Here is a 109946-nt window from a genome sequence, read left to right as displayed (position 1 = left end):
TTTCTTTTTTAGAAAAAGAAAATGTGAAGCATTTAACTAAATTAATGACTATTGTTCTTCAATAGCAAAATAAAATAATAAACTTGTAACTATATTAGTGGCTAACTATCTTGAATAGCAAAAAGAAATAATAAACTTTTAACTAAAATAGTGACTACTTTCCTACCATGGCTAAAATAAATATTAAACATTTAGCTAAAATAATGGTTATTTATTTTCGTTCACAACTTGAAATATGTAAATTTTAACTAAAGTAATGGCTACTTATCCTCAATGAAAAATGTAAATACCAAACCTTAAACTAAATTAATGGCTAGCTAGTTCTGTTTCTTGACAAAATAAAATATTAAAATTATAAGTAAACTAATGTATACTTAACTTCAATAGCAAAATTAATTAATGAAACTATACCTAAAGTAATGACAATAGCTAACCAAACATTTTATTAATTCAGTATATTAAAAAAAAAAATTAGTGGCAAAAAATAATGATCACGTACGCAGAACAATACTCTGAAGAACAAGTCGGAGAAACAATTTCTAAAAGTCGAGTCACAAAAAATTATTCTAAACAAATCGCATAAATGATTGAAAATTTAGTCACGCGTGAAAAGGCAAATAATAAAGGCAGAATGTTGTTCATCGCTATACAAATTATAAAATGTTTAATTTGATGAAAAAATAATGGCTAGTCATGGTCGAATATATATATAAACTAAATCATGCATGCTTGTTCTTCCTTTCCTTAATTTGGCATGAATTAATTTTCTGTATAACCTCTTTGTAAATAGTGTATAATAATATAAATAAAACCAAAAACGAAAATCCAACAAAAATAAACACCTTGACCAAAAACCAAATTATAAACAATAAAACAAAATGACATTTTTAATCACAATCTGTCATTTTCATCTAAAACTATTTTGAACTTGAAATTTGTGGACTCATTGTGTTTAAATATTGTTTTTAAGCCCAGAAAAATTCAAGAATAAAGATGAATAAGAATTATTTGACTGAAAAATCTTTGAAAATGAGTCATAAACTACACATTTTCGGTCATCTCAATTCAAACGAATTTAAAACTGAAAATTTCTTGCACTTATCCTAATTAAATCATATTTAAAATATTTTGAGCCCAGAAAGTTTCTTCTTTTAAAACATAAAAAACACATTTGACCGAAAATATCTTTGAAAATGAGCCAAAAACTACACATTTTCGGTCATCTCCTTTAAATTAAATGGACTCTGGAATTTTCTTGCACACAGAGTAATTAAATCATATTTAAAATACTTGAGCCCCAAAACAATTTAATTTGAGAATATAGAAAACTGCTTTGATCGAACATTATTAAAAAAAACCAAGATTTCTCCATAATTTCCGGTCATCTCTTTTAAATTAATTCAATTTTGGTATTTTCGTGCACTCATATCAATTATACTGAATAATAATTACTTTATCCCAAGAAAATCAATATTTTAAAATGAACAAAACTGTTTTGACCGAAAAATACTTTAAAATGGTCCAATATTGCAAACTTTCGGTCATTAAAGTTAAAATTGATTTTAATCTTGAATTTTTCGGCACTCATCATATTATTTTGCATATAAGGAATTTGAGTCCAAAAATATTTGGGTTTAGAGTTAAGAAAAGGTTACTTGACCGAAAATAATTAGAAAAAAACTCATATGACCCTAAAAAGTTTATGTCATGGTGTTATTGGGTGTTCTTGATTTTAATTCTGTTTGATCTTTGACTTTCTTGTATATTGTGTAAATATACTGTATATATAACAATTCTTTCCAAGAATATTTGGGTAAAGAGCTATTCTTGACTAGCTTTTGATCGAAAGTAGGAAGAATGGGTTCGTTCGAAATTTATTTTTTCTTCCTGGAGCTTCAGTAACGCTTTAGGAGTCTTGCAATATTTTTTCATCGGTCATGTATTGATTTATGTTTCTTTTTATTTACTTTTTTAGTTTTTTGGTTTTTGCATTATGTAAGTTTGTGATTTGTTTGATTAGACTAAAATCTAAAACATAACATTAATAACTTCAAAATTAAAAATCAAAAATATAAACTCTAAAAAATAAAATTAAAAACATGAAAAATCTAAAATTAAAAAAGATAGCATTTCTCCTCGAGTTTGAATGAATTATAATCACTTCAATAAAACTCACTTAAGAAACTCTAAAATTAATAGACTTAAGTTAATTAATATTTGACATATAAAATGCTTAATCTTGTTAGCATGTAGAGTCACATGAGAATTTATTTTCATAGGCTCTGTTTCTTCATTTTGTGCATTCTTTTCATTTTTTTTACAAAACACACGAGATCCACATCAAATTTGGACAAAATCAACCTTAATCATAAGGTATAAAATTGAAAAAAAAAAGTAAAACGTAATATATATTTAAAAAGGGCATAATCGAATTAGTAGAGACTCAATGGGCGTTGTGAGACATAACTTGCCATTTCTTTGGCCATTTCTCACACGTAACCAAGCATCGAGCTCACATGAATCTTTAAATATGACGTGCATACGTCTAATTTATTTTTCTAATTTTATAAAAATTAGGTGGTTACTCTATAGTCGTGAGGTTGATAAAAATTGAAAATAGTTTTTGGGGGGAAATTTTAAAATGTGGCCACACATGGGTTAAACACATAGTCCGCAAACACACTTAATCATTTAACTAGGCGCATAACTTGGCGTCTGACGGACTCGAATTTAGGACCTCACAATGAGATTGAATATCCACCTATTATTGTCGTTAGGCTAGAAGAGATGATAAAAATAAAAAATAGTTAATAAAACTATGATGTATTTTCCATTAAATATCTCAATCTCTCAAATTCGATGGGATGGTAAGTTATGTAATCATCTATAAAGTCTCGATTTTTTACTTTAATTTTTCGATCACGTAAAATTGATTATTCTCACATAAAATTTCTAAAAAAGTAATCAACAACACAAACTTGACTATCGTTAAAAAATTGCGCACAAAATATATGTTCATATATATAGAGAGAAAATGATATATATAGTACATTCATATATCACATACCTGATTTGGTAAGAAAGAGAAAATATATATTGAAAAAAATATAAGAGAGAGAAAAATATTTTCTGTTTCTTACCAAATTAGGTAGGTGTTGTATAAAGGTGCTACATATATCATTTCTCACATATATATCCCCTTCTAGCTTAGCGGCAATAAAAAATGAATGTTCTCAACCTCCTTGAAAGATCTTGTGTTCAAACTCGTTAAGCGAAAAGTTCTGCGTCTGATTAATTGTTAAGTATGTTTGCGGGCTATATGTTTAACCCCCGTATAAAACTTAGATAAGTCGGAAAAATTTTGAAATTATTGTTATATCGAAAATATTATAGTGCAAAATATCGATTTTTTCGGTATACCAAAACAATGTAAAGTATAGTATTTATACCGAAATTATTGGTAAGGTAAGAATGAGGTTTTAAAAATTCTTGTATATCGATATATACCAAAATATCTAAATAATATTTATAAATTAAATATATATAATACTTATAAAGATGTAAATAAATGAAATTATAAATAATTATTTTTTAATTTCCATTTTACAAATTATATTCATACAGAAATTTATTCCTTCTCGAAACATATTTTAATATATTTTATGTTAATTCAATTATAAAAATATAATTTTTAAAAATTAAATTAAAAAATTATTATATAATAATATTATTCAATATATACAATTAACATGCATTCTACTTTATAAAATATGAAATTAATTTTATTTCATTATAAAAAAAAATTTGTTTCATAATAGACGAAATCTAATATTTGTCAAGTTTATCCCAAATACAAAGCATAATGAAATCTTAAACATAAGAGTTCCGAGTTTAAAAAAATTAAAACAACTTCAAACCAAATTAAAACTCCATATAACTCCTATAAGTAGGTACTTTATATTTTATTTCACTCATTTTTTATATTTTAATTATTTTCATCTCATTTTTCTAATATATATTTTTTAATTCTAAACAAATAGAATCTAATTTTTTAAATTTATTTCCTAATTCTCTAACTTAATTCTATTTTCTTAATTGGTATAATTGTCAACTTAATTATTTATATAAATAATATTTAAAATTGATTTAACATCACTTACTTTTTTTTACATCTTCATACAATATTTACTTAGCTTTTTTTATCTTTACATTTCAATTGTTCAATAAAATACTCACTTAACTTGAATAATTGAGTTTATTTTAAAATTCAATATAAATATAATTTGAGAGTTAAACATTTAATTATTTGTCCATATGTTTAAATAACATTGTATAATAAATCATGTATATATAGATCAAAATTAGAACATATCAATCTACTTCAAACAAAAATAAAAAAGATTGACATCTTATTTTATTTTTTTTAGAAAAGAGATGGTAAAACTAATGAAAGTCTTCCATTCTCTTTCTCTTTCAAAATTAATTTATTAAAAGTTTTTTAATTTCATCTTTCAATCTACTGATTTTTTTTAGTGATCATTCTCCAAATAGAAGGATTAAAGGCTAAAGCTTGAGATTACATTAATTCAAGCCTATCCCAAATCTAATTTTTAGGTCTGTCTTACCACTGACCAATCTTAGTCGACCACTCTTTTACTTTCACTTCAACAAAACAACAACCAATCCCAATTGATCACAAATCTCTTATTCATCGTCAAAACCCAACCACTAACTCAACTCCCCAACTGATAATCTCATCTTGTGACTCACACTTTTTCATATGTCTCTTTATCCCTCGACAAAGCACTCATCAATCTTAGTCGACCTCTCTTTTAGTCTCACTTCAACAAATCAACAACTAATCTCAATTGATCACATACCTCTTATTCAATGTCAAACCAACCCCTAACTCCAATTAACCTTCATCTTGTGACTCACACTTTTTTATATGTCTCTTTATCCTTTCGGCTGACAAATCACCCATCACTCGACCATCATCTCGTGACCTCACACTTTTAAATGTTTGTCAAACCAACCACTAATTCTGACCTCACACTCAACAAACCACCCACCACCCGACCTCCATCTCGTGACCTCACACTTTCAAATGCTCGCTAAACTAACCACTAATTACGACCTCACATTTTCATATGGCCAGTATAATTTGCTTAAAAGTTGCGCCACATTTTTGGGATTTGAACCCTGTTTTTAAGCATGAAATGTGAATACTTTAATCGCTAAATCACTTGAGATTTTGAAATAATCTTATTATTTTGTGTATAAATATATATTTTTTATTTAATATTAATTTATATAAAATATAAGATAAAATATATTTATATAAAATTTATAATTAAAGAAAATATGTATAATATAGTCATATTATATTATATTATATTATATTATATTATATTATATTATATTATATTATATTATATTATATTATATTATATTATATTATATTATATTTCCACTTATTATGTAAAAAATATTTATTTTTGTTCATAATTTTTATAAAGTTACAGACTATCTTTGATTCAGAAAACGAAGAGAAAACTATTGGATCAATAAGGACTTTTTTTTTAGAGTCGTTACTAATATCTATTAGTAGTAACGGCCTTATAAAGTCGTTACAGATACTTGACATCAATACTAGTGTATTTTATTTATATATATATATATATATATATATATATATATATATATATATATATATAAATAACTTTTTTTAATAATAACTAATTTTTTTTTATATTTTTTTAATTTCTCTACCACATATTTAAATATATATAATATTTTTTTTCTAATTAATTCATCTCTTGTATATATAAGAAAAAAAGTTAATTAAAAAAAAGAGAGTAAAAGATAAATATATATATATATAAATATATATATATATATATTAATTAGGGGAGAGAAAATAATTATAAATAAAATTTAAGTTAGTGAATTTAAATTTAAATTTAAGTTAGTGAATTTAAATTTTAAGTATCATTAAATAATCATTATATATATATATATATATATATAAATTTATTTTATTTATATATAAAAATATACTTTTATGGTTATAAATGCACCTATCTTATAAAATAATAATAATAATTATTATTTTTTATTACATATTTTTTAATTTCTCTATCATTATATGTAAATATATATTATATATAATTTTTTTTATTTTTTTAAATTAATTTATATCTCTGTGTATATATATTTGGGGAGAGAAAAAATTTAATTAAGAGAGAGGGTATAAGGAAGAAATATATATTTATATATCAAAAAAATATATATATATATATATATATGAAAAAAGAAAATAATTATTAAGAAAATGAATTTACCTTATTCTTAATGATATATAACTTAAAAAATCAATTTAATATAGTTAATACATAAATGTTACACAAAATTAAAAAATAATATTTATCATAAATTAAATTATTTATTTTAAAATCCAACATTTATAAAAATTAACAAATATTAAAAATTAAAGTTAATTAAAAAAATTAGAGTTAACAAAAATAAACATAAATATAATATTCAAATTATACAATTTATTTTTTGTGCAAGACTTATATATAGTAAAAAGTAAAACATGACAAATGTATTTGAAATTAGAATAAAAATTAAGAAAAAAATATTTATAAAATTATGCAATTAACCTTTCCAACAAATAAATTCATAGTCACAACATTAATAGTGTAGGGATATATATTGAAAATTTTATTTTTTTTTATTTTTTATTTAAAACGCGTTTAAACAAAAGAGTTAAAGAAAGTTGATATAGAAAGTAAAAAAAAAAAAAAAACAAGAATGATAAATAATAAGTGATAATTTGATGAAAATCTTTTACAAGATTACAAGAATCAAATAAACTTTTCTCTCTTCCTCCTCTCATATAAATAGAGTAGCTCATCATCCTCACTAAACAACTCTCTCTTTAGAATTTATAAAATATCAAGAATGAAGAGCTTCTGCATCTTGTTTATCGCAGTGGTAGTGGTAGCCTTGGCCGGTGAATTGGCAGAGGCGGTGACGTGTAACATGATGGAGTTGAGTCCTTGTGTGGGAGCATTAACCTCGCCGACATTTCCTCCGACAAAAAATTGTTGCGCGAAACTGAAAGAGCAAGAACCATGCTTTTGTGGTTATATGAAGAACCCGGAGTTCAAATCTTATGTTGATTCTCCCAATGCTAGACGTGTTCAATCAATTTGTGGCGTCCCTTCTCCGAGATGCTAACTATCATAAATAAACTAAAATGATAATAATTTCATTTCACTATTTAAGTTGGATGTTGTGTGCTTGTAATCCATTATAGTTTAATAATTATGATATTATATATATATGATCAATTTTAATTTTCTCAATATGCACTGTTGGATCTAATTATTTTGTATAATTCATCAAATGAATGAAAAAGATGATGAATTTAGTGGAGATTCAACTGAATGAAAAAAAATAATAATAATAAGAGACTAAATAAATAAATAAAATTATTGTTAGTTGTTTAATGTAGGACGAGAAAACAGGTAAACTTAACATATATTACAAAACTCATATTTAACCTGAATTATATTTAGTCAGCTTATTATTTAACTCATATTATTTATTATTAGGTCATCTCCAACAGAACCCCTACACAAACTCATATCCATATTTTCCTCTAACCGGCCCTATCAAATGGAACAGCAAAATGGGTTTTACTCTCTTTCTAAAAAAAATTATATTTGTGTATTTACTGTTCATTTCTCAAAAAATTTTATAAATTTTTAAATCAGTCCTTAGAAATATATAAACTCTTTAATTTAAATATTAAACTTGTTTATAAATTATTTAAAATATTTAATTTAGTTTTTTATTTTTTAATTTTAAGATAAAAAGTTATAATATTTTTAAAATGTATAATAAAATTATTAAATTATATTATACTTGAAATTTTATAAAATATATTATTGAATTATTTTTGTTGTGTATGAATTATTGATATATAATTAATTTTATTAAAGAAATGAGAAAAGATTAAGATTAAATATGTAAAGTTGATAAATATATATATAATATTAATAAGATTAGAAAGTTAGTGTAAGAAGAAATATTTTAAAAATATTATTTTGAGTTTGGAAATGAGTTTTTGGGTTAGAGATGAATTAGTGTTTGATGTGATGTTTACTGCATTTTAAATTTGAGAATGAGTTTATGGGTTGGAGATGGGTCTTATAAGTTTGGGTATGAGTTGGGTTGAGTATTGTTTTGGTAACCCAAACTAAATTTTGTTCTTTAACACATTTATTACGTTTTTGACTCGTGTAAAATATTTTTGGCCCGTTTAACATATTTTTTATCGTTTAACAATTATTTAATTTATTTTTCCCCGCTTAATACGTTTTTAACTTGATTAACATTTTTTTAGCATGTTTAACCAATATTTGTCTCGTTTTAACCCGTTTAGCAATTATTTAATTTGTTTTGATTCGTTTAAATATTTAATATGTTTTTTATCCGTTTGATATTTTAATTAATAAATTAATTGATGAAATAATATATGGAATGAATAAACAAGACTTTAATTATGGTAAATTTTATTTATTTTTAAAACCAAACTAAATATTAAAAAGATAAGTTATTGATTGTCTATATGCATTACTAATTGTAATTTATTTTTTCTATTAACTGAATACAATAAATATATTATTAATAAATTTTAAAAAAGTAATGTTTTATCTCTGCTTAGTGTTGGTTCCACCAATTATTTCATTTGTTAAGTAACGAGGAAGTCAAATAATAATAATACAGTAAGTAAGAAAAACGTGAATTTTATAAATTTATTTATTTGAGTAATTTTGATAACTCTAACTCAACTCAAACCAAATTAACTTACCCAGAATCCTTAATATTTTGAGTTAGAGTTAAGTATGAGTTAATCCAAGATATGCTCATCCTAGTTGTAGGTCTCCCCTTTCTAAATTTCTCAGTTTATGTTTTGTTTTAACTTTATATATATTTGTAAAATAACTTTTCTTATATATGTAATCCCCAAATCAACTATTTGTAGCACTAAAATTGCATATTTCAGCCTTAGGCTTTGTTAATGTGATTGTATTGGCCTATTTTTGCTTGGATTTTAAGATCTCTTAGTTTTTTGTTACCTTTGGCTGGTTTGTTTTCTGTAGCTAGACAATGGGGATGATAGATAAGTACTTGTATAGTTGATTCAATAAGATAATACAGGGACATCAATTTTCATTGTTTCCGCAGTTCATCTTCTATAAATATCCCCTCTTCTCTCGGAATTCTAGAATGGATGAGAATGAAATTCTTCTTTATATCAGAATACGCCAAAATCAAGAATAAAAATCCAGATATCAAAGTGCCAAAATCGAGAATAAGTTAAAAAAGTTTTAATATAATTATTTTGAAAATATTATATTTTAACTAGTTATTAATTTAATCAAATAAGTATTTTTTTAATTAAAAGAGGGGATTATGAGTGTACAGATAACTTGGAAATAAAGGAATAGGACGATGAGTATACAATTGTAGTGGATTAAAAAAAATGTGTACAGTTTAATGTCAAAAATGTAACACTGTTATATTTTTTATTTCTTTTTTTTTTTTTTGATAAATATGAGACTATTTGCAAAAATCATAGATATATCATGTACACAACAAATTTTAAAGTTGGGAATAAAATTAAGGCTTTGTTCGGATTGGGTTATTGTAATAACATAAAGGGGAAAAATAAATAATGATTGGTGATGATTTTGAGGTAGTGAGAATATTTTTGATAAAATTACTTAAAAGGTATTGAAAATAATAATAAAATAATAAATAGTAATTTAAAATAAAGGGTATTTTAGTATTTGGAGTAATGAATTGAGTAATAAAATTGATAAGAGGGGGAGTGAAAAAATATTTGAGTGGGTTGAATTATTTAAATAACCCCAACCGAACAAGGCTTAAGAATTTGTTCCAACATAAATATAATATTCTTTCCTATATTTTTATTTTCAAGTTTTATTTCCATATCCTTCTCTCTCATTTATGTTTTCTTGTATAACATTTCTAATAATTTCATTTTGGATCATATTAAGAGAGAACAAAATTATACCAATAATATACATTCTTTCCTTTAGTTTATTTGAAATGAATCAACAAAACTTTCTCCTATCATGATTTCAAATTATTTATGTATTAAAAAGAATTTTTAACTCTGATTGCCGCTATAAAATCACGAAGTTTAAAATTGAAGTCAAATTAGTTCAGCAATATCAAGAGCTAGTCTTCAGTATTAATATTGTGCGAGATCAAATTAAACAAGTTATTGTTTAGGGAATTTACTAGATAGGATTTTCAAAAACAAAATGTAATAGTATGTTATAGAACGACGAGTGTTGTCGTGACAACCACCCCAATGGGAGTCGGATGGGCGCTGTAAATATCAATGATACTATGAACAAGACTTGCTTCATGAATATGTTTTTGATTTGATCTCAACCTATAAGGAACCCAAAATTAAATCAATTTTTCATCTTGTTTCTTCCCCTCCCCAGAAAAGCAACACTTTTTTTCTTCAATATGTTACTTAACATGTGATAAAATACATGTAAAGCTTTATAACAAACAAGGCCGGCAGTCAATAATAATATTTTTTACCATATTAATTCTTGACAAATCACAATACATACAAAACACAAGTTTTTTCCTTGTTCGAAATCAACCTTCCTAAGCCACGCTGAAGGAAGTAGCAGCGTTCTCAACGAATTTCTTAGCTCCCTTGAACCATCTCTTGTCGCCCGCTTGTGCCTTGAGAATGTAAAGCTTTCCATCCGAAACCGTGGCAGTTATCAACTGATGTTTCCCTCCCTCATCTCCATCCGCCGTCCTAGTTAGAACCGAAACAAAATAATAAGGCTTCCCACCCACAACCGTTGACGAAGACTCCAATATGTTTGCAGTTGCCACAGCATTCGCCTCAAAGCCACCCTGAGTATAATAAATGTTTGCAGTTATCTATCAAGTTTTTTTTTCTCTTTTTACATAGAGGTATATACAATTATACATATTGTAAGTCTATCTAACCTCGGAGTCGGTTTTGCCAAAATAAGATTGTTTTCCCAACAAAAAGTTCACCTGCCAAGATCAATTTAAAATGTTCAATCATTAATGATCAAAATTTGAATAAAACTAAACCCGATAAGCAAGCACCTGTCCTAGGAATTCTTCGGGTGAGCCATAATCAGTGATGGACTTCTTATCGGTTGGGTTAATCAAAACCGATAAGTTGCTGGTTGAGTCGAAGTTGTCTTCATATCTGATAACCTGCCCTGGAAACTCGACCTCTTTGCTTGGGTTCCATTTGGCCGGCAGTTGGACCTTCCAACCATTGCCAGTGTATGTTGTAAACTCAGTGCTTTTTGGCTTTCCAAACACATTAGCTGCAATTCAAGTTCATTCATTTTCAAATAAACCGATCCAAGCAAGGGTTTGTTCCAAATAGGGTTAATTTGTGAAATCAAGATTAAATTCAATTAACCCAAATCAAATAAACCAACTTTAACATGATCTAACAAGTTATTTTCTTCAAATAATGTAAAGCAGCACTAACCGGATTCACCGTAAGCGGCATCGGCCGGAGAGACCCTTGAACCGACGGCGACTGAGCCAATAAGGACGGTGAGGGCTAGACGGCGAGAAACAGAGGATCCCTGGTCCTCGTCGTGGACAGAAGCACCCTGTTCAGCCTTCTGGGCTCTGCAGACTAGGATCTGATTAGCCTTAAATGTGACGAGTCGCTGCGATGATGGCGATCTGGCGGCCACCGCTGGGGTGGATAGTTGATGCAAGAAACAAGCTGTGGAGGCCATTAGTGATGCGATTTCTCTCTCCTTGTTTAGTGATTGGATGATATGAAATTGCAGAATGTGTAGAGTGAATGGAAATCAATGGGAGTGATGTGTGAAGGAGATTGGTTGATTCTGGATGACATGTGGATCAGGATTGATCTTTTGGATAATGTTATAGACCCATTCATTGGTGCCATTTGTCATTGATTATTATTTTTTAAAAATAAATATTATTGTCTTTTTCACCTATTTTACTAATAAAAAACTTAAAACCTTATTATTATTTTTTTTTGTATAGTGTCCATATTGAATTATGTTATTTTGTTAAAAAATAGATTAGTACCATAGATGACAGTGTTTTGAGTGATTAATGTCTACTCAAATGAATGAATTGTTGGGTAGCTACTTACTCATTATGGATGGTGTTATTTTGTTTTTTTTTTCATTTTATGCTTGATTTTGTGTTTTGTCCCTATTAATTACTTTACTACATATTAGAAAGCCCTATTTTATTTTATTTTTATTTATTAATTTTTAGTTATTAAAAGATTAACAATTTGTGTAAGTCAAAAAAAACCTTAGATCATTGTCATCATATTTTTTTTTTTTGTATACCCTTATTCCTCAATGAACATTGTGACACCAATAAATTAAATCAATATTATGAATCATATTATAGATTCTGACATATCTAATGCGATGATATGTCCTTCAATTCTCTTGAAATCCAAGAGATTCATGCTATATGTTGTGTTTCATCAACTTATAAGTTTGAATTACGAAAAATTTATAATTTTTAAATTGGTATTGAAATTAAAATTCCAATTTAACGAGAATTATAATTCAATCTCAATTTATATATATAAAAAATATATAATAAAAATAATTTTAATTTATATTATTTATTTTATTAAAATATTAGTTTAACACAAACAATTATAATACTTCAAATGACAAGAGATTATTTTATATTTCGATTTTCATTAAAAAAAATATTGGTTCCTAACTTCTAAAAAAATATTATCAATTGAGAATTTTAATCGTGTTTTAAATGATAAAATGAAAAGTTATTTTGTTTGAAAAAATATAAAAATAAAATAAAATTTAGAATTTCAATTACTAGCTAAAAATAGTAATTTAAAATTATAAAATTACACTAAATTGAATTCTATTAGAATTCTAATTCTTAATATTAAAGGTTTATCCAACATAAGAATTGAAATTTGTCAATTCTAATGGCAATTTCAAGTTTGTAAATATGAAAATTTGACATGCCATAATTTATAAATAATATTATTAATTTATAATAATATTGAAACAATATTTGGAATTTATAAAGTCAAAATAACTCAAAAAGAGATTAAAAGTTTAAATTAGGGTTAATTATTATGAAATAAGAATTCAAAAATAATTTGAGGTTAAAATATTATATTTATTTTACTCAAATTAAACATAAAAAGAGCTTAAAATTATTTAATTATGATTTTATACATAAATTGTGGCTTAAAACAATTAAATAAAGAGAAATGATTAGGTGAGGGAATGACTTGGCATAATTTATTCGCTGAAAAAATCAAATTATTTCTCTATTTTCTCTCTTTCCTCCAACTTTTACATTTTCCAACAAGTCATTCCCTCATCAAACTCCCTCTCTCTATCACTCCTCTTAAATAAATACTCCAAATTATCCAAAAATATAATAAATGAACATAATTTTTATTATGTTGTCAAAAATATTTTTGTGTATTAATTAGGTGAAGAAAAACGCAAGAAAGGGTTAAAAATTTAATTTTAAATAATCATTTTATTAAAAATATAAACTGATAATGTTATATGGCCAAAATTATGTTTAATTGTTACCGTAAAGATTTCGACCATCGGATCTGTGCTTGATTTTCATCCAGCGCCCAGAAACACACCACGCATTTGGCTGTAACAAAAGTAGTGCGCGCCCGGATCCACACGGAATCAACTAACGGGGATGCTAATCCCGTTAGCCCAAACGCTCTAGCGCTAACGGAACGCTGATAGACCGCCAACGGAGTGACCAATTAAACGAAACGACGTCATTTCGTTCTTCTTCTTAGCAAACTCCGGAGGATCGCGTCGGATGCCGGTGACCTTGTAGAAGAGTTATCTCCTTTGATATTCTACCTTATCCCTTCATTTTTCACCCGCATGCACGTCTCTACCTCGCCTTCAATTCCCTAGCCTTTGAAGTCAATACCTATACCCTAGCTAGGATGCCAAAGACAAAATAGAAACGGAGAAGAAGGATTTCATAAGCAAAATTGGAGTTGAATTCGTCCACCATAACCAACCTAGCTTGGTATATAGCCTCTAGATGATCTTCTTCCAATCCATCAAACAAAGTCTCAATATCACATCTTGAGTGTTTGATCCGGCCACAATTCAATAGCATTGGAGTGTTTTCCAATCGTTGGTAAACTTCCAGACTCACTATAATTCGAATTGTGATTTAAAATTGGATTTTTTCAAGTTTGACCGGGTTGATCATTTATGTGGCTCAATTTTGTATTTTATTTGTTTGAAATCATTCCCTAGATAACATTTAAGCTTTATGATAAAAGGTCAATTTGATCTTCATCGAAAAAACCCAAATTTGATTTTAAAATCTGGAAAAATTTAGAAAATCATGTTCTTGAGCTTTCTGACTTGAATTTTGATTCAAACAGTTGCCTAACATGTTTGTAAACATGTTAGGATGATTTCCAAATCATAGTATCAACATTCCGATCATGTTTGATCCAACTAAAATTAAAAAGAAAAATGAATTTTAATTTTAATTTTGAAAGTTTTTACAAAGCTTGATTGATGTTCTTGTTTGTGTTGTGTTAGACTATAGTCATCATTTCAAAAATGTTGGAACTAGAATTAGGACATGAGATGGCCTAAATCAAAAGATCCAAAATTTTGCCCTAAAATTGATTTTGAAAAATCAATTGTTATAGAGTTCGATTGATCGTGTATTCATATGAGTGGATTACAACTTACAGATCATGATTTCATGATTTGTATCAAAGATACAAACCTGCAATTCTTCATACCAAATGAAGAATACTCGGTCCCCGACGACCGAGTCCTATAGGATCAGGACTGAGAATTCTCGATCCTGACCAAAACCAAGGACTAGTGTTCTTGAGTTAGGACCGAGTTTTAGAACCGATTTTTTGAGCAAGGACGGATGAATCCGCCCGAGGATTTTAACTTAAGACTGAGAGGTTTGACCTGGGACCGAGACTCTCAGGTCCACAACCGATGAAACTAGATTTGGGATCGAGCCTTCCAAACCTAGGACCGAACAACCTGAGTTCTGGACCGAGTCTCATAAACCCCAGGACCGACCCTCCGGTCCCTTGACCGAGTGTCCTGAGCCCCGATCTAGACCGAGCCCGTTTGAGACTAGATTAATAAAAATGGATCTCAAGCCCTAAGAGTCCGCTCCTAAGGCCTGTTTGGTTCCACTTTTTAAAATTCAAAATTATTTTTGTAATTTTGGAACCCCAATCTATTTTCAAATAATTCTGAAAGGTCATAAAATGATATTTAAATAGTTTCGGGATAAATATTTTGACTAGCCCCGTTTGGAATTTATTTTTAAATTCTAACACTTTTATGATATTTTCGGGTCTTATACTCAGTTTTATATCAACGCAGTCGTAGGTACGCTCTTATAAATAATTTTGTACAATTATTTATGTAATCTAAACATATCATTGTTTAGGACCCCTGAACTACTAATTAAAGGGGATAACTGTTATAAATAAAACTTTTGATAGCTCGACTTTTACTTTATGAATAAAACAACCATTTGACGTGCGCGGAGGACATAGCGCGAGAGCCCTTTCTCGAGCGTAATCAAAAAAGTGAACTCCTAATGAAAACTCTGGTATAAAGTACGTTTTACTATTTTTTTTAAAAATGATTTGGCGATACTTTTCAAATAAATAATCTTTTTTAATTAATTATGTGTAATTAATTTAAAACTGGATTTCAAGTCAAATTTTCGGATTATTAAAATTTGAATAAAATTAATTATTTTTACCTAGTTAATTTTAAAATCTCCTAAATATTTTTAAAATCTTTTAAAAATAATATTTTATTGGAAAAATATGTATGCACGCAAATCAATGTTGAGACATATCGAACATCGAGTCATTCCACGGTTCCATGTATTGTCATGCATCATTTGGCACGTGTTAAGCTACGAGGGAATTTTCCTGGGTTACAATGTTACAAAAATAAAAGTTAAATAAGTATAAACTTAATTAAATATAATAAAGGTTATTGATTAAAATAAACTTATTATTATAAACGTACCTAATAATAAGGTGGGTATAAGTTTAATAAAATTAACTCTTAATATTTTTTAGAACAAAGTTGTTACAAATTATTGGTAAATGGCATTGGAAGACTCACATATTAAGACTATGTAAAAGAAATGGTGATTATTTTAAAATTTGGATTTGAGATGTAAGTAAGGCTTTGTTTGGATCCATGTTATTTTAATAATCATTGATGATGACTTTGAAGATGTGATGTTTATTTTTTTCGATAAAAAAGACTTAAAGTGCATTAATATATATTGATAAAATATAAAATAATAATTTAAAACAAAAAATATACTAGTATTTTGATTAATGAATTAAGTGATGTAATAAATGAGAAGAAAATAAAATAATGTTTTTTAGTTTTGATTATTGAAATATCCAAATAATTGATGATAATTTTGAAGATAGATAATTTTTTTATAAAACTTCTTCAAGTATACTAATATATAACAATAAAATATAAAATAATAAATTAAAATAAAATATATATATAATTAGTAAATTGAATGAGGTAATAAATGAGAAGAAGGTAATATAATGTTTTTAGTTTTGATTAAATAATTCAAAATGAATTAGTCTAAATTTTATATGAGATATATACAGCACCTTTCGCATAGCACCTACTTCATTTGGAAATAAAGAGAAAATATTTTTTTCTCTCTTATATTTTTTTTAAGATATATTTTCTTTTTCTTTCCAAATTAAGTAGGTGCGGTATGAAGGTGCTGTATAAGGGTGTTGTATGTATCATTACTCATTTTATATTGTAATGAGAAAGAATTTGGATACTGAAGAAGTTAACAGCCACCCTGAATACTCGATTCATTAACGTCGTCACCTTCTACCGACAAACCTTAAACCTAAAGTCGCTAGCATTACTTGTGGACACTACAGTCTCACTTTGACGTATGGACTTATGGAAGGGAATGGTTAAGTAACACTCTCGTCTCGACATCCGTCAATCTAAACCCTTACTTCTTTCGAATTCCAAGATTAAACAAATTCACCATTTTTAAAAATTCCAAGATCAAACAAGCTTAAAAAAATAATTGAAATAAAGAAAACACCTCTAAACTAAGTTATTACAAAATAAAAAAATGTCCATATATATTTTTAGAAACGCGTTTTCTCTTTGACAACAATGTTTTCATGTATTCATATATATATATATACTTTAATTTTTACTCTATTGAAAAACATATTTACACCCAACACTGAAATAAAATTAATTTCATTTCTCTTTTAAGAATTTTATATATTGAATAATATAATTATATTATATTTTATTTAAAAATATATATTTTTATAAGTGAATTAACATCAAATTTATTTATATATTAAATTTGGAGAGACAAGATACCTTCAAAGTTAAACTTCAAATATATTTACAAAAAAAATTATTACCGTTTAATTTTGATAAAAATTTCATAATAACGATTCTAATCTAAAATAAAAATTAAAAATAGTTATTCATAATATTATTAGTAAGAGTATTATATATATATATATATATATATATATATTTAATTTATAAATATTATTTTGATATATACCAATATTTAAAAAAAATTCTACAATTATCGTATTAATAATTTCGGTATAGATATCGTATCTTAAAATTCTTTTTTGGCTTACCTAAAAATCGATATTTTAGATTATAACGTGTAATTTTAATATACCATAATATAGTTAATTTTTTCGGGTAATATTTTAAAGTCTAACTTAATTATATATATAAATATCTTAGTTATTTTTTTTTAAAGGACTAAAATATATACTTGTTTAGAATATTGGACTATTTTGAAATAGTTGAAAATTGAAAAAAGATGGCATTCGCGCCTTAAAGGATTCGTCCTTGAGAGTGGTTTTGTCCATCTCCAGTTCTCCACTCTCCATTCGACCTGGCAACATCGAGGTTTTACATCTACACCGCCACAAACTGACGCCGTTCAACATCGAGGTTTTACTTTCATTTCTCTCAAAACTCTTATATACATAGAATGAACAACGTTTCAGATTTGAATTTGAACCATCTGTTTAGGCCTTAAATTACTGCCTGCTGTAATCCAATCACTACAGGATTTGAAACTGCCGAATCCTGTAATTATGATTCGTTTTTTTATTGTGTAGGTTGTCTTCTCTCTCTCACACACTCACTCATGATATCAGAAACATAGCTGATTTAGCCTTAAATTGCTGCTTCAATCCAATCCAATCCAATCCAATCTAATCTCGCAGGCAGGATTTGAAACTGCCGAATCCTGTGAGTACTGCCTTGATTTTAATTAATAATGTTATTGTGCACGATTGCACTTTTTCTATCAACATTTATGTTTATATGATTGTAGTTATTCACAAGAAACGATCTAGAATCTGATGCCTAAATTCTAAATATAAGAACAAAGAGAGGAATCGTCCAAGAATAAGGTATTCACACAGCAGAAACTAATAGAATACTGCCCGAGCAATGGATTATCTCTATTGTTGTTTTCAAACCGATGATGATCTATGCCCTCCTCAATCTCTTCTTATAAAGGAACCAGTCTTGTCCAAGTCCCCTGTAAGTCTCTATTACAACCCTTTTTAAATCGTCTTCTTGTTGTTTTATTCACAATCTCCTGATGAATAAACAACAAGAGATCTGGCCTTTCTTGCATTGAAGTTGTTTTTCTAATCTTCATCCTGTTGTAATCAGCAACCTGTCATTTACAGAAGGCCCTTCTTGCCTCTTCAAATAACTCGAGGTAAATTTACTTAGATGATTACTACATTTTATCTCTTGTGAAGACACTGTTGTTTATAAAGCTAAACTGTTCATACTTGCAACATTTTTCTGTGTTTTTAATATTAGAAGATCATTCACCATGTAATGACAATGAGAATGAGAATTCTTTGTCTGAGATTTGTCTGGATGGAAATGAGGAGAGAATGCTCAAGACCGAGGTTTGTTTTTATTTCAGTTCTCTTCATATAGCCACAAAAATTCACTTTCTTCCATCATGTTCAGATTCAAACTATAGAGGATCTGATCTTGTATCATGCCCATAATAAATCTTGCATTTGACCTATTGGTTTCAGGCTGGATTCGTTAAAGTTTGTGGTACTTTAACCAAAACTCCTGTCAAAACTAGGAAGTTGTGTGGTAAGTATAAAGATTCATCTCCTTCTTCTGAAGATTCCAGTCCTCCAAATCGTCATTCATGTCTAGCTAACTTGGGGAAGCAAGCTGAGAATTCCATAACTCACACCCAAGTTGCAGAAGACATTACCCCAGAACCTGGCAGGTTTAAGCAATTTATATTTGATGATGCAAAATTTTCAGTTTTCTCACAATCATATCCATATTTAAATCTTTAAGATATACTTTGTTTTCAAACAGGAACAAATATGTGCATTTTAAAGGCGAAGGCAATGAGATCCCATCTTCCTCATCTGGTAGTGACTTGAGAGAATCAAAACCTTTACCATATCCAACACCGCTGAAACTAACTGATGAGATGCAAACGCCCGGGACAGTTTTTCCAGCAACGTTTGAAACATTGAAAAACAGAAAGTATCAGCATATTAGGTCTCAGTACGTTTACCCAGTTCATAATTTACATCAATCGAAGAAGTCTTCGAAAGAAGAAGGTTCTTACTCCAATCAAATGTCTGAGTGTGTTGATGAAACTCCGGGTGATAAGATCATCATGGGTAGAGTGGCTGCTGATTGGAATGAAGAAGAATTTTGTTCTATTTCTCCCAAGTGGTTAGACCGTAATGGAATTCAAAATAGTGATAATAAATACAATGAGGTACTACAATCTCTATCACTTTCTCTTTATTTTAACATTTTATAGCAGTATAAGTGTTGAGATGTCCTGTTTTGTTTCAGGATCAGAATGTTGACTGAAATTTTGTCTATCTTTGAGGTAATATGAGTAATTCAATTCTCTTGTTATGGATGATCATTATATGTGTTTTGCAACATTTGCTTTATGAAGTTTATTATTTTGAAATTTTTATAAATGCAGACAATTGGATTTGATGAAAGGATAGGGGCAGTAGAAATACTTGTATTGATTTAATGTAGTGTGACTTTTTTATTATAACAAATTAATTATCACTTTAAAAATTAAGTATCATTATATATATATATAAATATGACTAAACTTTGATATGGGTTTAGATATTTTATATTGTATAAACTTTAATGTTAAATTTGTTTACTTATTTTGGGTGGTTAAAAAAGAATTTATGTCAAAAGAATATATTTATTACAAATATTTTTAAACAATAATTTTACCATTCAAAAGATCAATAAGTCACCTACTCTACTAATTTTTAAAAAAGATTTTCATTATCGTTATAATAATAGCGTAAAAAATAAATTATTAATAATATCTACATAATAAGATAGGTTATTTTAAAATAATATTATTTTAATTTATTAAAATTTAATTATTTGGACAAAAATGTAAATATGTATAATTTAAAAAAACATAAAAGAATATTTATTTACTTATTTAAATTATAAGATGAATAAAATATTGATAATGAAAATTTCGAATGATAGTTTTTTTAGAAACAATTGAGAAATAATTTGATAAATTTGTTATTTTTATTTATATAAATAAAATAAATTTTATTTTAAATAAATTTAATTTATAATTTCCTCCGACCCCTGCCTTTCTTCCCCCAAACGACATCTGTCCTCTGTCACACTCTCTTTAAGCGGTGCACTCACAATTCAAAATTCGTTAATTAATTTAATAATATTAAAATGAAATAAAAAAAATTAGCTAGATAAAAGAAACTTAATTGAGTGGTTCAAAACAATGTCCTTATAATGATTTCACATTCTCAGCAGTAAACTTTACTATTGTGTAAAAAATTAAATAGATAATTGTTAGCAATTACTTAGTTGGTAACAATTTATTCTTTTTTAAGTTTGAATTATTATACAAAGTATAGTGTATTGTAATAATTTTAATTCATTTGAGTTTAATTTTTATTTATTTATAATTCTTACAGATTTTGTTAATTTAACTGATAATTTTATTATACTTTAATTTAACTGATAATTTTATTATACTTTCACTTATCATTTTTGTTACTGTAATTAACTGAGTTTTCCCAATAATATAAATAATTTTGTTCTCAAAATAATGTATATAGTTAAGTGTTTCGGTACAGTATACTTTACTGTTTTATCCATACTTTATATTTTATCGAAAATTTCGGTATACAAAAAATTCATACCTTCACCTTACTTTGATTTCGATATACTTTGATTTCAGTATACCTTAATTTCGGTATTCCAAAAATTTATACATTTACCTTACTTTGATTTCGGTACGGTATAGGTATTATACATTTTCTACCTAAAAAACATATTAATTTAAAAAAAATCGATTTCATCGGTAAAGTAGAGATGACATATATTAAATAATATTTTAGTATAATTATAATTTTGATATTATTCAAAAAAAATTATATTTATATAATTAAATTAATATCAAATCTATTTAATTATTTAGGTAGTATTTCGGTATATCTAGATATACCAAAATTTTAAAAATTTCATACATTTACCGTACAAATACTATATCTTACATTTTTTCGGTATACCTTAAAAATCGATATTTTCAATATATTATGATATGGTATTTTCGATATACCTATAATATCGATAATTTTTCCTACCCCTAAATATAGTATATAAAAAACATTTATTAATGAACAACACTTTACATGCTAAGTATAAGAATTAAAATAAAATTGATCGAAATATATATAAGTTTCTACTTTCAAAACTTGTTTTAATAATTTTCAATTTTACTATTGTTAGTTCGAAATTGTAATTTTAATATATTTTATTTAAATTTTTAAAATAAAAATATCTTATTATTTTATCGTTGTATTAAACATGTTGAATATATATATTTTTTAATTTAGAAAATTAAATTGATAATTTTTTTTCTTAACGAGAATAATATATAAGCAAAAGCTTTTGACATTTAAGTTAACTTATTTTAATAAGTTTCTTCAAATTAATATCTTAATAATATAAATAATATATATTTAAATTAATTTTATTATAATTTTTCTAAACATAAAAACTAAAATTTAATGTCAATTTCAATTATACTCCTCCAAGAAAATCATTCTTAAAATTTAAAATAAAATATTAATTGATTAAATTAATTTATAAAAAAAGTATTTATTTTAAAATATAAATAAATAATTTCAAATGGTGCACACCTTGTTAGTTCGCCATTCATATTGCTCAATTAGGAGAATTTTTTTTTAACCTAGAATGAGTTTAAACGTTATAAAATGAAAGAAAATACAAGTCAATAAATAGAAAAACAACATAAAAATTATAAATGGCTAAAAAATCGAAAAATTCAAATAATGTACGAGTCCTTCTTTTCAGATATAAATCATTTGAGATGTTCATATTCATAACTTTTCTATTCGAAAACTCTTTTATTTTTTTCTTTCAGATTGTCCACTATATCACTATATATCACTATATGATGAAAAAATTGGTTTCCAATCGTCCTCGATTTTATTGCTATAAAACAATTTAATCCATTTGGTCTAGAAGTCAGCGACTTTTGATGGTGTATTCCATTGAAATTGAAGGAGATTACGTAGAAGTGTCCACATTCTCTTACCACTCTTGGTAAGGTCACAATAAAAATGAATGTGATCAATAAATTCTCCACTATTCAAACAAATATTGTATCTACTAACGAGATAAATTTTTTTTTTATTAAATTTGTTATATATCAAGACTACAGCATTGCTTTAAAAAAAAAAAAAAATTTGATGGTGTTTTTGATTTTCACACCTCAGTCTAGCAAATTTACTATGCCTTGTTTTATTTTTTTTAATATGAAGCGGTTAATTAAAAAACTAAATAAAAATAACATCAAGGTTTGACATTTGTCTGATTTATTCCACCTGTTCACCATGCAAACATTTTTAATTGATTAAACAAATGTCATTTTAATTTTACATGACCACAAAACTCGATATCAAACAAGACCTAATAAGCACACTATACCATACCACGTGGTACTCGAGGCATTCTATTATGGGCTTTTTATAATCAATAATAATAATAATAATCACAGTTCTGTATTTATTTATATACAAGACTTCTCACATAGAACCAGACACCATTGAAGAAGAAGAAGGAAGAAGAAGAAGAAATGGCTACTACTACTTCATTACTCCATACCTACAAAATCGAACAGCCTCACAATTCAATCAATCGTCTTCACATCCTATTCCACACCATAGCCGTCACCGCACTTCTCTACTACCGAATCTCCAACTTATTCTCCGTCTCACAGAAGTTTCCATGGGCGCTAATGTGTCTCGCCGAGCTTCTATTGACCATTCTATGGCTTCTCCAGCAGCCGTTCAAGTGGAGGCCGGTTGTCCGAGAAGTGTACACTGACAATTTACCTACACAGTTGCCGGCGGTTGACGTCTTCATATGCACAATCGATCCGACGAAAGAGCCGGTGGTGGATGTTATGAATACGGTTATATCCGCGATGGCGATTGATCTTCCGCCGGATAAGTTGGCAGTTTATTTGTCCGACGACGGTGGCGTGCCGCTTACGAGTTTCGCTGTCAAGGAGGCAGGTAAGTTTGCGAAATCGTGGGTGCCGTTTTGCAGGAAGTACGGAATCAAGGCGATTTGTCCCAAGGCATACTTCTCAAGAATGGCGGATGATGAACGTCTTCTTCACAGCTCAGATTCTCAGTTTAAAGATGACGAGTTACATATCAAGGTTTTTTTTTCGTTAATTTGAATTTTATGAACGATGAACTACTCTAGAAGAATGATCGGTTGTTAATTAATGCTGCAGAAACTGTATGAAGAATTTGAGAGTATTTTGGAAAAGGCTCGCGAAAGGTTTGATGACAGTGTTGTCTCAGATCGGCCACCTTGTGTTGAGGTAATGCATGTACGATTTTGTTTAATTTCCAGATCTTTTGGTGCAGTTCTCTAGATTTGAATCATGTTTTGATCCATTGTGAAGATAATACAATCATATCGGAGCGATGATCAAGCCGGTATGCCAATGCTCGTCTATGTCTCACGAGAAAGGAGACCGTCACGACCTCATCGCTTCAAAGCTGGAGCTCTAAATGCTCTTCTTAGGGTTTCTGCAGTAATGACCAGGGCTCCTTATATACTTGTATTAGACTGTGATATGCTTTGCAATGATCCAGCTTCAGCCAAGGAATCAATGTGTTTCCTTCTTGATCAGAAGATGTCCAAATCCCTTGCTTTTGTTCAGTTCCCTCAAATCTTTCATAATTTGGGGAAGAATGATATCTATGATGCTCAAGGGAGGGCAACATATAAGGTACAAAGTTTGACTAGTTTAATTTAGACCATCAATGTACTTCCATTAATCAAACTTTTTTCAGTCACAATGGCGTGGAATGGATGGGCTAAGAGGTCCATTCTTATCTGGGACTGGATATTATATGAAGAGAAAAGTTCTATTTGCAACTCCAGATAAAGCAGATACTGTTGATGAATTTACATCAGGGTTGGGCAAATTTTCTGATTTGGTCTATGATAAGGACAGGGAATCAGCAAATGATAAGCTGGGAACTGCTCAAGTTCTAGCCACTTGCACTTTTGAGGACAACTCAGATTGGGGTAAAGAGATTGGTTTCTCTTATGGTTCGCTGTTGGAGAGCTCGTTCACTGGCTATCTTCTTCACTGTAGAGGATGGAGATCAGTTTATCATTATCCAAATAGGCCAGCATTCATGGGTTGTGCACCTACAGATCTGAAAGACGTTTCAACTCAGCTCCTAAAATGGATATCTGGGTTGTTCCAAATTGGTCTGTCAAAGTTAAATCCAATCACATATGGAATGTCTAATATGTCAATTGGCCAAAGCATGTGCTATGCATACTTCATGTATATATGTCTTTATACCATCTCTTTGCTTATATATGGCATTCTTCCTCAGTTGTATTTCTTCAAGGGCATACCCCTTTATCCCCAGGTAATTAACTAACTTTTTAAGTTAAATTTCCTGAATCATTTGCTAAATTTTTGTTTATTTTATTGTAGGCTTCAAGCCCATGGTTCTGGTTGTTTGTTCTGGTTTATGCTTCTTCTCTATTCGAGCAGCTTTATGAAGTCTTTTGTACCGGTGGTTCTGTGAAGGTATGGTGGAACGAGTATAGAATTTGGATGATTCAATCGGTTACAGGACTTATGTTTGGAGCTTTTGATGCTTTCTGGAGCCTGTCTGGAATGGGGAAATTGACGTTTAGATTGACTCCAAAGACAACAGATGAAGAGAAGGTGAAGAAATCAGAGCAGGGTAAGTTTGATTTTCAAGGTGCGGGTAAGTTTGTGGTTCCTTTGGCTATATTGGTAGTATTGACAGTAGTATGCTTTGTTGGAGGATTGAAGACCATGTTTACAGAAAGGAGTTTTAATGACATGTTTGGACAGTTCATGCTTTCTTCCTTGCTTACTTATGTTAGCTATTCCATCATCCTGGGAATTGCAACCATGAAGCGTTAGGTTTGATAGACAGACAGACGCTTTACTTTTGTTGTTGTTGTTGTTTTTGTTTTTGTTGGGGACAATTTACTTGTCTTTCTTAAATGTATTTATGTGTATTAGATCTTCAATAAATGAACTTTGAATCCTCTTAAAAGCCATATCTTTCTTTCTATCTATGATAATGATAATACACAATAAGTTAGATATGTTTCAGGCTATAATCAGTTGCCCTCATTGAAAACAACTGTTACTTGTTTACAAAGTTATATGTACACATAATATATGAAGTCATTGAAAAAATACAAATAAAATAAAAATATGTACATATATATATATGAGACAAGTCATTATTCATATTATTTGAAAAACAATGCAGAGTAAGAGATAAATAGAATGATATATGTTATTATAACTTTACTGTGGTGTTTTGAAGTTTCTGAATCTCCATTTGTTTTCTAAAAGAGCCAATGCTTCTTCTTAGGTGCTTTTACAGGAATATCTGCAACACATAAAACTAATGAATAAAACCTCCATAGCAAGTCAAGCAAGAAGAAGATGAATAATATGACCTCCTCTTGTATACAGTGAGTTATAATGAACTTCACTCCAGAAGCTCAGCCACAACTCTGGGAGGAACAAGAACAGAAACAGATCAGTATCACAAACCAAATGAAATTCATGTAACCAAGAGATGTGAGCAATCGAAAAGATGGGTTACCTCGGGAAGAAGGATGATGGATATTCTTGGGAAGGATCTCGATGTAGCAAGTATCTCGAAATGAGGTTACTAAACAGATTTTTACCCCAAACTACATCATCCAGAACAACTAAAATAGTTAGTTTGGTAGATAGTTTCTTGTTGGGAAGGTCGGTTTTGGGGCTTGGTTATGAAAAGGTGAAAATAGAAAGAATCAACTCACTCTATCAGCAGCAGCTTGCAATGTAACATGATCGCCCCATTCACCTGATCTAAATCCAAAGAGAAAATATCAAGGATTAAGAGGTAGCAAGTTTACGAGTCATCAATAATGCCACAGCTGAAAGGAAACACTCAAATGTCCAACCTTTTCATCTTCTTTAGGTAGCACTTGTACTTCATCGGGACATAACCTTCGTATAACTTTCGGAATCTCTTTAGCTGACAATTGATAAAGCAAATATTCTCCATAAGCCAAATTAACTTGGTACCATTCTCAAGCACTATATAAAAGGAAAGTGACATGATCCAAAAGACATGCATAGGTAAAAAAAGGGAATAGTGTTATTGCAAAGACATACCTGCTTGATAACTTGCTTCCTTACATGTTTATGATCCTCCGGATTATGAAACAACTGATCTGAAAGGGCTCGGAACTGGGCGATAAAGAAGAACAGGGGAAAACAGTTAAGTAAGCTTATGATATGCTTTTCTGAGGCATTCATAAAACAGTTACATCACAACCTGACAATTTCCATCACCCTCCATTCGATGTTCAGATAAACCATAAGTGGCCAACCTGAATGATGCCCATTTTAGTTATATCTAAACTTGGGTCAAAATCAAGCTTAAGCTTAGAAGAAATAGTCACCTTGCTGCAAGCCTTTCATGGTCTAACATGGCGTCATTGAAGTCAGGTATTTGATAGATAACTCGAGGTGTATGCTGCGAAAACAGATGACGATTATCAATGCAATGAAGAAACTACAACAAGAGAAACGTATCAAACTCATACCGGGATTGAACCTAACTTATAGAGTCGCGCCCCAAGGTTCCCATCAGTTGGTAAGTTATTTTCTTCTTCAGCTAGTATTTTAGCAATAATGTGATCATTTTCTGTGTCTTGATAGGTACTACTAGTCTTTAAAGTTGGACTAGAGCTCGCACTTACATAATTGAATAGCTCTGTCATGCTATCAGAGTATATAACATATAACAACAATATTTCCTCTTCTTCTTCTGTTCACTGAATCACAGGATCCGCAAAAGAATCCTGATATATAAATGAATTCAAGATATCAGGATTTTATGAATATGAAAAATTATTGAAACTCGAAAAGAAGATCACATTGAGATGCCAAGCCAATTAAGGAAGAATATGCTATGTATATGTTCTTTATTTTATTTTTGTTCGTGAAAATGGGAATTCAGACATCTGGGTTTACACAAGCAAGCACAAGCTTGGAAACAGAGAAAAGTAAATAGACATTTGGACCAAACAGACAAGTAAAGAGATGATTGGAATTGCAGCAATATGGCAATGAAATCATCACACGTTCATGAGAAGGTGCCAAGAACATGAAAAAGAAAAGAAAAGATGAGATCGCAGCAACAGTTACCTGGATAGAGATAGCCATTAGAGAGACAGAGAGAGAGGAAAGCGAAAAGTGGGACGAAGTTCTTGGGGCTAAAAAAGAGGGTGGCTGGAATGTCTCGCTAGAGCCGGGGAAGAAGAAGAAGAAAAGAAGTTCTTTTTATTATTTGTTTTTAAAGAGGTTCGTTAGTTCAATATTTCCTTAAATATATACATCAAAATAAAGTCATAAAAATAATACTAAGTATAAAATTTTAATCAATCTAAAATCCTAATTGGTATATATAATCCTCGATATAGAATTATAATATATATATATAATCCTAACAAATATTAAATTTGGTCAAACCCGTAAGAAAACTCAAAAATTTAACAAATATTGGATTTGGTGAATTTAGTAAAAAAAAAAACTCAAATATTCAAGTCTATTAAGACTTTAAACTAACATCTAAATCATGGTCGGTTTTGGGTAAGTCCGGTAAGCCAATGGGTTAGGACCGTCCATTTTTCGGAGTAGCCCATTTATCATTTTTCAGAGTAGCCCATTTAATAAATATAAATAGAATTTTATATAAATTTATTAAATTTTTAACAAAATATTATATAGCCTATTGGTTCAAGATGAATAAAACATTTTATTTTGTAAGGATTTAAATCTAAAAGAAACACTTTATTTTAACAATTTATTTTAACTAAAATTAAGACATAATTTTTTTTCCACGTTTTTCTACATGGAATGGGGCAGCCCAATTTTCGGACCGACACTATTCTAAATAAACATGTTTGCGAGCTCATTAACGAGTCTAAAAACGAACATGTTTGCGAGATGACAAGTCAAATATTTAAAATGTTTAGCTTGTCTCGTTTAAAAACGAGCTCGGTTCGTTAAGACTATCAAACAGGCTTCCGAAACTCGAAAGATCGCAAACAACTCTGCTTCATTTGAATCCTTATATAACCTTCGTTTTCAATTTAAGAGTTATAATCTGTTTAACTAACATTTATTATCATTTATATATATATAATTAAGTAAAAAATAATATAAAAATATAAATAACACTAAAAAGAAATAATAATTACAAAAATAATAAAATAAATAATTATAAATCAAAATAATTTATAAATTAATATCAATCTCTTCATATTATATATTTATAACAAGTGTTTATAAGAAAATTAATTAAATTTTTTAAATTGATTTATTATTATTTAATTAAATGAAAACTCTTATGTTCAAAAATTTTATGTATGAAACTAGTTATATATATTTTGTAAATGTTAGAATGTTTGGGCCGGGCCTTTTACTGTCAATTATATATTTGTGTATATTTGGGCCGTGGTCCATCTTGACTAAGGGTTTCCATAACCCTAATTCAAGATTTACTTATAGAAGAAGCTGCAACTTTCTTCTTCTAGCCATTTCTGTGAAATTCAAAGAGAGAGAGAAAATGGTGAAGTTTCTAAAGCCAAACAAGGCTGTTATTGTTTTGCAGGGTCGTTATGCTGGCCGGAAAGCAGTGATCGTCCGGGCATTCGACGATGGAACGAGGGACAAACCATACGGCCATTGCTTGGTTGCAGGGATCTCCAAGTACCCGAAGAAGGTGATCAGAAAGGATTCAGCTAAGAAGACTGCTAAGAAATCTCGCGTCAAGGCGTTCATCAAGCTTGTTAACTATAACCATATCATGCCAACTCGATACACACTTGATGTAGATCTTAAGGATGTCGTAACCTCAGATTGTCTTCAATCTCGTGACAAGAAGGTCACCGCCGCTAAGGAGACCAAGGCTCGTCTTGAGGAGCGATTCAAGACAGGAAAGAACAGGTGGTTCTTCACCAAGCTAAGGTTCTAGATTAATTTGTTTTACTCTTCCTTGTCTTGTTAGGAGGAAGAAGAAGAAGATGTTTTTTTTAGTTTTTATTTAAATCTGGATCAAATTTTGCTTCCTGTTTTAATATTGAAGGATTGATTTTCTTAACTGTTTCTGAATATCATATGATTTGCTATGTTTGTTTTCAATGATTGAGATAGATTGAATGGGTTTTTTTGTATCTGATTCATATGTGATTTGCATCCCTTAGTCATACAATTGGTCATCTAAAAACAGCTCCTTAAGATTATAGTAATACTATAGATCTGTTAACAAGTGTTTAGACACTGTCAAGATCATGAGTATGAATTGTGTGAAATGAAAGATTGTTTCTTTCTTACCTGTATGTTCCATTTGGCTCGAGGAAGTATATGATAAAAGATAGAATTTTTAATTCATTTTATCCAAGATTAGATCTTTCTATAGCTAAAATCCCATTTACTAACCTAATTTTATAGTTTTGTTCAATTTGATGAATGTTGAAGTGAAAACCTTTATTTTGTTGTACTGTTTTATCCCAATCCCTGTTTTGTTACCACAACTTCCCCTTGGCTGGATTATTACCAATGTAATAAGCTATTTTTTTTGGGAATCTTAGACCAAGCTTCTGCCAAACTTTGATTTGATTTTCGGATTTCATTATCAAGAAGTGTATGGATTTAATTATCAAGAAGTGTATCCACATTTCTTGTACCAATTTCTCTTGGCATATTACTAATTCTTCAAGATTCCTTTTACTAACTGGAATCAAAGAATTAGTTGATCTGTTCCGCCCAAAACAGGAATGTGCTAGGGTTATGAACTTATATTCTATAATTGTATGATTGAGTCGATTCAATGGTTACTTTTTCTTTTCGAACGATTTTTCTTATTGTACCCAATGTTGTAGCTCTCCCCATTCTATTCTTGATGACTTAATATATGTTGCTTATTAACAACTACAACTCAATGAATTTATATATTTGACTGCATAATATTTGTATTATTTAATCTTATCTCTAAAATGATCTAGCCTGAGCTTCTCTTGTCTGTTCTAATTGAATATCAAGCTATGGTTTGTGTGTTTAGGCAAATTGTTGATAAATTGAATTGTTAAGCGTTTGATATCGCTAAGTATGTCTTGTCATATCCCTCTTCTAGTTTAGCGGTAAGAGGATATTCCTAGTCTCTTTGAGATGAGTTCGTCAGGCGTACTGCACCTAGTTAAGTGTGTTTAAATGTTATGTGTAACTTTGAGAACCCTTTCTGGATTTCAATCTTAAAACATTAGCTTGATCCCAACGGGTTAGTCTGTTCATGATGCATAATTTAATCAAATCAGCTAAACAGTATGAAACAGGTTATCATATATCATTGAAATTAATGATTAAAAAAGGGTTTCCAAGAAAGGTGTTAAAAAGGCACTTTGTTGTAGGATGGGAACTGGGAATAGGTGGGTGGGTGGTAGCTTCAATTTATTATTATTAGAATACTGAATAATTTAATTAGTCAGTATCTTTTTCGTAATCATCAAAATAGTAATAAAAAAGCTTTGATTTAACAATGAATTACTACCCAAAGAAGACAAAATCATTGCTTACGTGTGTGATTAGAGGTGGGTTTTAATTATTATTTGTCTTTGTAATTTGTGTTGCTTTCATTCATCCATCCATACACAACAAACAGACGACGGACAAACAGATGAATAAAGCCAGCCTATCTCTTCCACCTTCACACCCCATACCCTTCCAAAAAGCCTTTGCCCTTTTCTTCTCCGTCTTTACTCTCTCTTCTCTCTCTCCTTTCTTTCTTTCTTTCATCATCAAGTTCAGTTCAAGAACAAGTGAAGTGGGTCTAGTTCCTCTGACACTGAAACCGACGCATCTATCTTTTCATTCCCTTCCCTTCTTATCATGCTCCAGAGTGATTACTTCTCCCATCAATCCAACCCTACAACACCCAATTCCGCAACAACTCCTTCTACCATGACTGCCAAGCGCACCATCGATTATCCACCCGGCACAGCCGGAGGAGATTCATCAGACGACAACCCTCTTCGCAAGAGGCGGAATTTATCTCTCACCGAGGCTGCCACCACCGTTTCCGGTGAAACGTCAGCCGCGGAGGAAGTTTCCGCCGCCGCCGCCGCCGTTTTAGATGGTGAACCTTCTGGGTTGAGACTGTTGGGTCTTTTACTACAGTGTGCTGAGTGTGTCGCAGTCGAGAATCTCGACCAGGCCAACGAGCTTTTACCGGAGATTTCTGAATTATCGTCACCGTTCGGATCGTCGCCGGAGCGAGTCGCGGCCTACTTTGCAGAGGCGCTTCAAGCTAGAATTATCAGTTCTTGTCTAGGCTCATACATGCCTTTATCCATTAAAGCACTGTCACAAATCCGAACACAGAAGATCTGCAATGCCTTCCAATTCTTCAATTCCATCAGCCCATTAGTAAAATTCTCCCACTTTACAGCAAATCAAGCAATCTACCAAGCCCTGGAAGGCGAAGATCAAGTCCACATAATCGATCTCGACATCATGCAGGGTCTCCAATGGCCAGGATTGTTCCACATCTTAGCTTCCCGATCTAAGAAAATCCGTTCCCTCCGTGTCACCGGTGTAGGATCGTCAAGCGACCTTCTTGAAGCCACGGGTCGTCGTTTAGCCGACTTCGCGAGTTCACTCGGTCTACCCTTTGAGTTCCAACCACTGGAAGGGAAAGTAGGAAGCTTGACTGAGCTGAGTCAACTCGGTGTCAGGACAGGAGAAGCAACAATAGTACACTGGATCCACCATTGTTTATACGACATCACAGGGAGCGATCTGGGTACGTTGAGATTGTTGAGTTTGATGAGACCCAAATTAATAACGATCGTTGAACAAGATCTAAGCCATAGAGGGAATTTCTTAGGGAGATTTGTGGAAGCTTTGCATTATTACTCGGCTCTGTTTGATGCGTTGGGAGATGGATTGGGTGCGGATAGTTCAGAGAGGTATCAGGTGGAGCAGCAGTTGTTTGCGTTGGAGATTAGGAACATTGTGGCCGTTGGTGGGCCGAAGAGGACGGGGGAGGTGAAGATTGAGAGATGGGGAGATGAGTTGACTCGGATGGGTTTTCGACCCGTTACTTTGGCGGGTAACCCGGCGGCGCAAGCTAGTCTTTTGCTTGGGATGTTCCCTTGGAGAGGGTATACCTTAGTAGAGGAGAATGGTTGTTTGAAACTGGGTTGGAAGGATTTGTCCTTGTTGACTGCCTCTGCATGGCAGCCGTCCGATTAGATAGGGTTGGATCATCATGATCATAAACATGAGAGAATAATGGAGGAGGAAGAAGAAGGAGACAGGGCAGGCATGGACTGATGTTGTTTGCCTAATTCTTGTTCTTTGATTGTTTAGTTTTTGGTGGGGACTTTTACGTCCTTTCCTTCCCAATGGTTCTCTAACTTTTGAGTACATTTTTCAATTGATAGAGACATTTCTTCTGAATTCCATTGACCTTATTTTTAAAGATATTATTATTATTGATGGTATAATTATTTGTTTAATGTAAATATTCTAATTCATAAATTATCTTTCAAATCCCAATTCTCTTTTCTTTTAAAAAAATAAAAGAAAAAGAGTATTAATTATGCTATACCTAGTCTTCATATTTGAATTTTAATTTTCAATTATTTGATATTTAGTAATACATTGGTCTCGTTTGATCTTTGGATTATTGGGATAAAATCCAGGTATTATCTCAAATCCCAACAACACAAATCATTCATTTTATTAATTAAAATACCAAAACTATCCTTTAATTAAATTTAATATTATTTTTATTAATTACCTTAAATAAAAATTAAAACCCCATATAAATCTAACTATAACATATCATATTATTTATCATAACATTTAAATTTTAAATAATTCAAATAAATAAATAATTATACTAAAAAAATAAAATTAATATATTTATTTAACAAATATTAATTAATTTATAAAAATACCTCATCTAAACTAAATATTTATAAAAAAAAATTATTCTAACTTTTTTTTATATAAACTAAATTCTAAATAAATATATTAATTAATTTAAGTTAAAAAAATATGAACTGTATTTGGGTTAGTCTGGAAAATTAGATCAAATATGATTTGGGTTAGAGAATCAGTGGAAAATGAAATTTGAGAGGAGAAGATAAAAATAAGTAAAAAATTAGAAGGGTAAAATTGAAAGAAAAAAAAAAAATTGGGTTTTTATTTAATTTGGTCAAACATGGATTTTTTTAGAAAAAATACAGGTATTATCCTTATAACCCAAATATGAAATGATGCCTTAATCAAACCAACATTTAAAAACTAGACATATAAATGTTAGCCTATTTAATATTAATAGATTTTTTTTCTTAGTTTAAGAATATACGAGTTCTATCTCTTTTGTTTACTCTAATTTTCCCTTTTTATACTCATATTTGTAAATATGCAATACATATTTAGTAGGGATAACAATGATATTCGATGTTGATGAGTTGAGATATTTTAAATCGGGTAGAGTATGGAAAGGGAGAATGTACCTAATAAGGATGGGAATTGGAGATCGTATTTATTTTGTTATTATCTACACTTTACTTAAATTTTTTTTTTTTTAATATTATTAAAATTATTACTCTTAATAGTTCATCATGGCTCTTAATCTTCTAACTTTTCTTTTAGTAACAAAACATTATTTCTCTCACTTTAAAGTAATCAAATATGTTATATTTATTTTTTAAAAATCTATAATCTTATAGATATTTAATTTGGTAATAAGTATCCGCCAAAAATCGAGTACTCGAATCGAAAAGAATATAAATAAAAATACTCATAAAGTCGGAATAAAATAATAAAATAAAAATCAAATTCGAAAATACTACTTCACTCCCACACCATTTCGGTTGCAAAATCAAAATTGAATAACTTATTAATAGTTATTTACATTAAATATTTAAAAATATATAAATAATAATAATAATATAAAGTAATTTTTATATAAAATAAAATATTTCATTGATATGTAGTTTATTATTATTATTATTTTTCTTAAATCACATTTTAAATATATTGTAAACAAATAAAATTGACTTCATTTGCAAACACACTTTCTTCTCTGAGTTTTCCATATGAGATTTTGAATCATATTAAGAAACTGAGCTTACTCAGTGTTTTGAAATGAAGTCTATATGTGCAGTGCAGGTATACATAACCTGTGAAATTTGAATCTATGGCAAGGCGATGAAGAAGAAGGCGCATAGCTTGGAAGCGTTTAACAGACGATTGATAATTGATCTATTCCATCAGGTTAATTGCTTCTATCCTGACCGATAACTTAACCCTTTGTTCAGATTATTCATTTGTACGTCTCCGGGCTCTGTCTGTTCTGATAGAATATTTACTAGGTCATGAGCTTGGTTGGAAATTTTAGTGTCTGTGGTGATTATGAGTATTTCTTGAGAATTCTATAGCATAGAGTTCAACCCACCTTCTAGGGTTCAGGAAGATTTGATTTTTTTTATAAACCTAATGATTTGACATTTTTGAAAATTTGTGCTCACATTAGGTAAATGCTTATGGTTTGTAATGGAATCTCCTTGAGAAACATCTCCATGGATATTGATCTTGAGCAGCCTTCTGGCTTAGAAGAGAAATTGAATGCAAATTTGAACACAAGTGTAAAAGTAATGACCAGAATTCCTTCTTTGGAAAGAGTTGCATGTGGTAAAAGTATCATAGGATCACAGGATGCTAATAATGCCTACTCCAACGAGCAGATGAGAAATCTTGAGCCACAGATTGGTATGGAATTTGAAACTAAGGAAGCAGCGTATTGTTTCTACAGAGAATATGCAAGGTCTTTTGGATTTGGCATTACGATCAAAGCGAGTAGGCGGTCCAAGAAATCGGGAAAATTCATTGATGTAAAGGTAGCATGTTCTAGATTTGGTAGTAAAAGGGAGTCAAATACGTCTGTTAATCCGCGTTCATGCCCTAAAACTGGTTGCAAGGCAAGTATGCAAATGAAGAGAAGACAGGATGGGAAATGGTTTATATATGGTTACACAAACGAGCATAACCACGAGATTTGTCCAGACGACTTCCAATTTAATGTCAAGGGGAGAAACAAGCCCGACCTAAAACTTTCTCAAAAGAAGGGACTTCAGTTGGCTTTGGATGAGGAAGATGTTCAAATTTTATTAGATTATTTTGTGTCTATGCAAGCCGAGAACCCTAATTTCTTTTATGCAGTAGATCTGGACGGGGAAAGTCGTATGGAAAATGTACTCTGGATTGATGCTAAAACTAGACACGATTATAAGTATTTTTCTGACGTGGTCTTTTTCGACACGACCTATGTTAAAGATAGAAGATACAAAGTCCCAATAATTCCCATCTTTGGAGTGAATCACCATCTCCATTTGATGCTGTTAGGATGTGCACTGGTTGGTGAAGAGACGACTTCAACTTTCGTCTGGCTCATGAGAACATGGCTTAGAGCAGTTGGGGGTCAAACCCCGAGTGTGGTTCTTACTGATGAAGGGAAATTATTAGAAGATGCTGTTGTGGAGGTGTTTCCTAAGGCACGACACTGTTTTTGTTTGTGGCATGTCCTAGAAAAGGTTTCCAACAATTCCGAAAATTTCCTGATGGAATTTACAGAATGCATAAATGAATCCTGGTCGGAAAATGAATTTGAAATTAGTTGGTTTAACATGGTCCACAAATTCGGGCTGCAGGATAATACTTGGTTCGAGTCGATTTATGGAAATCGCAGAAAGTGGGTTCCTGCCTACATGAATGAAGTGTTTTTTGGAGGGATAAGTACGGCAGACCAAACCGAGAGTGTAACTTCTATCTTTACTGGATACATTCACAAAGAGTCAACATTCAAGGAGTTCATTGAACAGTATAAACTTCTTCTAGACACAATATACAAGGAAGAAAACGAAGCTGATTCCACATCATCTCTAAAATCTGTTTCGCCACTTGAGAAACAAATGTCAACCCTTTATACACATACAGTATTCAAGAAATTCCAAGAGGAGGTTTTGGGAATAGATGCGTGTAGTGTGCATAAAGAATGCGAAGATGACGAGACAAGTGTAACCTTTCGTGTCAATGATTTCGAAAAGAGGCGGAATTTTATTGTTTCATGGAATGATACAGAGTCACGTATTTTTTGTTTATGTCGCACTTTTCAATATAAAGGATTTCTTTGTAGACATTCTATTGCGGTACTCCAGATGTTGAACATCTCCAGTGTTCCATTGAGATACATACTGAAGCGGTGGACTAGAGGTGCAAAGAATGGGCAAACCATGTCAAAGACAATTCAGAGTAGTAGTAGGGTACAACGATTTAATGATCTTTGTAAACGAGCTGTCAAATTGGGAGAAGAAGGGTCATTATCTGAGGAATCATTTGATATCATCCTTAATATCCTAGATGAAGCTACAGAGCGGTGTGTGGTTATGAACCGTTCTGTAAGGAGTAGTTTAGATCCTATACCATTGCCCACTCGGTGTTCCCCAAACGATGAAGGAAATAGTACAGGCAAGAGTTTGACCAAAAAAAACAAAAGGAGAGTGCGGAAGAAGCAGCAGGTTAGTAGAACTATCACATTATTAACTAATACTCCATTTGTTTCAATTAATGTTGTTCTTTCATTAGAAACTGGGGAGAACATTCTTGACCAAACGAACTCACATTAATTGAATTGAAGTACAAAGGAAATTTGTGAAGTAAATACTAAAAGTTCTAGATAGCAGCCAATTGATGGCTTACAAAGTTGGTAAGGTATAGGTGATGGGGATGGTTGATCTAAGGAGGAAAGAGTTATTAATGATCATGAAGAAGAATTAAACATATGAAATTGGACAACATTGTAGATATTTAATATTTAGATTTTGAATATTTATATGGATCCGGATTTTTTTATTTAACTCAATACTTTTCTATAGATGTGTTACTTTTCCTTGGGAATATTTTTCAAATTTATTTTGGCAGTCATGGGCCTTGTTTGATAGGTGGGTTGTTTGAATAACCAAGTTATTATTTCCAAATCAGGTTTTTCTTTTGGGTAAAAAGACATTATGGGTATAATATATAATAAAAAATTAGTTTTTTTCAAGAAATAAAGGGTAATTTGGTTGATTTGAATAATGTGATCCATGAACAGATTGTTGATTGGATAACCTATGTCTCCTTGTTTTTATTATCTTTCTTTTCCCTTTAACCATCCATTGGATTTACAATAATAGGCTAGGTGATGAACACGGTAACTAATTTTCTATTACATACATAGGAACATTTGAACTCAGAAGCTACCTGTCTTGATCACGTGTATGTTCCCCAGATGGTTCAAGGAACGGTATGTACTGTTTCCAGGATGAAGTTCTCAAATATTAAAAAATAACATTTGAATATTTCTTTTGATGTATCCTCGTACAAATTGATTGGTATAGGAGATCGGTTCCAGAATATCAGCTCCTGATGTCTATTATGATGCTCAACAACTTTTACATGAAGCGGTATTGCATTTTCTTGAACCCTAGTTCTTCCAATAAAATTGTTTGTGGGGAGCGAGCTCATGTTAAGTATCCATCATATATGCAGGGACAACTCAACTTCATGTCTTCTGCTTGCGATGGGGTTTATAGAAATCAACAGGACATTTTACCCCTGGTATGTTCTAAACCCATGTCTATATAGTTTTGAAATGTGCATTCAAATAACCTTGCGTTAACTTGTGTAGTTGCAGGGAAAGCTTGGTTTCCCATCGACGCTTTTTCCGGGTTGTTTTAGCGACCAGGTGGTTCACTTGTCTGACATGGTAAATATTATTTTGATATTTATACTTTTCGTGTAAATGTGTTTTTAGAGTTCATCTGGAATGTCATCATCTTCATTACACTGCAGGAACAACATCCAGGTGAAGCTTCACTATTCCACAGCATTGGCTCACATGATAAACAAACAGGACCATAGGTAGCAGTAGTAGTGTATATAAAACTTCTTATGATTTCAGAGTTTTGACCAAATGAGATATTTTGAGATCAGGAAGTGGTTTTCATGTCTTTTAAACTTTAAAATAGACAATTTTTAGCTTTAGACTTTTATTTATTGATGAAGATTTGAGCTCCTCTGGATCATAAAAGAATTGATTACTAGTTGGAGAAAAGAGAGTTGAAACATGTTTCATAAGAACATTTCCCAAAATAAGGCGTGATACTTGAACGTCTGGTTTTGAATTATATAACATTGGTCCCCTTTCAACTTTGCCGGTTTGGTTTTGAATTCTATCATATTGGCTAAAGTTAGGACTGACTGGTCCCCTTTCAACTTTGCCTGACATTATTAATCCATATTGAAAGGGCTCTCTTTGCTTTTAGCTTTGTCTCGTTTTTCTTTTTCATGTATTACTTTATTTGGACGTTTTTTCGTCAATTTTGGTAAAATGTTTTTTTAAGCAATTATTTCAATCTCAAAAAAGCCATTCCTCTGTTTTCAAGGAAACAAGATAGGGTGGTTAAGAGCATCTTCAAAGGATTTGCAAAAACAATAGAAACCACTAATCATAATTAGGGATGACAACAGGTATTCTACCTATCTAGTAGTAAAGTACTTATTCTCAATAAACTCAATTTTTATTTACCAACCGATCCAAACCTGATGAGTGTATCTATTTGTATCTCTGATTTTCGATAGATGTTCTATCACTCCATTAAAATATGAATTTATATTTATTGATTTTTAAATATATTAAATATTAAAAATACAAATAAAAATATTATAACTTTGTTATGATTGTTGAACTTAAAAATAAGAAATGAATGAGAATAAAGAGAAAAATATTTTGAAGATTAAGAGTTATAAGAAATAAAAAATAAAGTAACTTTGATATAAAATATTTTGTTATTAAAAAAAATGAAGATTAAGTAATGGAAAATAGAAAATAAAATGAACGTGTATTTATGGTAGATTTGTAGTGACATAGAATTTAAGATATCATTTTAAACTTAACCAAAAAAATTAAAATCAGATTTCACAAACTCTCCATTCCCCGATTTGAAATACCCGAACCGAGTACTCACATGTATTAAGTATGGGGACATTGTCATCCCTAACCTAATTCAATTTCTTTGATACCAAGAGCTCTGTTATATCAAATGTATATTCCTTTCAAGTTTCAATGCATTTCAATATATATATTAGACAATATTGCCAGCAATAACATTCAAGACATGTATATGTACAAGCATGGCACAGTATATCTCAGAAGAACTTATTGCTTTTTCTAAAAATAGAAAAAGAACTTCTTAAGAAAGAGTTATAAGCAATTTATCTGGTTTTAACCGTTCTAACTTCTAGGGTGACGTGAGTAGAGTCCTTAGTTCAGGCCTATTGTTAGAAGAAGGGCATCCTGAACCAGCCAAAGAGGTAATCCATGTCTGGTCCGACCTCTTGGGCTCATCATCATCGTTTCTGTGCCATTCCCAAAAGGAATGTGTTGAATTGACTACCCTCAGCTCACCATGACCAAAGCTAGCTTCACGGAAGAGTGACCATTCCGGCTGTGGATTTTTGTACCTGCAAATATCATTTTCTATAAAAAAAAAATTCAACCTAATACTTATTGTTTCTGTAAGTTGATCTGTTTTCTACTAAGGCAGCAAAATGAACAAGTTTAAACACTTTTATGAGCTTAGAACATACTTGTGAGCTAAACCCTCCCTGTTCCCTCCATCGCCAATAGTAATATGCACAGCGCCACAAGGATCCGGTCTACCTTTATATACACGTTTCTAACAAACAATTTGAAAGAATGAGTGAAATAGAATAAATAGATAGATCAAACCAGAAGAAGCAGACTAAAGAGGAATAAGCTTACTGATCGTTCATATGCATGCACATGCCCAGAAAGGACAATATCAACACCGGAAGCATATAAAATTGGTTCAATGGCAGCCATCATTTCATCCCCTTCACCTTGATGAGCCCAGTTAGTGTTATACCATGGAACGTGAAATAGAGTAAGTAGCCAAGGCGTTCTCTTTCTATCCACTTTCGATAGATCAGCCTATAATTCAGATATAAAAAAAACAGTGAAACCTAACAAATATCTAGGTTAACCAAGAATACAACTAAAACATGACATTCAAATTAGGTTTGGACTTTGATGAAAGAAGCCAAACCTTCAGCCAGCTGTATTGATCTGAATACTCATCAAAGTCAGTATATGAGCCAAGCATGATAATATGAACCCCAGCAACATCAAAGGAATAGTAAAGATTAGAAGGGGATCCACTCTCCTGAAAAGGCATCTTCCATCTAGCATTGTAAGAAACAAATCCATCCTCAAGTAGGATTATATTTTCTTTTTCATGGTTCCCTTGTGTTACCATCCACGGCCTCGAACTTGCTAGTGGTTGAACTAACTCTCCAAACGTATCCCATCGAGATTGGATATAGTCTGCATAGGAAAGATCTCCAGGAAGCAAGTGTACATCATATTTACATTGGTCTATGTGATCCAATGTTGATTTAGTCCAACCAGTCTGACCTAAATCCCCAGCCACAGCAAAAGTAATTGGAAATTCAGAAGGAGGGGTTTTCAACTGAAACTCAGGACCTTCACTTCCACATCTATAGTAGTATAAAGTGTCATGATTCAGAGGCCCGATTACTGTATGGTGTATCTTTCCAGATCTATAGAACAAATAACTATATGAAGTACTCTCTCCTTCAGCTATAGAGATGTACTTCCCAGGCGATGTTCCATATTCAACAATTGATGATGCATGCGCACCATTAGTAACCCATGTCACTCGCATGTGACGATCTCCTGCTAATGAGATATGCACCTGTAAATTCCAATTCCAATTCAATGAATACACTCACCAAATCCAAGATAACCTCACAATTGTTTGTTCTCCATATACTAAAACTAAAAAGATTACTGTATCAACTTCCTCGAAAACATAATTAATCGAGTAACCCGCTTCAGCCCTCGATTAATTACTCCTTATTAGCCTTGGACCAATATAAAATCGATAGATAAGAAACCAGAAATTAGAAAAGGAAATGGATGAGAGAGTAAGAAACCTGTTGTGGGTAAGTAGCAGACTTCCGACTCCAGGGGAAATGTATGAGCTTTCGCGGCTGAGGCCGGACATAATCGTCGGCGGCGGCGGCGACAGTGCCGGTGATAATAATCAGGATCAGAGCTGCCGGTAGGAAGGTCGTCGGCTTCACCTCCATAGACTGGAAATCTCTCTGTAGAAGCAATCAAAAGGCTGTAATTTACAAAAGGAATCGCCTCTTTTGGAGAATCGTAAATGATAAGAAATGAAGAAGAATATATTTTCACTCTCCCTCCCAACAGATTTTATAAAGAAAATAAGTCATTAACAAAAAGTACATCATAACAAATTATCTTTGCAAGGGAAATTTGATTAAATAACCTTAAAGATGAGATTATTTGATCTGGTGTGGCTACCACTTTGCAATTTTTTTTGAGACGATATTGCCCTTGTAGCGAAACGCTAAGTCCCTTAGCGTTTCGCTAAGTGGATTAGGGTTAGTATAAATACTATAATATTTTCATTTCCTTAGTTTTTTTCCGACGGAGGTTGCAGGCGACAGTTCAGTTCATACAGATCTATACAGATTTACAAGATTTAACATAATCCATTTATGTTTTTATCTATACATATTTACAAGATCTATATAGAACTAACCCTAAATCTATTTTCCATGCAGGTCTCCGATTCTAGGGTTTTGTGTATGCAAGTCTCCGATTCTAAGGATTTGAAGGTCGAGGAAGATGTCATTTCAAAATCTAATTCGAGTTATGTTCATGTTTACACTTTCTTCATTTCAAAAATCTTTTCATATTTCGTTCTGGTTCATATTTGGTCATATTTGTGGATTCTTATTTGTTATTTGGTTCATATTGGTTCATGTTTGAGCATTTCGTTAGGTTATTATTTGTTATTGGTTGATATTTGCAGAAAATCTCTGATTAGATCGTATGTGTTTCCGTTTCAGATCTGCTTAGCGTTTCGCTAAGTGCTTAGTATTTCGTTAAGTGCATTTCGCTAAGTGCATTTCGCTAAATGCATTTCGCTAAATGCATTTCGCTAAGTAAAAAATTAGCAAGCCACCACCAAATCAAATAACCTCATCTTTGAGGTTATTTAATCAAATTTCCCACTAATATAGCATCATAAAAAAAAATAAAAAATAAAGACAAAGACCAAGATACAATCTTCCTTAATAAAGACGGTAACTCCTAAACCAACTCAAAGGCTTTTTAGAACTAATCTTATAACAAATTAGTAATAATATTGTTATTAAAATAGGTTAAAGTACACCTAAATTAATATGACATTATAAGAAAATTAAAAGTATAAAATTCAATAAAACCAAAATATTAACACATACAAAGTTTTTTAAAATGACGATAAATTTTTAAACCAACTCAACGGTTAATCAGAAATGGCAATTAATCGAACCAATTTTAAAAAAATCACAATAATAACATTTTAAAATACATTAAATTATTTCATGAGTTCTTTTATAAAAACAACTGTTCCTTTTTTTTTTTAATTATTATATAACATATTTTACTTTTTTTTACACAAAAGTTAGTAGTTTATCTATAATAATTTCATGATGGCTTTATGTGATGCAACAAGCAATACATTTATAGCCATTAATAAATCTTCAGACTTTTAGCTATTACTTTTATAATTTATGTCTCAGTCATTTTTTCATGAAAAGTTGAATTTTGTTAATTTTTTAATTTAAAATATATAAATATATCTCAATTTCTAACTATTATATACTAATCTAATCATGATGATATAATTCATATTATACTAGGCTATCAACCAGATTTATTGTCTTCCTTTTATCAATTTATTCAAACTAATATGTATTCCGTGTATTTGTATATTTGTATGAATAATAATATAAAAAGTCGTGAAAAAAATATTATTATAAAAATGTGATAGCATTTTAAATTTTATTTTTAACCGTTTTAAGTTTATGTGCAGGTCAACCCACAATCAGACTCAAGTATCCATTTATTCTCATATTGCAGAACGATCTCTAAAACAATTGATACAATTTGATTTCTCAACTCAATTAGTTTGACATCTAGAGTCCACTTCTTCCCCATACAACGAGTGAAAGAGAAAATATAAAGACTACCATTAAAGTAGTCTAGACGAGACTTACTATATCAATATTAATTATGTCCCCTATCTCTATAAATATGACGGAATTTTTCCATTATTGTTCACTAATAATAGTGAAATCTATAACGCAGAGTAAAAAGAGAATTACGATCGATTAAAAACTATTGATAAACCACCGCGTTCATCAAATTTGATGTTGAATTGAAAATATAAAGTGTTATTAGCCTAGTTGATTAAAGAGGTGTACTTATTTTTGTTAGGTTGCAAGTTTCAACCATACCTATAGTATTTTTTATTTTATTTTTAACCGTTTTAAGTTTATGAGCGGGTCAACCCACAATTCGATCCAAATTTCCATTTACTCTCACATATATATTCAAATTAATCACAACTCTCGACCCGACGATATGAATATTTTGAAAATTAAGCATCATTAATTATATATTATTTGATAATTAATGATGTTTAATTTTGAAAATGTTCATTTTTGATATAAATATATTATTTGATTAAAAATGTGTAAACATTATCATTAACGTTATAGTATTTTGATTAATTAGAGTGAAAGGATTATTATTATTTTGTAACAAAATTAATATTAATATCTTAATTCAATTTTTATTATAATTATAATTAAAAATATAAAATATTATCATTATTTAAATTATAATTATTATATACAATATTCAACCATATCATAATTTAATAAAATAATAAAGATATAAACACAAAATATTAGTTAATTATACTAATTATATATATATATATATATTTTAAATTACAACAAAAAAGGTTGGATAATTTAAAGTTTTTATTTACAAGATTTCTCAAAAAAAATAAATTACCAATATATATTTTTTTTTCTAAAATTACTAATAAAAAAATATTTAATCAAACATAAATATGAAATAATTAAAAAAAAAATATTATATACTAATAGTGAATAAAATAAATTGTATAATTGGTTTTATAAAAATATTTCATATTTAACTTTTATAATATTTTTTTATATAAATTTATTAAAATTTTCTTTTATTTTTATGTTTTTATATTTTTCATTTTAATTTATTTATTATAATTTTATTATTAAATTATAATATGTAAATTAATTATATAAAAATGACTATATTATTATTAATAATTATATATACATTTTAATTATTAATTTATATTATTTAAATAATAATAATTATTTTTAATAAATTAACTAAAATTATTATTTTAATTATAAAAGAATGAGTAATATAATTATATATATATAATTATTATAATGAAAGTGTACGAGAAAGAAAATAGTTAGGGTAATCCTTTAGAGCATTCCTGTTTCTTCTCATAGGGGAATGGTAAAATTGATATTTTTTTTTGAAAAAAAAAGAGAATAAGGGAGAGGTTATGTGGGAACAGAGGATCCATCTGCAAATTAATACAAGAACTAGGAAACACCCACCAAATAAGCCTCCCTATATATTTTTTTTTATAAAATGGTGAATGAACTTGTTGATCAGGACATGGAGAAAAAAAAATGTGGATTCTCTAAACTTTTAGGGTAGTACTCAACAAACAATAATTTCTATATTTTGTTTGATGAATAAGTTGTTCAATAAATGTGGCATATTTAAAATAATTTGAAGTACTGTAAAATCATACGATAGCTCACAAATGTGGTTTGGTTTTTATTTGAAAGACAACTGAGAAGAAGAGTATGTATCATAACAATATATAGTTGTTTAGCCACACTGAGGCTTTTTTTTTTTTTTATATATATTCTTACTTTAAACATTAGAAGATTGTGTCTCCCTATAAGCCAAAACCTGAAACACAAATATGCAATTCCAAAGTTAAAAAATCTAACACCCTTTTTCCGCCATATTATTCTTAACAATTAATTAATACTACTCACCAGATGACTCATGTCCGAAGCAGACATGTTTCGAAGTTCTCCTATTGTGTCTTTTCCTTGTAAAGCCTGCAGTCCGGTTGTTGTTGTTGTTGTTGTTGTTTCATCGCCCAAATCAAGCAATTCAGATGGGCCGCCACCATTGTTTTCCATTCGGCTACCTTGCTGACCATCCTTAAAGATGCTGGATTTCCTCACAAGGAGGATTTCAACATCTTCAGCTTGCAAATCTGTCTCTCTCGCAACATACTGCACATCAAATAAAGCCAAACCAAAGAGAACCACATCACCTATTATAACACTCTAAACAAAATGCTCACTGCAGAAGGAACTCAAGCAATTACACTAACAAGAACGAGCCCAAATTTATTAACAACTTGATCTAGTAGTCAAAGAGGTCCAACATCTCACTAACTATGATTTTGTGAAGTTTGGCATGCCGTTTTTTTTGCTTGGGAGGATATATTCAGTGGGGCAGTTCTCAACCTCCACAAAATCAAAAGGAAGGGTTTTGCCTTGGCTAACACATGTTTGAAGGATTATCAGCAAGTAGTTAATAAGACATGGAAAAAGGTCACCTGAGACATGCTTACTTACATGATTAAGGTGTTCAACCAATAAGCCAGGTGGACAATAAAGATATGGCTGCTTCAGGCATGGCATCCTTTTTGTGTCCAAGGGAATAAGCATAAGATGAACATCGTCTAACTGTGAAAAGGAAAATGTACAACTCATAGTTTTAGTCCCATAGCTACACAAAGAAATTACCCACATTACGCATACCTTATCGTCATTTACTTTAGAATTTTCAAGAAATCCTTTCAGCTTTGCTAAGCGAGTGGAACGAAGACATTTGCTCCGAGCAGCAGCTCCACCCCAACCAAGTATTTCTGTACTAAAGAAGGGAGTGAAAGAAACTCCTCTGCTTTCTTTGCCTATTTCCAAGTCATTATCAATGCATATGTTATCAGAATCCATAGCTGATGAACAAGGCCGAGTTCCAATATTTCTCCTATTGTATCTTCTCCACTTAGTTTCTCTTCCCGCATCATCAGCTGATGAGGAGTTTTTTCTCCCTTCATGGTCATTTTCTACCTCATTTTCATCAGGCCCTTCGAGGTCTGTGTCACGATTCTTCCGTTTTCTTCTGGAGTAAGAATGGCGATAATTGCGTTGAGATCTTGCAGTGACTGTGGAGACCTCTTTACCATTTTTCCTACGTTTAGCCGGAACTGCTTCTGATTGTCGCAGGATTATTTGAGCAATTGACTCTTGAATCTGTTTAACAATATTATATCAAAAGCAAGTTCACAAACGAGCTAGACTAAAATGAAAGCAGTAAAATCAAAGCGAGAATTTCAAATAATTCGCTCAGCATACCTGTTTATTGCGAGACACCTCTTCTTCATGAAATGCCAACTCCTGAAAACAGGTAGTATTCAATCAGCAGGATGGTACTTCAACCCTATTTGCATTCAAGTAAAATCTTAAAGCCAGAATATGAAATACTCTCACCTCTTCCTCAAACTTCTCAATATCTTGAAATAAAGCCGCAATCATTGCATCAAATCTTGGATCATCTCTCAAAGAACGTCTACTTGCACAATGTGTGCGGCAAGCAGGACACTCATTGTTACTGCAACAAAAAAAATCATTTAGCACTCCATGTAAATATATTTGTTTGCATAGCACTAGATCCATTTAAAATGCAAAATATTAATGACCAGAGGTTTCTGTTACATACCCCAGACGCATTGACTTATCAATACATGCCCTGCAAAATCTGTGTAGACATTCCATCACAGTTCGAGTTTTCTTAATAATACCTGTTTAGGTACAACAAAGTGCATAACATTGTTATAATTGATAGATAAACATAATCTTAAAACCGTGTACAGTGATTTCTACATTAAATTAAGGTGAAAAAATACTATGTGTGACGTCATAACTTTGACATGTTTACATTTACTTGTCAATTTAGTCAAATTAAGATTCATTAGTAAAGAATAAGAACCCATTTTGGCTAAAATTAGTTAGTTAACTAAAACAGAGCAAAAGCCCAAGCAGTAAAGTAAATGTGGTATTTCGAACAGAACTTCCACTCACATATGATCTTAAAATGAGATAGAGAAAATGAAAAGACTACAGAAAGTCCTTGTTACAGGGTAGTGTGAAACCAATATTGAATAGGATATTGCCAGAATAAGGTCTTAAAAAGGCTAATATTATTATGTCTTGGCCAACCACAAGTGAAAATTATTATTTAGAAGTTGAGAGAACATTACTAGACGGGAGCGTTGAACATAGAGCTTATTTGTTAGTCACTTGAAGTTAAGTGTTGATGTGATGAGCACTTTAATTTGAATTTCATAAATTTTATTATTATATATATAAGCATTTTAATTCAAGATTACAAATAGTCATTAATTGATATAACACAATGAATGAGGAATTATAATATATGTAACCCAAGGGGGAAGTAGTCTCAATTCCACTTCATTGCCCCTTCTATATTCTCACAACTGGTTCTAACTTTGACTTGATAGAATTCTCTCACACATATATTAATATCCAGATCTAGCCTTAACTCCAATCATATATATTTGTTGATTCCAGAAAAGATTTACTATTATTTGGGCCTAAGATTACACCTCTGAAACATAAGTAGCATATGTTAGTACCTAGACATATTGGACATTGGACATAGGTACGAAGAGCAAGAAGATCGGTAGGAATCCATCTGAAAAAAAACAGTAAAAACAGTTATACTTCCCTTCCAGGAAAAAAACAAGCTTAAAATACCTCTATAATAAAAATAATATTTAATTTCTGCCTTACATCACTTGATTTCATTGAGAAGGGGATTTAGGCATAAATAAAATGAGAAAAGAATACCCTATGTGAAATAAACAGTTTCCATGTTTGATACAAAAAATCTAAAAAATATGATGATACAAACTACATGATCGTGACAAAATTCCAATGCACTCCTTAATATGAAATAGTTAACTCAAATCGGGGAAAGACCTTATCTTCATCTTAAAGATATAGTAAAAGTATTTTTAATCAACCAGGAACAATTTTATTTTTTTGCTGGTTCAACAATGATCAACAACTAGTGTTGATTAACTTTGATTCCTCAGCCATAGAAGTCAATGAGACATCAAGATTAAATCAACTCCAGATGTAAACAGTATCAAATCGGACATCCATGTCAAGCAAACTTTCAGATGGAAATAATACAAGTAGTTAGCTGGCAGGAATCTGAATTTGTGAATATATATATTTTGAAACGTGAAATGTCATTATATTATCATGTTATATCCCAGTTTCTTGTTTATTTATCAATTAGAAGCTGTATAGATGATCGAGAGGTATATTTCTGACAATTTCTTATCAGATAAATCTCATGCATGCATGTTAATATGAAGTCCAACTTTCTAATAAGATACCACATCAATAATTAACTTTCAACAAACTCCTCCTATTAAGACTACAACTTCAATCAGGAAATAGAGAAACCAAGGAATTATTCAAATAGTTCATGCAATAGGAGGCTTCTGAATGATCATTAGTTCTCCTTGTACCGTTTAGGAAAAGGATTTTTCACTTTCAGCCATTCTTTATTTTACAATACTGATCTATAATTTATGCTATACTGGATGCAAGTCCTCTTATAGCCTGAGATTTACTATTGCTGATACAATTTGCTTATAGAAATGGCTTTAAGGAGGCAACCAGAATACTAGCATCTTTATTATACATGAACCAACTTCCGGAATAACTCTTCTTATATTGGAAAATCATTTTACTAGAATAGTATCTTACTTCCCTACTGACTTCTCTTTCTTTGTAAGTTTTTTTTCCTTCTCAGAATTTTTGAAAATGAAGAAAAAGGAAAAATTGGAGATGCACTAGCACAGCCCAACAATCTTAGCATGTACAAATATGTGAACATAGACTTTCCAAGAACATTATAAGGATGATAACCCAAAAGTTAAGTGCTTGAATGAAAATTTTATTGTGTTTGTAAAACAGTAAAGTATGATGCTGACGACTTTTGGAGAAAAATATTTGTAAATGGTCATTCATAGCACCCAGAACTCACCTGAAAGTCTAAATACAAAACATCGACCAATTATCTCGGAGTATCTAAAAATTCGTTATTTTCTTCCCCTCAAGTTATACTGGTATTTATAACAGGAAATGAAGGCCTAGATTTATCAAATAAGAAGGCAACAATGTATTTTCCAGGAACCTTATATAGCTAACAGATGCACTTTATTTCCACATGCCAAGAGAAACATAAGCCTAAAAATTTATAGAATTATTGAGTTTGAAAGTATAACACCTAAGGCAAAACAACTGGTCACCGTAATCCAAGCCCAAAAGGTATATTGGGAAGTGACTTTAGTGCATAAGCACACATAAATAGTTAATATATACTGCAGTGTCTTCACCGTGGGACATTATCACTTATCCTAGTCTAAATCCGAGTTAAATTTCTAAAGATGGTCCTTTGTTCCATCCATGGGTGGTCAAAAGTACCAATTATAATACCTGGACTCACAAGTCACAAGGGCGCATGAGGGAACATTATAGTACTCGGGCAAAAGAACTAGCACATGAGTCCAAAGCATTACAAAAACTAAATGAACTGACAATGTTTCCAAAACAGAAAAAATAAAAATAAATAAGACAATTTAATCCAAAAATGTAAATAAACTATATATGCTATTAAACTAGAGGAAATTGCAGTTGGATGAGATATATTTAAGCAGGTTAAAAAGCTGCAGAATAGTCCAAATGTTCGACAGGCTGATTTAAAGGTACATTATAAAACTACAGTCTCGATGATAAACAAGCTCTGATCATATTCAATGCAATTACAATCAGATTATTTTTAATGTCATAGGGAAAATTGTAATCTTAGATGACAGCATGCAACATGTTCATCTTTAATAATGAATGAATCAGCGTATGAACTATATACGAACCAAACTGAACACTAAATCTCTGAAATGAAGAAGTCAGTTAATAAACGAACCACTTCCTTCGATCACTCACGGGGAAAATCACAAGCAACCGTGAAGTTTAATTAAGCTAAGGAACCAGCACAGTTCAAAATCTTGGGAGTAGTAGAAAGAAAGGTTAAAATTAGTTTGGCTGCCAACTTAGAAGGCAGATAGATAGATAAAGTAAAGAAGCAAATAAAGTAGACGCGGTCAAACTGACAAGTGATCGAAGTTATAGGAAGATGTGGAAATCAAACGTAAACACATGCAAACGAGTACATATGATAGAGATTAAGATAGAGTGAGGTTATATATACTCAGGTAGTCTTGCGAGGTCGTCGGATGAGCGGCTACCGTCGGAATCTGAAAAGAAATACAAATCAGGTAAACAATCGATTATCAACGGGAGATAGAAAGGAATGAATATGTAAGCATTGTGTGTAAAGCGAGAGGATAACTTACCTTGTTGTTCTGAAACCGTATCTTTCAGTTCTTCTTCTTCTTCTGCGTCGTCTCCCTCAACCTCAACTCCTGTGTTGTCCCGTCGAGATTGCTTGCGAAGACTCTGTTGATGCGAAGGAGAGTCGTCTTCATGGAGTTGTTCGGAGGAATGTGGTTTGTGTACTGTCATTGTGGCTAGTAATCAGCAGAAGAATCTCTTCAACGCCTTGTCTTCCCGTGTTTCTCTTTCTCTTGTCTTCGTCCTCACTACTGATATATGAGAGAATAGCGAGAGAAATTGATCGAGAGCTTCTTCTTCTTCTTCTCGTCTTTCCTTGTGATGTTGCAAAGAAAAGGAACGAATGGAGATCGAAGCGAAAGAATGAGGAGATTAACGCTGGATTTTGCCTTTTATACCGCACACACATACACATACAAACAAACAAATCAATATATATATATACTTTTTTTTTTTCATTCTTTTTTATAAACACCAAAATATATAATACTATATAATTTATTTATTAGTTTAATTTTAATTTAAAATATATGAACGAGTGAAATTAGGATTAAAATTGAAATTATAATTTTATTTTTATTAGAAATAATTTAATTATTATTTTTAAGAAAATTATAAAATTATAATTTAATCTATTAAAATAATAATAATAATAATTTTATTAAAATATTAGTTTAGCACAACCAATTATTATATTTTAAGTGTAAGAGGTTTTTTTTTGTTTCAATTTTCACTAAAAATATATCCGTTCAATATTTAACCTCATAAATTCAAAAATAAAATATCAGTTTAACATTTTAACTTATTAAAATTAAAAAAATATATATATATATATATATATATCAATTCAAAATGTTAACTTATTAAATTAAAACAAATAAAATAAATAAAAGACATGGGTTGAATATTTTAACATCTTAAATTAAAAAAATAATTATCGATTGAAAATTTTAATCCTATTTTAAATGGTAAAATAATAAGTTATTTTGTTTAAAAAAATATAAATAAATAAAATTAAATTAAAATTCCAAGTTACCGACTTAAAATAAGTAGAATTGAGAATTATAAAATTACACTAAATTTAATTCTTTTATAATATTAATTTCAATTCTTAATACGGAAGATTCACTTAAATTTGATAATTGAAATTGACCCTCAAATTTAATTATAATGTTAATTTTAGGATTACCAAACATATTCTTTATAGAGGTGTGTAAGTATAGTATTAAATAGTTAATTCTATATTAAAATAATATAATACTTTTTTTTTTTTTTTTATAAATATCAATTATATATATATATATATATAATTTATTTATTAGTTTAATTTTCATTTAGAGAAGTGTATAAAAAAAAGTCAAGATAATTCTAGATCAAAATAATATAATTAGTAAGATAAGTGGCCCATAAAACAAAGCCTAGGAGTATTTTATCCCATACAACTAAATCTATTTTACAATTACAAAGCCTACTTTTCCAACAAAACAGGAATACTTTAAAATAAAATTGTTAACAAAATCAAAGAGAATAATTTCGGACTAAGTTTTTAAATATTTACTTAAAATTTTGAATTTACTATATATGATTTTAAATTTATTAATAGTAAAATTTTACCATTTTATGATTTTACTATTTACTATTTATAGATAATTTTAATTTGATACAATTTTATTAAAAGAAAAATTATACCTATAAATTAAATATATATATATATATTAAATAAATTTAAGTAATTAATTTTATAAATATAACTTCTTTTAGTTTTATTTATTTATTATTTTAAATTCATTTTATATTTATTTATATATATATATAATAATAATAATAATAAAAGTAAATCTTTTTTAATTAGTTAATTTTTTAATTTTATTAGTTAACTCAATGAGAAAGAATTTTGAATTGAAACGGGAATCATGGCAACTAGTGTCATGCAAATTATCTTTAATTAATTTTTTTCGTTATAATAGTGTTTTCTTATTAGTACGTTTTATATTTTTAATTGTTTAAGTTTATATTTTTTTAATTTAGTTTAGTTCTCATTCCCTGAATGTAAACTAGGTGTACAATTGAACAAATTTTGATTATTTAAGTTTATTTGATACATGCATCTTAGAGTTTGAATATTAAACTTCTAATGAAAACATTAAAATTTTTACTTAAATAATATATATAATAAATAAATAAATAAATATTTAAAATGGTCGATGTTCCACCAAGTTCGTGCACCATGTATATTTTATGCTAGAGGAATATTTATATTCATTTTGAAGCAGGAAAAAAGTCATAATTTTTTTACTATATATTATTTAATGAGAATGTGGCAATAGGAGATAAAAGATTTTTCTATCTTATCTTAAAATTTTGATTAATTATTTGAGAATAAGTAGTAGTAGAAAATTTTATACCTTGAAAACAAAAATATTCATTGTGTATATATTATATAAATTGATATATTCATTATAGGGAGGTTCAAATATATTTGATTAAAAGATATTGTTTCATACAAATATTTTATTATTTAATTTAAATAATTTAGTATTTATTTGAATTAAACTTATTATATATATATATATATTTTAAAATAAATAATATTTTAAATTAAGTTACAAATCTGATTTAATTCAATAAACTATGACAGTCTTAAAATCTAAAATAAAGTAAGAGTATATATGATTGATAATTTTAACCTGTAAATTAATAAATTATAAAGATATCTTATTTGATTTATTAATTTTTTATTTTTCTTAGACACTTAAGTAAAATACTTAATTTTTTCAATTTCATGAAAGTAAGTTTTAATCAATTTAATTTAGTTAAATTTAATAAAAGAATATATTTATTTTTATACTAAGTGACATAAATATAAATAAATAAAAAATAGGATTCACCAATATATGTTTTTAGGAAGAGTTTAACTTTTTTTTTTTTTTACTTTATAACTTTGAAAATATTCATTTAGTTGTTTTTGTATGCTCTTATTATGTTTATATTTGTAAATTTACTTTAGTGGATTTTTTAAACTATTTTTTAGTGTATTAATTTTCCTAATTGAAGTAAATATATATTTTTAGAAAAAAATAATTATATCTAATTTCATTAAAATAGTTCAAGTACTAAAGGTAATTTTTAATAGACAAAATGTTACATGTTCAATTTTCAAACGCTATAAAAAAAAAATGAAAATCATAATTGCATAGTGTCGTACTAATTTTTATTTTGTTATGTTCAAACAAAAAATACAATAAAAATAAAAATAATAAATACAATTATGAATAAGGAAGGAGGGGGCTTAAATAACTCTTTTGGTTCATATAAGGTTTGATAGTTGATTAACCTTTTAAATTATAATCAAATAACTAATAATAATTTTATATTGAAATTACACGAAGTCACAAAAAGATACCGGTAATTTTTCATGTGCGACAGGACGAGACCAACCAACTCTATACTCTATTGAGGACAAATCTTGATTGATTGACAAATGCAATTTGAATAAAAAAAAAAAGCATTGAATAAAAAATAAGCATGTCCTAAGATATCTTATAGGCGGCGACGACGGCTAAATATTCTTTAGCGAATTAGTTGACTATCAGGATGGAGGGGAGCATGTAAACTAAGCACGAAATGTTGAGTCAACAATCGTCAAGCGAGATCGAGAACAGCCCCTTGGAATGCTTGAAAGCGAGAGATAAGCAATTTTTGTTTCACCACTTAATTCTTGTCCTTCAAAGAATTTCCATGATATAGGTAATAGTCATTTAATTTTCTAATTTTCTAAATGATTCTAAGAGTGGGTAACTTTTAATAAGAATCAGCCATGGAAAGCTTAATTGCTGCTAATGTCGATCTTGGCTTGGACTTCTGTTTATCCAGAGATCGGAGAGTGAAGAGCTTTCACAATTGCGCAACTAAAGAGAATATTCAGGAGAGGAAAAGTTTTTTTAGGGTCTTTCCGTTCTCGTGAACTGATCCAGTTGAGACGGGGCAGGACCTGTATCCTAGAGGAGTAGAGCACATGGCTATGAACTACAGTGTCGTGGGTTCGAATCCCTCCTCGCCCACAACCGATCGAAATGACCTTTTCCTCTCGGAGCAACCATCGTTACTGTGCTGCCTTCGAGTCAATCGTCTAAATCAATGCATGTTTAAATGGTTAATATAATACTATTATAAAATTGGATAATTGTCAAATATTAAAATATATATATATATATATATATATATATATATATATATATATATATATATATATATATATATATATATATATATATATAACTGACTTATGTATGTCAAGATCATCTGGCAATAAAATTCTACACCGAATTTGTTAATCCCCCAAGTGCATTGAGTATTTTATTTCTACTCTTTTACAACTACAATAGGTTCAAGAATAAGAATAAGTAAAGATGGATCCAAAAGTTAAAATATTGGGTGAGCTTGACAAAAATTTGAAGTGGATTTAAGAAAATAAAAAAAATTATAGATAAAACGAATAAATGAAGGTGAGTTTTTGTTCATTTACGTAAAAAAAAAAAAAAAAAAAATAGTAAATTAAATTGAAAAAAATAAGAAAATATAGGTCATATTACATTTTTATCATAAAAAAAATAAAAAAAATAAAAAATCCGAAAGCGATATACTTTATCTCTACAAGTGTAGAAGCTTCATACCATTTGAAACAATTTTTGTTCCATTAAAAAATACTAACATTTAAAGTTAAATTTGATTATGAATATGAATTTTGAAGAATGTCTATAAACTTATTTGAAATAAGTAAGGTTATAAAAAATAACTTAATTTGTTAATCTTTCTTTTCCAAACTCATTTCACAATCTATATAATATTCATTTATAATAAATATTTTCTAACTCTTGTTACAAGATTTCTATTCTCCTCACTCACAGGAAAGAGTCAAGATTCCTATTCTCTGACAGGAAAGAGTAAAACGGTAAAAAATGTTTATTTATTTTAAAAATATTACCATTTTATTAGAAAACATGGGCAATAAGAGATCCCGTAGGATCTTTTGTGCAATTCATCCCTTTAAACTTACTATTAAAAGTTCATTGGGAAATTTTAAGTAATTTTTTTTTTATCTTATTAATTAGGCAATTAACAAGTGCTCTTCCCATTCGTTACAAATGAGTTGTAGGAGTTGAGTATTTGTTTAGAGGGCTTCAAAATAAATATTGAGTCAAAATTTAAAGGATTTATTGTCCAACTAATATGAGTAAGAACCGGTCTTCACCATTACTAAGTAACACAAATTTAGTACCCTTAATTAATGACTCTTCTTAATTAATTAATTAATTAACTAATAACGCCTGCCTTAGCTCTATCTAGCTAGCCAGTTATCTTTCCATTTACCAAATCCCCATTCTATATTTCTTTGATATCTATAATGCATTATATTCAGTTGATATTCCCTTTTATGCTGCTTGCACTGGCCTTGGGGGTGGTAGCCTCATCAGTCGTCGACGACGACCAACCATGGACAGAAATGGGAACGGCGTCGACGATGATGATGGAGGAATCAGACGGCGGTGGTGGCAGCCGAATGCTGGCGGCACAGAAGCCGGCTCGTTACATAAGCTATGCAGCATTGAAGAAAAATAACGTGCCGTGTAAGAAGAGAGGACAGTCTTATTACAACTGCAATCAACGTACTAAGGCCAATCCCTACACCCGTGGATGCAGTGTTATCACACATTGCGCCAGGTTTACCGATTAGTTTTATTATCTATAAAATAAATAAATATATATCATCTTTATTAATTCTTCTTATTATATATATAGGAGGAGATTAATTAATTAGCATATAGAAGAAGAAGCTTATTGTTATATTTTGCAAACTACTCTAGTTCTTTTCACTTTTGATTCAAATAAAGTTAATTTAAGGAAAACAAATAAGAGATATTAAACCTCAAGATTTTCTTAATTTCATTTTGTTTATGTGTGTGTATATCTATCATTAATATATGTTTATGTCTTATAACTTACTTAATTATATCATCTTGTAACAATTTTTTTGTTGTTATTAATTTTTTTTTTATTAAAATGATCCACATATTTATTATGTATTTAAAATAGCATTACACCTTGCATTTATTTAGACAGTGGTGTTTTGTATTAATGAAAACAAAATATAAATGAGACAATAAATTATGCTTTAACATTTATAGCCCCTATTGGAAATTTAGGTATGATAATAAAGCTTTAACATATTATATATATATATATATATATATATATATATATATATATATATATATATATATATATATATATATATATATATATATATATATATATATATATATATATATAAAATAACCCGTATTTGTTAATATATACTTATATAAAATATAATAAAGAATATTATTTTTTTAAAATTAGTACAAATTCAGCTCAAATACGAACCAAACCAATATTGATGCATCAAATCAAGATAAGTCATGGTTTTCATTTATCTTGATCTTATATATATAATAACAAATTAGTTATATATCCAATAATTTATCTTTTTATATATATTAAAATTTTGAAAATATATATATAATTTTGAAAATTATAAAAAATATTTATATATATATATAACAAACTTCATATAAATATATATATAACAAACTTAATATATATTATATATAATTTAAAAATATATTTAAGTTTAACTTAACATAAGTTAGAAGAGTGCTTCATAAAATATAATTCGTTCGGTTGCTCAAACATTTTACTCTCTTATCCTTACACGATCTCTCTCCTTATAGAGAAAAGTATAAATGATAGTTAAGAAACTTGAATATAATGAAAAAATAAAAGTTAGAGATGGAGGGCTTAAATTTAATTTTAAAAAATTTAAAACAAAATATAAGTTTATTTTTAAAACTATTAGGAATATATATTTTAAAAGATTTAGATATATAAAAATTTAATACTAATAATTTATTTTTAAACTGGGTTTAAGTGATTACATTCACGTCTCTCCCAATCATATTTAAGGTTTGATTCTTAAACAAATGATATATTTATTTTGACCGGTTATTATTTTTCTATCAATTAGTTCCATTTATCTAGTCAACTAAGTTATTTCATTGTATTGAATTATAAGTAAATAAATAAAAATAGGAGTAAGGAAGAAGACACACGTTCAAGAAATACAATAAATTAAAGTTAAATAATATAATTATTGCTGTTGAATGTTACATATGCATATGCATATGCTAGCTAAGGCTCTATTTATTTTATTATGCATGTTTGGAATTATCTTAATATTCCCCAATCCAGGCTGGTTTTTTCCATTTGAAAATGAAGAAGATGATTGACTAATGGGATATTAATTATTAAAGTCAAGACACCAACATAGAATAGAATTGGGGTAACATGTCAAACTAAGACACCTAGTTATAGGTTTAAAGAAACATCAAGGAACCAGCAAATTACTTACCTTGGACCTACGACCGATCAACCTAAACCTAAACCCTTAACCTTTAACCCTCATTCCTTATTATATCCAACTTCTTCTTCTTATTCTCATTGGCATAATTCCTAATTCCTAATTCCCTGCAACACAATTACAAAACAATATGTCTGTTATAGCAAAAAGACCTACTACTACAACAACCAACATCGCAGACTCAAACGATGCACCTGAAACCCCAAAACCCCGACCGGCTCCACCACCTCAACAACACTCAGCCCTCTCCCAGGCACTAACCGGCACAGCAAACCTGGCCAATCTCCTTCCAACAGGAACCCTCTTGGCTTTCCAACTCATGACACCGATGGCTACCAACAACGGAACCTGTGATGGCGCCACGGGTCCACTGACCATCATCTTCCTGTCTATCCTAGCGGCATCCTGCTTCTTGGGTTCCTTCACAGACAGCTTCAGGGCGGCGGACGGCCAGGTTTATTACGGTATGGCTACTAGAAAAGGGATGTGGCTGTTTGACCCGGAAGGGGCATCTGGAAGTGGAGGAGGAGTAGTGCCGGATCTGGGGAAATACAGGGTGAGAGTGATTGACTCGATCCATGCGTTTCTTTCGGTGCTTGTGTTTTTGACGGTGGCGATGAGGGACAAGAATGTGGTGAATTGCTTTTACCCGAAGCCGGAGAAAGGAACTCAGCAGGTGTTGGATATTGTTCCGATGATGATTGGGGTTATCTGTAGTATGTTGTTTGTTGTTTTCCCCACCAGAAGACATGGAATTGGCTACCCTGTCACACCTGGCCCTGCTCCCAAATAGCCTTCAAATTTTCTTTCCTATATTATTTATTGATAATATTTGTTTGTATATTTAATGAATAAATAACATTTATTTATTCTTTTTATAATAATTCTTGAATCATTATATTTATAGTTATTTTGATATATTACTTTCTATGTTACAAAATTTCATTTTCTTGTCTCTTTAAACAAAATTTAAAAATTAAAAAGTCATTTTACCTTGTTGTTCAAGAAATAACGTTGAATTTTTCGATCATTTCCCTTAGGATTAATCGACTATATTTCTCGATGGAGAATATATTTTATTTTATTTTAGCATTTGATGTTACTTTTTTTTTTCACCGCTCAGATTTAAGTTGATATTTTTTTATTCGATTTGATATCATATTTGCTAAATCAGATTTATCGTCTCAAATCTTTATAATTTGAATCATACACCAAATTTTGGATGAGTTATTTCATAGTTGCTAATTGTTCTAATAATCTTTTTTTCCAGTATATTTTTATGAATAAAATGAATGAAGTTGCGAGTTCTTAAATTATTTTTCATTTGTTAAATAATAAGTTATTTAAACTGATTTTTTAATTGAATGATTTTTACTGGTATTATTTTTTCTTTATTTTGCTTATATATATATATATATATATATATATAATATATATATATATATATATATATATATATATATATATATATATATATATATATAGATGATTGGTTATTATTTGATAAAATATTTTCCAGTATTATTATTAATCAACATACAGACCATGATAATTTTCACTACCGCTCAAAATATTTGGTAAAAATTATTTCGACACCACTTAGTTGGTTTGTTCGACTTGTTCTACTTTTTCACTATTCCTTACAATACTCAAACAAATTTGTTTTTAGAGTTTTTTTTTTCTTTCTTTTCAAGATTGTTAGATTTTTTTCTTAATTTTTACAAATTTGATATATTATTTAACATATAATATATAAGTTTTTATTTGATTGTTTTGATTTTGTAAATGTTATTTTATATTATTTGTAAATTAATTTTATATAGGTAACTTTTTATAAAATAAATATATATAATTTTGATTTGATTATTTAAAAAATGCTTAAGACTACAATTGAATAATAACACTTACTTACTTAATTAAATTATAAATAAAAACTAAAAAAAAAAAGTAAATTATACGAATAAAAAATGATTGGGAGAGGGAATTTGAGGGAGGAAGAGAATGATGTGGCCCAATTAATTAGCCAAAAAAATAACAAAATTTCACTCTCTTCTCTCTCCTCACATTTTATTATTTTTCAAACGATGTAAGGAGACATCGTTCTCTCACCCTCTTATACGAATAGAATAATAATTAATTAATATTAAAATTAAATAAAATGATTTTTAAAGTACTTTCTCTAATTATAGCTATTTTTTTTTACATTAAATCAATGAATATTTATTAATTAACAATCTCATGTTAAAATTAAATTAAACAAAATGAACAGCATATCACCAGGTCGAATACGGATCCAAAATGACCCGAAGACCCGAACGAGAGGCAAGGCGTGAAGCACATATTCCTTCACTTCGACATAGCTCCTCTTGATTTTCACCAACATTCAAGGCCAAGCTGCCGGCAACGGGGCGACCTGCGATATCTGTGACCGGACTGGAAGACCTTGTTTCCATTTCAGATTTGTCCGAAGATAGCAGCCATTCATGCCCAACTGACCAGCAACGGGAGAAACGCCACAGCCGCCAGCCGATAAGAAGATCATTGCTTAGAGCATAAGAAAGGGTCAGTTTTTCGTCTTTTAATGTGCAAGCTCGGAATGTTTCTGCCTGCTATTTGCATTCTTTATTAATCCCATTGCTTTGTTTATGATTCTGATCAGAGTTAATTTCAGATTAGTCCATTCCTTATGCTTGTGTTGTTGTTTCTCTTCTTAAATAACCTTCTTATTCTTAAAACCCTGATATACTTGAACTCTCTTACAGGCTATCGCTTCTGTATTGAAATTTTGGTTGAGCAACTAAGATTTTGTATGGTTTTTATCAGTTCAATCACCCCCAAAAGTTCTCTGGGGTTATGGGCACTGAAAAGACCTACTTCTTCTGATACTTCTTATTTATCTAAACTCAATTGTTATGAACGTGGGCTACTGAAGGTAACATCTCTCATTTTTGTTCACAATGAGTTCTTCTTAAACAATGTTTCTCTTTTCAATCTTTCTTAATACTTTGAACAAAAGATCAATGTTGATAGTTACAGTCTATATGCTAACTGTTTGATCTATCTCTAGCTAAATTTAGTTTCAAAATTGATTATTATTTTTTGTATCTAAAAGCAGATCTAAATCCAAGAAGAAATTTAAAGTGTTTTAAATGGGATTAGTGTTCTATTTTGAGATGCAAGCTGGCTAGTTTTCTAATAATATAGATTCAGATGTTGATCGCGTGCATGTGTTCAAATCTTCAAATATTATTTAGAAAAGAGTAATGTTATTTATAATTCCAGTTCTGCATCTGTAAACATTATAGCAATATTCAAATTGAATCTTATCCATTATTTTATTAATATTGTTACATTTTATAGGTGCCATATATACATCTCAAAGTCAATAAGCCCAATATAACTAAATCTAGGGGAGTCACCATGGAACTCTCTATTACACAGCCTGATGATTGGCATCTTCATCTTCGTGATGGTGATCTTCTTGAAACTGTCATCTCTCACAGGTACATTAGAGCAGATAGCTCAGGAACCCTTTTTCTATTTCCCGTCCTTTCCATATCACATCAACTATGTTTTTATAATAACGTCTCTAACTACAAATTTCAAGTCTGTTCTCTTTCTTATAGTCTTTTATTCTCTCGCAATCAATTAGTTTATTTGTTAAGTGTCAAAACAATTGCCAACATCTGATATTGGGGATATATACAGTGCAAGTCACTTTGGAAGAGCGATAGTAATGCCAAATTTGAAGCCTCCTGTTACCACTACTGCTGCAGCTGTGGCTTATCGAGATTCTATCTTGAAAGTTCTACCTCCAAACAGTGACTTCACTCCCCTTATGACACTTTATTTAACAGACACTACAAGCCCCAAGGAAATCAAACTCGCCCGTAAGTATTACTTTATAGTTTAAATATGAAAGGTCTACTGCGTTATGTCCCACATTTGAAAAATTATTTTTCTTAATTGTTTTGACTTTTTTGCATAGGGTTTTAAAGTGAAAATCTGTTATACATTGGCAAATAACATAATTCTGGTTAAAAACCTTTACCACAAGGCTGAAACCTCAAAAACCAATATTCACAATGTATCCATTATTATCTACATTCAATTTCATTATAGCCATGCATACACTTGTTAGTGATTTACTTAAAATAATGGATACATTGTGAATACTGGTTTTTGAGGTTTTGCCCATAGACTAACTTCTTGGTAACCTTATTGTTAGTACATCTTGGAGTAAATTGTATGTCTCGATTAACTTGGTTTGGATTTTGGGATCCTAGTAAACTACCCCATTTGGAATCACTAATGTTTTTGTATTGGAATCCAGATGAGAACCAACCAGAAATTTCTGAATCTTTTTTGTCTAAGTTTTGTTTCCAAACGTATCCCGATTCCGATACATAAAACTTAACCTCTTTCTCCCAAAGTATCATTTACAGGAACTAGTGGCTTTATATGTTTATGATTTCTTTCACGGATCATTCTTTTACTTATAGCTTAAAATGTCGATGTTGGTTGTTGTATCAGGGGAAAGCGGGGCTGTGTATGCTGTAAAGTTATATCCTGCTGGTGCTACAACAAATTCTCAAGAAGGTGTGACAGATTTATTTGGTAAATGTCTACCTGTGATTGAGGAAATGATTAAACATGATATGCCTCTTTTGGTAATTTCCTTAACAATTATTTGTCTCTTTTGACTTTTTGTATTTACCAGTTATGTTACAAAAGTAAATTTATTGTTCGGTTTATTTAAGGTGCATGGGGAGGTTACAAGCCATGAAATTGATATCTTTGACCGCGAGAAGGTTTTCATTGACACTGTTCTAGGACCTCTAGTGACAAGGTTTCCTCAGTTAAAGGTTGTGATGGAGCATGTAACCACTGCAGATGCTGTTAGGTTTGTTGAGTCTTGTAAGGAAGGTATTCTTTTTTTTCACTCTCTTGTTCTAGTTCTACCTTTCATTGGACAAAGCTCTGAAAGCTTATTCATCGTTATTTCTTCTTCATCTTGCCCACTCTACCAGGATCGGTTGCTGCAACAGTTACACCTCAACATCTTATTCTGAACAGGAATTCACTTTTTCAAGGAGGGTTGCAGCCACACAATTATTGCCTTCCTGTTCTCAAAAGGGAGACGCACAGTATGTTGATCTACAATTTTCTCTTAATTCACTAATGAAAGTACAATCTTGCTTCAGTACTTGAAATATTTGAAATTCTCGAGGAGTGCTCATGATCCATAGCAAAAATATGACTTCTTTTGTTTTTTGTCTCCATTCTTTCTGTTTTTGTGTTGCCTTTCTTTATTGCCATTTTATAAAATGACACTTAAAAGGAAAAATTAGTCTTAATCAGATTTCTTACATAAGAACATGGTATCGACGATCAATGTAATCATTTTTGTATAAACTTGGTCAGGTTGAAAGGTTTAAAATTTTGTTCCCCCCTCTTTTGTCGGTTATGGGGTTGTGGTTTAAACTTGTAGCGTTTTGTTTTGTTACTACTTCATAGGACAAGCAATCGTTTCAGCGGTGACTAGTGGAAGCAAAAGATTTTTCCTGGGAACTGATAGTGCTCCTCATGAGAAACAAAGAAAAGAAAGTTCTTGTGGATGTGCTGGCATATATAATGCTCCTGTTGCCTTGTCTCTTTATGCCAAGGTTTTTGAAGAGGTAAATTAAATTTTATTCTTTTTGGGTGGAAGAACATAGTCTCTCATTTCTTGTTTACTCAATTTTAGGCGGGTGCACTTGACAAACTAGAGGCATTTACGAGTTTCAACGGACCAGACTTTTATGGGCTGCCTAGAAACACATCGAAAATCAAAATGACAAAGACTCCATGGAAGGTGCCAATAACATATTCTTATGCTTCAGGTGAGATTGTTCCTATGTTTGCTGGTGGAACTCTCGACTGGTTGGTTTCCTGATTAAACACTCCCGACTTAGTATTTTCCAATACAAATTAATAATGTTTTTATTTGTTGTCATTGAATCCCAAATAAGATAAAAACAAATTCAATCATGCATTATTATTGAGGATAATATGAATATTTCTTCTAGTACAAATACTTGGAAATGCCTCTATAGGTACTTTGTCTTCTGTCTTTGTTAATGCAAAAGAAGAGATAGAGAAAGTAAATATAGTTAAATATCAAGTACATATAGTGTCTATATAGACTAGGACAGCACACACACAAGGCCACCAGAAGAATGTATACCACCCGGCTTTCAATATCCCTTGCAGGATGGAAACCTGGACATAAGTCAGCACCGTGAAGTTAGTAGCGTAGAATAGTGATGTCATTGCCAAAACATATTTGAACTATAGCGAAAAGAAGAAATCGTCGTATAGAAACCGCGACAACTGTATTTCCAGCTGGGACTCGAGGGCAAACATGGAAGCTAGGAGTGCAGCTGCCACATAGGTGGTCATGAATCTTAAGAGATCCTGTTGGATTAAGCTGCTACGTTGTTGGAAGATCGGTTCGCCATTGTCCTGGTTGTAGCCTCCGGGAATTGTGAGTAGGGCAGAGTAATTGACTGTTCCAATTTATGCCGAAACCAGCATTAGACCTTGGTTCATGTACTTGACCTCTTTCGTCGCATCTTCTCTTAAGGATTTATGGTTTTCCACAAAGAGCTCATTAGCTGTTAAACCCTTGGAGTTGCGGTGCTCCTTCAGGTAATTAAGGATCACAATCTCTCTTGACAAACTATATGCCACGAAGAATATTCACAAAGTTTTAAAGAAGACTCCATTGTATGACTCAGGAACTATGTAATTATTTGTCTGTGTACCTACCTTAAACCAAAACATATCCCATGTTATGAAGTTCGCGGATCCGAAAAGCACCTTAGAGCCCTTTCCATAATTAGCATTGTGTTTCCGGACCGATCAACTGCTAGCCGCAACATATCTCAATCGATATGAGGACTCTTTCAAGTACTCATATATGTATATATTCTTACCCTCCGCTGCCACATGAACCACATTTCTCCCATCCTCGTCCACGATCATGAGGGGAATTCTCCACGATCAGCCTCACCAACTCGATGATCCCATTCTTTGCTGCTTCTATTAGAGGAATCGATGGGGCTCACTTATTTCTAGATGGCTCCACCTTTTCAATGTAGTCGTACATCTCCACTACCCTCTTCTTTTTTCCATTCTCATATGCTTCAACCGGAACTCTTTCCTCAACTTGCTCCAAGATCTCATTCCTTACTTGTAGACCAAATCGGATTTCAACTTGTGGTGTGTTACTCAAGCTATTTTTATATTCAAAATTGTTCATTTCTCTTAGTATTAGCTTCTTAGCCTACATTTCCGCGTACACATGCTTCTTTTTGGTGTTTTATAATCCTCTAATAGCGGGGAAAGCTACCAATAGCATAACAAGTAATTAATTAATTGAGAATAAAATATCAACTTTGATATATTAAATATGTTACAACAACTAGTAAATACTACAAACCTGTGAAGATCTTTACATATCCTATGTATAATCAAGACACAAATCACAAAATTAATTAATTAAATTGAGATATTAAGTTGCTCATATAAATAGAAATAAATCGGAAGATAATTTTGATAAGGGAGTTGAGAATAAAGAAGGAGAAGAAGAAAGACCGGCCTCATTAGGATCCTCTGCATCACTCGACGACGACAACAAAGACGATGTCTTCTTCACAATATCACAGTTCATTGGTGGTGCACCTGCTCGATATAATACAAAGTTATAAGGGTTTTGAAAAGCGAAATATTTTCGCATTAAATTAAAGACTACTTACAACAATAGATTAGAATTGTAATGAGTTGGGGTTGAAGGTTCCACAGCCCAAGTTAATAAGTGTATTGAGTGCCAGTTCTGAAAGTATTTGGTTTTGAAGTCATAATGTGTAATGCTGTCATTCCCTCATTGTCACGTCTATTCGCAATCTCTGGATGTTCCTCCACTATTTTTAATGCAAAATCTATACACAAATAACATATAACCATATTAATTAATTGAAACACATAATTAACATATATTGCATATAACTAATTAGGTACCATAATGTTCAGCCATGACAACAGCACGAAGAAGGGTCCATCCTTCGTTCCAAGTAGGGGTGAGTATAATTTGGGTTTCAACCCAAACCCAAAATATTAATTTGAGTAAGTTAATTTGAATTGGGTTGAATATGGATTGGGTTGAGTATATGAATTGGGTTTAATTTGGGTTGGGTTAGGATTACTCCAATTATCCAAATTATATAATTTAATTTAATTCTCTATTATTAATCACAATATAAACTAATCATCTTACAACTTCAAGTCGAACATGTTTAACACATTTTCACACGTTTAACACGTTTTGACACGTTTAACACGTTTTTGACATTTTAACACGTTTTCACATTTATAACACATTTTTCACATGTTTAACATGTTTTCATATTTTTGGCACATTTAACACGTTTTTGATATGTTTAACACGTTTTGGTACATTTAACACATTTTTCATGTTTTCACGTTTTTGGTACGTTTTTTACATTTTTAGCACCTTTAACACGTTTTTGACATTACAACACGTTTAACACGTTTTGATACGTTTAACACATTTTCACATTTTTGACACATTTTTCACGTTTTTGGTACGTTTAACACGTTTTGACATTAAAACATGTTTAACACGTTTTTGCACATTTAACATATTTTTGACATGTTTAACATGATTTTTGCATGTTAACATGTTTTGACAAGATTAACACGTTTTTGACATATTTAACACGTTTTTGGCATGTTTAATACGTTTTCTCGTTTTTGGCACATTTAACACGTTTTAACATTTTGGCACGTTAAACGTGTGAAAAATGTATTAAACGTGTTAAAATATGAGAAACATGTTAAACATGTCAAAAATGTGTTAAACGTGTTAAATGTGTCAAAACGTGCCAAAACCATGAAAAACCTAGTAAAATGTTAAACATGTCAAACAAATTTTAAACGTGTCAAAATGTGTTAAACATGAAAAACGTATGAAAAACATGTTAAACGTGTCAAAAATATAAAAAACGTGAAAATCATGTTAAACGTGTCAAAACGTGTTAAACTTTATTTTCACTCCCATTTTAACTTACACAAAGAGTAAGAAAGAACCCTAAAATATTTAAATAGTAAGAAAATGTTCACCCATTTCCATGCAAGTAGCTAGTGCTATTGCTGCTATTATCCCATTTCGGTTTTTATACGAACATGTGTTAGATAACAGTGCAACATACGTTGCCTATGTAAAACAATATTGGAAAGATCATATCGAAAGTGGAGACCTACCCGTGATCAGTGGCGGACCCATAAATGTTTTCTCGGTGGGCCAAATACATAGTAACGTAACATTTTTTGACAATAAAATAAATGCATTTTTTAATTAAAATTTTACTTGGTAATTACATAAAAATACTAACAAGCACACAATTACTAAATTATTCTTTTCCATGAGTTGGTACAAAAGAAGACACAATATCTTCATTACGTTGACTATACCAATCAATCAATTCAAGAAAATTACCTTTATTTGATGAACTACTTGACTCATCATGTCCTCGAAAAAGTAATCCTTGCATCAATAGAAAACGTGTTACATCAAACATTGTCGTTAAACGGGTGCGATAATTTATTTCTATATCATGACCATGTGTACGTAAAACGTTTCTCACGCTATGTCTTTGATATTGAAATGATTCAAATTGAATTCTAGCTTCATTATGACAACTATTTGAAGTTCCCATATGACGATTGAATCTTTCTAATGCCCTTTTCCAATTTTTGTACCCATCTCCTATAAAGGTATCATCTACGTTTTCTCTATTTAAAGGCTTGAAAAGATAACATTAAAAAACAAAATGATGCATCCTTTGATATGCTATATTCTAACAATGTATATTTGATCAGTAACATTAATTGATTGAGAATGCTCAGGCTGGTCATGTGATGTAAAAATACAAATTTGTTTACAGAACATCTCCATTATTCTATATCCTACATAAAATAAATAATTAAAAATAAATATGTGTCACAACCCTAGGCCCCTAAATAAAATCTAACAAATACATTTATTTGTTAAAATAATTTAAAACTAATTTAAAATTAAGAAATATAAAATAATATTTTACCCTTATATTTATATAAATTTTTATTTTACCCTTATATTTATATAAATTGTTATTTTAATCTTTATTTTATAAGTAATTTGTATTATTAATTATATTGAAATTAATAATATATATATATATATATATATAATTATAATATGATTTTCATTATTTTATATATAATTTTTTATATTTTAACTTATTAACTAAAATTTATGTATTATTATAAATATTGTATCTTAGAAAATATTGTTTGTATAAAATAAAATATTAATAATAATTACTTTAATAAAATTATATTTGAAATTAGAATACTATAATTATGAATTAGTTTTTTTTTTTATTAATTTTTATAAAAAAAAAGTGTTAGTTTATTATAAATATTTATATATTAGAAAATAGTGTTGGTATAAAATAAAAAAAATTATTTTATAAAAAGAAGTGTGAGGTTAATATAAAGGAAATGTGAGAGGTAGGGTTTAATCACCTGACCTCCGTTATACATTTCAGTTCCAAAACCAACCTTATTATATATATATATATATATATTATATATATATATATATTTTAAAACTTTTACCCTGGTTGGCCCCCCAAGACCCCCTAGTAAGTCCGCCGCTGCACGTGATGGACGAACAAGGAAAAACCCTCCTCCACTTACTCGCGTTGCATGGGAACGCCAATGCAATTTCAAGGCTCGTGGAGGATCGGTTGCTGAGACAAAAGAGCAGCTCCGAGTAGGAAACAAAACAGGGGACACCATTTGCACCAAGCGACTAGGTTTGGCATGAAGGATGCAGCCAAGGCTCTAATTGGGGAGGTTGGTGATCGTAATCGAGAACTCTGCTTGGCTCGCAACAGTTGGGGAGAGACACCTGCTTATTTTGCTGCGGCTTATGGGTGGGAGGAGATGTTTTATTTTCTTAAGGAGAGTTCAGATTATAATGTTATGGTACTTGGAAGTAGGTTGAACAAACAGATAAACCCAACCCGTATTACCCAACCCATATTCAACCCAAATTAAATTTACCCAACCCATATTAAATAATATGGGTTGGGTATGAGTTGAGTAACCCAAATTATTTTTTTTATTTTTTTCATTTAACATGTATTTGACTCGTTTAACACATTTTTATCCGTTTAACACGTTTTGACATATTTAACACGTTTTTAACATGTTTAACACATTTTCCACATTTTCCACATTTTTGGCATGTTTTGACACTTTTTTTGACACATTTAACACGTTTCTCACATTTTGACACGTTTAATACGTTTTCACATTTTTTGCACCTTTAACACATTTTTGACACGTTTAACAAGTTTTTGACATGTTGATCACATTTTTCATGTTTTTGACATATTTAACACGTTTTTGACACGTTTGACACGTTTTTCACGATAATGACACATTTAACACATTTTAACACTTTTTTTTCACGTTTTTGGCACGTTTAACACGTTTTGACACATTTAACATGTTTTTCACATTTTACACGTTTTTGATACGTTTAACACGTTTTTAACATGCACGTTTTCACACATTTTTCACGTTTTTAACATGTTTAACACATTTTGACACATTTAACATGATTTTCATGTTTTTCACATTTTTGACACGTTTAACACGTTTTAACATGTTTAACACGTTTTCACACGTTTTTCACGTTTAGCACATTTTGACACGTTTAAAATGTTTTTGACATGTTTAACATGTTTATCAGGTTTTTCATATTTTTGGCACGTTTTGACACGTTTAACACGTTTTGACCTGTTTAATATATATGTTTCTCACATTTTGACACGTTTAATACGTTTTTTCACACGTTTAATGTGCCAAAACGTGAAAAACGTGTTAAACGTGCCAAAAACAAGAAAAACGTGTTAAACATGCCAAAAACGTGCCAAAACGTGTTAAAATTTGTCAAAACGTGTTAACGTGAAAAAAAAACATATTAAACATGTCAAAAATATATTAAATGTGCAAAAACGTGTTAAACGTGTTGTAATGTCAAAAACATATTAAACGTGCCAAAAATGTGCCATAAACGTGAAAACATGAAAATGTGTTAAACGTACCAAAATGTGTTATAATGTCAAAAACCTGTTAAACGTGCCAAAAACGTGAAAAACGTGAAAAATGTGTTAAAACGTACCAAAATGTGTTATTAGTGTTAAATATGTAAAAAATGTGTTAAACGTGTCAAAAATGTGAAAACGTGTTAAACATGTGAAAAATGTGTTATAAATGTGAAAACGTGTTATAAATGTGAAAACGTGTTAAATGTATCAAAACGTGTTAAACGTGTCAAAATGTGTTAAACATGCAACGCGAGTAAGTGGAGGAGAGTGTTTCCATGTTCGTCCATCACGGTATGTCTCCACTTTCATATATATATATATATATATATATATATATATATATATATATGATCTTTCCAATATAATTGTTTTAGATAGGCAACGTATGTTGCACTGTTATCTAACACATGTTCGTATAAAAACCGAAATGGGATAATAGCAGCAGCACTACCTACTTGCATGGAAATGGGTGGACATTTTCTTATTTTGTTTAAATATTTTAGGATTCTTTCTTACTCTTTGTGCAAGTTAAAATGGGAGAGAAAATAAAGTTGATATGCATGGGGCTATAAATATATGTATAATATGTGTGGGGAAAAGGTAAAATACTATTATACCAGAAAGGCTAATTAATACAAGGGAAGAAAAGAATAAATTAATGCCAACTTTATACAATGAGAAGGAAATAATTAATTAATGAGACTGGATGAAAGATATTTTAATGTTTACATTTAAACAAAGAATATATAAATACTTCACTCTCGTTTTCAATTAGTAAATTAAAGAAGGAAAAAGCATGCAACGGACCAATTTAGCATTGAGTTGCTTACTTTAGTTGGAAAAGCAGTTGCTAAACCATAAATAGAATTATCAATTTTAATTGTTTAGTTAAATTATTCTAATTTCTAAATTGTTAGTGTTATTGAATTTTCTTTTATAGAGATTTGAATAATTTTTCATATTAGTTTATCGAGAACCAACTACATAGTATTTATTTTTAAATATTTAAATAATTTTTATAAATATATTTATTTTTAATATAATAATTATTATAACTTTAAAAAAAAATATAACTTTTTTAGAATTTTATTTTAGAAATGTTATTTATATTTTGTGAAGACTCTTAGTGATAAAACTTAAAAATTTATATTCACAATATCATATATTTTAATTTTCATACCTAAACTATTAAACAAATGTTTGGCAATTGAAAGTAATAAGAAGTGACAAATTAACAAAGAAAACTTGATCAAAATAGATGAAAGAGCTGATAATTTTTTAATTTTTATTTTTGAACATAAGCATTTTTTTTTCAAATGTGATCCATTTTGATTCCCAACTTTCCAAAATGGCTCAATTAGAGATGATCATGTATTACTTGAAAATATGTACTTTTAAAAAAACAATTAATGATTTTTTCTTAAAATTATGTTTTATTAATAATTTAATCAAAAAGTTAAAAGAAAAGTAATGATAGTGGATCAAGACTAATTTTTATATTTAATAATATGATTTTAATAAAGAATTGAGATTAGGATATATAATATAGTTAAGGATTCGTTGGAGGGTTCAAATCTAATTATAAGATATGCTTAGAGGGATAGAGTTGACATTAAAATTTTAATTTTATGTTTAGGAAAATTATAGAATTATTCAAACTCAATTCTTATGTTTGGAAAAAAGAATATAATAAATATTATTTTAATATATATTATTTATTTTAATAAACTATTGATTGACATAAGTTAAAATATTTTTTAAGTTTCCATTTTTGTTAAAAAAATATCGTTTCAATATGTTAAATTTATAGATTTAAAAAATAAAATATATCGGTTCAACATTTTAAGTTTTTAAACTCATAAACAAATTATCGGTTCAACATGTTAATTTTTTTTAAATAAATAAATATATATATATATATATTAATATTAATATTAAATATTAAATATTAATATTAATATTAGTTCATAATTTTTGACTTCAAACATTAAAAAAATGGTCTGATATTTTACTTTAATTGTATTTTAAATATAAAAAAATAAGTTATTTTATTTGAAAAAACATAAATAAAAAAAGAAAAATTACAATTTCGACCTATAAATAATGAAATTAAGAACTATAAAATTACATTTTATTGATTACCATTAGAATTCTAATTCCAATTTCAAATCTTAATATTTAAGGGTTTACCAAATTTAGGAATTAAAATTAGACCTTCCAATCTAGTGCCAATTCCAAGTTTACCAAACACAAACTTAAAATTTATTCATTTTGGGTTGATAAAAAAATACTGCATTTCTATCCATACTAAACATTTTGTAGCACCTTTACATTAAACTAAAAAAAGGGAACCAAGATGATAGTTTAAATACTAACTATGCCAGTGGAAGCATTTTCAGCTTCTACTCTTTCTCCCATGGTTGCTGTTGGCTTGCCTCTTAGTAAAATACAAAGAGAGAGAGTTTACCTTACCGTTTTCTTTTCAATTTCATTTTATTATTAGTTAATAATAAAATATCTGATCATCCTTGTTCAAATAAAGATGATGATTTTCTTTGTTCATTTTGCACATGAATACCTAACAGACTACAAGATTACCCTTTACCTACTCAGCTACATCAAAATTCACAATTACTTAATCTTGATAATAAGTATTGCCTTTTACATTCAATCAGTACCGCTGAAGTCCTAAGATAGAAAAATGTAAAAAAAATAAAATTAGCTGTCTTAATTTTAATTTAAAAAAAATTATTCAAAAAATTATTTGGGTGAGATTTGAACCTATAATCAAATAAAAAAAAATTATTTTACATCTTAAACCATTAGGTTTCACATTATTATATTAAAAAAATTAATAAATTTAACTAAATAACCTAATTTATTTTTATTAAAGACCATACATTCAATTACTGCTTAGTTTAATTGAGAATATCTAAAAGAGAATAGTTCAAAATTTTCATTAGCAATTTTGATACATTTGTTTGTATACTAAAATATAATTATTTTAGGTAAAACGAATATTTAAAAATAATTTAATTAATGTATATTTTAATCTATTTTTAATGAGAATTAAACCGATAATATTTGGTACAAAGACAAAAATTTATCTAAATTCATGCACTAATTATAAACTCTAAAATTGAGAGTTTATTTGGAATAATTTAAGTTTAATTTAAAAAATATTAGTTGTATATATAATTAAGTATTATATACATTAATAACTATTTAAATATAAAATTAATTTTAATAATAATAAATAAATAAAACTATAAAAAAATATTTTTTCAAAAATAATTATATTAATTAATTAATTTAAATAAATAATATATATTTTAATATATAAATATAAAATTACTATGTAAAATCTTATAAAATTATAAAAATTGAAATTATTTATAAACTCTTAAAATCTTATTATCATAAATTTAAAATCGTAAAAATTTAACTATTTAAGATTTTTCTAAAATCCTCAACCTTATTAGAAATGGGACGATGATAAAAAGTAACTCTTGATTTTAATTCATTTATCTCTTAAAATCATTTTTGTCAACAATGTTTATTTTATTTTATTTTATTTCTATTATAATTAAGAAATTAATATAGTTATGAAAGGCTTTTAACCATTTTATCATTACTCATGCTCCAAAATTTTAAAAGTCTTATCTTTCTACTATTATGTATGTCTCAACATTATTTGACTCAGTTATATTACAAGTCAGTCATATGTACTTAACTTTCAACAATTTGATACTCCATTATTTTATTTATGAGTGATCCTCAACCGAAGAATAAATAACATGACCATAAACTAAGGTAAAATGTTACTACTACCTTATAATATGACTATTCACAGTATTACATCATCATATCCTTATATAAGGTGCCAAAAACATATTCGTAAAATTCATCATATGCATTATTATTGAGGATAATACGACTATATCTTCTCGTACAAATACTTGGAAATGCCTCTGTAGGTCTTTTTTCTTCTATCCTTGTTGGTGCAAAAGAAGAGAAATAGAAAGTAAAGATAGTTAAATGACAAGTACATGGCATCTATATAGACTAGGACAGCACACACACAAGGCCACCCAAAGAATGTAAACCACTTGCTGGTTTTCAATATCCCTTGCAACACGAAAACCTGGACACAAGCCAGCACCGTGAAGTTAGTAGCGTAGAACAGCGATGTCATTGCCAATACATATTTGAACGATTGCGAAAAGAAGAATTCCTGGTATCGAAACCGCGACATCTGTATCGTCAGCTGAGACCCGAGGGCAAAGATGGAGGCAAGGAGTGCAGCTGCTACGTAGATCATGAATCTTAAGAGATCCTGCTGGACTAAGCTTCCACGTTTATGTTCGAAGATCGGTTTGCCATTGTCCTGATTGTAGCCTCCTGGAATTGTGAGTAGGGCAGAGTAATTGACTGTTCCAATTAAAGCCGAAATCAGCATTAGAACTTGGTTCACGTTCTTGACCTCTTTCGTCGCGTCTTCTCTTAAGGATTTATGGTTTTCCACAAAGAGCTCTTTAGCTGTTAAACCGTTGGAGTTGCGGTGCTCCTGTAAGTAAGGATCACAATCTCTCTTGACAAACTGCATGCATGCCATTGCCACCAAGAATATATATTGATCACAAAGTTTAAAAGAAGAAGACTCCAATGTATGACTCAAGAACTATGTACGTAATTATTTGTTTGTGTATATACCTACCTTAAACCAAAAAATATCCCATGTCATCAAGTTCCCGGGTCCGAAAAGCACCTTAGAGCCTTTTCCATAATTAGCTGCAAGATGCCAAATTGTGTTTCCGAACCGATCAACTGCCAGTCGCAACATATCCCAATGGATATGAGGACTCTTATTCAAATACTCGTATATGTATATATTCTTTCCCTCCGCCGCCACGTGAACCACATTTCTCCCATTCTCGTCCACCATTGCATTTGCGACGTGAGGGGCATTCTCCACGATCAGCCTCACCAACTCGATGATCCCATTCCTTGCTGCTTCAATTAGAGGATTCGACGGGGCTCGCTTCTTTCTAGATGGCTCCACCTTCTCAACGAAGTCGTACATCTCCACTACCATCTTCTTCTTTCCATTGATCTCATATGCTTCAACTGGGACCTCTCCCTCAACTTGCTCCAATATTTCATTCCTAACTTGTAGACGAGACTGAATTTCAACTTGTGGTGCGTCACTCAAGTTATTTTTATATTCGAAATTGGAACAGAGGCTCCATTCTTTAATTTCTTTTAGTATTAGCTTCTTCGCCAATGTTTCTGCGTACACATGCTTCTTCTTGGTGTAGTATAATCCTCTAATAGCGGGGAAAGCTACCAGGAACATAACAACTCATGATTAATTCATAAAGAAAACATTATATATATTACATCTAGTAAAGTTAAATACTACAAACCTGTGAAGATCTTCACATATCCTATGTATAATCAAGACACAAAACACAGAATTAATTAATTAAATTGAGAAATTAAGTTACTCATATAAGTAGAAATAGTATTTTACACTTTACCAGAAGATAATTTTGATAAGAGAGTTGAAAATAAAGAAGGAGAAGAAGAAAGATTGGCCTCAATATTAATGCTCCCAGGATCCTCTACATTACCAGATGACGAAGACTTCGACCACCACGAGTTCTTCATTGGTGGAGCACCTGCTCGATATAATACAAAGTCTTAAGGGTTTTGAAAAACGAAATATTTTCTCGTTAAATTAAAGAAGACTTACAACAATAGATTAGAATTGCAATAAATTGTTGGGGGATGAAGGTTCCACGGCCCAAGTTAATAAATGTATATTGAGTTCCACTTCTGAAAGTATGTGGTTTTGAGGCCATAATGTATAATGCTGTCTTTCCCTCATTGTCACGTCTATCCGCAAGCTCTGGATATTCCTCTACTATTTTTAATGCAAAATCTATACACAAATAACATATATATATAACCATATTAATTAATTGAAACAAATAATATAACATATATAGCATAACTAATTAGGTACCATAATATTCAGACATGACAGCAGCATGAAGAATGGTCCGTCCATCATTCCTTCCAAGTACCATAACATTATAATCTGAACTCTTCTTAAGAAAATAAAACATCTCCTCCCACCCATAAGCCGCAGCAACATAAGCAGGCGTCTCTCCCCAGCTGTTGCGAGCCAAACAGAGTTCCCGATGATTACGATCACCAACCTCCCCAATTAGTGCCTTGGCTGCATCCTTCATGCCAAATCTAGCCGCTTGGTGCAAAGGGGTGTCCCCTGTTTTGTTTCTCACTCGAAGTTGCTCGTTTGTCAGCAACCGATCCTCCACGAGCCCTAAAATTGCATTGGCGTTCCCATTCAACGCGAGTAAGTGGAGGAGGGTGTTTCCTTGTTCGTCCATCACGGGTAGGTCTCCGCTTTCAATATGATCTTTCCAATATTGTTTTAGATAGGCAACGGATTTTGCGTTGTTATCTAACACATGTTCATATAGAAACTCATAAAATGGGATGATAGTAGCAGCAGCAGAAGTTGCAGAACTACTTGCATGGAAATGAGTGGACATTTTTTTTATTTAATTGGAATTGAAGTTGATCCTATGGGGCTCTCTATATATAATATATGTGTGGTATAAAGAAAAGCTAATGCAAGCAGGGAAGAAAAGAATAAAGCAATGCAATCTTTATGTAGTTGAGAAGGAAGGAATTAATTAAATAAGAGCTTTAAAGTTGGAGACAGAATATTTTTATTCTTACATTCAAACAAAGAATATTTATATTTCACTCTCATTTTCAATTAATAAATTAAAATTGTAAGCATTATATAAATATCTATAAACCGAACCGAATTCACTCTCATTTTCAATTAACATCCCACAAACAACAAAGCTTTGAAATCGAAGATTCGTCTTGAAATATTGAGAAATCTCACAAACAAGTCTCTGGAAAGGATGTTTACGGATCAAAAGTAAAATACTCTTTTGATACTTACGGATTTTCCTCAGAGCCACCGTTCCCGACCTGAATCTAGGCTTCTTCACACCTCCGGTCGCCTGAGCAGATCTTCTTGCCGCCTTCGTCGCCAATTGTTTTCTTGGCGCATCTCTTCCTGTAGACTTTCTTTGCTGTCTTTCTCTCTTCATTCTATCAATATTAATAAATATTTATCAATAGCCACATAATATTTTTACCCTTTACCAAATCGCAATTTTAAAATTATATATTAAAATTTTTAATAAATACTAAATCAAATTAAACTCTAACGCATATACTTAAAAACCAAGGTCTTTGTTCAGATGAGTTATTTGAAAAATTAATAACTGTGATTATTTTGAAAAAGAGATTTTATTTAGTAATAAAATTTAATGTGTATTAATATATAATAATAAAACAAAATTAATAATTTAAAATAAATAATATTTTAGTATTTTTTTTGTTAAAGAATTAAATATATAATGAGTGAGAAATTAAAGGAATGGTGCGATGAATTTTGATTTTTACTATTTAAATAATTCAAATTGAACCAGACATAAACTTAACATAAATTGAAGGTCTTGCAATGCGGTCTGGTCTTTGGAGGTGCTAGTTGTTATTAGGGCTGACATGAAGATTGGGGGCTAAAATGCAAATTTAAATTTGATAGTCCTTAAATTGTAATTTTTTTTACGGAAAAATAAAATAAAAAAGGAAATAGAAAAGTTATATATATTGTATAATATATATTTAATATGAAAAAATAAATAAAATTAATTAATAATAATACTATTATATATTGAAAATTTGTGACCATTAAGGTATAGATTGCCTTGTTAGGCCGCTCTAGTTACCATCCACTTCTTCTACCTTGTATCATTAAGATCTAAAAGCTCATCTCCACTACTTCAAGTTTATTCCTTCAAATTCTGATTTAGCTTACACTCTTAAATCCGTTTGTTTATGTCTTTTCTATTTTTATTGTCAAACCAAATTTTTCTTCGCCTCCTTCATCGACTACATCTCTAGGGAATCTATGGCCGACGATAAGACTAAACATCTCTCATTTTCTAAAAAGTTTAGGTCCAACCTATTGCTAGAAAGTTGTTTTAGTTAAATAATTGCATTATCTTGTCCGAAACAAGTGTATTTTTTTTTTGTTTATTTTCTAAATTGTGATAAACATTTTTGTTTCTTGTCTTCTTTTGAGCTTCTTGATGCAAATGTGGCTTGAGATTTTTGTAGCCATTTGAGTTGACAACATAGGTTGTTCTGAGATTGATTTTTTTCTTGTGCAAAAAGATCTGATCTCCAAACCTAACTTATATAACTTGTTATGTTTTTCTTTGCAAATGGTTGAAAGTTGCGGATTACTAACTACTAGAACTTGTATAACTGTTAAAACATGATTTAAAAGTTGTTATTAAACATTGATCTAGTGTATTAACAGGGATGTCCGCCCTGTTGTGAATAATAATGATACTCTCACTGAACACTTAATTTAAACAATCATTTGTTAAAAAAATGGAGAACTTTCTGAAATTTCATTTTTATAACATATATCGATCACTTTATTTGGCATTGTTATAATATAAAATAATATATTGATAATATTATTATATTATATTATATTATTATATTAATTTTTTTTATAAATTTAATCTAAGGTATATATTAGATATAACTTATATAACTGTAAATAATATAATATTTCTCTCTATTTTAACATTATATCAGAGCTAAAGTTTTTTATTTTGAGCTATAAAATTTAGTCTTTCTCCATTCATAATTACTTTAGTTATTGATGGAGGGCTCTAATAAAGCTCTAATAATTATTATTATATTTTTTTCTTTCAAATCATTATGTTGATATTCTTATTTTTATTCGACAATCATATCTTCTGTTTTTGTTTTCGGTTGCTGTTTTATTCTAGTAATAAATGCTCATATTTTTATTGATCTTAATTCAATCATATGTGCTTCTTTACTAGTTATTTAGTCAACACATTGTTATTCTTTCGTTAGGATGAATTTTATTTTCAGGTATTATTTTACCCCAGCATTCAATGCTCATGAGATTCTACCTTCTTCGTTAATTTTCTATTAGGTAACACATTGTCATTCCGTCGTTAGATGTATCTTGAGACTCACGAGTAACTTCAGAGTTTATTTGGTTGTTGTTTCACTTCAACATTTAATGTCCTGTGATTCTACATTCTTTGTTAGTTTATCAGTCAACACACTGTCATCCTGTAATTGGATGGAGCTCATGAGTTTATGAAGTTTAAAGAACACAACATTAATATTTCACAATCTCATCTTCAATTTTAAGTTCAAGCATTTTTTATCTTGAGTTTGAAAAAAGATGTTAGAATATAAAATAATATATCTGTAAGATATTATCACAATAATATAAATTGTGATAATATCAATATTATTTTATTTTATTATATTAGTTTCTTTATATGTTGATTATAATTAGGGGTGTGGAAAATTACCGATATTAAAGGTATATCGAAAATACCGTACCGTAATATATCGAAAATAATATCGACTTTTAAGTTATACCAAAAAAAAGTAAGGTATGATACCGATACCGTAATTATTGGTACGGTAAAGGTATGAGATTTTTATTACTGTGGGCTTTCCATTCCTATCAACAACTGTCATGTTCTTTGGCAGTGCACTTTGTGGATGCACTTCAATGTTTATTCTAACAAAAGTAAGGTGCTCTCTTCCCTCTGTAATTGGGTCCATATATAATGGTTTCCCTAATCGACTAGCAAAGTGACTTAGAGCTTCTACTTTATACATGTGTGCTAGGATGTTCCTAAGTTTGAACCATATTTCGGTTGTTTCCTTTGGCTTGCTTAGAAAGCTCAATTATTCAGACCATCTCTCCAACTTCATATAGTTGGATCCAATATAAGTATGCCCAATTTTCAGAATATCATTCAAGTTCGTTCCCTTTTTGAATTGTAAAAAATAGAGATCATGAATGTTTGCAGAAACTTTGTCTAGTCTCTTCTGCTCTCATTGTTTCATTAGTGATTTCTTAGTATTTGGAAAAGATACACGATTCTTTTCTATGTAGTTCCCAACAACAACATTTTCCCATTCTTTGACGCATTTCTCCTCCATTTCAGTGGGCAATTTAAATTCAAAAGAAGAGTTGAGAATCTCAACTTTTGTTTTAAACTCACCCAAGTAGATTTGACCTTTGTATGAATGATCTTCTGCTTTTTTTCTGTATTCTTCTTCCAGACTTCATTTACCTTTCAGTTGGAATTGCTCCTGATAGTTTATGTCTTTGATTTTGGGGACTTCATTAGCTCCCTCATTGTTTCCACTAACTAGTTACCTATCTTTTCGTATTCTTCTTTCTTTAGTAGGTTCCAATCTTGAAGATAATGTATATTCAATTAGACGACTGTTTGCTGTATTTTCTCTTTGTTGAGCACAATTTCTCATTTCTTTGCATGCATCAACAGCTTTGTGATTTGATTTTTAAGTCCAAAGAGGTTTGCTCTTTCATTATACTCAACCTTCCATATTCCTTAATTTTTCCCCTGTTTTCCTGTTGCATTTTCTTCAGAATTTATATCAATAATTGGTTCTTACTTTTGCTGCATTCCTGTTTTTCATGGATAATTTCTTCATCAATCCTATCGATTTCTTTTTCAGCTACCTCCCTTAAATCTTCTATCACAAATTCTCTAACTTCCTTATTTTTATTGTTTTTCTTTCTTCCCATTTTGATGAATAGCAGAATACAACAACAAAACAGAGCAATAACAAAATAGGGTACACTAGAAACTCTAACTATTACAGAACAGGGTAAATTAGAAACCCTAACCTTCCAACTAAGCTTTGTAAATGAATAAACGACCTAGTTAATAGAGTCAATATTGTGTCATTCGTGTCGATTGTGTCAATTGTGCTAATCGTGCCGATTGTGCGCACGTTCTTGAATTGACAAGAGACTTTGAGAGACTAGCAATCGCGACCACAACAAGTAAAACCGTGACCTTGATACTGTGTCAATCGTGTTGTTTTTCCATTAGTGTTGATCGTGTCGATCGTATCGATCGTGCCGTGAAATCTCTAAATTTTGAATTGCTTGTATAGACAATATTTAATTATGCTCAAAGATCTTAATGAGACAACATGATCAAGTTTGATTGTCTCAGTCCACGATTCATATGTCTGTTATGCAATAAATTCCATCTACTTATGTTTATCAATAAAATAGATTGAAGTATTTAAAGTTGTTTATAGCTAGGTTGTAGATCGATATGTGCACCCCAAGTTTAATCTAAGATAAGTAAGACAAATCTCCAGTAAAAGCAGACATATAACTCTATTTGGGAGCACAAGACTAGAAAGGAGGATGAATGACACTCCAACACTCCCAAAATCCAAAATTGACAAGACCCAACTTACCAGCAATACACTAACTCAAATTTAGTTAAATAAATATATATATAAGGTAGATTGTTTTGTTAGAATAGTACATTATTATAATTTAATTATAATTTAGTAAGCTATACGGTATTGTAAACTATAACTCTCATTTTTAAATAGATTTTCTATATTAAAAAATTTCTACAAATTAAGCTGAAATTAATTAAAAAAATTAAAAATAATAGAATCGGTAAAAAAAGAAAAAAAAATACTATTCTTGAAAATAAAATAGGCCTTTAGTGATGATATTTTTAACCTGTGGCTATATCTTTAGCCACGGTAATTAATCTTGCGTAGGGATGGCAATTTCGGACATGACATGGACCGAACATGAAAAAATTAGGGTAGGTTCATTATTTTTTTGTTCGGGTTAAAATCAGGTCGACATGTTTAACTTGATTAATAAGCAGGTTAAAATCGGGTTGATCTGACATGACCCAAAGTAGACCCGATAACTCGTTTATAAGTTTCTTTTGTTGAGTTTTGTGTTATTCTTTCTTATTTACTCACTCATTTTCTTTTGTAAAAAATTTTATAAGCGAATTTGTGATTTAACTTCATTTTTATTTTGTATTGATGTCATTTTAATTTGAAATAAAGAGATATGAATTAATTGCAACAAGTTGAGTTAGTTAAATCGGGATAAACGGGTCAAATGAGTCAGGTTTAGGTTAGAGATTTTGACCCGAATTACTATACATGTCATGTTTATGTTAGAATCGTTCAACTCGTTGACCTGCCAACCCGAACTCGCCAACCTATAACTTACCTAAATTGTCACCCCTAATCTTGTGGCCAAAAAATAGCTACAAAACCAATAGTACGACGAGTCTCAATATCACTATTGATCTTTAACTACAGGGAAATGAACAATAATGACAGTGATTACCCTTGTTATTGACATGTTTTATACTAGTAATTCTTTTAAAAATTAATTCATGATTTTACTCTCACATAAAAAAGATCTATTGGTTATTATGTTATATTAACAATTTAATCAAATTAAAAGAGTGATAATGATTGCAGTGTTATGCTATCTTATTTTATATTAAAAAAAAATAATCAAGATTGAGAATTGGATAACATTTTTTTTTAACACTAATGTTTATTAACGGTAAAAATTAATCGACAAATTTGGTAAAGTCTAAAATTAATCACATTATGCATTCGATCACTACTTATTCTCATTCCAAATAATTTTAGAGAAGAATAGCCCAAGCTAAAATATAATTATTGAGAAATGATTGAGGAAGAGAATTTGGGAGAATAATTTACGCGTAATCTGATTCGCTGAAAAATTAACAAATTTTTTCTTTCTTCTCTCTCCTCAGACTTTATTCTTTTTTCAACTAGTGATGTAGTGTCACGTCATTCCCTCACATATTCCTTCTCTCTATTACTCCTCATAATTATTTTAGATAACGTGGTTGTTTTTCATCTATATAAACTTCGAATTATTTTTAAAGCAGAAGTGCACGTCATATTTGTTCTTTTAGAAATTACTCTTAATACTTGTACTAAGTTAATGGCTTATACATCAGTTATATATTTTATAATAATGTATATATATAATAAATATAATCAATAATATTTGTATTATCTATCATCAATTCAAAATTTTAATCTTTTTTTACTATTTAGTGTAAATTATTTCTAAGTGTGATCTAATAGTTCCCAAGTATTTATTTCTATTATAATAAAGAAAAATTATAATATAGTTATGAAAGACTTTTAACAAAGTTTATATATATTATAAGAAATTAATTCTTATTAAATCAAATAATAAAATTATAAAAAAACATTAATTTACAAATAATAAAATATAACAAAGGTTTAATAATACAGATTTACAAATATTAAAATTTTAATAGAAATCATCCAACAATGCAATTTCTTCCAGGTGACTCCAAAGATGTTTCATAATAATAAGCGATGAAGGAGAGTAAGTCGAACAAACCAATTAAATGGCGTCGGAAGAATCTCTACCCAAAATTTTGAACAACAATGAAATTCTAATAAGGAGAGAAAGTTCTATTCGGTGATAATTGACCATCTACAAATATTGTAAAATATCGAGAAATTCATATAAATTAATAGAGTATACAAAAAAAATGATATTTACTAATAAAGTTGAAATTTACGATTTTTTAAAATATAATATTCGCCGATAATTGAATATGTGCCTATATTTGATCATGAAACAAAATCTCTCTCAATAAAGATGATCATGGAATCTGTGAGAAAGTTTTTTTTCCATTTTATTACAATTTTTTTTTAATATGTTTCTTAGCGGAAAATGCTCGTTCTGTAGTCGTCGTTAAAACATGTAGAGTTAAAACTAAACTGATCAACCTATCAATCAAATGATATGGTTCCAACTTTTTTGTTCAAATAAACTTCGGCACAATTATGAGATAGGGGACATATTCTGAAAATCTTCGTGACAAACTATATAAAACTCAAAATGTTGTTGTTGACTCCTTAAATGATGCATTTTTTGTTCGGTAAAATCTTCGGGCTAATGCTTCTCGACGATAGTCAAAATTTTGTCAATGCTGAATTGTTCAAAGTAGAACTAAGCAAAAGAAGTTTGACTGTCTCATCGTTGATATGAAGTTTAACTTTTGCAACTGAAAATTTATTGCACCATTGAATATATCATAATGAAAGTGATATTCAAGTGTATTTGGTTCGATTGACTCAGATGATGAAAGATTATCAATTCTTGACTTAAAAAAATAAAATATATTTTTTTCGTTCTGAATTTGACATAAAAAAAGTTGTTAAATTTTAATATTCTAACCTTGTAAATATATTAAATAAAAAAATCATTGAAACATGAATAATGTAAAAACGATTTACATAGACACAAATTACTATAAAATTAAAATTATATAAACTTGGTGAGAGAATGAATTTCAAAATAAGTCGGCAGAATGCGGTCATCCGTTTTAGCCTTACAAATTACAGAGATCTAATGACTAGTGAGAAAAAAATCAAATTTTAAATTATAACTTGACTATTATTATTAGAGATATATTTTCTTAGTTAAGCTGAATAAATTATATATAATTTAATGGTAGGTAACTAGTTTATTTAGGAATAGATAAGTTAGAGGTTTTTAATTAAGAATGATAAATTATATATTATTGAGTGAATTATTTATTTAGAAATTAATAAATTAGAATTTTATTTAATTATGTATAAATATTTTATATAATATAAGTATGTACTGATTGGACACTTTTTCCATTTAAGTATTAATAAATTAGATCAAAGTTATTTTAGATAAAATAAATATTATATAGTGTATTAGTTATATGAAAATTGATCAACTAGAAAGTTATATAATTATATATTATGTAATATATTAATAATATTATTGAGATGGATCCCTCCGGGCTGGGTATACCTAAGAGTCGAATATAAACTCGACAAATTATCACTAACACACAGAAATGTTGCTTACCTTATTTATGTATCCTTTATGTTTGATTCAGTTATCGAAAATTATAAGTCAACTCCACTAAATTGAAATGTTAACTTTCAAAAAACTAAATACTTGGTTTCTGTATTTATAAGTGATCGATCATCAACCCAAGAATAGATAGCATGAGCATAAAGTACGGTAAAGGTTAATCTCATTATAAATAGAAGAACAATGTCTACCTTATAATATGACTAGTCATATTATTACTTATTATTTTAAGCGAGTTGTTATTAAAAAGAATATGAATTATTCCAATGTTGTGTTGAATTGCATTAGGCATGCATGCAGGGTATTGTTCCCTTTATAAATTTCAAGGAATCTCAGGGCCGGGATGCCTAAAAACACATCAAATAAAAATAAAAATGACAAAGACAAAGACTCCATATATGGTGCCAAAAACATATTCGTAAAATTCATCATATGCATTATTATTATTGAGGATAATATGACTATTTCTTCTCGTACAAATACTTGGAAATGCCTTTGTAGGTCTTTTGTCTTCTATCCTTGTTGGTGCAAAAGAAGAGATATAGAAAGTAAATATAGTTAAATGTCAAGTACATGGCATCTATATAGACTAGGACAGCACACACACAAGGCCACCAGAAGAATGAATACCACTTACTGGTTTTCAATATCCCTTGCAACACGAAAACCTGGACACAAGTCAGCACCGTGAAGTTAGTAGCGTAGAACAGCGATGTCATTGCCAATACATATTTGAACGATAACGAAAAGAAGAATTCGTCGTATAGAAACCGCGACAACTGTATCGCCAGCTGGGACCCGAGGGCAAATATGGAGGCAAGGAGTGCAGCTGCTACGTAGATCATGAATCTTAAGAGATCCTGTTGGACTAAGCTTCCTTTTTGTTCAAAGATCGGTTTGCCATTATCCTTGTAACCTCCTGGAATTGTGAGTAGGGCAGAGTAATTTACTGTTCCAATTAGTGTCGCCACCAGCATCAGACCTTGGTTCATGTCCTTGGCTTCTGTCGCCGCTTCTTCTCTTAAGGTTTTATGTTTTGACTCAAAGAGTTCATTAGCTGTTAAACCCTCGGAGTTGCGATGCTCCTGTAGGTAAGGATAGCAATCTCTCTTGACAAACTGCATGAATGCATGCCACAAATAGTACTTTAAAACAAGAAGCTTAATATAATTTGTTTGTTTCTTTGTTTGTGTGCCTACCTTAAACCAAAATGTATCCCATGTCATGAAGTTATTCGGTCCGAAAAGCACCCCAGGACCCTTTCCACAATCAGCAGCAAGATGCCAAATTGTGTTTCCGAACCGATCAACTGCCATTCGCAACATATCCCAATCGATATGAGGACTCTTATTCAAGTACTCGTATAGATATATATTCTTACTCTCCGCCACCACGTGCAACACATTTCTTCCATCCTCATCCACCATAGCATTTGCAACATGAGGAGAATTCTCCACGATCAGCCTCACCAACTCTATTATCCCATTCCTAGCCGCTTCTATTAGAGGATTCGATGGGGCTTGTTTCTTTCTCGATGGTTCCCCGACCTTCTCCACATAGTCATACATCTCCATTACCCTCTTCTTCTTTCCATTCTCATTTGCTTCAACCGGAACCCTTTCCTCAACTTGCTCCAAGATTTCATTCCTAACTTGTAGACGAGACCGAATTTCAACTTGTGGTGCGTTACACAGGCTATTTTTATATTCGAAATTAGAAATGAGGCTCCATTTTTTCATTTCTTTTAGTATTAGCTCCTTCGCCAATATTTCCGCGTACAAATGTTTTTTCTTGGTATCGTATAATTCTCTAATAGCGGGGAAAGCTACAAGTAACATAACAACTAATTAATTAATTGAGAATAAAATGTCAACTTTTATATATTAAATGTGTTACAACAACTAATAAATACTACAAACCTGTGAAGATCTTCACATATCCTATGTATAATCAAGACACAAATCACAGAATTAATTAAATAAATTGAGAAATTAAGTTGCTCATATAAGTAGAAATAAACATTTTATACTTTACCAGAACATAATTTTGATAATAGAGTTGAGAATAAAGAATGAGAAGAAGAAAGATTGGCCTCATTAGGATCCTCTGCATCACTCGACGACAACAACGACAATGTCTTCTTCACAATATCACATTTCATCGGTGGAGCACCTGCTCGATATAATACAAAGTTATAAGGGTTTTGAAAAGCGAAATATTTTCGCATTAAATTAAAGAATACTTACAACAATAGATTAGAATTGCAATGAATTGTTGGGGGATGAAGGTTCCACGGCCCAAGTTAATAAATGTATATTGAGAGCCACTTCTGAAAGTATTTGGTTTTGAAGCCATAATGTGTAATGCTGTCATTCCTTCATTGTCACGTCTATCCGCAAGCTCTGGATATTCCTTTACTATTTTTAATGCAAAATCTATATACAAGTAACATATAACCATATTAATTAATTGTTTAACATATATATATAGTATATAACTAATTAATTAGTACGTACCATAATGTTCAGCCATGACAACTGCATGAAGAATGGTCCATCCATCCTTCCTTCCAAGTACCATAACATTATAATCTGAATTCTCCTTAAGAAAATAAAACAACTCCTCCCACCCATAAGCCGCGGCAACATAAGCAGGCGTCTCTCCCCAGCTGTTGCGAGCCAAACAGAGTTCCCGATGATTACGATCACCAACCTCCCCAATTAGAGCCTTGGCGGCATCCTTCTTGCCAAACCTAGCCGCTTGGTGCAAAGGGGTGTCCCCTATTTTGTTTCCCATTAGGAGCTGCTCGTTTGTCACCAACCGATCATTCAGGAGCATAGAAATCGCGTTGGCATTCCCATGCGACGCGAGTAAGTGGAGGAATGTGTTTCCTTGTTCGTCCATCGCGGGTACGTCCCCGTGTTTTATATGATCTTTCCAGTTTTGTTTTAGACAGGCAACCGAATTTGTACTGCTATTGGACACATGTTCGTATAGAAATGGGATCATAGTAGCAGTAGAAGCACTACTTGCATGGAAATGGGTGGACATTTTTGTTATTTAATTTAGGATTCTTTATGACTATTTGTGGGTGGAAGTGAAGTTGATCATACGGGACTCTATATATAATATATGTGTGGGAAAAAGGTAAAATACTATTATACCAATAAAAGCTAATGCAAGGGAAGAAAAGAATAAATTAATGCAATCTTTATGCAACTTAGAAGGAAGGAATTAATTAAATGAGGGCTTTAAAGTTGGAGGCAGAATATTTTAATGCATACATTCAAACAAAGAATATAATAATATAGATACTTCACTTCCACTTTCACTCTTCGTGGTCATTTAAAAAAAAAAAACTACTTTCAACTAATAAATTAAAGAGAAAGAAGCAAAAATGAAGAAAAATTTAACTAACCGATTTAGCAATTAGTTGCTTAATTGTTTGAAAAAGCAGTTGCTAAAGGTTTTATTATTAGAGGATAAACATTGACTTTTTTGTTTGGTTAATTTTTAAAAAATATATATTTTAATTAAGAGATAATTGATAAAAGAGTGGATGAAATGATATTTAATTATATAAAAAATAAAAATAAAAATCCTAACTAACCAGACCAATTTTACTAGAAGAAGTGACTAATTAAATATTATGCTCAAATTATCAGTTTTAAATATTAACTAGTTAGAATTTTGTATTATAAAATGTTAACAATATGACATTATTATACTATGATATTTTAAATATAAATTAATTATATTAAGAAAACTAACTCATAACAATATAATATATATATCTCAATGATATTCCATTTGAATTGTCTTGTTTGAGCTCATTTTTTCTGGTTTTATGTTAATTGACTTTTTAATGGAGGTGGGGTGATATTGTATATTGAAATAAAAAAATATTATAAATAAAATTAAATGTTTAATTTATTAAATGATTTATATTATAAATTAGTTTCGTGAAAAGAAATATTATTATAGATAAAAGTATTATTTTTGTAGTTTAAAAGAAATGGTATCCGGCTAAAATTTTCGTATATTTACAAGTTTTGATTCAAATTAGAACGTGTTTTTGCAAACGATTAGAGATGACCATGTATTAGTTAACAACAATATGGAGTTCTTTTAATAGAATACGAATGATATACTTTAAGTGAAGAATAACACATCAGTAGTTATAACAGGGATAATTAGAGGGATTTTTGGAATTCATAATGAACGAAAACCTAATTTACTTGATGAACATCGATCATTGATTGTACGCAGTTTTTTTTTTTGTATTTTCTTGTTTATGTTGATTAATAGAGAATGTAGATTTATAATATCATTTTCCATTGGTCTAATTATTTTTTTGCAAATCGGAGTGATTGAAAAAATATTTGAGATTTATATGATGCTATTGGTTGTACCATATTGAGGTCCATATATAAAGATATCAACCATATTATGAATTTAATTTTAAAAATACAAAGAAATACAAAACATGATTAGGACGGGTACTTGACATTCACATAAGAAGTCGAACAAATATATTGTTTCAATTTATTAAGAGTAAATTTTGATGTATTTCCCACAATGTATGTTAAAATATCTTCAATTATGTGGACCGAGACCTTTGTCAATAATTTGTAAATGAGGAAAATTCCATAACAAAAGATTCCGAATTAAGAACATCTCCACAAGAGGCAATATCATTTTCAAAACAAAAAAACAGTTGAATCCAAAGGGGACCAATATCATCACCATGAACTTGTGGGTACAAATCACACACCAAAGCTGAAATAATATGCTTCATCACTTCTTCTGTGTGGTATCTAAGCTAACTTTGAGTTCACAATAATTTTATAGCAAAAAAAAATCATCAGAATACCATTTGATCGGTATTCGATTGCTCTCGGTGTGCTTCCTCGGTAAATACCCGTTTTCTAGTGTAAGCAACTCAGTTCAAATGGCAATAATGATTATTAAGAGAACAAATATCACATATTCAATTCTCATTTATCGTCTTAAGTTAAAATAGATATTATGATTGTGGGTAATAATGTTAGCATCCTCTATCACAAAAAATAATTATACAATTAATTTTTATAATTTTATTTAATCAATTAATTGTCAAGATATTATAACCTACTTAAAAAAAATAAAATTATATTTCTCAAAATTATAAATTCACTTATAGAGATAGCTTAATAATAAAATTTTATGAGTGAAATTGTCGAAATAATGGTATGATGTGTATCACAATCATAATTTTATTATTACTGACGCTTTCTGAGATTTGTTTCGAAAAGTTGGTAGACTCGGTCGGGGGAGTTAATCATTTTCTCGAGAACATACAAACTCGATAGTCTATTGAACAACTTGTTTGTATTCTTTTCTTATTTTTCATATTTTTGGAACTTTTTTTTTCCACGTGTCATGTTTTTGTTGTCAAATTTAAATAATTTTTATCAATTTTTAATATACATTGAACATAAACAAAATATAGCAAGTTTGATTCTAATTAAGAATACCATAAATTAATTTGGGATTGTGTGCTTGTTTTTCTAGAAAACAAACTTTATTTGTCAAAAAAAAAAAGTTTCAAATAGGCTTTATTTTTTCTTCTTAATATTGAAAACTGAAATCCAAAAATTTAAAGATAAAATTGCGTTTTATAAAATAACCAAATAGAAATTTTTTTTTACCTTAATTTAGAAAATCTGGTCATTTTCTCATAAATAAATAAATAAAAGAGAGACAGAAAATAGGGTAATGATATTGAAAAAAAAAACATTCAAATAATTATTCTTGTTGCTATATATGGTCATGAAAAGTTAGAAGTGTAAACATAATATAAATATATAAAGTACTATTACTTATGTATGTCCAATTAAATTCATTTTAAAGAAGATTCCACTTTGCTATTATTGTTTAAGACAATGACTTTCAATAAATAGCTTTATTTTGTGCTTGTCGGCTACTATTTCTAGTCTGCCCACAATTTTCAGCCGACCACCGGCAATAATATTATCAGTGCTTTTCTTTATCTTATAAAAATATAGAATATAATTATAAAATTGATCCCTTTCATAATCACATTAATAATTACCATGTTAGCTAATTTGAAGTTTTCTTTTGAATGAGTCCCAAAAGCTAGCTTTGGCCAAGCATGTAATTAGTTTGAAGTTATTGCCTCATTAAACTTACAATTCAATATAAATTAAATATATTATTGTATTTTATTAAAATATTAATTTGTTCAAGTGACAAGAGTTGTGCTTACAATATCAAATATCTCGATTTCCAGATAAACTTAGATAGAATAATAAGAATTAATTGAGTGTTTTGCAATGATATCTTCATGTTAACGATCCCCTAGTTCACTTGGATTAAATTGTGGTATAAGAAAGTTCCATTGATATTTCTTTTTCGAAAATTTACAGGGGTTCAATCAATGTACAAGAAAATTATATATGTATTATGATCATCAAATTTGTTGGATAAATGAGGAAAGGAAAAAACTGACCCACCTCCATTGTTATTAGAAGTAATTAGCTATTTACAATTTAGTGGGTTGTGTTAGGCTATTGGAAAGTCTTGGAAAACTTGGATTGGAACAGCCAAAATGTCATATTTGAAAAATCAATGATACCATTATAGTGATTTTTTTGTGTGGATAATATATGGTCACTTTTGTTTTGTTAAGGTGTGTATCTAATTAACAACTTTCAATTTCTGTCATAGACTTGATAGTTTTTTAATTTTTTTGTTATTTTCTTTGTGTGTGTGATACATCATTTATAAAATAAGTTTGATAATACAATACAACTAATTACTTCATTTAATTTTATTAATTAAGTTAATTAGTTCGAATTTTTCACAAAAGAAAAACTTAATTAGTAAATTGAAAAATCTTATTCTAATCATTTGAGTTAAAATATTAAATAGAAGGTAAGGATATGTTTGATTCGGCTTATTCGTTTCAGTTTATTTTTAAATACGTTTAATAAGATTCCGTCTATACTCAGTTTATTCTTTCCAACTTATTCACTATATGTACGTAATTTATTAAGAAAAATTATAAACTCAACGAAATATTCAATGAAAGTAAGTCCACGAATCAACGTGGCATGATACGTGGGTAGGAGAGAGAAAATTTTCAAATGTCCCGAAACGGTAATTTTAGGTCCCGAAACGGTAATTTCAGGTCTCGAAACGGGCATTTCTGAAAAAAACCCAAAAATTACCGTTTCGGGACCCGAAATGAGTAGTTTCGGGACCCGAAACGGCTATTTCTGGAAGAAACAAATTTTTTTTTCTTCCCGAAATGAGTGATTTCAGGACCCAAAATGAGTGATTTCGAGACCCGAAATGAATAGTTTCGAGACCCGAAATGAATAGTTTCGAGACTCGAAATGAGTAGTTTCGGGACCCAAAATGAACGCTTTTAGGACGTGGAGACACCTGACATGCCACGTCGGATTCGTGGACTCGCTTTCGTTAAATCTTTGGTTGAGTTTATCGATCCTCATTTATTAATCATATCATATAAAATGCAATAATTGAAAATGTGAGAAGTTGAAATTGGGGACAACTACTATTGGGCCTGGTGGACGCGTGGCATTAAATGGTGGTTAGATAGGTTTTGTGTCGATTAACTGTAACCTCATAAATAATAAAATAATATCAAAAGTAGTAGACCCGTGTATCACGCTAAACTTTACCTCCTTGCAAACATTATTATTATTTTGTGGGCCCTTCAAATAAATCAATAAAAACTTCCTTTTCTTTATTTTTTCTCCAAATTATTTTCTCAAACATATTTCAAAATGAAGGAAAAAAACTGAATAATTAAAACAAATAAAAAAAACACGATAAAATCGATGAAACATATAAGTTTAATATTATGAAACAGAGACAATAAGCTTGACCAAATTATAAATAAATAAAATTATATCCTTTTATGTTATTGTTTAATCACGACATATATTCTTTTGACTTTTTATTTCACTATTTACTATTAATCATATATATATTTCATTGTCATTTTAAACTAGATTTAAATATTAATTTAGGAGAGTATATTCACCTCCACTATATGTTATTTTTTAAATATGCCAATTATTTTCTTAAATCTTAATATGGTTTTCTTTTCTTTCTACAATATTTTGATTCTTTATGACCAATTTTTGTGCACCTTAATTAATTCACTTAGACAATTAATTCAAATCTCACACTTTAAAGGAAATTACAAAAGGTGAAAATAATATATATATATATATATATATATATATATATATATATATATATATATATATATATATATATATATATATATATATATATATATATATATATATATATATAGTTTAGCTAGCTACGATCACGTTGATAACAGATTTGTTGCTATATTTACTTGTGGACCAGACATCTTTGTAAAATTATCCTGGTTCACTATAAATGTAAAACTATTTCAACTTTTAATAATCAATTATAGATTAAAAAAAAGTTTATTAAAGATGTCGGGAATAATCCATAAAATAGAGGAAAAACTTCATGGCGGAGGACACGAGGGAGAAACTAAGCATCAAACGACATCGAGCGACCATAAGGATCATCAAAACACCGGACAACATAAAGATGGGATGATGGAGAATATTAAGGATAAAATTCATGGCAGCGATAGTCATAACAAAGGCGAGAAAAATAAGGAAAAGAAGAAGAAGGAAGGACATGAACGCGGCAAGGGACATGGTCATGACGGTGGTAGTAGCAGCAGTGATAGCGATTAAACTTATTCCGATATAATATAATAAACTATTTAAATTTAAATAACCTAATTTTAATTACTTGTTCAATGCACTTTTTTTTAGAAAACAATTTAAATAACTTAGGAGTTATGTAATTATATTGGTTTGTTTTACCTTTCCATGTGTTGAATAAGAAATTGTGTTTATTTATTACATCTATTTTATAATTTTCAAAGAATTATATATCATGTTTTTTTACCTTCAAATTAATATTATATATTGTGAAGTTGTGCACAAAAATGAATCTATTTCCTAATTAATTAAGTTTTTTTCTTTCTTTTATATTGTAAAATAAAATACAACAAGTAAAATGGGATAATCATATATTTTTTTTCTATCATATGTCATGCAAATCACTTTATTTTGATTTGTTAGTGTATAGTATAGTCCCATCCCCATCCCTATGGCCATTATTTCCATTCATTTTCTGGCATCTTCAATGCTTTATTTATCTTTTTAATAATAGCTTAAGCAATAATTTGTTCTCTTTTTTCTTTATCAGGGAAATGGATTGTTTGCATCTAATTTAATTATATGATTAATAAATAATATATTTTTTAATTAAGAAGAACTAATATGACACTCTGACACTCCACCGTTATTGTCCTCCGTTTTCATTAAAAGTGTTCCGGTAGAAATTCAACCTATGACATTTTGGTCGACTATTTTCATACGATCACTTTTGGTGTGATAATGGACAATTAATTTTATTATGTAAACTTCCTTAAATAGAAATTAGGAATTATAAATAGAGTCTAGTTAAATTTTTAATAAAAAAAAACATTATTGGGGATGGAAAATAAATTGTGACAAGTAAAATAAAAGAGGCACCGTGGCAAAAACACAACCTTACAGACGTATGACATCTCATTCTCAACTTTGAAATATCAGCCAATCAGCACTACTCTCAAGGCAAAGTCTCAACTTGTCAAATGTCTTTATTATAAATAAATAAATAATTAATTAATTAATTAAAAGTCCCACACTGCCACGCACCATTTCTTTAATTACACAACCACCCTCTTGCCGTCTTGCCTTCAAAATTTAATACCTTGTTTCATGTAGGTATAAATAAATTCATTTTTACGAGTTAAAAATTTTGTTAATTAAGAAAAATTATATTATTTAATAAATTTAATAATTTAATTATTAAAATGATATATAATATAAGAGAAATGATTAGGTGGGGAATTTTGTGAGAGAATTTGTCAAATGATTTCTCTCTTTCCTCCCACTTTTACATTTTCCAACCAACCAATGAAGGTGATGCCAAGTCATTTCTTCACCAAATTCCCTCGCCAAATTCCCTCTCTTTATCGCTCCTCATAATATAATAATAAAATTTTAAAAATAATTCAATTTTCAAACCAGTTTCAAATCTTGATCATAACTAATTCTTTTTAGAGGAGTGACAAAAATGAGTAAATTTTGGGAGGTAACAAGACGAAGAATGAATAATGTGTTCATTAATTAAAAAAAATAAAATGAGACAAAAAAGAAATGAATGAAAATTTATTTTATTTTTTCAACCAGATTACGGTATATTATTCTCTCATCCTCAAAACTTAATTTAATATCACAATTATTTTATAAATCATTATGATTTTAATAAACCTAACCAATATAAATTTTCATTCATCATCCAAATCATAAAATAGGCTACGTCACATATTCAAATCTCATTCATATTTATATGAAAATTAATAGTTTTAACATATTTTGAGTTATTTCAATATCTTTAATCTAAATAAAATATAGGTCTGAATCGTATTCTCGATTTTTTTATAAATGAATAATTTTGAAAGAAATATTTTTATAATAAAATATATTAATATATAATAATAAAAAATATAAATAAAATATAATATATTTTATTATTTTAATTAATTAAATAATTAATAAGAGTGAAAATAAAATAATATTTAATTAGAAAAAAAAACAAATTTATCAAACCAATCATTACGAGGATTTATTTAAAATAGTTCACAAATTTATTTATAATAAATTGAATAGTAATATTCATCTTTTGGTGAGTATTTTAATATGAAATAATAGTAAGTCAAATGGAAACATGTTTATATGTATTGTAAATTAATTAATGAGAAAACAAAGAAGGGTAAGATTGTAATTTAAGTAATGAGGAATGGTTGCCGCGTAAATGCTAGATGCTGATCACCAGGCAGGCCTTCTTTCGTTTCCCCCACGTTATAAATACCGCGCCGTCGAAGATTTCTTCATCATAGCTGTAAATCATATTATTTCCGCCGGAAAACAATTCCTAATTTTCCCGATCAGGCTCTCCGTTATTTCTCTCAGTTCAAAATCATGAAGAAATCGGGTATTCTGGCCGCCGCATACGTCGCCGCAGCTTCCGCCACCGCCGTCTCATCTACTCCGTCGTCAAACTCTTCCAAGCCGCCCAGATCTTGCGAGGTAATTCTCAATCTCCGATCTAACTATAAATTCAACCTAGCTATCCAGCTAGATACTCTGTTCTGTTCTTATTTTCGTTTAATTCGAAAGATCTGATGATTGGATCGGTGTTTGATTGATTCTCTCAGGAAGATGCGTCGTCTTCGAACAAGAGATTGGAAGGATCTGGATCTTCTTCTTCTTCATCGGAGAAATTCGCGCCTCGATTCGATGGATTGAGATTCATTGAAACTCTCGTTACTGCACACAGATAAAATCATCAAATTCTATAAGATCGGACTAATATTTTGTTTCATTTTAGAATTTATTAAATTTGTAATCGCAACTTTATATCATTATTTAGATATATGTTATTAAAAACTTTGGAATTGTTAATAAAATGTATTTTGAAAAATTAATCATCATATTATCTGGGCATTTGTGGCAAAGTTTGCTTCAACTTCTTTAGCGTTCAATTATTATATATATTTTTTTGTTTTTTTTTTAACTACAAGTTAACGACAGGTTTAAAGAATATGCGCATAAATTAACTTATGACATGTTTGGATTATATATGTTTTTTTTTATTTAATTCAATGTTTTTAATATAATATTACTTTGATTTAAACATTAATTTATTGACTTTTTTTGTGTGTTTATTTTTAAGAGATTAACATGACTCACTCAAAATATTTTTAATAATAATCAAAACATTTAATATCTCTTAAATAAGACCCTTTTTTTATGTTAATGAGCTATTTACATTTATAGTACAAACAAACTGATAATTAAGTTTTATTAAATAATATTTAAACATAAGAAACGTGGGATTAACGTAAATTCCAGTGTTTGGATCAATTTCAAAAAGAACAATCAATATTATTGCTCTTAATGTTAAGCTACAGGAGATTTGACATAAGGAATATAAAAATAAAATTAAAAATAACATCATTTACTTGATCAAGATCTAACAAAACTTTTATATATGTTTGAAATTGATAAAAGGATAACATTTATATTTAATTAATTTGATCCAAAAATGTTATTTTATATTATTTTGAAGTGGATAAAGTATCAATTCGGATTATTGCTTTTTGGTATGAGATGAAAGGACAACAGAAGCTATATGATTTGATTTCATCAATCTTATCTCCTCCAAGATGTGAGCACTTCTTTTTATTCATAATAATTGACCATATATAATAATATATATATATATATATATATATATATATATATATATATATATATATATATATATATATATATACTGTGGTGTTGATGATGATAAAACAGCCGAATGACAATATGTTTAAAACTATATGAATCTCATTAGAACTTCTTAACATAATTATTAAAATTAAATTATGTATGTGAAAATGATTGATAGAAATATGTAATGGTTGCAGTGGCACTGTTGTGACTCAAAAATAAATTATATTTAATTGGAATGCAAGTTGGAAATAAATAATGATATCTTTAATGAGAAAATAAAGGAGAAATGATACATGACATGGGGCAACAGTGCAAATTGCATCATCACAAATCCCAAAGAAGATATCGATTTTGAGAATGCTTCCAATACATGAACCTAGTTTGATATGGGTTTTTGAGTTTTTTTTTAAAGGATTTTATCATATTTTTTTATAAATTTTCTCTCAATCATATCACCTAAAATACTCTTATAATAATTTAAAAACTCACGGAACTTAATTTTTCATCTAGTAAAGTTTTTTTTGAGATATTAATAAATGGTTTTGTGTTGGTATGGAGTCATATTAATTAACCTTCATTTAGGTTCAACATCTTTTTGTGTTGGGTTTTGTGGTTTATCTTTTTTTGGGTTAGTTTCAAATTTTGAATATTGTTAATAGGTAATCCCTATGTGCTAGAGTTCAAGTAATGGGTTGATTTATTGGTCTAAATTGGATCTCTTTTAAATGAGGAATGATCCTTAGTGTTTTGATGATTATTTTGAAGTTTTTGGGTGATTGAAAGTGACCAAGATTTGGACTTAACAGTTCATGGTTCTAAATCATGATTTGTTTTGAATTGAGTTTTTATACATAAGTTTTGCTTGATCCACAATCTTTTTTCATTACTTTTTGTAATTTGTGACATATTTATTGATGTAATACCAACTTCTTAAAATAGTTCTTAGCATTGAGATAGCTTCTAATGTCTAGAAACAATAACATGTTAACCAAAAAAATAATGGCCTTGTTTGGTTCCACTCAAATATTATTTTACTCTTTTTTTATTTATCATATCATTTAATTCATTAATCAAAATACTAAAATATTTTATATTTAAAGTTATTATTTTTATTTTATTTATATATATTAATACCCTGTAAATATTTTTACAAAAAATTATTATTATCTTTCAAAATCAACAATAATCATTATTATTTTCTCTCTTTTAAGTTATTTCAATAACTACAATTCCAACCAACTCTTAGATAGTTAAGAAATTACAATTATATCCATTTTTAATATATATATATATATATATATATATATATATATATATATGTGTGTGTGAATTTTGTATTAAAAAAAATAATCTGGGTAAAATAATAATTATTGTAAAATATATTGATGAGCAAAAAGTAGTAATATATGTTCAATGTACTAGAGCACATGGCCCATGCCTTACCAATAGTCCTTAAGAAGATCCAACCCAAGATATAACTATAGTTATTATGTACATTGGGTCCAGCCCAATATGGTTGAACTCTTAATATTTTACAATTGTAAGACTTTAACTAGTTAAATTTATATTAAATTTTAAATTTGTTGAACTTAAAAAATAAATAAAAATATATAGCATTATTATTAATTTGTTTTTTTTTTAACTTTACAATATTAAATTATTATCTTAAACTTTTAAAATTTTAAGTTAATAATTTATTTCAGATTTATAATTGTATTTTAATTAAATTAAAAATAATAATTTTATATTTAAAAATTCAAATAAATTATCATTTATAAAATAGACAAACTTGTATAATTGATTTTTTAAACATATATTTATTAGAAAAAACTTATATACATAATTTATACGAACCATTATTTGTCAATTTTAATATCGTGCTTTCATATTTTTAAAATAAATTTATATATTATAAAATCAAACATTGTGTAGAACATATTTTATTACCAATGAATGAACTATTTATAGAGAAATATTATTAAATTTGTTAATAATATATATATATATATATATATATATAATTTTTAAAAATTATAATATTATTTCATTTAAATTAATATTCAATAAAATATTGAAAATAAAAATATATTTATATAAATTAAAAAAAATATTGCCCAAATACCATAGTTTCCAAAACTTATTTAGAACATAGTATGATATTATTATAAAATAATTGTCTGATGAATACATGTTCACGATAGAATTCAGGAGATTTGAGATAATTTAAGTAAAAAAATTAAATTATTTTCATTTTATGTATATATATATATTTTTTGTATTATCATTAATATACAAATAATATAGCCTAATTAATTAGATATAATGTGAACAAACAATTTTAATTATATTTATTTTATATAGTTTAACCCGATAAATCTTTATTAATGGTTTTCGTGAAAAGTTCGAAGTTTAAGTATTTCAACATCGGTTGATGTGTCAGAAATATTTTTTTAAAATAAAATATTTAAACATTTTTTTTAAAAATAATTCTTGACAGTTTTTAAAATTAATTAAAAATAATTAATTTTAAATAATTCGGGAATTTACGGTAATCAAATCACAATTTTTTTTTAGAAATCCGCTAGTTTAAATTAATTAAATATAATTAATTTAAAAGATTATTTATTTGAAACATAGTCGCAAATTAATATTTGAAAATAAAAAATAGTTTGCATACTTATAGAAATGTATTATTTCTTTTAGTTCGTAGTTTGGTGATAATCGAGAAAGAGCTTTTGCGCTTCATCCTCCGTGTCCGTTTAGAAAACGGTCTCTACTTATAAAATTGACTTTTGAAAATCGATTCTATAACATTTGAGTTTTAACCAATTAATCTTCTGGTCTTAAACGTGCTTTTAGGTTTTAACGTTATTTTAAAATATTGAAACAACAATATATAAATGCTAGTACATGTTGCTGACGATAACTAGGGAGGATTATACCTAAAAACATTAGTCATTTTAAACGTGTTAGGGTTTAAAAATAAATACGAAACAGGTCTTAGTTAAAATATTTTTTTTTTATGAAAATATCTCAAAATATTTTGAAATCATTTTCTAATTTTTTTGGGATTTTTAAAAAATGGTTTGAAGGTCCCAAATTACAAAAATAATTTTAGGTTTTGAAAAGTGGAACAAAACAGGCCTTGGGACTGAAATCCTAAGCCTTGAGTCCGTTTTTATTGGTCGGGGTCTAAAGATCCTTAGTTTGGGTGCTAAGGACTCTCGGTCCTTGACTGAGATTACCAGTCTGGGTGTATAACCCACCAGTCCTAGGTTAACCCTAAACTAAGTTCATCGATTTAGGTGTATAAATCCACCAATCCTGGGTTAGCTTTGGGCTAAGTTCATCTGTCCTAGTTCGGTGATCCTCGATCCTAGGTCAAACTTCTCGGTCCTAGGTTAGACCTCTCGGTCTTAGATTAAAATTCTCGACCGGACCTCTCGGTCCTATTGAAATTCTCGGTCTTGGATCTCTGTCCTAGGTTCAAATTTCTTGGTTCTAGGCTAACAAGCCTCAGTTCTCAAGAACACCAAAGTTCATTTTTTTAAATTCATTTTTTTAACTTGGATTCTTTGGTCCAAGCTAAACTCTCGAGAATATGTTGATCATCATCTCAAGGTATCAATCAACTTGGATGATGATTAAATCGTTCAAAATAGTCTGTGATCAAATTTTGAGTTTTTTATTTTAAGGCTGTTTTAGGAGAAATGAGCTAACCAATAACTTCCTTATATCTCATATACTTGATTTGTACAAAAACAAGAACACTAGTTATTCGTTTTGACCAAACCAAGAACTCAAATTTTTTAATTATTTTGAAAATTTTGATTTTGATCAAAATGATCGGGATGGATTAAACATTATTCAAATAGTTACCCAACATCATTACAATCATGTTGGGATGTTTTCTGGGCTGTAATTTGACAGAATTAACCCAAGAACAACAAATACATTTTTTTGATCTTGAAAATTCAAATTTGGGTTCTTCCGTTTTAGGTTGATTGATTATTTCTAAACTATCTAGAAAGTTCATAAATCATCTAGGGATGAATTTTCAGTCATAAAACACCATAACCAACAAGCATACAAGCTTATGCAATTTGAAATATAAAAATTTGAAATTGTAAATATGAAGTATATGGTGTTTTGAACCTTACCAAGGATTGGAGAACACTCCTTTTTCCTTAGGGAAGCTTTTGGGATGCTCAGATCCAAGTTTTAAGGTCTTATACGAAATTTTCGAAAAATCAGAAGCTTTGAGCTTCAATGGCGGATTTTTGAAATTTTTTATTTAAGGCTTGAGATGTTATCACTTGCATTCGAAATGACTTACGAGATGTATTTATAGCATCCCTAAGTCGGTGGAGGCTTCAAGTGGAATGAATCAGCCAAAAGTCATTAATGACATTTTAGTTGTTCTTCCAGCCACTTGAAGATATATGATGAATCATCCCTATGGAAGTAGGAGAAATGATTACCATGGTAGGGTGATCATTTCAGCCTTTAAATCAGTAGAAATTGTTGACTATCGACTGAGTTCAAAGTTGAACAAATCGAAGACGGATCTTCATCCTTATCTTCGCGGTGTCGTGATGAGGAAGACGATCGAAGACCAAAATGGCGTCGTTTTACGCGCGTTTTGACGTTCCGTCAGAGATCCGTTAAGTTACCGTTGCGTCTAGGCGTTCCGTTAGCGATCTGGCTAACATGCGTTAGCCAATCCAGTGCCTCGTGAGCGTGCGCTCCTTCCACTACAATGGGCTACGCGGGCGCACATAGAGCGTAGGATAGAGATCCGATGCTCATCCGATGAATTTGGTTGCGACTGCACTTTATCTCCCGATTTCGACTACACCTGATTACGAATTTTATTTTTATTTTAAAATCTTAAGGATTTGTTTGAAATTGATTTTTCTTTCACCCTTTTGACTTTAATTTTGATTTTTTAAAATATACAAAATATTAAAAATAAATATGGCAAATATTTTACTAATTTTTTTTCTTTCATATATTAGGGTTAAATAAATAATTTTGAGAGATGATATAGGTAACTCATTTCATCATAAATTGTTTATTTTAATCCTGCTTTTTTTCTAAAATTATTTTAAGATAAATGAGTTATAGATTTATCTCCAAATAATTTTATTTTTATTATTTTGATCATTTTCTTTAATTAATTAGATTTTAATTATTACAATAATTAGTCTAATTAATTATTTTAAATATAGATTTTTATTACTTACTATAGAATATTAGAATATTATATTATTATTAAATAAAAATAATAATTAATATTATTGAACATATTTAAATAAAAAAGAAATGAAAAATATATTTAACAAAAAAATGTTAATTTGTAAAGTGATTGATAAATGTATTTTAAAATACTTTTTTAGTATACATAAAAAACAAAATAAAAAACTATATACTTAGAAAAATAAATTTAAAATTGACTCAAAGTGTAGGAATCAAACTATGAATTATCACATTTTTTTTATTTATTTAATTTTATATATATATATATATTGTTTTAAAATATTTTATAATATTTGTCTAATTTTCTATTATAATATTAATTATTTTGATTTTTTAAAATTATGTATTTTTAATTTTTTTTATTAAAATTTCACATCTCAATAAATAATGTAATACACAAATATATATTAAAAAAATTGTCAGCATTGCTTATATAAGTCAATGAAAGGTTTTTTTTTATAACTATCTTTTCAAATTCTTATAAATTTAAATATTTTAATAAATAAATTAGTTTGTAAGAGTTCGATTCATATTCCTGTTTGTTCGACAAGCCATGTTAGATTAATTCGCAAGTTTGTTTTGTCTGTAGATGTTAAGTTAATAGAGACTTAATTGTAATTTTTTACAAAAAGTTGAATCTTCAATTTTTTATTTAATTATTTGATGCAAAAATCAATGTTTAAATACATTTTGTGAAAATTAATTTTCTTTCCACATAATGATTGTTGTCAAAATTACGTGATTGGTCGCATTAGATAATTGATGATTTAAAAATAAAAGTCAGCATCAAATTTAGATTAACTCAATATTTATAAATTAAAATCAATACAAAATGAATTATCTAAATAATATTTTGATTTTATCTTTAACAGTCTAGCAACCAATAATAATGAGACAAACATAATACGGAGATTGTAGATAGAGATTGTATATATGGACAATTGGCTAGTGGATGAATTAAAAAGCCGTGTATTTAGTTTCACACATAACAAATATATTTGTTAGTTGTTACCTCCAATAGTTATGTGCCAAGCGGAGGACTTCCATTTGAAAGCAACATTCTAGAAGGTGTTACTAATAGACTTGGAATTCATATTTACTTGTTTAACATATTTAGTCCCTTTCTTAAACTCAATGCAATTTCTCATATTATTTATCTAATCGCAGTCCTTATCTCAAATTCCATGTAATTTAGCTTTGTGTTGGTCCAATTTTTTTTTATAAAATATTCATTTACCTTTTAAAATTGATTTTATACACAATTTTGTAAATATGGGTAACAACTTGAAAAGTTATATAAGGGTTATAGTTCCAAGCTTGGGTTATAATTAACACCTTTATCTTGAGAAGAAGTAGTTGTTGAATAAGTTCAACAATTATTATTGGTAGGTCCTATTATTAATTTATTAGTTGACTAAGTTATATTCCTATATATTCTAGCTAACTAAACAAAGCAGAACAATTATGTATAAGATATTTAAGTAATTTTTAAATTATTGTAAGTAGAATTTAAAATGAAGTAGTTAAATGAGATATTTACATATTGATATCTATATATATATATAATGATGCTTAATTTTAAAGTGTCCGGATTACCGTGTCGAGAGCTGTGGTTAATTTAGATATATGTGAGAGTAAATGAATACTTGAGTCGGATTGTGGGTTGACCCGCCCATAAACTTAAAATGGCTAAAAATAAAATTAAAAATGCTATACGTATGGTTCGAACTTGCAACCTAACAAAATAAGTACAACCTTTTAACTAACTAGGCTAATAACAATTTATATTTTAAATTCAACCGAAAATTAGATAAACGCGTGACATTTTAACAATATAAGTTCAACTTTTTAACTAACTAATATATATATATATAATGATGCTTAATTTTTAAAGTGTCCGGATTGCCGGGTCGAGAGTTGTGGTTAATTTAGATATATGTGAGAGTAAATGGATACTTGGGTCGGACGGTGGGTTGACCCGCCCATAAATTTAAAACGGTTAAAAATAAAATTAAAAATGTTATAGGTATAGTTCGAACTTGCAACCTAACAAAACAAGTACAACATTTTAATCAACTAGGCTAATAACACTTTATATTTTAAATTCAACCCAAAATTTGATAAACGCTTGAGATTTTAACAATATTTTTAAATTCAACCCAAAATTTGATAAACGCTTGAGATTTTAACAATATAAGTTCAACTTTTTAACTAACTAATCTATATATATATAATGATGCTTAATTTTTAAAGTGTCCGGATTGTCGGGTCGAGAGCTGTGGTTAATTTGGATATATGTGAGAGTAAATGGATACTTGGGTCAGATTGTGGGTTGACCCGTCCATAAAAATTTTACCGTAATATTTTTTCACGGTTTTTTATATTATTACTCGTACAAATACACGGGATAAATGCTAGTTTTTAAAATGATGATTAACCGGTGAATTGATTGCCATGAATTAATATACTTAATGGAATAATTTCAATTTCTTGTGTTACTAATATATATTTATATATATATATATAGTGGAACAATTCTTATTAACACCTAAGTACAATAAATAAACGATAACTTGTGAATTTGTTTTACAAACATATCAACTATTTGCTCTAGTCCTCACATTCATCACTTCTTCTCTTGAAGACGCCTTTTTTTTTTTGCACCTTTTATTGATAGTCGCTATATAACAAGATTATGTTATATATGTTGCTACTTAAAAATTAACTTATTAAAATCGATCAAGTGTTAAAAGTCTATCTAAAAGATGAAATATCACGTAATAAACAATTTTGAACCTCTTAAAATGAGGATGGAGGAGGTCATTACTATGTTAACTTCATACTTTCAATAATAATAATGATTTACTCTAAAAAAAAATCTCAAATAACATATGTATATTTAATTTAAAAGGTCTAAAGTTAAAATTTAAAAGTAGTCATTACTATGTTGAATATTTTAACCTTTTATCCAATTCCAAAATTAAAAATAAAATAAAATTAGAAGGGCGTAAATGAAGGCGACAAGTCAGCATCCACGTGGGTCCCATGGAATGGAAGGCGTGTCTAGATGTTTATCTTGTCTGTCCGTCGGTCTTCTTTTCTCGTTCGTTTTCTCTCCCAAGTCCATCTCGATCTTTCTTTATAAATACACATAAAATGGAGATGTTGATAAAAAAAAGGAAAAAAAAGGAAGACCCCCTTCTCTCTTGAGTCAAGATGGATAACTTGTTTCATGACATGGAAGGATCATTCGAGACAACGAAAAAGGCGAGTGAATCCGAAACAAAGCAGATGATGGCTCGTAACAAGGGAGGTTTAGAGTGTAACATATGTCTTGATCTGGTCCATGACCCTGTGGTGACCCTGTGTGGTCATCTCTATTGCTGGGCTTGTATTTACAAATGGATCATCCAATATTCCCAAACAAACAACAACAACAACATGAATAATAATATCATTTCACCTGCATCATGTTGTCCGGTTTGCAAGTCGGAAATATTGTTGGAAACATCCCTAGTCCCACTCTACAGTCGGGGCCAAACCACAAAAGTAGCGCAGCAGTCAAATGTTGATCATTTGGGTCTCATTGTGCCAAAGAGACCACTAAGAGTCACCTCTTCTTCATCATCATCATCTACTGTCACTCTTGAAGAAGCTGTGTTTGCAAGGATTTTTGGGATTTCGAGACAAATACCTAATTCCTATCATCACATGTCGGGCAGTGGTGATCACACTAGTAGTTTGCCTAGTTTGTTGGAAACAGACAAATGGTTTAGGAGGGTTTGCAGTTTTCTATGTTGTTTCATATTGGTTTGCCTAGTTTTGTTCTAGGTTCCAACTACCATTAATTAATATTGTTGCTTATGTAATCTAGTAAACAATGGCCGGCAGACCCGGCACCTCCAAAATATTGATCTAGTCATTAGGTCTATTTTTTTTTATCTTACCCTAATCATTATCAAGCAAGAAAATCTACATTGTATAAATATATGTTTATGAAATATCTCAATAATTTTGAAAATAACATTATTGATTATGAAATAAAAGTAAAAATGCATCTAAATACAAATAATAAATTTTATAGCAAATATTGAGTTCTTTTTAAAAAGATCAACGGGAGTTTAAGATGTCTAACTTGATATTTTTTTTAGTATTATTTGTGTGGAATCTAACTCTCTTACGAATATTTTTAGACATTGATTGAGAAAAATTAAAGAGATGATTTATATACCTATTACCTTTTTATTATCTTGATGAAAAAAATTAAAGAATATTTAACCACAAAAAATAAGTAGTTAAACACCATTGTGTGGGTGTTAAAATAAGAAAATTTGTTACTGTCTCATGAAAATTTCATTTCTTGTGAAGAACCTTGAATACTATTACCATGTATGAAAATAATGAAAATTTTATTAAGTATTCTTTTTGCAAATAATTAATGAATATATAGTTTATTTATGATATTTTGCAAATAAAATACTTTCACCATGACACCAATTGATGATAAATCTAGCTGGTTTATTTAGTTAATGACTTCAATAACATTTGTTTTCTCTAAAGTTAATTTGGAATATTTATTTATTTTTGTTTTAAGAAGTTAACACGATCGATACGCACAACAATTATCTTAAATTTAATTTAAAATGTTTTTAGTAAAAATCAAACATGAAATATTTGGTCACTCAAGCCAGACTTTTTTTTATTTGATCGAGTTATATACCCTTTCCATCAATTTCATTTAAATTTGAATCGAAATGTGCAAAATTCTTGTGACCAGTGAAGCATACCTTATCTCTTTATTTGTAATTTTGTGATATTTTGTGCATATATGAACATGGTTGTTGTAAGTATATATGCATGTGTATCTGGATGAGAAAATAATGGTCCCAAACCATAAGAACCCAAGTTGTTGTTAGTTGGTTTACTATAGTTGATAGGAGGCGGCCATAATAAAAGAGTGTCCAACTTGTCTTTTAATCCTTTTGGTTGGGACATACATGCATTTAGCAAATTTCAAATGGGTGGGTCCAATTCATGTTTTGAATGTTTTTTATCATATTCTAGGAAATTACTAACACTGTATAATATCATGTTACGAATAAGACTCATTAATGAAGAGCCTATGATGCTTACTAACCCTTCACGAAGGGAAGGACTTATTTAATACCATTGATACAAATACAATAGTGTTTCAAAGACCCCTAATAACAATTACGGAATAATTGTCATTACACTCTTTGTATACCCAATAAGATAATCACATTGTATACCCAATAAGATAATCACAAGAACTAAATGAGATAACAAGCGTTAAAATTAAATAAACATAGACAAATCAATTTTTAGCGTGTAAATCCAACAATGATAAAATAATGGGACCCGTAGGCCTCTTAAAACACATTCACTATATTGTAACGAGTTACACCGAAATCTTCTTTAGTACTCTAAATGTTCACTATTACAAAGTCTTCACCCTTAATGGTGGATTATAAGAACAATGACAAGAAAATTTATCACCGAAATAGAATACTCAAATGAGTATCTAAGAAAAGTCTAAACAAAGATTTAGACTAATTAGATTGTAGAGAATTCTACGAGGATTCACCACCCGTGATTCGAGCCAAAACTGACAATGTTCGACTACTCGATCGTCTTGCTGAAACTTTGAATATCTAACTCCACTTTTGTTTATTCTCTCTTTATGTTTGATTTCCTGTATCTAACTAGATAACTTTGCTGTCTATTATATAGTATAAAATAATATATAATATATTATAATGTCATTAATATCCACTATCTTCGATGAACTATCGTTACCCATTCGGAGATTGCCAAAATCTCCTCTCGAATATGAAGAGAAAAATTTACCATGAGAAGTAACGTGGAAAGAAGCACTTGAATCAATCACTCAGTCACTATCTTGACTCATGAGATTAACACAATCATCCTCACACACAACGATAGTGTCGCCCTCTACAACTACGAACGGTTTCTCAAAGTAACCTTGTTTGGCGTTCACTTTCCCAAACTAACCTAGTTTGTTCATTCATTCCCAAACTAACCTAGTTTACTATTCAAACTCAGTTTTATTTATTTTTTTATTTTTTTTTACATTTAAAATTTATTATATATAAAGTTTATATTTTGATATATATTTTAAATTATTATTTATATAAACT

The 109946-nt window shown here is 29.4% G+C and overlaps 17 protein-coding genes and 1 long non-coding RNA gene across 18 annotated transcripts; 12 read left to right on the top strand and 6 right to left on the bottom strand.

The window, feature by feature from the left end:
* Positions 1-10639: 10639 nt before the first annotated feature.
* LOC124925935 (oxygen-evolving enhancer protein 2, chloroplastic-like) lies at positions 10640-11929 on the bottom strand. The gene is made up of 4 exons (XM_047466077.1): positions 11612-11929; positions 11212-11441; positions 11086-11136; positions 10640-10989 (listed from the first exon to the last, which is right to left on the bottom strand). Exons 1-4 carry the CDS (start codon positions 11868-11870, stop codon positions 10729-10731), a joined length of 801 nt encoding a protein of 266 aa, XP_047322033.1. The 5' UTR covers positions 11871-11929; the 3' UTR covers positions 10640-10728.
* A 6947-nt stretch (positions 11930-18876) lies between these two features.
* Positions 18877-20240, top strand: LOC124927580 (protein JASON-like). The gene is made up of 5 exons (XM_047468025.1): positions 18877-18945; positions 19056-19144; positions 19280-19485; positions 19581-19995; positions 20076-20240. The coding sequence occupies exons 2-5, from the start codon at positions 19130-19132 to the stop codon at positions 20091-20093; spliced, it is 654 nt and encodes a 217-aa protein (XP_047323981.1). The 5' UTR covers positions 18877-18945; positions 19056-19129; the 3' UTR covers positions 20094-20240.
* A 3141-nt stretch (positions 20241-23381) lies between these two features.
* On the top strand, positions 23382-26089 carry LOC124924855 (cellulose synthase-like protein G2). The gene is made up of 5 exons (XM_047464844.1): positions 23382-24006; positions 24073-24162; positions 24247-24576; positions 24641-25234; positions 25303-26089. Exons 1-5 carry the CDS (start codon positions 23404-23406, stop codon positions 25762-25764), a joined length of 2079 nt encoding a protein of 692 aa, XP_047320800.1. The 5' UTR covers positions 23382-23403; the 3' UTR covers positions 25765-26089.
* A 5-nt stretch (positions 26090-26094) lies between these two features.
* On the bottom strand, positions 26095-27728 carry LOC124926098 (OVARIAN TUMOR DOMAIN-containing deubiquitinating enzyme 11-like). The gene is made up of 9 exons (XM_047466263.1): positions 27459-27728; positions 27315-27388; positions 27188-27242; positions 27025-27099; positions 26811-26884; positions 26667-26715; positions 26465-26555; positions 26316-26372; positions 26095-26245 (listed from the first exon to the last, which is right to left on the bottom strand). The coding sequence occupies exons 1-9, from the start codon at positions 27633-27635 to the stop codon at positions 26202-26204; spliced, it is 696 nt and encodes a 231-aa protein (XP_047322219.1). The 5' UTR covers positions 27636-27728; the 3' UTR covers positions 26095-26201.
* Positions 27729-29438: 1710 nt separating this feature from the next.
* On the top strand, positions 29439-30071 carry LOC124926097 (60S ribosomal protein L27-like). The gene has a single exon (XM_047466262.1). The coding sequence runs from the start codon at positions 29486-29488 to the stop codon at positions 29891-29893; it is 408 nt and encodes a 135-aa protein (XP_047322218.1). The 5' UTR covers positions 29439-29485; the 3' UTR covers positions 29894-30071.
* A 1542-nt stretch (positions 30072-31613) lies between these two features.
* LOC124926096 (scarecrow-like protein 23) lies at positions 31614-33412 on the top strand. Its single transcript, XM_047466261.1, has one exon. The coding sequence runs from the start codon at positions 31804-31806 to the stop codon at positions 33166-33168; it is 1365 nt and encodes a 454-aa protein (XP_047322217.1). The 5' UTR covers positions 31614-31803; the 3' UTR covers positions 33169-33412.
* Positions 33413-35385: 1973 nt separating this feature from the next.
* LOC124924854 (protein FAR1-RELATED SEQUENCE 2-like) lies at positions 35386-38613 on the top strand. Its single transcript, XM_047464843.1, has 4 exons — positions 35386-37505; positions 38207-38272; positions 38367-38432; positions 38518-38613. The coding sequence occupies exons 1-4, from the start codon at positions 35469-35471 to the stop codon at positions 38611-38613; spliced, it is 2265 nt and encodes a 754-aa protein (XP_047320799.1). The 5' UTR covers positions 35386-35468.
* A 3-nt stretch (positions 38614-38616) lies between these two features.
* On the top strand, positions 38617-39246 carry LOC124928216. The gene is made up of 2 exons (XR_007098464.1): positions 38617-38734; positions 38821-39246. It is a non-coding gene; the product is annotated as an uncharacterized LOC124928216 (long non-coding RNA).
* Positions 39247-40061: 815 nt separating this feature from the next.
* Positions 40062-42270, bottom strand: LOC124926581 (purple acid phosphatase 18-like). Its single transcript, XM_047466832.1, has 5 exons — positions 42007-42270; positions 41097-41765; positions 40793-40981; positions 40618-40706; positions 40062-40491 (listed from the first exon to the last, which is right to left on the bottom strand). Exons 1-5 carry the CDS (start codon positions 42160-42162, stop codon positions 40269-40271), a joined length of 1326 nt encoding a protein of 441 aa, XP_047322788.1. The 5' UTR covers positions 42163-42270; the 3' UTR covers positions 40062-40268.
* A 3467-nt stretch (positions 42271-45737) lies between these two features.
* Positions 45738-51844, bottom strand: LOC124927412 (putative E3 ubiquitin-protein ligase RING1a). The gene is made up of 10 exons (XM_047467817.1): positions 51480-51844; positions 51335-51380; positions 48684-48742; positions 47747-47828; positions 47518-47638; positions 47383-47424; positions 46786-47280; positions 46600-46710; positions 46006-46251; positions 45738-45916 (listed from the first exon to the last, which is right to left on the bottom strand). Exons 1-10 carry the CDS (start codon positions 51646-51648, stop codon positions 45878-45880), a joined length of 1410 nt encoding a protein of 469 aa, XP_047323773.1. The 5' UTR covers positions 51649-51844; the 3' UTR covers positions 45738-45877.
* A 4132-nt stretch (positions 51845-55976) lies between these two features.
* LOC124924853 (protein RALF-like 19) lies at positions 55977-57211 on the top strand. The gene is made up of 2 exons (XM_047464842.1): positions 55977-55982; positions 56897-57211. Exons 1-2 carry the CDS (start codon positions 55977-55979, stop codon positions 57209-57211), a joined length of 321 nt encoding a protein of 106 aa, XP_047320798.1.
* Positions 57212-59015: 1804 nt separating this feature from the next.
* LOC124927329 (protein DMP3) lies at positions 59016-59772 on the top strand. Its single transcript, XM_047467726.1, has one exon. It carries the CDS (start codon positions 59064-59066, stop codon positions 59724-59726), a length of 663 nt encoding a protein of 220 aa, XP_047323682.1. The 5' UTR covers positions 59016-59063; the 3' UTR covers positions 59727-59772.
* Positions 59773-61294: 1522 nt separating this feature from the next.
* Positions 61295-65025, top strand: LOC124927430 (dihydroorotase, mitochondrial). The gene is made up of 9 exons (XM_047467833.1): positions 61295-61495; positions 61696-61865; positions 62294-62436; positions 62642-62823; positions 63467-63603; positions 63694-63859; positions 63964-64080; positions 64451-64611; positions 64680-65025. Exons 2-9 carry the CDS (start codon positions 61743-61745, stop codon positions 64866-64868), a joined length of 1218 nt encoding a protein of 405 aa, XP_047323789.1. The 5' UTR covers positions 61295-61495; positions 61696-61742; the 3' UTR covers positions 64869-65025.
* Positions 65026-74913: 9888 nt separating this feature from the next.
* LOC124926997 lies at positions 74914-77966 on the bottom strand. The gene is made up of 6 exons (XM_047467332.1): positions 77186-77966; positions 76913-77101; positions 76698-76838; positions 76584-76604; positions 75875-76500; positions 74914-75757 (listed from the first exon to the last, which is right to left on the bottom strand). The coding sequence occupies exons 1-6, from the start codon at positions 77736-77738 to the stop codon at positions 75095-75097; spliced, it is 2193 nt and encodes a 730-aa protein (XP_047323288.1). The 5' UTR covers positions 77739-77966; the 3' UTR covers positions 74914-75094.
* Positions 77967-86406: 8440 nt separating this feature from the next.
* LOC124926684 lies at positions 86407-89354 on the bottom strand. Its single transcript, XM_047466961.1, has 6 exons — positions 88603-89354; positions 88333-88521; positions 88121-88258; positions 88006-88026; positions 87286-87911; positions 86407-87204 (listed from the first exon to the last, which is right to left on the bottom strand). The coding sequence occupies exons 1-6, from the start codon at positions 89135-89137 to the stop codon at positions 86548-86550; spliced, it is 2166 nt and encodes a 721-aa protein (XP_047322917.1). The 5' UTR covers positions 89138-89354; the 3' UTR covers positions 86407-86547.
* Positions 89355-94590: 5236 nt separating this feature from the next.
* Positions 94591-94863, top strand: LOC124924852 (protein SRC1-like). Its single transcript, XM_047464841.1, has one exon. The coding sequence runs from the start codon at positions 94591-94593 to the stop codon at positions 94861-94863; it is 273 nt and encodes a 90-aa protein (XP_047320797.1).
* Positions 94864-97102: 2239 nt separating this feature from the next.
* On the top strand, positions 97103-97663 carry LOC124927908. The gene is made up of 2 exons (XM_047468413.1): positions 97103-97314; positions 97443-97663. The coding sequence occupies exons 1-2, from the start codon at positions 97207-97209 to the stop codon at positions 97566-97568; spliced, it is 234 nt and encodes a 77-aa protein (XP_047324369.1). The 5' UTR covers positions 97103-97206; the 3' UTR covers positions 97569-97663.
* Positions 97664-106983: 9320 nt separating this feature from the next.
* LOC124924851 (E3 ubiquitin-protein ligase RMA1H1-like) lies at positions 106984-107598 on the top strand. Its single transcript, XM_047464840.1, has one exon. It carries the CDS (start codon positions 106984-106986, stop codon positions 107596-107598), a length of 615 nt encoding a protein of 204 aa, XP_047320796.1.
* Positions 107599-109946: the final 2348 nt, after the last annotated feature.

Source organism: Impatiens glandulifera, chromosome 2 (genome assembly GCF_907164915.1).
Source record: "Impatiens glandulifera chromosome 2, dImpGla2.1, whole genome shotgun sequence".
NCBI classification, from domain to species: Eukaryota; Viridiplantae; Streptophyta; class Magnoliopsida; order Ericales; family Balsaminaceae; genus Impatiens; species Impatiens glandulifera.
This window is presented reverse-complemented; position numbering and strand designations above follow the sequence as displayed.

Bases quoted from the DNA above. Each gene is read 5' to 3' on its own strand.
- LOC124925935 (XM_047466077.1), bottom strand. From the start codon at position 11,870: ATGGCCTCCACAGCTTGTTTCTTGCATCAACTATCCACCCCAGCGGTG. The intron at 11,442-11,611 runs GTTAGTGCTGCT...CTTGAATTGCAG, and splicing joins TGCCGCTTACGGTGAATCCG to CTAATGTGTTTGGAAAGCCA. The intron at 10,990-11,085 runs GTTAGATAGACT...TATTATACTCAG, and splicing joins TTGGCAAAACCGACTCCGAG to GGTGGCTTTGAGGCGAATGC.
- LOC124927580 (XM_047468025.1), top strand. The intron at 19,486-19,580 runs GTTTAAGCAATT...GTTTTCAAACAG, and splicing joins ATTACCCCAGAACCTGGCAG to GAACAAATATGTGCATTTTA.
- LOC124924855 (XM_047464844.1), top strand. From the start codon at position 23,404: ATGGCTACTACTACTTCATTACTCCATACCTACAAAATCGAACAGCCT. The intron at 24,007-24,072 runs TTAATTTGAATT...TTAATGCTGCAG, and splicing joins ATATCAAGGTTTTTTTTTCG to AAACTGTATGAAGAATTTGA. The intron at 24,163-24,246 runs GTAATGCATGTA...TCCATTGTGAAG, and splicing joins ATCGGCCACCTTGTGTTGAG to ATAATACAATCATATCGGAG.
- LOC124926098 (XM_047466263.1), bottom strand. From the start codon at position 27,635: ATGACAGAGCTATTCAATTATGTAAGTGCGAGCTCTAGTCCAACTTTA. The intron at 27,243-27,314 runs GTGACTATTTCT...GGCATCATTCAG, and splicing joins CATGAAAGGCTTGCAGCAAG to GTTGGCCACTTATGGTTTAT. The intron at 26,373-26,464 runs GTAACCCATCTT...TGTTCCTCCCAG, and splicing joins CCATCATCCTTCTTCCCGAG to AGTTGTGGCTGAGCTTCTGG.
- LOC124926097 (XM_047466262.1), top strand. From the start codon at position 29,486: ATGGTGAAGTTTCTAAAGCCAAACAAGGCTGTTATTGTTTTGCAGGGT.
- LOC124926096 (XM_047466261.1), top strand. From the start codon at position 31,804: ATGCTCCAGAGTGATTACTTCTCCCATCAATCCAACCCTACAACACCC.
- LOC124924854 (XM_047464843.1), top strand. From the start codon at position 35,469: ATGCTTATGGTTTGTAATGGAATCTCCTTGAGAAACATCTCCATGGAT. The intron at 37,506-38,206 runs GTTAGTAGAACT...TTACATACATAG, and splicing joins GAGTGCGGAAGAAGCAGCAG to GAACATTTGAACTCAGAAGC. The intron at 38,273-38,366 runs GTATGTACTGTT...TGATTGGTATAG, and splicing joins CCCAGATGGTTCAAGGAACG to GAGATCGGTTCCAGAATATC.
- LOC124926581 (XM_047466832.1), bottom strand. From the start codon at position 42,162: ATGGAGGTGAAGCCGACGACCTTCCTACCGGCAGCTCTGATCCTGATT. The intron at 41,766-42,006 runs GTTTCTTACTCT...TGGAATTTACAG, and splicing joins CTGCTACTTACCCACAACAG to GTGCATATCTCATTAGCAGG. The intron at 40,492-40,617 runs GTATGTTCTAAG...TGATATTTGCAG, and splicing joins AGGGAGGGTTTAGCTCACAA to GTACAAAAATCCACAGCCGG.
- LOC124927412 (XM_047467817.1), bottom strand. From the start codon at position 51,648: ATGACAGTACACAAACCACATTCCTCCGAACAACTCCATGAAGACGAC. The intron at 47,829-48,683 runs GTACTAACATAT...GTACCTAAACAG, and splicing joins CCAATGTCCAATATGTCTAG to GTATTATTAAGAAAACTCGA. The intron at 45,917-46,005 runs GTGAGTAGTATT...TTTGTGTTTCAG, and splicing joins CTTCGGACATGAGTCATCTG to GTTTTGGCTTATAGGGAGAC.
- LOC124927329 (XM_047467726.1), top strand. From the start codon at position 59,064: ATGTCTGTTATAGCAAAAAGACCTACTACTACAACAACCAACATCGCA.
- LOC124927430 (XM_047467833.1), top strand. From the start codon at position 61,743: ATGGTTTTTATCAGTTCAATCACCCCCAAAAGTTCTCTGGGGTTATGG. The intron at 62,824-63,466 runs GTAAGTATTACT...TTGTTGTATCAG, and splicing joins CAAGGAAATCAAACTCGCCC to GGGAAAGCGGGGCTGTGTAT. The intron at 63,860-63,963 runs GTATTCTTTTTT...CCACTCTACCAG, and splicing joins TGTTGAGTCTTGTAAGGAAG to GATCGGTTGCTGCAACAGTT.
- LOC124926997 (XM_047467332.1), bottom strand. From the start codon at position 77,738: ATGTCCACTCATTTCCATGCAAGTAGTTCTGCAACTTCTGCTGCTGCT. The intron at 77,102-77,185 runs GTACCTAATTAG...ATTTGTGTATAG, and splicing joins TGTCATGTCTGAATATTATG to ATTTTGCATTAAAAATAGTA. The intron at 75,758-75,874 runs GTAGGTATATAC...GCATGCATGCAG, and splicing joins GGGATATTTTTTGGTTTAAG to TTTGTCAAGAGAGATTGTGA.
- LOC124926684 (XM_047466961.1), bottom strand. From the start codon at position 89,137: ATGTCCACCCATTTCCATGCAAGTAGTGCTTCTACTGCTACTATGATC. The intron at 88,522-88,602 runs GTACGTACTAAT...ACTTGTATATAG, and splicing joins TGTCATGGCTGAACATTATG to ATTTTGCATTAAAAATAGTA. The intron at 88,027-88,120 runs GTAAAGTATAAA...GATTATACATAG, and splicing joins ATTATCAAAATTATGTTCTG to GATATGTGAAGATCTTCACA.
- LOC124924852 (XM_047464841.1), top strand. From the start codon at position 94,591: ATGTCGGGAATAATCCATAAAATAGAGGAAAAACTTCATGGCGGAGGA.
- LOC124927908 (XM_047468413.1), top strand. From the start codon at position 97,207: ATGAAGAAATCGGGTATTCTGGCCGCCGCATACGTCGCCGCAGCTTCC. The intron at 97,315-97,442 runs GTAATTCTCAAT...TGATTCTCTCAG, and splicing joins AGCCGCCCAGATCTTGCGAG to GAAGATGCGTCGTCTTCGAA.
- LOC124924851 (XM_047464840.1), top strand. From the start codon at position 106,984: ATGGATAACTTGTTTCATGACATGGAAGGATCATTCGAGACAACGAAA.